At 58.5% G+C, this 134,252-nt stretch overlaps 9 protein-coding genes and 1 non-coding gene across 16 annotated transcripts in view; 5 read left to right on the top strand and 5 right to left on the bottom strand.

The window, feature by feature from the left end:
• SPOP (speckle type BTB/POZ protein) overlaps positions 1-10,349 on the top strand; it is a 20,688-nt gene extending 10,339 nt beyond the window's left edge. Inside the window, exons 6-10 of the mRNA XM_066205106.1 lie at positions 3,825-4,002; positions 4,352-4,407; positions 4,771-4,893; positions 7,078-7,220; positions 8,992-10,349. Coding sequence (XP_066061203.1) covers positions 3,825-4,002; positions 4,352-4,407; positions 4,771-4,893; positions 7,078-7,220; positions 8,992-9,136 — 645 coding nt within the window. The 3' untranslated portion in view covers positions 9,137-10,349. The remainder of the gene's footprint in view (positions 1-3,824; positions 4,003-4,351; positions 4,408-4,770; positions 4,894-7,077; positions 7,221-8,991) is intronic.
• A 7,140-nt stretch (positions 10,350-17,489) lies between these two features.
• NXPH3 (neurexophilin 3) lies at positions 17,490-20,618 on the bottom strand. Its single transcript, XM_066205112.1, has 2 exons — positions 20,290-20,618; positions 17,490-18,164 (listed from the first exon to the last, which is right to left on the bottom strand). Exons 1-2 carry the CDS (start codon positions 20,368-20,370, stop codon positions 17,520-17,522), a joined length of 726 nt encoding a protein of 241 aa, XP_066061209.1. The 5' UTR covers positions 20,371-20,618; the 3' UTR covers positions 17,490-17,519.
• A 10,947-nt stretch (positions 20,619-31,565) lies between these two features.
• On the bottom strand, positions 31,566-47,310 carry NGFR (nerve growth factor receptor). Of its 3 annotated transcripts, XM_066205102.1 has the most exons (6): positions 47,226-47,310; positions 43,257-43,398; positions 37,271-37,630; positions 33,348-33,603; positions 32,353-32,513; positions 31,566-31,899 (listed from the first exon to the last, which is right to left on the bottom strand). In XM_066205102.1, exons 1-6 carry the CDS (start codon positions 47,268-47,270, stop codon positions 31,598-31,600), a joined length of 1,266 nt encoding a protein of 421 aa, XP_066061199.1. In that variant the 5' UTR covers positions 47,271-47,310; the 3' UTR covers positions 31,566-31,597. The 3 variants fall into 3 exon arrangements, with proteins under 3 accessions (XP_066061199.1, XP_066061197.1, XP_066061198.1); XM_066205100.1 differs by lacking the exons at positions 43,257-43,398; positions 47,226-47,310 and having other exon boundaries at positions 31,566-31,902; positions 37,271-38,753; XM_066205101.1 differs by lacking the exons at positions 43,257-43,398; positions 47,226-47,310 and having other exon boundaries at positions 37,271-38,753.
• An 11,388-nt stretch (positions 47,311-58,698) lies between these two features.
• PHB1 (prohibitin 1) lies at positions 58,699-64,762 on the top strand. 2 transcript variants are annotated; one of them, XM_066205110.1, is made up of 7 exons: positions 58,699-58,771; positions 59,921-60,028; positions 60,284-60,445; positions 60,975-61,117; positions 61,694-61,810; positions 63,072-63,167; positions 64,233-64,762. In XM_066205110.1, the coding sequence occupies exons 2-7, from the start codon at positions 59,941-59,943 to the stop codon at positions 64,443-64,445; spliced, it is 819 nt and encodes a 272-aa protein (XP_066061207.1). In that variant the 5' UTR covers positions 58,699-58,771; positions 59,921-59,940; the 3' UTR covers positions 64,446-64,762. The 2 variants fall into 2 exon arrangements, with proteins under 2 accessions (XP_066061207.1, XP_066061206.1); XM_066205109.1 differs by having other exon boundaries at positions 58,722-58,810.
• A 3,419-nt stretch (positions 64,763-68,181) lies between these two features.
• ZNF652 (zinc finger protein 652) lies at positions 68,182-86,990 on the top strand. Its single transcript, XM_066205096.1, has 6 exons — positions 68,182-68,493; positions 76,283-77,364; positions 80,110-80,257; positions 81,435-81,550; positions 83,186-83,330; positions 84,241-86,990. Exons 2-6 carry the CDS (start codon positions 76,432-76,434, stop codon positions 84,825-84,827), a joined length of 1,929 nt encoding a protein of 642 aa, XP_066061193.1. The 5' UTR covers positions 68,182-68,493; positions 76,283-76,431; the 3' UTR covers positions 84,828-86,990.
• Positions 86,991-89,295: 2,305 nt separating this feature from the next.
• On the top strand, positions 89,296-96,570 carry PHOSPHO1 (phosphoethanolamine/phosphocholine phosphatase 1). Its single transcript, XM_066204813.1, has 3 exons — positions 89,296-89,459; positions 94,446-94,508; positions 95,782-96,570. Exons 1-3 carry the CDS (start codon positions 89,334-89,336, stop codon positions 96,568-96,570), a joined length of 978 nt encoding a protein of 325 aa, XP_066060910.1. The 5' UTR covers positions 89,296-89,333.
• GNGT2 (G protein subunit gamma transducin 2) lies at positions 96,418-109,353 on the top strand. Of its 3 annotated transcripts, none has more exons than XM_066205243.1 (3): positions 96,418-96,500; positions 105,976-106,071; positions 107,346-109,352. In XM_066205243.1, exons 2-3 carry the CDS (start codon positions 105,988-105,990, stop codon positions 107,469-107,471), a joined length of 210 nt encoding a protein of 69 aa, XP_066061340.1. In that variant the 5' UTR covers positions 96,418-96,500; positions 105,976-105,987; the 3' UTR covers positions 107,472-109,352. The 3 variants fall into 3 exon arrangements, with proteins under 3 accessions (XP_066061340.1, XP_066061342.1, XP_066061341.1); XM_066205245.1 differs by lacking the exon at positions 96,418-96,500 and adding an exon at positions 101,140-101,160 and having other exon boundaries at positions 107,346-109,353; XM_066205244.1 differs by lacking the exon at positions 96,418-96,500 and adding an exon at positions 104,971-105,217.
• Positions 97,838-104,653, bottom strand: ABI3 (ABI family member 3). Of its 2 annotated transcripts, none has more exons than XM_066205241.1 (9): positions 103,276-104,653; positions 102,221-102,388; positions 101,579-101,755; positions 100,860-100,945; positions 100,221-100,316; positions 99,601-99,779; positions 99,340-99,494; positions 99,204-99,255; positions 97,838-98,549 (listed from the first exon to the last, which is right to left on the bottom strand). In XM_066205241.1, the coding sequence occupies exons 1-9, from the start codon at positions 103,390-103,392 to the stop codon at positions 98,389-98,391; spliced, it is 1,191 nt and encodes a 396-aa protein (XP_066061338.1). In that variant the 5' UTR covers positions 103,393-104,653; the 3' UTR covers positions 97,838-98,388. The 2 variants fall into 2 exon arrangements, with proteins under 2 accessions (XP_066061338.1, XP_066061339.1); XM_066205242.1 differs by having other exon boundaries at positions 99,204-99,494; positions 103,276-103,541; positions 103,829-103,981.
• A 334-nt stretch (positions 109,354-109,687) lies between the features above and the next one.
• TRNAQ-UUG (transfer RNA glutamine (anticodon UUG)) lies at positions 109,688-109,759 on the bottom strand. The gene has a single exon. It is a non-coding gene; the product is annotated as a tRNA-Gln (tRNA).
• A 4,976-nt stretch (positions 109,760-114,735) lies between these two features.
• Positions 114,736-132,419, bottom strand: IGF2BP1 (insulin like growth factor 2 mRNA binding protein 1). The gene is made up of 15 exons (XM_066205246.1): positions 131,898-132,419; positions 129,953-130,013; positions 128,031-128,079; positions 127,166-127,217; positions 126,544-126,607; positions 124,650-124,919; positions 123,378-123,512; positions 122,363-122,485; positions 120,866-121,001; positions 120,444-120,566; positions 118,403-118,519; positions 117,234-117,308; positions 116,798-116,929; positions 116,592-116,705; positions 114,736-115,748 (listed from the first exon to the last, which is right to left on the bottom strand). Exons 1-15 carry the CDS (start codon positions 132,070-132,072, stop codon positions 115,656-115,658), a joined length of 1,719 nt encoding a protein of 572 aa, XP_066061343.1. The 5' UTR covers positions 132,073-132,419; the 3' UTR covers positions 114,736-115,655.
• Between the last annotated feature and the right edge of the window lie 1,833 nt (positions 132,420-134,252).

The following is a 134,252-nucleotide window of genomic DNA, read 5'->3' as shown; positions in this document are numbered from 1 at the left end:
CCACAGAGCCCCACAGAGCTCCTCACAGCCCCACAGAGCTCCTCACAACCCCAGGCAGCCCCACAGAGCCCCAAACAGCCCCACTGAGCCCCAAACAACCCCACAGAGCCCCGGGCAGCCCCACAGAGCCCCAGGCTGGGCTCACCCTTCCCTCCCGCCTCTCACGGGCTCAGGATCACTGCTGGGCGTCCTGATCCCGCCCTGTCACTGCTCTGCCCGTGCCTTTCCCGTGCCTCAGTCATCCCTCGGCTTTTCCCCGGGATGGTCAGGGAGCTGGGCAGGGTTGATGAGCGTTTCCCCGGTGCTTTGGTGTCCCCGTCCCTCTGCCTTGGGGGAATCACAGCACTGGGAACTGCCCCGCTCGATAGAGGAGAGCTGCTCTTTATTCCCTCCCGTGTGTCTGCACAGCCAGCAGAGAGAAAAATGTGAGGGGGGGGGAGAAAAAGGGGGATTTTTACAGCAATCGCCGTTTCCTGGTCCTTGTGTCCGTGTTTTTCCACACGACAGCATCATCATTATTATTTCACTTGTGCCATTCCAGCCCAAGATGCAGCCGGCTATTTCCAAGCCCAGAGACTGAGGTTGAAAAAGCTTAATGAGCAAATAGCAACTCTCAATTTAGTGTCTTCAGAGCTTCTTCTGCCTCTCTCCCATTGTCTTTTTAACTGCAAACCCCCTCCTGGAGCTGGGTTTTCTTTTTTTTTTTTTTTTACCAGAAGAGAGCAGAACAAGTTGTTCTCTCCTTGCACCGTTTTTCTTTTTTTCTGGGAGTCTTTTCTTTTGCTGTGTTTTCTTTCAGGTATAAAAGGAGCGCTTCAAAGTCCCTTGACAGCTGGGATCTTTGGGGGGGGTGTTTGGTTTGTGGTTTTGGGGTGGTTGTTTTTCGGGTTTTGGCCGTCATAATCACGCGCGTTTTTAAATGAACCAACATCTCCGGGGTGTTTAATCAGCAGCTGCAGTTCCTGGGGATGGAGGGAGCCCTTCCTTGGGCATGGAAAGGGAGGAGAGGGGGGAGTCTGGCATGGCAGAGACAAACCCCTACCTGGCTTGGCACCCGGGGCTGGGATCCTTCTCCTTTCCCCTTTCCTTTTTCCTTTCATTTTTCTTTGCCTTCTTCTCCTTCTCCTTCTCCTTCTTCTCCTTCTCTTTTCCTTTTCTTTTCCTTCTCCTTTCCCTATTCTTCTCCTTTCCCTTTTCTTCTCCTTTTCCTCTTTCTCCTTCTCCTCTCCTTCCCCTTTTCTTCATCTCCTTCTCCTTTCCTTCTCCTTCTCCCTTCTTTTCTCCTTTTCTCCTTTCCTTCCTTCTCCCTCTCCTTTTCTTCTGCTTTTCTGCTTTTCTTCTCCTTTTCTTCTCCTTTTCCTTTTTCCTTTCTCTCTCTCCCTGCTTCCCTTCTCCTTTCCCTGTGGATCTTCCCCGGCTGTCCTTGCCCTCCCCTGCCCACTGCTTCAGGACAGGGCTGGAATTTACCTGGGGCTGCACAGCAAATCCCGGCAACGTCCTCAGTCCCCTCCATCACCCCAACCTGCGGCAGGGCAACAATGAATCCCCGAGCTCTGCTAATTGGCCTCTGCAGCAGCTGTGGCTTCACCTCGGGGCCGGCGCTGCACGGGCTCCCCACGAGGCCCTGCCGGCGGAGATTCCTCTCCTCTGGGGCAGGGATCGGGAATCTGCCTCCTCCCGGCCTCCCTCCTGCCCTGCCGCAGCCTGGGCTGGGTTTAGCTAAGCCTGGAGCCGGGTTTCATCGTGGTTTGGGGCGTCTGGCTCTCCTGGGAGCAGCGGCAGGGCGCTGAGGGGGCAGAGCTGCCCCTCGGTGCATCCCTCGTTCCCCCGGCAGCGGTGGCTGCTGCATTATTGATCGGGGACGTTTCGCCGTCACGGAGGGAGAAACTGGGTCAGGTGTGGTGTCTGCAAGAAATCGGGACAGAGCCAAAAGCCCCTCCATGCCCTTCAGAGAGCTGCTCATGGACGTGCTGTCAGTGTGGGGCCGGCGGGGAAATCTGCTGCTGGCCTCTGGCCTTTGGCCTTTGGCCTTTGCCCTTTGGCCTTTGGCCTTTGGGGTTTGGCCTTTGGGGTTTGGCCTTTGCCCTTTGGCCTTTGGGGTTTAGCCTTTGCCCTTTGGCCTTTGGGGTTTGGCCTTTGCCCTTTGGCCTTTGGGGTTTGGCCTTTGCCCTTTGGCCTTTGGGGTTTGGCCTTTGGGGTTTGCCCTTTGCCCTTTGGCCTTTGGGGTTTGCCCTTTGCCCTTTGGCCTTTGGGGTTTGGCCTTTGGGGTTTGGCCTTTGGGGTTTGAGCTTTGGGATTTGGGATTTGGAATGGACACCCTGATGCAGGGATCTCTGCAAAGGATCCTGTAAAAGTGGGGCATTTTAAACCCTTCATTGACTGAACTGAGGGCTGTGGGGTCTGTCCTGCTCCCCTGTGGGGTCTGTCCTGCTCTGCTGTGGGGTCTGTCCTGCTCCCCTGTGGGGTCTGTCCTGCTCTGCTGTGGGGTCTGTCCTGCTCCCCTGTGGGGTCTGTCCTGCTCCCCTGTGGGGTCTGCCCTGCTCTGCTGTGGGGTCTGTCCTGCTCCCCTGTGGGGTCTGCCCTGCTCCCCTGTGGGGTCTGTCCTGCTCCCCTGTGGGGTCTGTCCTGCTCTGCTGTGGGGTCTGTCCTGCTCCCCTGTGGGGTCTGTCCTGCTCCCCTGTGGGGTCTGTCCTGCTCTCCTGTGGGGTCTGTCCTGCTCTCCTGTGGGGTCTGTCCTGCTCTCCTGTGGGGTCTGCCCTGCTCTGCTGTGGGGTCTGTCCTGCTCTGCTGTGGGGTCTGTCCTGCTCCCCTGTGGGGTCTGTCCTGCTCCCCTGTGGGGTCTGTCCTGCTCTCCTGTGGGGTCTGTCCTGCTCCCCTGTGGGGTCTGTCCTGCTCCCCTGTGGGGTCTGTCCTGCTCTGCTGTGGGGTCTGTCCTGCTCCCCTGTGGGGTCTGTCCTGCTCTGCTGTGGGGTCTGTCCTGCTCCCCTGTGGGGTCTGCCCTGCTCTGCTGTGGGGTCTGTCCTGCTCCCCTGTGGGGTCTGCCCTGCTCCCCTGTGGGGTCTGTCCTGCTCCCCTGTGGGGTCTGTCCTGCTCTCCTGTGGGGTCTGCCCTGCTCTGCTGTGGGGTCTGTCCTGCTCTGCTGTGGGGTCTGTCCTGCTCCCCTGTGGGGTCTGTCCTGCTCCCCTGTGGGGTCTGTCCTGCTCTCCTGTGGGGTCTGTCCTGCTCCCCTGTGGGGTCTGTCCTGCTCCCCTGTGGGGTCTGTCCTGCTCCCCTGTGGGGTCTGTCCTGCTCTGCTGTGGGGTCTGTCCTGCTCTGCTGTGGGGTCTGCCCTGCTCCCCTGTGGGGTCTGTCCTGCTCCCCTGTGGGGTCTGTCCTGCTCTGCTGTGGGGTCTGCCCTGCTCTGCTGTGGGGTCTGTCCTGCTCTGCTGTGGGGTCTGTCCTGCTCCCCTGTGGGGTCTGTCCTGCTCCCCTGTGGGGTCTGTCCTGCTCTGCTGTGGGGTCTGTCCTGCTCTGCTGTGGGGTCTGCCCTGCTCTCCTGTGGGGTCTGTCCTGCTCTGCTGTGGGGTCTGTCCTGCTCCCCTGTGGGGTCTGTCCTGCTCCCCTGTGGGGTCTGCCCTGCTCCCCTGTGGGGTCTGTCCTGCTCCCCTGTGGGGTCTGCCCTGCTCTGCTGTGGGGTCTGTCCTGCTCCCCTGTGGGGTCTGCCCTGCTCTGCTGTGGGGTCTGCCATGCTCCCCTGTGGGTCCCACCCCACTGCCCCCCGCCCTGCCCCGGCAGCAGGGCGCCCCGCAGGCCCGGGAGCCGTCCCTGAGCGTCCCTGTCCCCAGGTGAGCGTGGTGCAGGACTCGGTGAACATCTCGGGGCAGAACACCATGAACATGGTGAAGGTGCCCGAGTGCCGCCTGGCCGACGAGCTGGGCGGGCTCTGGGAGAACTCGCGCTTCACCGACTGCTGCCTCTGCGTGGCCGGCCAGGAGTTCAAGGGCCACAAGGCCATCCTGGCAGGTGGGGAACTGCCCCGGAACGGGGGGAGGGCTGGGGGAATGGCAGGGAAGGGTTTGGGGTGGAGGGAGGGGGTTGGTTTGGGGTGGAGGGAATGGTTTGGGATGGGAGGAATGGTTTAGTTTGGGATGGAAGGAATAGTTTGGGATGGGAGGAAATAGTTTGGGATAGGAGGAATAGTTTGGGGTGGAGGGAATGGTTTGGTTTGGGGTGGAGGGAATGGTTTGGGGTGGAGGGAATGGTTTGGTTTGGGGTGGGGGCAATGCTTTGGTTTGGGGTGGGGGCAATGCTTTGGGAGGTGCTGCCAGCCCTTCCCAGCAGCTCCAACACTCCAATCCCATTCCCCGGGCAGCGCGCTCGCCCGTCTTCAGCGCCATGTTCGAGCACGAGATGGAGGAGAGCAAAAAGGTGAGAGCCCAGGGAGGGAGTGGGCCTGCCCAGGTGGTCCCCAGGGAGGGAATCTTCCTGTCCAGGTGATCTCTGGTACTCCAGGTGATCCCCTGGCACCCCAGGGAGGGAGTGGGCCTGCCCAGGTGATCCCCTGGCACCTCTCCTTTTCCCCTCCTTTTCCCCCTTTTCCCCTCCTTTCCCCCTCCTTTTCCCCCTTTTCCCCTCCTTTCCCCTCCTTTCCCCCTCCTTTCCCCTCCTTCTCTCCCCTTCCCTTCCCTTCCCAAGCCCAGCTCCTCGCACCCCCTTCCCTGTGCCCCGGGGGGTTTGGGGGGCACGGGGGGCCCTGGGCAGACCCCGGAAAGCTCCGTTTGCCCCTTGCAGAACCGGGTGGAGATCAACGACGTGGAGCCCGAGGTTTTTAAGGAGATGATGTGTTTTATTTACACTGGGAAGGCCCCAAACCTGGACAAGATGGCTGACGACCTGCTGGCGGCTGCTGACAAGGTAAATTCGGGGGTCTGGGGACGTCCCAGAGCCCTGGCACGGGCAGCTTCCTTGGAATTGGAGCTTCCAGGGAAACCTGGAGACGCGCCTGGACCATCAGAGTGACGGGGAGCACACCTGGAGCTGCACAGCTGCAGATCCAACAGGAATTTCTCCCTCCGCTGCTCCTTTTGGAGCTTCCAGAGGACTCTGCTGCAGCTCTTCCCGTTAAACCACCGGGAATTTTTTGCTCTGCTGCTGGTTTTTAAGGATTTTGGTTTGGAGCTCCCAGAAGAGCCTGTTCAGCGGGATCCAAGTGGATGCAGGGATGGGTTTTTCCATGTGGTTATTCCCAAACTCCCGGAGCCGTGCTGGGGCTGGACACACAGTTCTCCACCTGCCCTGCCCTGAGGAATTCTCTGGAGATCGGGCAGGGGAATGTTGGTGGTTTTACAGTCCCTGGTGCTCCTGGGAGCTGCTGGAGTTCCCTGGGAGTTGCTGGAATCCCAGCTGGAATTCCCTGGGGCTCTGCAGGAATTCCCTGGGGTTCTCAGCTGGAATTCCAGCTGGAATTCCCTGGTGCTGTGCCCCCTCCCCTTTGCAGCCCCAGGGATGGGAGTGAGAGCTCTGTAAATCCCAGAAATTCCATAATCAACACCCAAACTATTCCCTTTTTTTTTTTTTTTTTTAAATTTTCCCCTTAAAGGTGCTGGGGAAAGATCCAGTCTGGAGCCTGAATCCTGGATTTATCCTTGGAATGGCTCAGAATTGCAGGGTTCTCCCCCCTGCCCTGGGGCACTCTCTGGAATCTTGGGGTTCTCTCTGCTCCTGGAATCCCGGGATTCTCCCTTCTCCTGGAATCCTGGGCTTCTCCCCTTTTCCTGGAATCCTGGGATGTTCTCCCTGCTCCTGGAATCTTGGGACTGTCCCTTCTCCTGGAATCCTGGGATTGTTTCATTCTCATGGGATTCTCCCTTCTCCTTAAATCCTGGGATTCTGCCCTGCTCCTGAAATCCTGGAGTTGTCGCCTTCTCCTGAAATCCTGGGATTCTCCTGCTCCTGGAATCCCAAGATTCTTCCTGCTCCTTAAATCATGGGACTCTCCCTTCTCCTTGAATCCTGGAATTGTCTCTTCCTCCTGAAATCCTGGGATTCTCCTTCTCCTGGGATTCTCCTGGCTGGGGGGATTTGTCCTGGGGGATCTTTGTGACCCTTTTGTGTCCCAGAACGTGGGGAGAGAAGCCCCGTTCCAGCCGGGATTGGGCTGGGAATCAGAGCCAGGAGACTCCAGCGTCCTCCCCACGTCCATCCAGCATTCCCAGGTGTTGACTGAGGGCAAGGCGGGGCTTTGATCCCGATTTTTCCTGCCCCTTAATGCAGCGCTGCTTTCCCTTTCCCAGCTCGTTGTGAGCCTTTAAAGCAGGAATTAAAATTAAAAATAAATAAACTCTCCTCCACGAGGGAACAAAAGAACATCCCAATATTTACCCCGGGGACTGAGGCTGCTCCCTCTGAGGAAAAAGCTGGAATTAGCCCCAAAATTCAGCTCCAGGAGCTGAGGGGGAATCCAAAAAGGAGGGAAAGGGGAAATGTTGCCGCTGAGAGCGGCCGCTCAGGGCCAACAGTGTGATTAAAGACGAGTTATTTGTAGCAAAAACCCGAAAAAAAACCCGAAAAAAAGGAATTTAAAAAGTGGCCACGAGGAGGAGAACGTTCCATCTGCGGCTTTAATTGTTCCCTTTCCAGGCTCTGCCAGGCAATTATCCCAACTGGAGGCTGGCCCCCGTAAACCGCTTCGTTTATTGCGGAGAGATTGGATTTGCCCTCCCGCTTTTCCCAGAGGGAAACTCAGGAGCCGGTGCCCCTGTCGGCCGGCAGGCTCCGGGAAAACGGCTTCACCGAGCTGCAGTGCGGCACTTCAGCCCAGTCCCGAGCTCGGGCAGGGCCTGAAGTCGGTCAGGAGATCGATTGAGAGTGACAGAGACCGTCCCGCGGGTGGATCCCGCAGGTGGATCCCGCGGGTGGATCCCAGCTCGGGGCACAGAACGCTCCTGGGTGCAAACCTGCAGGGTTCCTCAGCTGGGGGAGTAAATCCAGGGCAAATTCCATGGGTTTGTGCCCAGGGTGCCCTGGAGAGGCTGGAGGTGATGTGTGAGGATGCCCTGGGGGAACTCCAGGTGTAAAATTCCATGATTCTCCCCTCAGTATGCCCTGGAGAGGCTGAAGGTGATGTGTGAGGATGCTCTCTGCAGTAACCTGTCCGTGGAGAACGCAGCTGAGATCCTGATCCTGGCCGACCTGCACAGCGCAGACCAGCTCAAAACCCAGGCCGTGGACTTCATTAATTAGTGAGTAATTGCTCCAGCATGGACAAAACCCTCCCCTTTCCCCTTTCCTTTTCTCCTTCTTTTCCTCTTCCCTTCCCTTTTCCTCTTTTCCCCTTTCCCTTTCCCTTTTGCCTTTCCCCTTTCCCCCTTTCCTTTCCCCTTTCCCTTTCCCCTTTCCCCTTTTGCCTCTCCCCTTTTGCCTTTCCCCTTTTCCCCTTTCCCCTTTTCCCCTTTCCCCCTTTTCCCTTTCCCCTTTCCGCTTTTCCCTTTCCCCTTTCCCCTTTCCCCTTTCCCTTTCCCTGCTCACTCCAAGCAAACTAAGGCCGGGCTCCTCTCCCCATCCCCGGGGTTCCACGTTTGTTGCTCCGTGTTCCTTGTGAGCAGCAGGTTCCCCCTCCTGCCCTGGCCCCTGCAGGGAAGGCTCTCAGCTCCCCTCTGTTATTTCTGACTTCCCTCCCCGTGGTTTTTCCGGCATTCCCCACTTGGAATTGCCCCAGACCCAGGTCAGCCTGCTTCCCCTGGGGTTTTCCACAGTGGGAACAGCCTGGGAGCTGCTCTGGAGCTCCCTGGGCTCAGCAGGACGTGCAGGCAGGGCAGCATCAGGGAGTTCTGCTCCCGGAATTGTCCCAGGCCAGGAGCCATCCCTGCCCCCGGGGCTGGGGGAGCTTTCAGCTCCTTCCAGCCCAAAGCGTTCCGTGATTTGATGCTGAGGGATTGATCCCGGCGGCAGATGGAAAATCCCTGCCAAGCTTTAACAACGGGAACATTTCTGTCACCCCGTGCACTTCCTGCAGTGCTTTTTATATCGATTTACACGGCTCTGCCATCCCACCTGGAGCCTGCTGCAGCTTTTCCTCCTCAACTCCAAACCTGGAACGGGGCCGGAGCCCTCAGTGCCCTGAGAGGGCCCAGGAGGGGCAAGCCCCGACGTCCTCAGGGCCCTGGGAAGAGCCTGGAGGGCTGCTCCCCTGGTCCTGGGCCCTGATCCGCGTCTGCTCCCAGTTATCCTGGTCCTGATCCCAGTTTGCTCCCCGTTATCCCAATCCCTAATCCTGGTCTGCTCCTGGTTATCCCAGTCCCTGATCCCAGTTTGCTCCCCGTTATCCCAATCCCTAATCCCGGTCTGCTCCTGGTTATCCCAGTCCCTGATCCTGGTCCCTATTCCCCATTATCCCAACCCCTACTCCCTATTCCCCCTATCTGTATTCCCCATTATCCCATTCCCCCAATCCCTAACCCGGTCCCTGTTCCCCATTATCCCAGTCCCTGATCCCAATTCCCCCATTCCCCTAGTCCCCATTCCCCATTATGCCCATTCCCCATTATCCCCATTCCCCCGTTCCCTATTCCCCGTTCCCCATTATCCCCATTATCCCAATTCCCCCATTCCCATTCCCCATTCCCCATTGTTCCCATTCCCCGTTCCCCATTATTCCCATTCCCCATCCCCATTCCCCGTTCCCCATTCCCCATTATCCCATTCCCATTCCCCCATCCCCGTCCCCACTCCCCATTATCCCATCCCCATTCCCCAATCCTCATTCCCCATTCCCCATTATCCCATTCCCCATCCCCATTCCTATTCCCCCGTCCCCATTCCCCATTATTCCCATTCCCCATTCCCCCGTCCCCATTCCCCATTATCCCGTCCCCGTCCCCATTCCCCATTATTCCCATTCCCCATTATCCCATCCCCATCCCCGTCCCCATTCCCCATTATTCCCATTCCCCATTATCCCATCCCCATCCCCGTCCCCACTCCCCGTCCCCGTGACGCCGCGGTGTGTTTCAGCCACGCCTCGGACGTGATGGAGACGTCTGGCTGGAAGTCCATGGTGGTGTCGCACCCGCACCTGGTGGCCGAGGCCTATCGCTCGCTGGCCTCGGCGCAGTGTCCCTTCCTGGGCCCGCCCCGCAAGCGCCTGAAGCAATCCTAAGGGCCGGCGCCGCTCATCCCGAGCTTTTCTGGAAGCGGCGCCGCCCGCTGCTGCCGTGACCGTGACGGGGGAAGGCGGCCGGCCCCGCGGAGCGCGGCCTCTGCCCGCCGGGCAAGGGGAGAGGCTCCCACGCTTTTGTCCAACGGCGCCGAGAAACTTTGGGAAAAACAAAAACCACAAAAAAGCGAACAAAAACAAGGGGGGAGGGTGGGCTCTGGGGCTGTTCCCGCGGTGATTTCCCTGTGTCTGTGTGTTCCCTTCTCCCGGCTCCTCCCGCCCCGGGGCCCCGCGTGTCTGTGCCTGTGCGTGTGCGTGTGTGTGTGTGTGTGTGTGTGCGTGGGGATTACACCTGAGCCACAGGATTCTTCTCCTTCCGCCGCTTTCTCGGGAAGAGCCAAAGGCACACGCACGGAAACTCCCACACCCCCTCCCTCCCTCCGCCGCCGCCGAGGTCCTGTTGGGTTTTTTTCCCTTCCTTTTCTTTTCTTTTTTTAAAAATATCCCCCGAGGGGAAACTCCACGAGTTCTATTTATGGCAAAAAAACAAACAAACAAACAAACAAAATTATTCCCAAAGTCCTGGCGGCCGAGCCGAGCTGGACGTGCCTCCCCCCTCGTGCTGCCCCTCGGCCAGGAGATGAATTTGCCGGTTTTTAGCACTTCCGTGTGTCCACTGCAAAAAAAAAAAAAAAAGGAAAAACAAACAAACAGAGAAAGGTTCAACCCCCTTTTTATTTTCTTTTCTATGAAATCCGAGCTGGGAGCACGCGGGGCGGCGAGGACCGAACCCCCCCGGTGCCCAGAGCGCCGCCGCCGCCGCCGGCTTCTGGTTTTTAAACCCGCTGGGAAACGTCCTGGGGCGTTTCCCCCCCGCTTTTATTGCCCCCTTTTCTTTCCCCCTCGTTTTGTTTTTAACGAAAAATAATAAAATAACCGCCCCCCACCCCGGCCCGCGCTCCCGCAGGATGAATTTTAATGTTGCTGACGGCTGTCCCCTGAGTCGCCCCGTGATTCTTTACACTGTTTGTACCTGCGCCGGCTGCCTGGGGCCGGCCCTGTCCCTTTCTATTTAGTCACTTCTTACAGCAGAGATGTTTCGATAGCTGGGAACTCTGTTTTGTTTTATTGTTTTATTGTTTTGTTGTTTTGGTTTTTTTTTTTGTTTTTTTTTTTTTTTTTGGAAAATATAAATAATTCCTATTTTGTACCTCGCCGTTGTCGTCGTTATTATTCTTTAATTCTGTTTGGTTGTTTTAAAGCCTCCTCAGGTTCTCCTCGCTCTGCCCTGTCCTGCTCTTCCTGGAAGCCAGGGGGGATTTGTTTTCTCTTTTTTGGGGGAGGGGGAATGTTGCAGAGGGAATTTCTCGCAGGTGAGGCCAAAATCCCAGTTTTTTAATGATTCCTGCGGGATTCCTGCGGGATTCCAGCCCTGGGCCCTTCCCTTCCCCTGCCCGTGCCTGGAGGTGAGGAGGGAGAGCAGGACAGCCCTGCTGGGACAAGGGACAGCAGCCAGGAGTGTCCCAAATCCCCTGGGAAGGGAACGGGAGCAGCTCCAGAGGGGCCTGGGCAGGGAGCGGATCCCAGGGAATCCCGTGGGGTCAGATCAGGGATCTCCTGTCCCGGGTTTCCCATCCCTGGGGGAAGGAGAGTTCCTCTCCCTCCTTCTCCCACCCCTGGGGATCCACGGATCCCGTCCCTGGCATTCCTGGGAATGTGCTGGGAGAGGCAGGGAAGGGGCTGTCCCGTCCCTGGGTTTTTTTCCCTGGATTTGTTCCTGGATCTGTCCCTGGATCTGTCCCTGGATCTCTCCCTGGATCTGTCCCTGGATTTGTCCCTGTTTGTCCCTGGATCTCTCCCTGGATCTCTCCCTGGATCTGTCCCTGGATCTGTCCCTGGATCTGTCCCTGGATCTTTCCCTGGATCTGTCCCTGGATCTGTCCCTGGATTTCTCCCTGGATTTGTCCCTGTTTGTCTCTGTTTGTCCCTGGATCTGTCCCTGGATCTGTCCCTGGATCTGTCCCTGGCTGTCCCAGGTGTTCCCTGTGGGATTTTCCCAGCTCTGGGAGCTCTCCCAGGAAAGGGAATGGAGCAAATTTTGATTTAATTTCTTTTTTTTTTTCACTCCGCTCCTGAGGCTCTCTCCCCTTCCCGTGATTTATCCTCTGGAATTCTCCCTCCCTTCTCCTTCATCCCCATCCCGGTGTCCCAAATCCCTCCCCTTGTTCCCGATAACCTTTTTTTTTGGGGGGGGGGGAGTTAATTTAGCACGAAGACATTTAATTAGAGAGGGTTTGCTTTGGGTTTATTTGTCCTCCCCTGACCCGCTGCCCACTCGGCTCCTTGGCGGCGATTCCGGGGAATTTGCCAATCCCAGATCCCGGCGACGCGTTCGATTGAAATTGAATGGAAATACAAATTTCATTTCGAGCCGGGGGTGCTGCGGAGGCACGAAAAAGGGGGAGAAACTTCCCGGAGTGGGGCAGGAAAACAACAGGAGGGGGAAAAAAAAAAAAAACACAAAAAAACCAGGGAAAATATAAAAGAGCAGCGCACGAAATAATTGGGAAAGAAAGTGGATAAAGCAGCAGGAGCAGCTGGGGAGGATTCGGCTTTTTGAAGTTTCCTGGGCAGAGCGTGGGCAGGGAAATCCAGGCGGGCCCGGCCGGCTCCAGGGGAAGCGCGGAGTTCGGCGGCTCCTTCCATCGGTCCCGTCCCGGGGATGAATTATTCAAACCCGCGGGGGAATTGTGTGACCCGGGGGAGGGAATCTGGAGAGGAGGGAACCGTGCTGGGGAAGGAGCGGGAACCCTGGGACTGCGGGCTCCTCTCGGAATTCGTTTTCGGTTTAGTTTTAAATTCTTTATTGTTTTTATTATTTTGATTTTTAAAATTATTTTTATTTTATTATTTTATTTTTAACTTTTTTTATTATTTTTATCTTATTCTTATTCTTATTCTTATTCTTATTCTTATTCTTATTCTTATTCTTTTTAAATTCTTTTTTATTATTTTTATTCTTATCCTTATTTTTACTTTTATTTTTAATTTTCACGTTTACTTTTTTCTTTTTTAGTTTTTTAATTTATTTTTTCTTTCAATTTTTTAATATTTGCTGATTTTTATTTTATTATGAAACTTTTTTAGTTTTGTTTGTTTGTTTGTTATCCTTAACCTCCCGCCCATGTCCCTGGCCTGTCACTCCTGCAATTACAGGTAATTAACATCCCCTCGTTAAATGAGGCTCCATCTGCCTGAGCCCGGCGTTAATTAAAGATCCCGGGGCTGGGATGAGCCAAGCCCTGTCCGTGGAGTGGGAATGGGAACGGGAATGGGAACGGGAATAGGAATATTCCAGGCTGGATTTCAGCGTCCAGGGGGACATGTCGGATCCTGGAGGTGAGGAGAGGGAGCAGAGCTAAAGCCAGGCTGGAATTCCAAAGGTTTGGAGAATGCCAGGAGATCCCAAAGGTCTCCACGGGCACAGCAGGATCCCGGGATGCTCCAGCACTGCCCGGCTCCCTCATTTACCCCTCGTTTATCCCTCGTTTATCCCTCCTTTGTCGCTCATTTACCCCTCGTTTATCCCTCGTTTTTCCCTGCACAGAATCCCTGCAGGAATCTCCTCCAGCCTCCCAGGATTTGCCCTTGGAATTGTGTTTTCCCGACCAGGACACGACATTCCAGAGCCCCCGGAGCTCGGGGCTTCCCGCCCACCTCGGGATTTTCTCTCCCTCGGGGAAATTCCCTGGCTGGAATCGGCCCCTTCGGGAGCGGGGAGACACCGGGAAAACCCGGGAATGTGGTGGGGCAGCCTTCCCTCCTCTGCTGCATTCCCGGATCTCCACAATTCCCTGGGATCTGGAGCCGGATCCCAGCCTTTCCCGTGACATTCCCCCTGGAATGTTCCACAGCTCCGGAGCGGATCCTGGATTATTGACGGCGTTCCCACTGCGGGCAGGGCCGGGCTGGGAGCCGGGAATTCTCCGCCGGGGGTTTGGGAATCGGGAGGGATTTCCGCCGGAGGAGTTTCCCATTCCTCTCCTTGTGTTCTCTGTCCTGTCCCCATTTCCCAGGAGCTGATCCCCGATCCCAGCGGATCCAGGCAGCTCCTGCTGCCCTTGGGAGGAGCCCCGGGAGCTGGGAAAGGTGGGAAAGCCACCAAAGCCAAGGAAAAACCTGGAAAACCACAGCCTGGAAAAGCTGGAAGGAGCCGGGCTGGAACTCGAACCATCCCTTCCTTTCCTTTTTCCTTTTTCCTTTTTCCTTTTTCCTTTCTCCTTTTTCCTTTTTCCTTTCTCCTTTCTCCTTTCCGTCCCTTCCCAAACCCCTCTCCAGGATTCTGGGATGCAATTCCCGGGTTTTTTCCTCCCCCAGGACAATCCACGGCTGGTGGTGGCGGCTCCTTCCCGGGAGAGCTTCTCCCTGGCCGGGAGGGAAAGGAGGGAAAACAATCCCGGAACCCGCCGGAAAACCGGGAATGTTCCGTGTTCGTGGGGCGGGAGGGAAGGGCCGGCCTCGGGGGTCTGAAAATCCCGGGATCCAAGCCCGGGAATTGCGGGAAGGGTCGTGGCCCGCGGCTCCCGGGGATGGCTTTGGGATTTTTCCCGGGGCGCTGCTGGTGCTGCGGCTCCTGGAGCGGGAATTTCGCTCCGGCCGGGAATCGTGGCCCGGCCTGGTCTCCTTAGAAACGGCGGCTCCGCATCCCCGGAGCTCCTCCCGCTCCCGCCGCTCCCCGGGATCGCTCCACATTTCTCCAACTTCGGCGCCGGGAATTTTTGCTTTGCTTTTCTCTTTTTTTTTTTTTTTTTCTTTCCTTTTTTCTTTCTTTTTTTTTTTTCTTTCTTTATTTTTCCTTTCTTTTTCTTTCCCCTTTTCTTTCTTTCTTTTCTTTCTCTTTCCTTCCCTCCTTCCCTCCTTCCCTCCTTCCCTCCTTCCCTCCTTCCTTCCTTCCTTCCATCCTTCCATCCTTCCTTCCTTCCTTCCTTCCTTCCTTCCCCTTTTTTTCTTTCTTTTTTCCTTTTTTTCTTTCTTTTTCTTTCCCCTTTTCTTTGTTTCTTCCCCCCCCCCCCTTTTTTTTTTTTCCTTTTTGTGTCCCCTCCATGGGATTTTAACAATTTTTCTGCCTCTTTCCTCTGGCAAACCTTAGGGAATATTTTTAGTTCCCCCCTCCCTACCTCCCCTCCCCAACCCAAACGTGGCTCCCGGTTTTTTTCCCTAAAACCACGAAATTTCCCGGAGCTTCTCCCAAACTTTCGGGGCTCTTTGAGGAAAATTCTCCTCGTGGATTACGGAGGATTTTTGGGAAGCAGCTCCCGGCTGGATCTGGGAGCTGAAACTCGGCCAGCAGCTCCCCCAGAGCTCTGGAAATGGGTTGATTTGGGGAATAAATCAATTTTGGGAAGGCCAAAGCCATGCCGGGGGCAGGACCTGTCCTGTGAGGGTGGGAAGGAATTTCTGGGGTCAGCCTGGTGCCCTGGATTTGGGGAATTTGGAGGGAAAAAGGGAAAGGAAGCGGCTTTTTTTGGTCTTTTCTGGAGGAGGGAATGTGCCAGTGGAAGTGGGAGACGGAAGTCTGGATGTCTGGGAAGGGGAGGAGGGTGGGAACGGCCCAGAAATAGAAACCCGAAATTTGGATATCCGGGAAGGGAAAAGAACTGGGAACACCTGGGAGCTGGGAATGGCCCCAAAAAAACCCAGGAGCCCGAAATTCGGATGTCTGGGAAGAGGAGGAGGTTGGGAATACCACAAAAATGGGAGCCTGAGGTTTGGATATCCGGGAAGGGGAAGGAATTGGGAATATCTGAGAACTGGGAATGCCGGGACAGGAGAGAGACTGGAGTCTGGATGTCTGGGGAAGGGGAGGGAATTGGGAATGCCACCGAAAGGGGAGCCTGAGGTTTGGATTCCTGGGGAAAGGGAGGAAAACGGGAATCCCCAGCTGGGAATACCCACGTGACGGGGACTCTGGGTCGCGGTCAGGTCCGTTCCCGGCAGGAGCCACCCCTCATTCCCGGCCCCACACCTTTGTTCCCTCATTCCCAGCCCCACACCTGTGTCCCCCTCATTCCCGGCCCCACACCTGTGTTCCCTCATTCCCAGCCCCACACCTGTGTTCCCTCATTCCCAGCCCCACACCTTTGTTCCCTCATTCCCGGCCCCACACCTGTGTTCCCTCATTCCCAGCCCCACACCTTTGTTCCCTCATTCCCGGCCCCACACCTGTGTTCCCTCATTCCCAGCCCCACACCTGTGTTCCCTCATTCCCAGCCCCACACCTTTGTTCCCTCATTCCCAGCCCCACACCTGTGTCCCCTCATTCCCGGCCCCACACCTGTGTTCCCTCATTCCCAGCCCCACACCTGTGTTCCCTCATTCCCGGCCCCACACCTGTGTCCCCTCATTCCCAGCCCCACACCTGTGTTCCCTCATTCCCAGCCCCACACCTTTGTCCCCTCATTCCCAGCCCCACACCTTTGTCCCCTCATTCCCGGCCCCACACCTGTGTTCCCTCATTCCCGGCCCCACACCTTTGTTCCCTCATTCCCGGCCCCACACCTGTGTCCCCTCATTCCCGGCCCCACACCTTTGTCCCCCTCATTCCCGGCCCCACACCTGTGTTCCCCTTCTCCCCGCGGACGTTTCCCGGCCCGGCCTCGGTGCCACCGTGAGCTCTTTATTCCCCCGGGGGGCTCCTGCTCCTTCCCTGGGGGCGACATCCCGGCCCGGGGCTCCCCCTCCCTCCTTCCCTCCTTCCCCAGCCCTGCCCGGGAACCGCCGCGCCGGGAGAGGGAGCGGGGCCGGGATCCGAGCAGGGATTGGGGCAGGGATCCGGGCAGGGATCTGGGCCGGGATCTGGGCAGGGACTGGGGCAGGGATCCGGGCAGGGATCCGAGCAGGGATTGGGGCAGGGATCCGGGCAGGGATCTGGGCCGGGATCTGGGCAGGGACTGGGGCAGGGATCCGGGCAGGGATCCGAGCAGGGATTGGGGCAGGGATCCGGGCAGGGATCTGGGCCGGGATCTGGGCAGGGACTGGGGCAGGGATCCGGGCAGGGATCCGAGCAGGGATTGGGGCAGGGATCCGGGCAGGGATCTGGGCAGGGATTGGGGCAGGGATCCAGGTATGGATCCAGCCAGGGGAGCCCAGGTGTGCCCAGGTGTGCTCAGGGGAGCCCAGGGGAGCCCAGGTGTGCCCAGGTGTGCCCAGGGGGTGTCCAGGTGTGCCCAGGGGAGCCCAGATGAGCCCAGGTGTGCCCAGGGGGTGCCCAGGTGTGCTCAGGGGAGCCCAGGTGTGTCCAGGGGGCGCCCAGGTGTGCCCAGGGGAGCCCAGGTGTGTCCAGGTGTGTCCAGGGGGCGCCCAGGGGAGCCCAGGGGAGCCCAGGAGGTGCCCAGGTGAGCCCAGGGGAGCCCAGGGGAGCCCAGGGGAGCCCAGGTGTGCCCAGGGGAGCCCAGGGGAGCCCAGGGGGTGCCCAGGTGTGCCCAGGGGAGCCCAGGTGTGCCCAGGGGAGCCCAGGTGTGCCCAGGTGAGCCCAGGTGTGCCCAGGGGAGCCCAGGGGAGCCCAGGGGAGCCCAGGGGAGCCCAGGTGTGCCCAGGGTAGGGTGGCACCATCAGGTGCCTTTTCCCCCCCTTCCCCCCGAGCTCTTCCCTCTCTCCAGGTGTTTCCACCTTCCCCCGGAGCTCTTTTCACCCGGAATCTCCAATCCCGATCCCGGCGAGTCCGTTATTGCACTGAGGAACTCGGGTCCCGACCGTGACTTTGTGTCCTGTTCCCAGACCCCAAACCCCAACCCCAAAGCCCGGACCCCAACCCCCAAGTCCAGCCCTTCCCAGTCTCTGCAGAGCCGGCTCTGGCGCTGCCGCTGCCCCTCTTCCCATGGGGAAAATCGGGAATTTCTCCTCTTCCTGCCATGCCTGCGGCCTCCGGGGAACATCCCCAGCTCCAGAGGCACCCCCGGCCCCGGGACCCTGGGAATTGCAGTCCTGGGAATTGCAACCCTGGGAATTGCAACCCTGGGAATTGCAGCCCTGGGAATTGCAACCCTGGGAATTGCAGCCCTGGGAATTGCAACCCCGGGAATTTCAGCTCCGAGAGTTGCAACCCTGGGAGTTGCAGGCCGGGGAATTGCAGCTCTGGGGAATTGCAGTCCCAGAAATTTCAGCCCTGGGAATTGCATCCCAGAGAATTGCAACCCCAAGAATTGCAACCCTGGGAGCTGCAGCCCCAGAGCATTGCAGCCCCGGGCAATCGCCGCCCCGAAAACTTCCAGCCCAGGAATTGCAACCCCCAAGAACCGCAGCCCCGGGGGTGGGGGGGGGGTGGAATGTCACCCCCGGGAATTCCGGGGCCGGATCCCCCCCGGGAACCTCCCAGGCGGCGGGGCTCTCACCCCGAGGGCGGGGAGTAGGGCGGGCGGCTGTGGGCGCTGTAGTCGGGACAGGCCTTTTGCACCAGGCGATAGTCGCTGCTGTAGAAGGCGATGTAGACGCAGACGGCGCGGAAGGGCCGCGAGCAGCGCCAGGCCGCGCGGCTCCGCGTCTGCTCCTGCGAGCACGTCTTGGCCGGGTCGAAGGTGCACAGCGCCGTCTTCCTGGCCCGCGCCACCTGCTCCGACTCCACCCGGCAGTTGAACACCTTGGACTCCTTGGCCTCGGCGAAGAGCTGCCGCTCCAGGTGGAACTGCAGGGCTTTGCCGGGCGGCACCAGGCTGACGGAGATGTTGCCGTGGCCCGTGGAGTTGTGCTGGAAGAAAACGCTCACGCTGCCGTTGCCGTGGTCCACCACCTTGCCCGTGATCAGCAGGTTCAGCTTCACCGTCTTGATGTTGGAGTAGAAATCTCCCCAGCCCAGAAGTTTCTGTCTCTTGGCCGGCTCCCGCCGTTCCCGGCCCGCCCGGGAGGTTCTGCCCGCTCCCGGGGGGCTCCGGGGGGGTTGGGGGCTCAGCACATCCCGCAGTTTCGGTGCCGGGGCTGCTCCGTGGGCTTCGCCTGGATCCGCTCCTGTCCCGGGGTCGTCCGGAGCGCAGAACGCCTGGGGAGGGACGGGGTGAGGGCGGGGGTGACCCCAAACCCCACCCGGCCCCTCCCCGGGGTCGCCTCCCCCGTCATTTCCCCTTTATTCTGCTCTGCATTTCCCCGTCATTTCCCCTTTATTCTGCTCCGCATTTCCCCGTTATTTCCCCTTTATTCTGTTCTGCATTTCCCCGTCATTTCCCCTTTATTCTGTTCTGCATTTCCCCGTTATTTCCCCTTTATTCTGCTCCGCATTTCCCCGTTATTTCCCCTTTATTCTGCTCTGCATTTCCCTGTTATTTCCCCTTTATTCTGTTCTGCATTTCCCCGTCATTTCCCCTTTACTCTGCTCCGCATTTCCCCATCATTTCCCCTTTACTCTGCTCTGCATTTCCCCATCATTTCCCCTTTATTCTGCTCCGCATTTCCCCGTTATTTCCCCTTTACTCTGCTCCGCATTTCCCCATCATTTCCCCTTTACTCTGCTCCACATTTCCCCATTATTTCCCCTTCATTCTCGGTTTTGTCTCGTACTTCCCCCTCTATTCTGTTTTTGTGTTTCCCCTTTATTTTCTCTTTGTATTTTTCCAGTTTGGATTTCCCCTTTATTCTCTGTTTTTAATTTCTCCCCTATTCTAGTTCGGATTTCCTCTTCATTCTGTTTTGGATTTCTCCTTTATTCCATTTGTGTTCCCCTTTATCCTGTTTGTGTTTCCCCTCCGGCAGCGGCTTTTCCAGCTCTGCTCCCTCCCGGATTCCCCGGGAACGGGGACGAGGGTCCGGGATCAGAGATCCCCCTGAGCCCGGCACGGCCCCTGGGGACACCCGGGGCCTGGGGACAAGGGACAGGACGGGACAAGGGACAGCAGAGCCGAGTTGTCACCCCGGGGAGCTCCTCGGGAACTCCGGGAACCTCCAAACCGGCACATCCGGGGGGGGCACCCAGGGGTGCTGCAGCCCCAAACCCGGGGCTGGGGACACCCAGGGGTGCTGCAGCCCCACACCCAGTGTTGGGGCACCCAGGGGTGCCGAACCCCCTTTTCCCGGAGCTGGGGACACCCAGGGGTGCTGAACCCCCTTTTCCCGGAGCTGGGGACACCCAGGGGTGCTGAACCCCCTTTTCCCGGAGCTGGGGGCACCCAGGGGTGCTGAACCCCCTTTTCCCGGTGTTGGGGCACCCAGGGGTGCTGAACCCCCTTTTCCCGGGGCTGGGGGCACCCAGGGGTGCTGAACCCCCTTTTCCCGGGGCTGGGGGCACCCAGGGGTGCCCGGGGGCATCTCCCGGTGCCCGAGGAAGCCGCGGGAACCCCGGGAAGCGCATCCCGCCCCCGGCCTGTGCCCGGCTCTGCCCCAGCCCTCCCCGGCAGCCGCGCGGGGCTCGGATTTCATTTTTGGGGGGGATTTTGGCGAATTTTGGGATTTTAATTTTTTTTTCTTTTTTTTGCCCGCTCCCCGCAGAGGAATAACAGAACTTTTGGGAGGCGGGTTTGTTTTGGTTTTTTTTTTTCTCTCCCCACGGGGACGGGCGGGGATTCGGGGATGGAGCGGGGATGGATTTGGGGATGGAGCCGGGAATGGAGCGGGGATGGAGAGGGGATGGAGCTGGGGGTGGATTTGGGGATGGAGCCGGGAATAGAGCGGGGATGGAGCCGGGAATGGAGCGGGGATGGAGCTGGGGGTGGATTTGGGGATGGAGCCGGGAATAGAGCAGGGATGGACTCGGGAATGGAGCGGGGATGGACTCGGGGATGGATTTGGGGATGGAGCTGGGGATGGAGCGGGGATGGATTTGGGGATGGATTTGGGGATGGATTTGGGGACGGAGCGGGGATGGATTTGGGGATGGATTTGGGGATGGAGCGGGGATAGATTTGGAGATGGATTTGGGGACGGAGCGGGGATGGACTCGGGGATGGATTTGGGGATGGAGCTGGGGATGGAGCGGGGATGGATTTGGGGACGGAGCGGGGATGGATTTGGGGACGGAGCGGGGATGGACTCGGGGATGGATTTGGGGATGGATTTGGGGATGGAGCGGGGATGGATTTGGGGACAGAGCGGGGATGGATTTGGGGAAGCGCTGCCCGCACGCCCCGTGCCCGACCCCCGATCCCCCCGGTCCCCCCGGTCCCCCCAGCACTCACCAGCAGCGCGATGCTGCCCTGGAGGAAGAGGAGGAGGAGGAGGAGGAGGAGGAGGAGGAGGCAGCTCGGAGGAAGATGCATTTTCCAGCCGCCGCCGCCGCCTTTCTCCGCGGCTCCGCTCTCGGGGAGGCTTTCTCTGGGATTTTCCTCCTTTTTTTTTTCCTTTCCCTCTTTTCCCTCCCTTCTCCTCCAGCGTCAGCCCGGGGGGAACGGGGGGGGGGGGGGTTCCCCCTGCTCCCTACGGCCCCCCCCGGCCCATGGGGGGCCCGGCAGCTCCCGCCCCGCGGGGCCGCTCCGGCGGCTTCACCTGCGGCCGCCGCTGTCCCCGTGTCCCCTCGGCTGTCCCCTCCCCGCCCCCTCGGCTGTCCCCTCCCCGCCCCTCGGCTGTCCCCTCCCTGTCCCCTCGGCTGTCCCCTCCCCGCCCCCTCGGCTGTCCCCTCCCCTGTCCCCTCGGCTGTCCCCTCCCTGTCCCCTCGGCTGTCCCCTCCCCGCCCCTCGGCTGTCCCCTCCCCTGTCCCCCCGCTCTGCCCCCGCCCGCCCGCCGGAGTCTCAGGGAAACTCCGCTCCAGCCCCTGCTCGCTCCAGCCCCGACTTATCCCCGATTTATCCCCGATTTATCGCCGATTAATCCCCGATTTATCGCCGATTTATCCCCGCTCCATCCCCGCTCCAGCCCTTCTCTCTCCATCCCCGCTCTCTCCATCCCCTGCTCATTCCATCCCCGATTTATCGCCGATTTATCCCCGATTTATCCCCAATTTATCCCCAATTTATCGCCGATCTATCCCCAATTTATCCCAAATTTATCCCAGATTTATCCCCAATTTATCGCCGATCCATCCCTGCTCCGGCCCCGCTCCAGCCCGGCTCCAGCGGGGATTTATCCCACGGAGGGCAGCACTTCTCCTTTTCTCCTTTTCTCCTCTTCTCCGTCTCTCCTTCTCCTTCTCCCACTTTCCAGGAGGAGTGTTTGGGTCGGGAGGGTCCCTCCAGCCCATCCCATTCCCGGGACAATCCCCACGATCCCAATTTTTGGGGTTTTTTTGGGGCTGATCCCCCCTCGGGATCCGGGGGAGCCCCGGAGGGGATCTGGGGGGATTTTTAGGGAGCCCCGAGGCGCGGGGAGCCCCGGCGGGGCCGCCAGGCCCTTTTCCCAAATTTCTCCCGTTTCTTTCCCGGTTTTCTGTTGCCCTCTAGCGGGACGCGGCGCTGGGAAAGCGCGGGATGAGAACCGGGAAAGGAGGAAAAGGGGCCGGGAGAGGCTCCGGAGAAACCCCAAAAACCAGCCTCAAAAACCCCCAAACCCCAAATCCCCAAAACCCCAAATCCCCAAAACCCCAAATCCCCAAACCCCCCCAGTCCCGGGATCAGAGGGGGAAGCAAAACCCGGGATTTAAATCCCAAGGATTTCAGGGAATCCCGGCAGGAATGGCAATCTCAGCGCCCAGCCGGGGGCAGGAAGGTCATTAATTAATCCAGACCTTAATTAAGAGCTCCTAGGTGAGCCGGGGTCGCTTTGCGGGATCCCAAAACACAAAACGTCGCCGAATCATCCCGAAATAAAGCGGGAAGAGGAGCCCGGGGGCGTTTCCTGCCCAGGGCTGCCGAGGGAAATCGGGAGCTGATCCCAAATCCCGAACCCCGAATCCCAAGTCCCGAACCCCAAATCCAGACCCAGAACCCCAAAAATCCCGGATCTCGAACCCCAATTCCGAACCCAGAACCCCGAAATCCCAAATCTCCGATCTCGAACCCCCAAATCCAAACCCCGAACCCCAAATCTTGAACCCCAAATCCCAAACCCGAACCCCCCCCGACCCCCCAGGTCCCCGAGCCCGGCCCCAAATCCCCCAATCCCCCAATCCCTGGCCCAGCTGGTTTGCTTCGGTTTTTTCCCGGGAATCCGATCCCCGGCGCGGAAGCTGCTCCGGGCCCAGCTCGGCCGCCTCCGCCTTGGAGAATTCCCAAATTTCTGCCGGAGACCCCCCTGGAATTCCCGCCGCTGCCCAAACCCACAGCTCGGCCCGAACCGCGGAATTTTGGGGTCGGGAGGTCGCCGCCCCGCCCGCGGGGTTTGTCCGGCCCCGGGGCTGAGAATTCCCGAAGCTTTCCCGGAATTTTTGGGAATTCTCGGCGGTTCCTGTGACAGGAGAACCCCCGGGTCCTGTTCCCGGGGCTGGGAATTCGGGCTGGGATGCGAATCCTGTTTTATCCCGGATTTCTTCCCCCTGATTCCAGGAGTTCTTCCCGTTCCTCCAGGGCTTTCCTCCAGCAAAACTTGGGATCATTTTCCTCCCGGGGATTTTTGGTTTTTTCGGATCCTGCCGCGCCAGGGGAGGAGTTCTGGGGTCAATAAAGGTTTTGTTTGGGTTCTGAAATTCCCGATTTTTGGGCTCAAAACTCGGGGCGGGGCTGATCCCGGCCTGGGGAGGAGGCGCCGCTTCCCGCTCGGGTTGGTTTTTCTTTTTTGGGAATTCTGTCCCCCCCCGGTTGGGGTTTTTTTTTTTGGGAATTCTATCCCCTCGTGTTGTTGGGGGATTGAGGATCAAATTCCCGGGGGGATTTGTGGGATTGAGAAGATTTGGGGACAAAATTCCAGGGGGATTTATGAGGTTGGGAAGATTTGAGGGGTTTGGGGACAAAATTCCCGGGGGGATTTGTGGGGTTGGGAATTTTTTGGGGACAAAATTCCAGAAGATTTTTGGGGCTGGGAAGATTTTGGGGACAAATTTCCCCGGGGGGGGATTTGTGGGATTTGGGGCCAAAATTCCCGAGGTGTGGGGTGGATTTTTGGGGGGGATTGGGACCAGGTGGCCAAAATTCCAGCGGGGAAAAGTTTCCCAGGCCCTGGAAAAGCTCGGGATCAGCTCCTGCCCTCCCTCCCTCCCTCTCCCGTTGTGGTTTTTTGAGGTTCGAGCCAATTAAAACAACAAATCGTCGGCGGGAGTGAAACCCACCCGGCAAATCCCCGTCCCGGGAGCCAAAACCCCCAAGAACAGCGGGAAAAAAAATTCCATTTTTTTCCCAGCAAAAAAACCTCTGGAGCTCTTTCCTCCCTTTCTGTCAACAGATTTTATTTTAATTTAATTTGATTTAATTTTTTTTTTTTTTTTGGCTCAGACCCTTCCTTTTTTTCCGGGATGAGGAGATTGGAGGGAGGGATGGGAACGAGCTCCCAGCCGGGGTGGATTTTTTGGGAAAAAAAAAAAAAAAAAAAGGGAATTTGGAGCTAAAATCTGTTATTTTGACACGGGGCTGATTAAAGCTTCATTTTTTATTTTTTCCCAGGGAATTTCTCCGTCCCTAATTGGATTTGCTTCCCCCCCTCGTTCCCCGCGAGCTCCTGGTTGGGTTTTTTATGGAAAACATCTGGCCCAGGCCTGGCGGCTCCCCGGGCTGGGAATTCAGGGAAAATCCGGGGGGGGAGGATTTTTTGGGGGGGGGGAAACATCAAAATATTTGGGATTCCCGGGGGAGGAACAGAGGCAGCGGAAAAAACAAAAATCTGTGGAAAAAATGGATTTTTCCTGGCTGGAAAATAAAGTTTTTTCCACCCCCAGTGGTGCTGGGATGGTTTTTCCAGGTAAAAAAAAAAGTGGGATTGGTGATTAACCCGGGTAATTAATTAATTCATCCAATGAATCCCGGGACGGGACGAGTTTTCCAGGCTGGTGACGTCATCGCTTCGGAAGTCTCCCTCCTCCCCCCGCGGGTTTGACGGAATTTGGGGGATTTTCCCTCATTTTCCCTGAGGGAATTCGGGAATTCCAGCGGGAATTTCCCAATTCCAGCTGCGAGCAGCTGGCATCGCCCGGCGCAAATCCCGGGATCTGTGGGGTGGGAAAAGGGGCCGGAGCCCCGGAATTCCTGGGATTTGGGATTCAGTGGGAACGGGGTCTTTATTGGGATCCACTTGGGATTTTTCAGGAATGGGGTTTTCATTGGGATCCACTCGGGATTTTTCAGGAATGGGGTCTTTATTGGGATTCATTTGGGATTTTCATTGGGAATGGGATTTTCATTGGGATTCATTTGGGATTTTTCAGGAATGGGATTTTCATTGGGATTCATTTGGGATTTTTCAGGAATGGGATTTTCATTGGGATTCACTCGGGATTTTTCAGGAATGGGATTTTCATTGGGATTCACTCAGGATTTTCATTGGGAATGGGATTTTCATTGGGATTCACTCGGGATTTTCATTGGGAATGGGATTTTCATTGGGATTCACTCAGGATTTTTCAGTGGGAATGGGATTTTAGTGGGATTCACTCGGGATTTTTCGGGAATGAGATTACTGTTGGGGTTCACTCTGCCCCGTATCCGACAGCTTCCGAACATCCCGGCTTTGTTTCGAACACTCGGAACTCCAAAAACAAAGCGACGTCCGAGGTTTTTGGGGTGAAATTGGCTGGATTTCTCCCCGATCCATCCACCGGCTCCGGATCCGGGACCCCCGAGCCCCCGCGGGGCTCCTTCCCGCGGCTTCGGCATTCCCGGGGCCCGGAGGGGACAAAGGGACCTTTCAGGGCCGGGAGGTGACACAATCGCCACTTTCATCCTCCGTCCCACCAGAATTCCCGCCGGGAATCCCAGAATTCCCGAGTTTTCCCCGGCTTGGATCCGCTCCTGCCTCGGGATCGGGGTCGCCACGGGACCCCAAAAGTGTCCCCAGGTGTCCCCAGGTGGGGCTGGAGGGGTCCGGGTCCTTCCAGGGGGATCTGGGTCCTTCCTTCCAGGGATTCACGCAGGGATTTTCACTGGGAATGGGATTTTTATTGGGATTTACTTGGGATCTCCAGTGGGAATGGGATTTTTATTGGGATTTACTTGGGATCTCCAGTGGGAATGGGATTTTTATTGGGATTTACTTGGGATCTTCAGTGGGAATGGGATTTTTATTGGGATTTACTTGGGATCTTCAGTGGGAATGGGATTTTTATTGGGATTCACTCGAGGTTTTTACTGGGATTCACTCGGGGTTTTTATTGAGATTCACTCGGCGGTTTTATTGGGATTCATTCAGGATCTTCAGTGGGAACAGGATTTTCATTGGGATCCACTCAGGATTTCCAGCGGGAACAGGATTTTCAGCGGGACGGAGCTGAGGCCTTTCCCAGATTCCAGGGCTGGCCGGCATTTCCACGTCCTGGCACCGGGACCCGCTCCTCCTCCTCCTCCTCCTCCTCCTCCTCCCCCGGAGCTCCAGCGCCGCCGGGGCTGTGTCCAGCTGCCTTTCCCATTCCCGCCACCCCCGGGCTGGGAATTCGGGAATTCTGCCTGCAGGGAACGCGGGGAGGGCGGATGGAAGGAGCAGAAAACTTCTGGAACCTTCTCCAGGAGCCGTGGCCGGATCACGGGATCGTTCAGGATGGAAAGGCGAATTCCCAAATCCCAATTCCCACCCCAAAATCCGGGATTAATCCCAGCCCCAGGACGCTGTGGCTGCTGGCTCCGGGCAGGATTAATTAGCAGCAATTAACGGTTCATTAGGATGCGGCTCCAGGTCCTGCTGAGGGCAGCAGAATTCCCGGGGCCATCCATCCATCCATCGATCGATCCCGGAGGATTTATTCCCCGGCAGAAATTTCCAGGAAACGGCTCCAATCAATCCGGAGCCAATTATCCCCCCGGGGGGAGCGGAGAAAGGGGGAAAATTCCCTCCCCGAGGCAGCAGAATTCCAGGGAAATCGGGACAGGCTCCGTTCCCGGGAAAGCCGAGGCGGGAATGGGGCCCGGAGGGATCCCCGGGAAACTGGGAGAATCCCAAAGCACAAATCCCACGGGATTCCCTCCTCCCAGCCCCGTTTATCCCAAATTTCCACCTCCTCCCCTCGGGAAAAATTGGGATTGAAGTCCTTTGGAGCACAGGGAGGGTTGGGAGCTGCTCCAGCTCCGGCCTTTCCTCCTTTCCCAGATTTATTTTTTTGGCCAGCAGGATGTTGGGTTTCCATTTCATCCCCAAAAATCTTTAATTCCTTTTGTCTCTTCCTGTCCCCGGGAACCCGAGCCCCCCGCAGCTGACGGAAAGCGGGGACGCGTCCGGCAGCTGGGAACTCCAAAATCTGGGAAAAATTCCCCCAAAAGCTCCTCCCGGGGAGGGAAATGGGGCTCGGGTTTCCCCTGGAGCCGGCGCTGGGCTTTGTTTGGGAAGAGGTGATGATTTCCCGGGATGATCCCGGCCTGGCAGGGATTTATGGAGCACTAAAACGCTTTTCCCCTCCTCAGCCTCAGCTGCGACAGTTTCTTTTCCTGCCCAAAAGCTCCGGGATTTTTCCTTCCTTCCGCCGCAAATCCCGGCCCCGGGCAGGGAAAGCCCTCCCAGCTCCTTCCAGCCTCGGAATTCCCACAGAATCCCGGCCCGAGGCCGGATTCCCACACGAATCCAGCCGGGCTCCCACCGTCCACCTGCAGATCCCATTGCAGGGAACTGGGGGGCCCGATCCCGGAATTCCCAAATCGCCCCCGGAATTCCCACACCCCTCCCTCCATCCCGGCCCCGCCAGGTGCGTCCAGAGCGTGGGAGGTGTGGAGAGGGAAGAGCTGCGGGATGAAAAGGGAATTTTTCCTGGGAAAATCCACCTTTTTTAGGGATTTAACCCCGCCCCCCGGGATTCTCTGGGATGGAGCCTGGACATCCCGGGGGTTCCCATGGCCGGGGCTGGGGTTTGGAAATCCTGGATGTAACATTCCAAAGGAATTCCCGTTTCCGGATCCCAAATCCCCCCAAGTGCCCCTTCCCGGGTGGGGATTTGGGGTTTCCCTCCATCCCGGGGGGATCCCAAATCCCGCTGGATCCCAAATCCTTCAGGATCCTTCAGGTGTCGGGGTCGGGATTAAAGGCTCAGCCCTGATCCAGAGGAGGAGATTGGAATTAAATCCACTTCCAGCAGCGCCCCGGGGGGGTCATTCCCGGATTTCCGGGCGGTCCTGGAGGGGGATCGGGGGGGATCCAGGCCCCGCGTGCCCGGGCTGAGATTCCCTGGGGATATTTTGGGAAAATTCCCGGCTCCAGCTGGGCCTGGGGACGCGGAGCTTTGCTCCAACTGCTTCCCATTATTGGGGAATGCGGCTCCAGCTGGGAGCCAGGTTGGGCCCGGGGGCGGGAAGGGGGATCAGCCCGGTTTTCCCTTCCCCATTTTCCCTTCCCAGTTTTCCCTTCCCGGTTTTCCCTCCCCGATTTTCCCCTCCCGGTTTTCCCCTCCCCGATTTTCCCCTCCCGGTTTTCCCCTCCCAATTTTCCCTTCCCAGTTTTCCCTTCCAGGTTTTCCCTTCCCGATTTTCCCCTCCCGGTTTTCCCCTCCCAATTTTCCCTTCCCAGTTTTCCCTTCCAGGTTTTCCCGGGATGGGAACAAGAAAGGAATGGAGAGAAACATGAGGAGGGAAAAAGGGGGGAAATCCCATCAGGAAGGCGTTGAGGGCTTCTCCCCATCCCGGATTCCCGGGATTTTTCGGGCAGAGCGGGAAGGAGCCGGCGGGACGGCGACGACGATGCTCTTTATTGGCATCCCAAGGATACACACGGACCAATTCCAACCCCCCCGTGCACCCCCCGGCTCATGCTGCCCCAGACCCTCCCCGGATCCCCCCCAAATCCTTCTACTTCCTAAGAAATCCTGGAATTGCTCGGCGGGGAGCGGAGGGACACACGGGGTTTGTACGACCCTAAACGAGCTCCGCCTTTGGCTTTGGTTTCCTCCCTGGGTCTGGGGTTTTTTTGGTTTTTTTGGGAATTTTTTTGGTGGTTTTCGGAGTTTTATTTCCATTTCCGGGCGGGGATTTTGGTGATGAGTTTGTTCCCTTTTCCCTCGGCCCTGGAAATCCGATTTTTGGGATTCGGGGATCCCATGCCCGCGGCAATGGAAACCTGAGAGCGAGGTGAGGCAGCACAGTTGTCCTGAGGAGAATTCCCGGCGGGAGAGGCTCGGCCGGGTTGGATCATCCGGGAATTTCCGTTTGGATCATCCGGGAATTTCAGGTTGGATCCTCTGGGAATTTCAGGTTGGATCCTCCAGGAATTTCAGTTTGGATCATCCGGGAATTTCAGGTTGGATCCTCTGGGAATTTCACTTTGGATCCTCCAGAAATTTCCATTTGGATCCTCCAGGAATTTCAGTTTGGGTCCTCCAGGAATTTCAGGTTGGATCCTCCGGGAATTTCAGGTTGGATCCTCCAGGAATTTCAGGTTGGATCCTCTGGGAATTTCACTTTGGATCCTCTGGGAATTTCACTTTGGATCCGGGCACTTCATTCCGGGCACCCTCAGTTTGTCCGGGAGTCGCTTTTCCCAAAAGTGGGAACAACCTGAGGATGACCAGTGCTGGGATCCGCCCCAAATCCATCCCAAAGTCACGCGAAGTTCATCCCAAATCCATCCCAAATCTTTTCCAAATTCATCCGAAATCCATCCCAAATCCATCTGAAATGCAATTGATCCCAAATCCATCCCAAATCCCTCCCCCGGCGTGGCTGGGTCCGGCAGGAGCTGGGGGCGGGGTTGTAAATTCAGGACAAATTCCGCTGGATTTGAGTCCAGGGAGAAGTTCGGGGCTCGGATTTGGGATTTTTTTCCCAGCACTTCCAAGAGTTTCCATCCAGGCCCGGCTCTTCCCAGGGGATCTTCAGAGCAGGAATAATCCCAAATCCTGGAGATCCAAATCCAGCCTGAGCGTTTCCATCATCCAGAGCATGGCAGGGAGGGAAATTTCCGGAAGATTCTGAAGGATCCGGGTGCTGGAGGGAAATTTCCGGAATATTTTGGAGGATCCGGGTGCTGGAGGGAAATTTCCGGAATATTTTGGAGGATCTGGGATCCAGAATCCCACGGATGCAGCTCCAGCCCCTGGGAAACGCTCCCAGGGATCATCCAAACCCTGCCGAGGTCCCGAGTGATTTTTTGGGATTTTTTCCCTCCCCGAGGAGTGTTTAAGGCCAGAAACGAGGCGGGATCGAGGGATTGGGGCGGGAATTCCCGCCCGGAAGCGGAGAGGGGACAGGGCTGTCCCCAGGGCGGTGACACGTCGAGCAAAGGGACAGACGCAGTTTTTGTGGACAAGTCCTCGGGAGGGGCGGGAATTCCCGGCCCCGGGATTTTGGGGATGGATCCAGAGGGGTGGGAGGGGCCACACCTGGCCCGGGGGGCGGGGCCAGCTCACCTGGGACAGCGGGAATGGCGGGAAAGGAGAGGGCAAAGCTCAGGGGACATCGCGGGGACATCGGGGACAGCTCAGGGGACATCGCCAGGACATCGGGGACATCGCCGGGAGCTCGGGGACAGCTCGGGGACATCCCTGGGAGCTCGGGGACATCGCCAGGAGCTCGGGGACAGCTCAGGGGACATCGCCAGGAGCTGGGTGACATTGTCAGGAGCTCGGGGACATCGCCGGGAGCTCGGGGACAGCTCAGGGGACATCACCAGGAGCTCAGGGGACATCGCCAGGAGCTGGGTGACATCGCCAGGAGCTCAGGGGACATCACCAGGAGCTCAGGGGACATCGCCAGGAGCTGGGTGACATCGCCAGGAGCTCAGGGGACATCACCAGGAGCTCAGGGACAGCTCAGGGGACATCGCCAGGAGCTCGGGGACATCGCCAGGAGCTGGGTGACATCGCTGGGACATCAGTTGATGACTCGGGGGACATTTCCCAGACCGGTGACAGTTCAGGGGATATCGCCGGGAGCTTGGTGACATCGCCAGGAGAGCGGTGACATCTCTGGGAGCTCGGTGACACCTCAGGGGACATCCCTGTCCCGGTGCCACCTCAGGGGACATCCATCCCTGTCCTGGCGCCGCTGAGCCCGAACCGCCCCAAAAATGCCCTTTGACCTCTGTACAGCGATGTCACCTCCCCGGGGACGTGCCGGGGTCACCCACAGGGCACAGGGACCCGCGCGTCTCCTCAGTGTCCCCTCAGTGTCCCCCCCAGTGTCCCCTCAATGTCCCCCCAGTGTCCCCTCAGTGTCCCCCTCAGTGTCCCCTCAATGTCCCCTCAGTGTCCCCAGTGTCCCCTCAGTGACCCCTCAGTGTCCCCCTCAATGTCCCCTCAGTGTCCCCAGTGTCCCCTCAGTGTCCCCTCAAAGTCCCCTCAAAGTCCCCTCAGTGTCCCCTCAGTGTCCCCTCAAAGTCCCCTCAAAGTCCCCTCAAAGTCCCCTCAGTGTCCCCTCAGTGTCACCTCAATGTCCCCTCAGTGTCCCCTCAGTGTCCCCCTCAATGTCCCCTCAGTGTCCCCAGTGTCCCCTCAATGTCCCCTCAGTGTCCCCTCAGTGTCCCCCTCAATGTCCCCTCAGTGTCCCCAGTGTCCCCTCAATGTCCCCTCAGTGTCCCCTCAGTGTCCCCTCAGTGTCCCCTCAATGTCCCCTGCAGCCCCCTCAGGGGATGGGGTGGGGGGCAGGAGGAAGAGGAGGCCGGGGAGGGGGGAGAGGGCTGAGGGTGCCGGGGTCGCTCCCGTCTGTCCGTCTGTCCGTCTGTCCGTCTGTCCGTCTGTCCGTCTGTCCGTCTGTCCGTCTGTCCGTCTGTCCGTCTGTCTGTCCCCGCAGCCTCCCGGGGCTCTGAACGCTCTGCCCACAGCCGGGCTTTGGGGTCAGGGGGAGACTGAACCCCCCAACCCCTCCCGGGGCCGGGATTTGGGGTCAGGATGGGGCTGAGCCCCCCAACCCCTCCAGGAACCAGGATTTGGGGTCAGGGTGGGGCTGAGCCCCCCAACCCCTCCCGGGGCCGGGCTTTGGGGTCAGGGTGGGGCTGAGCCCCCCAACCCCTCCAGGAACCAGGATTTGGGATCAGGGTGGGGCTGAGCCCCCCAACCCCTCCAGGAACCAGGATTTGGGATCAGGGTGGGGCTGAGCCCCCCAACCCCTCCAGGAACCAGGATTTGGGGTCAGGATGGGGCTGAGCCCCCCAACCCCTCCAGGAACCAGGATTTGGGGTCAGGGTGGGGCTGAGCCCCCCAACCCCTCCAGGAACCAGGATTTGGGGTCAGGGTGGGGCTGAGCCCCCCAACCCCTCCAGGAACCAGGATTTGGGGTCAGGGTGGGGCTGAGCCCCCCAACCCCTCCAGGAACCAGGATTTGGGGTCAGGATGGGGCTGAGCCCCCCAACCCCTCCCGGGGCCGGGCTTTGGGGTCACGCTCAGGGGCTGCCCCGCCCCGCAGGCCCCGCCAGCGGCCGGTACCCAAACCTCCACCTCCACCGTCTCCCCCGGCACAACCCGAGCCCACCACCACCGCCACCACCGCCGTCCCCCGTCCCGCGCCCCCGCCGCCGTCCCCCCACAGCCCCCTGGGGTCCGGGGGAGCCCCCCCGGGCCGCCCTTCAGACGGGGGAGGTGGCGGTGGAGCCGCTGGCCAGGCTGTCGGCGATGTCGCCGCGCTGGGCGCGCCGCAGGGCCGCCAGCAGCGCCTCCAGCGTGGCCGAGTCCCGGCGGCCCCAGTGCTCCAGCAGCGCCCGGCCCGGCCGCTCCTGGCGCCCGAAGGTGTCCAGGGCCTCGTCCTTGTAGCCCAGCTCGGCCGCCAGGTGCCTCCAGGTGTCCTCGGCCGAGCCGCCCAGAAGCTTCTCCACCTCGTCCTGCTTGGCGGCCGGCAGCGCGGCGTAGGGCGTGCCCTCGGCTTTGGGGGCTGCTGGGGAGGGGACACGGGGTTGGGGTCCGGCCTGGGGGGAGGGGGTCCGTGCTCCCGGCATGTCCCGGGGTGTCCTTGTTCATCCCGGGGTGTCCCTGTCCATCCCCGGTGTCCCTGTCCATCCCCAGTGTCCCCTGCCCATCCTCCCTGTCAATCCCCAAGTGTCCCCACCCAACCCTGTGACGTCCCTGCCCATCCCGGAGTGTCCCTGTCCACCCTGGGGTGTCCCTGCCCATCTCAGGTGTCCCGGGGGTCCCACCTGTCCCCTGGGTGTCCCTGCCCCCCCCGTGCCCCCCGGGGGTCCCACCTGTCCCCTGGGTGTCCCTGCCCCCCCCGTGTCCCCCGGGGGTCCCACCTGTCCCCTGGGTGTCCCTGCCCCCCCCGTGCCCCCCGGGGGTCCCACCTGTGCCCTGGGTGTCCCTGCCCCCCCGTGTCCCCCGGGGGTCCCACCTGTGCCCTGGGGGCCCTGCCCGGGGGGCTGCTGGTCGTGCAGGCTCTGGCTGTCCACCGAGATGCCGCTGTCGCTGTGCAGCTTCTCCCCCTCGGGGGACGGCGTCTGGTTCACCGGGCGGTTGTTGGCGCCCTGCTTGTTCTGCTTGCAGCTGTTCCACCTGCGGGCACGGGGACAGCCGGGTGACGTCCCCGAGGGTGGCAGGGGATTGTCCCTCCCTGGGGATTGTCCCTCCCTGGGAATTGTCCCTTTCCCTGGGGATTGTCCCTCCCCTGGGGATTGTCCCTCCCTGGGGATTGTCCCTCCCTGGGAATTGTCCCTTTCCCTGGGGATTGTCCCTCCCCTGGGGATTGTCCCTCCCTGGGGATTGTCCCTCCCTGGGGATTGTCCCTTTCCCTGGGGATTGTCCCTCCCCTGGGGATTGTCCCTCCCCTGGGGATTGAACCATTTCTGGTTTCTGTCCCAGTGCCAGGACAAGGGCAGGGCCAGGACAAGGGACAGGACAGCGACAGACAGGGGACAGTCCCTGGCCCCACAGCGTCCCTGTCCCCACCATGTCCCTGTTCCCGTCCCCACAGTGTCCCCGCCCCCACCGTGCCCCTGTCCCCATCCCCACAGCGTCCCTGTCCCCATCCCCACAGTGTCCCTGTCCCCACCGTGTCCCTGTCCCCACCGTGTCCCTGTCCCCATCCCCACAGTGTCCCCATCCCCACCGTGTCCCCATCCCCACCGTGTCCCCATCCCCACCGTGTCCCCGTCCCCACAGTGTCCCTGTCCCTGTCCCCACCGTGTCCCTGTCCCCATCCCCACAGTGTCCCCATCCCCACCGTGTCCCCATCCCCACCGTGTCCCCGTCCCCACAGTGTCCCTGTCCCCACAGTGTCCCTGTCCCTGTCCCCACAGTGTCCCTGTCCCTGTCCCCACCGTGTCCCTGTCCCCATCCCCACCGTGTCCCCGTCCCCGCCCTGTCCCCGTCCCCACCACCCCCCCGCACCTCTTGAAGGCGATGTAGGCCACCAGCCCCACCACCACGGCGGCCAGGATGGAGCAGTAGACGGGGATGAGGTTGTCGCTGCCGCCGTGGGTGACCACGGGCCGCGAGCTGCCCATGGCCGCGGTGGCCGTGCCGGGGACGGCGCTGGTGGCCGCGCTGGCCGCGCCCTCGGTGCCCGGCGGGTCCCTGGTGGCCGCCTCGGGGGTCTCGGGGCCCCCCAGGGACGGGCTGGGCGTCGTCCAGCGAGGGTGGAGACCTGCCCCGGGATGGAGGGAGAGGGAAAATCAGGGCTGGGGGGGATTCCTGCGGGAAACCCTTCCCGAGGCTGAGAGGGGTGGGGGGGACAGCTGGGCCGGGAGAGGGACAGGGAGGGGACAGGGAGGGGACAAGGACAGGGAAGGGACAGGGATGGGACAGGGATGGGACAGGGATGGGACAGGGAAGGGACAGGGAGGGGACAGGGAGGGGACAGGGAGGGGACAGGGATGGGACAGGGAAGGGACAGGGAGGGGACAGGGACAGGGAGGGGACAGGGAGGGGACAGGGAGGGGACAGGGATGGGACAGGGATGGGCCAGGGGAAGGGACAGGGATGGGACAGAGAGGGGACAGGGATGGGACAGGGATGGGACAGGGATGGGACAGGGATGGGACAGGGACAGGGACAGGGACAGGGATGGGACAGGGATGGGACAGGGGAAGGGACAGGGATGGGACAGGGAGGGGACAGGGGAAGGGACAGGGAGGGGACAGGGAAGGGACAGGGATGGGACAAGGACAGGGAAGGGACAGGGAGGGGACAGAGAGGGGACAGGGAGGGGACAGGGAGGGGACAGGGAGGGGACAGGGGAGGGACAGGGAAGGGACAGGGAAGGGACAGGGGAAGGGACAGGGGAAGGGACAGGGGAAGGGACAGGAATTAGGGATTAGGGACAGGACAAGGGACAGGGCACAGGGACAGGGACAGGCTGAGGTGGCCCAGGGGCCCCACGCCCCGCCCGGGGCCGCTCCTGGAGTCTGGATCTGCCCCTTTCCCGGCCCCGTCCGGGAGTGACCCCGCGTCCCTGCCACAGCCGGGTGTGTCCCAGGAGCGGAAATGTCTGGTCTTGTCCCAGGGGAACGCGTGCCTGCCTCAGCCCGTCCCATCCATCCCGTCCCACTGATCCCACTGATCCCATCCATCCCGTCCCACTGATCCCAGTGATCCCACTGATCCCATCCATCCCGTCCCACTGATCCCACTGATCCCATCCCATCCATTCCGTCCCACTGATCCTATCCCACCGATCCCATCCCATTGATCCCACTGTTCCCAATGACCCTATTGACTCCACTGATCCCATTGAGCCCACTGATCCCACTGATCCCATCCCATTGATCCCATCATATCGACCCCACTGATCCCACTGTTCCAATGACCCCACTGATCCTATTGAGCCCACTGATCCCACTGATCCCAGTGATCCTGTCCCACCCCACTGATCCCACCAATCCCATCCTATTGATCCCATCCCATTGACCCTATTGACCCCACTGATCCCACCGATCCCATCCCGAATTCCCTGTTCCCCGTCTGGGTGCTGCCACCGCCAGGCCCAGGAATTGCGAGGGGCCGGAATTCTGCCAGACTGGAACTGTGAAGGGCTGGAATGGAGCCCGGGCTGGAATAGCGAGGGGCTGGAATCGTCAAAGGCTGGAATTGTCAGGGGCCGGCATCCCGCCCCGCCGCGCCCCGGGGGCTCGGCGCTGTCGCCGCGGCACGGGGGGGCCGGTGACATCCTGCCCCGCCGTGCCCCGGCCCCCGCTGCCCTCGGGGCGCCGCCGCCGACAGGACAAAGGCCGCGCTGTGCCCGGGCCCGGCGGCTCCGTTCACCCGGGCCTGCCCCGCTCCCGCCCGGGACAAAGCGCTTTTCTCCCCGGCCGCGGGCGCTGACGCCGCTCGGGGCCGGGGGATCGCCGCCGGCAGCCCCGGCTGGAGCACCGGAAACTGCCCGGAGCCGAAAAAAGGTGGATTCTCCCAGGAAAAATTCCCTTTATCTGTCCCTGACCCCAATGCCGACCATGGGATGTCCAGGCTGAATCCCAGGGATGAATTCTGGATGTGCCCTCGAGCCCTTTCCCACCTGGAGTCACCCCAAAAAAAGGTGGATTTTCCCAGGAAAAAATTCCCTTTCTCTGTTCCCAGCCCTAATCCCGGCCATGGGATGCCCAGGCTCCATCCCAGAGAATCCCGGGGGGGGGGGTTAAATCCCTAAAAAAGGTGGATTTTCCCAGGAAAATTTCCCTTTTCCCTGTTCTCAGCCATGGGATGTCCAGGCTCCATCCCAGAGAATCCCAGGGGGTGTTAAATCCAGGTGGATTCCGGATGAGCCCTCCAGCCCTTTCCCGGATGGAGCCACCCCAAAAAAAGGTGGATTTTCCCAGGAAAAATTCCCTTTTCATCCCGCAGCTCTTCCCTCCCCACACCTCCCACGCTCTGGACGCACCTGGCAGGGCCGGGATGGAGGGAGGGGTGTGGGAATTCCGGGGGCGATTTGGGAATTCCGGGATCGGGACCCCCCCAGTTCCCTGCAATGGGATCTGCAGGTGGACGGTGGGAGCCCGGCTGGATTCGTGTGGGAATCCGGCCTCGGGCCGGGATTCTGTGGGAATTCCGAGGCTGGAAGGAGCTGGGAGGGCTTTCCCTGCCCGGGGCCGGGATTTGCGGCGGAAGGAAGGAAAAATCCCGGAGCTTTTGGGCAGGAAAAGAAACTGTCGCAGCTGAGGCTGAGGAGGGGAAAAGCGTTTTAGTGCTCCATAAATCCCTGCCAGGCCGGGATCATCCCGGGAAATCATCACCTCTTCCCAAACAAAGCCCAGCGCCGGCTCCAGGGGAAACCCGAGCCCCATTTCCGGGCGCTCAGATTTTGTTCCCGGCTCTGGCTTTGGGTCTGCCCCCGCTGGTGCCTTTTTTCACGGGGCTGGGGCTGGTTTCGGGATGTTAATGGGGAATGGGAGGAATCCCCAGCTCCTTCCTTTTGCCAAACGCTTCCAGATCCCAGAGACTGGGGCTGGTTTGGGGATGCTGAGAGGAAACCCCAGCTCCTTCCTCTTCTCCAGCACTTCCAGATCCCAGAGACTGGGGCTGTGTTTTTGATATGCTGATGGGGAATGGGAGGAATCCCCAGCTCCTTCCTTTTGCCAAACGCTTCCAGATCCCAGAGATCTGGACTGGTTTTGGGATGCTGATGGGGGCTGGGAGAAAACCCCAGGTCCTTTCTGCCAGACCCCGGAGGTTGGGGCTGTTCTTGGGATGCTGATGGGGAATGGGAGGAATCCCAGCTCCTTTCTGCCAGACCCCAGCCCTGCTCCCCAAACCCGAGCCGAGCCACGCTCAATCACCTCCCCCACGAATTTCCCCCGCGGTGGCGGCAGCAGAGCCGTGATGACGACAACAGCCGTGACAACGCCCCGGTGACAACACCCCGGTGACAACCATGCCACGGTGACGACAACGCCCCGGTGACGACAACGCCACAGTGACGACAACGCCATGGTCACAACAACGCCATGGTCACAACGACGCCATGGTGACAATGCCACGGTGATGACAACGCCACAGCGACAACGCCCCGGTGACAACAACGCCACGGTGACGACAACGCCACGGTGACGACAACGCCACGGTGACGACAACGTCACGCTGACGACAACGTCACGGTGACAACGACGCCACGGTGACAACGACGCCATGGTGACAATGCCACGGTGATGACAATGCCACAGCAACAACGCCCCAGTGACAACAACGCCACGGTGATGACAACGCCACGGTGACGACAACGCCACGGTGACGACAACGCCACGGTGACGACAACGTCACGGTGACAACAACGCCACAGTGACAACAACACCACGGTGACGACAACACCCCGGCTCTCTTACCCCGGCACTCGGCGTCCGCCACGGCCGTGCACTCCCGCACCAGCACCTCGTTCTCCTCGCAGGTGGTGCAGGGCAGGCAGGGGTCCACGAAGTTGGCCACGCTGGAGAAGGTGCCCTCGGGGCACTCCTCGCACACCGTGTCCTGCGAGTCCTTGCAGGGGAACATGAGGCCGAAGCCGGCCTGGCACACGCGGCACTCGCGGCAGCTCCCGCTGGCCTCGTCCTGGAAGTAGCCGTAGGCGCAGCGGCAGAGGGCGTCGTCCGACTCCACGCAGGGCGCCGACATGCTCTGCAGCCCCACGCACTGCGTGCACGGCTTGCAGGGCTCCGTGGCGCTCACCGTGTCCGAGAAGGTGACGCCTGCGGGGACACCGGGGGGACAGCACGGGACAAGGGGTGGTTGGGAGGAAATCGCGGTTTGTGTTCGAGGCGTTTCTCCGTGGGGTTGGAGGGAGAGGGGACCCCGGCACGTCCCGGCCTCCCTCCGGGCTTGGTTACCCCTTTGCACCGTCCCCGTTCCTACGGGAATTCCCAGCTCTGAGCAATCTCCAGACTCAGCTTCCCACTTGCATCTCCCCCATTCACGCAGAAATTCCCAGCTCACGGAAACTCCCAGCTGGCAGAAATTCCCAGTTCTGGCACCCTCCAGGCTCTTTTTCCCATTAACGCCTTCCCCATTCCCACAACAATTCCCAGCTCTGGCCTCCCACAAATCCAGCTCCCCGTTAACACCGTCCCCATTCCCGCAGAAATTTCCAGCTGGCAGAAATTCCCAGTTCTGGCACATTCCAGGCTCCCCTTCCCCTTAACACCTGCACCATTTCCACAACAATTCCCAGCTCCGAGCATCCGCCAAAGGTTCTTTTTCCCATGAAAGCTTCCCCCATTCCTGCAGAAATTCCCAGCTCCGACATCCCCCGGGCTCTTCAGCCCATTAACACCTTCCCCATTCCCACCTCCTCATCCCATTCCTGCTCCTCATCCCATTCCTGCTCCCATTCCCGTCTCCTCCTCCCATTCCCCATCCCATTCCCCTCGCAATTCCCCGCTCCCCGTGGATCCATCCCGCCTGCTCTGCCCCCATTGCCCATCCCAGCCCTCCCCGCGTTCATTCCTTGTTTTTTTTTATTCCCATCTCTGACCTTCCGCCGCTCCCTCCGGGCATCCCGCTCTCCTCACATCCCATCCCTTTCCCTTTTCCTCTCCTCACATCCCATCCCTTTCCCTTTTCCTCTCCTCACATCCCATCCCTTTCCCTTTTCCTCTCCTCACATCCCGTCACTTTCCCTTTTCCCCTCCTCTCAATCCCGTCCCTTTCCCCTCCATCCACATCCTGCCCGGGGTGTCCCCTCCCGGGGGCTGCGGTGCCATCGGGAGGTGACAGCGGTGGGTGCCCCCAGAGGTGACAGCGGTGCCCCCAGAGGTGACAGCGGTGCCCCCGGAGGTGACAGCGGTGCCCCCGGAGGTGACAGCCCCGATCCGCTGACTCGGCCCGGCCCCGCGGCCGCCGGCGCTCGGGTTTCAGCGCTGCCGGGGAAATCGATCCCCCCGCCCGCTCCCGGAGGAGCTGCGGGGTATTTTTAGCCCCGGAAGAGGGGTCGGAGCCCGGGCCGGAGGGCGCAGCTGCTGCCGGCCCCACCGCCCCCAGCCCGGGAAATTCCAGCCCCGGGGGGGGAGGAAGGGCCGGGGAGCCCGGCCGGGATCTCGGGAGAACGAGCCGGGCTGGGGGGATCCCTGATCCCGGGGATGGGGATCCCTGATCCCGGGGATGGGGATGGAGATCCCTGATCCCGGGGATGGGGACGGGGATCCCTGATCCCGGGGTTGGGGATCCCTGATCCCGGCGATGGGGACGGGGATCCCTGATGCCGGGGATGGGGATCCCTGATCCAGGGGTGGGGATGGAGATCCCTGATCCTCGATGTCCCTGCCCTGTCCCTGCTGTCCCCTCGGTGTCCCCGCTGTCCCCACCCGTCGGTGCCCCTGCTGTCCCCCCTGTCCCCTCCGTCCCCACCGGTCGGTGTCCCCGCTGTCCCCTCTGTCCCCTCCGTCCCCAGCGGTCGGTGGCCCTGCGCTGTCCCCTCTGTCCCCTCCGTCCCCAGCGGTCGGTGTCCCCTCTGTCCCCTCCGTCCCCACCGGTCTGTGGCCCTGCGCTGTCCCCCCTGTCCCCTCCGTCCCCAGCGGTCGGTGTCCTCGCTGTCCCCCCTGTCCCCTCCGTCCCCAGCGGTCGGTGTCCCCGCTGTCCCCTCGGTGTCCCCTCCGTCCCCAGCGGTCGGTGGCCCTGCGCTGTCCCCTCTGTCCCCTCTGCCCCCAGCGTTCGGTGGCCCTGCCCTGTCCCCTCTGTCCCCTCCGTCCCCAGCGGCCGGTGGCCCCGCGCTGTCCCCGCTGTCCCCCCTGTCCCCTCCGTCCCCAGCGGTCGGTGGCCCCGCGCTGTCCCCGCTGTCCCCCCTGTCCCCTCCGTCCCCAGCGGTCGGTGGCCCCGCGCTGTCCCCGCTGTCCCCCCTGTCCCCTCCGTCCCCACCGGTCGGTGTCCCCGCTGTCCCCCCTGTCCCCTCCGTCCCCAGCGGTCGGTGTCCCCGCTGTCCCCTCGGTGTCCCCTCCGTCCCCAGCGGTCGGTGGCCCTGCGCTGTCCCCTCGGTGTCCCCTCCGTCCCCAGCGGTCGGTGGCCCTGCGCTGTCCCCTCTGTCCCCTCTGCCCCCAGCGTTCGGTGGCCCTGCCCTGTCCCCTCTGTCCCCTCCGTCCCCAGCGGCCGGTGGCCCCGCGCTGTGCCCGAGCCGCCCCGAGCGGGGCGGGGGCGCACCCGCGGCTCGCATTAAGCCGGGCTCACGGCCGGCACTATCCTGAATTATTGATGCGCCCCATTAGCGCGGGGAAGTGGCCGGGGAGGCTTTGGGCTGAGTGCGCACATTTACGGCGGCGGCCGCCGAAGGTTTCTGAGCCGAGCAATTACAGCCGGGATCCAAAGCGGCCCCCGCGTCCCTCCCTCCCCCGGCGCTGAGGGATAAATAAATCATGAGGCAGCAACCGGGGCCTCGGGGGGGGCTGGGAAGGAAAAAAAAGAGGAAATTAGAGCGAATTCCCCCCGGGTTTGGGATGGTGTCTGGCAGCTCCCCCCCCTCCGGGGCTCTGGCGTTGGTTGTAGAAGGGTTTTTTGTTTGCTTTGTTTTGTTTTTCCAAAACGATCGGGAAGGAGTCCAAGGGAGTGCCCGGAGAGGCTGATTTGGGGATGATCAGCCCGAATTCCCAGCCCGGGGGGCGGGAGGGGACGATCAGCCCGAATTCCCAGCCCGGGGGAAAGGTGGGCACCCCCCGCCCCGGCCCTGCCCACATTCCTGAGGCTGTGCCAGGAGCGGGGCTGCCTCCACCTGCCCGGGATCCAGGGGGATCCAGGGGGATCCAGGGGGATCCAGGGGCACAGGGGTGGCTGCGGTGCCTGCGGGTTCCCTTCCCTCCACACCCCGAAATCCCTCTCAGGGAAGGGCTCGGGGCAGGGAGGTTTTCCCTGGGTGGGATCCAGACCTCGCTGGGATCCGGATTTTGGTGGAATCGGGATCTGGCCCTCCCTGGGATCCAGCCCCTGGTGGGATCCGGATTTTGGTGGAATCGGGATCTGGCCCTCCCTGGGATCCAGCCCCTGGTGGGATCCATCCCTCCCTGGGATCCAGCCCCTGGTGGGATCCAGCCCTCCCTGGGACCCAGCCCTCCCTGGGATCCATCCCCTCCCTGGGATCCAGCCCTGCCCGTGCTGCGTTTCCGGGCCGGGTTCAGGGACGCGGGTTCAAATCCATCCATCGATCCCGCAGGACTCGGAGGTATTTTTAGCCCTGCCCTGGCTCTGCTCTGTCCCCGCTCGGCTCCTGCAGCCTCCTCTCCCTCCTCCTCCTCCTCTTCGCCCCCTCGCAGCCTGGCTCTGTCCCTCCCCCTGTGCCATCGTCCCCCCGGAGCCCCCCGGGCCGGGCTGGCACCGACGGCGGCGGGTCCTTCAGCCTGCACAGGGCCCCGGGGTGCTCCTGGAATGGTGTGACAGTGACCCTGGAATTGTCTGGGTGATCCTGGAACTGTGTGACAGTGATCCTGGAATGGTGTGACAGTGATCGTGGAATTGTGTGAGTGATCCTGGAATGGTGTGACAGTGACCCTGGAATTGTCTGGGTGATCCTGGAATTGTGTGAGTGATCCTGGAATGGTGTGACAGTGACCCTGGAATTGTGTGAGTGATCCTGGAATGGTGTGACAGTGATCCTGGAATTGTGTGAGTGATCCTGGAATGGTATGACAGTGACCCTGGAATTGTCTGGGTGATCCTGGAATTGTGTGAGTGATCCTGGAATGGTGTGACAGTGACCCTGGAATTGTGTGAGTGATCCTGGAATGGTGTGACAGTGACCCTGGAACTGTCTGGGTGATCCTGGAACTGTGTGACAGTGATCCTGGAATGGTGTGACAGTGATCCTGGAATTGTGTGAGTGATCCTGGAATGGTGTGAGTGATCCTGGAATGGTGTGACAGTGACCCTGGAATTGTCTGGGTGATCCTGGAACTGTGTGACAGTGATCCTGGAATGGTGTGACAGTGATCCTGGAACTGTGTGACAGTGATCCTGGAATGGTGTGACAGTGATCCTGGAATTGTCTGGGTGATCCTGGAACTGTGTGACAGTGATCCTGGAATGGTGTGACAGTGATCCTGGAACTGTGTGACAGTGATCCTGGAATGGTGTGACAGTGATCCTGGAATTGTGTGAGTGATCCTGGAATGGTGTGAGAGTGATCCTGGCCTTGTGTGACCCATCCTGGCATTGAGTGACCAATCCTGGCATTTTCTGACGCCGATCCTGGCACCGTGTGCCTGATCCTGGCATTGTCTGAGTGATCCCGGCCTTGTGTGACCCATCCTGGCATGGTGTGACAACCATCCTGGCATTTTCTGACGCTGATCCCGGCATTGTCTGAGTGACCCCGGCATTTTGTGACAGTGCTCCCGGCCCTGCTCCTCCTCCCGCGCTCCCTCGGGGCTCCCTCTCTCTCGGCTCCCACCGACATTTATGGAGCGTTTATGGACACGGGAATCGTGCCTGGAGATCTCCTTCCCCTCCCTCCCGGGGTTTGCCTCTCCCTTCTCCCTGCTGCTGTTGTTATTTTGTGGATTTTGCAAGGTTTGGAATTAAAAAATAAATAAATGGGAGATGTCCCTGGGGTGAATCTGGGGTCAGCCAGGGCGGGCTGGGGGATTTTTTGGGGTGGGGAGAGGGCAGGAACGGGGCTGGGAATGTGTTTGGGATCAGATCCCAGCCCAGGGAGAGGAAGCATCGGCAGGGAGGAGCTTTTCAGGGAGGCTGGGGGTGCTGCAGGGCCCAGGGGATCCGGGAATATCCCAATCCCAGGGATCACCCATTGCTCCTGTGCACGCCGCCACCCCAAATCCCAAATATCCCAAATCCCCAGTATCAAATATCCCAAATATCCAATACCCCAAATATCAAATATCCCAAATATCCAATACCCTAAATATCAAATATCCCAAATATCAAATAACCCAAATATCCCAAATCCTAAATATCAAATATCCCAAATCCCAAACATCCCAGATCCTAAATCCCGAACATCCCAGATCCCAAACATCCCAAACATCCCAAATCCCACATATCAAATATCCCAAATCCCAAACATCCCGAACCTCCCAAATCCCAAGCATCCCAAACCCTAAACCTCAAACATCAAATACCCCAAATACCCCAGATCCCAAATCTCTCAAACCCCAAATATCAAACATCCCAGACCCCGAAGATCCCGACCCCCAGACAAACACCCCAAACCCCTCGCCGTGCCCCCAGCCCGCTCTCCGCTCCCACCTTCGGGGCTCGGCCCCAAACCCCGAACGCCCATTTCGGGGGGACAAACCCCTCCCACGTCCCCAGAGGCCTCCGGCCTCGGCCCGGGGGTGACCGGGGCCCCCGGACGCTCTGGGGACGCTCCGGGGCACTCACTGTCCAGGCAGGGCTCGCAGACGGTCTGGTTGGCGCCGCAGGGCTGCAGCACGCCCTCGCCCACGCCGCAGGCCCGGCAGCACTCCCCGGCCGCCGTGAAGAGCCCGGACACGCAGCCGTCCTCGGAGCCGCCCGCGGGGACCTGTGGGGACAGCGGGACACGGCGTCACCCTGACACTGTCACCCGGGGTCTGGGGACACCCCCGGGGGAAGGGGCTGTGATGGGGGACACCCCGCTCGGGGAAAAATGTGATTTTCCAGGTAAAATTCACTCCTCAGGAGAGGAACAGGTGACAGCCGTGGGGACAGCGGGACACCGCGTCACCCTGTCACTGTCACCCGGGGTCTGGGGACATCCTCGGGGCAAGGGGTTGTGATGGGGACACCCCGCTCGGGAGAAATTCAGATTTTTGGGGAGGGAAAAGGGATTTTCCAGGCAAAATTCACTCAGGAAAAAGAAAAACCAACACCTGTCCCCCCAAAAACCCCTCCTCACCATCACCGCGGGGTGCAGGGACCCCCAAACCCCTCCTGGCCACAACCACGGGGTGCAGGGACCCCCAAACCCCTCCTGGCCAGCACCGCGGGGTGCAGGGACCCCCAAACCCCTCCTCACCATCACCGCGGGGTGCAGGGACCCCCAAGCCCCTCCTGGCCACAACCACGGGGTGCAGGGACCCCCAAACCCCTCCTGGCCAGCACCGCGGGGTGCAGGGACCCCCAAACCCCTCCTGGCCAGCACCGCGGGGTGCAGGGACCCCCAAACCCCTCCTCACCATCACCGCGGGGTGCAGGGACCCCCAAACCCCTCCTCACCAGCACCGCGGGGTGCAGGGACCCCCAAACCCCTCCTGGCCAGCACCGCGGGGTGCAGGGACCCCATCCCTCCACCCCACCTCCCCCCGCCCGCAGCCCCACGTCCGGCCCGTGCCTTGGCCGCCCACCCACGGCTGATTCGGGGAGATGATTTTTGGGGGGGGGGGTGGGGGAGGCTCGGGGGAGCATCTGGCGGCCTCGTCAGCGCCTTGGCCGCGTCCCCGCGCTCGGAGCATCCGGCGGGGCGCAGACAATGGAGCGCCGGCGGCGGGCGGCAGCGTGACAGAGCGCTCCCGTTCCCCCGCGCCCCCCGCCTGCCCCCGGCCGCGCGGACCCTGCTCACCGACCCTTCCCCACACCCTGCTCACCGACCCTTTATTCAGGATCTTTTTCCAGATCCTTTTTCCAGACCCTTTTCTCAGGTCCTTCTCCAGGATCCTTTTCCCAGATCCTTTTCCCAGACCCTTCTTCCAGATCCTTCTCCCAGACCCTTTTTCCCGGGATCTTTTTCCAGCCCCTCCTCACAGCCCCTTTCCCAGACCCTTTTCCCAGGCCCTTCTCCAGGATCCTTTACCCAGACCCTTTTCCTGGGCTCTTTTCCCAGACCCTTTATTCAGGATCTTTTTCCAGATCCGTTTTCCAGCCCCTTTTTCCAGGCCCATTTCCCAGGCTCTTTTTCCAGTCCCTTTCTCCAGGATCTTTCTCCCTTTTCCAGACCCCTTTTCGAGATCCTTTTCCCAGACCCTTTTCCCAGGCCCTTTCTCCAACCCCTTTATTCCAGGCCCTTTTCCAGCTCCTTTCTCCAGGCTCTTTTTCCAGCCCCTTTATTCCAGGCCCCTCTTCCCAGGCCCTTTGTCCCAGCCCAGCTCCGGGCGGGCAGGAGGGATTGGAATATCGGGAATCCTCCCAGCACCCCCAAGCATCCCCTGGGGAAGGGTTTGGGGTGGGGCTGCGCCCACTGGCCCCTCGTGGGGGGCACTTTTGGGATTTTGGAGCCGGCCTGGCCACAGCTCATCCCGCTGCTCCCTTTGGGCGGAGCAGAGCATCCCAGGATCCCAGAGCATCCCAGGATCCCAGAGCATCCCAGGATCCCAGGGCTTCCAGTGATCCCAGAGCATCCCAGGATCCCAGAGCATCCCAGGATCCCAGGGCTTCCAGTGATCCCAGAACATCCCAGGATCCCAGAACATCCCACGAACCCAGAGTTCCCATCTCTCCCAGAGCTCCCATCTCTTCCAGAGCATCCTATATCCCAGAACATCTCAGGATCCCAGAGCATCCCGTGATCCCAGAGTTTCCAGATCCCCCAGAGCATCCTATATCCCAGAATATCCCATGACTCCAGAGCTTGCAGTTCCCCCAGAGCATCCCGTGGTCCCGGATGTCCCACCTCTCCCGGATCTCCCACCTCTCCCAGAAGATCCCACGATCCCAGAACTTCCACCTCTCGCGGATCTCCCCGTCCTCGGGCAGCCACGATCCGCCGCCGCCCGCGGCCACCTGTCCCCTCCCCGCGGGGCCGCGGCCAGCCCCGCCGCCAAGCCCCGCCGAAAAGGCAATTCCCGGCTCCAGGCGCGGCTTTTCCCTCCTCCCAGCCTTTCCCCCGGGGCTCGGGGGGCACCTGGCCCGGGTTTGGCCGCCTCGTCGGCGCGGCTCCCGGTGACAAAGGCTCCGTCCCCGCCGCCGGCCCGGCCCGCGGGGAGAGCTCCGAGCGGCGGTCGGGGGGCGCGGCGGCATTCGGGGAGCCCCGGCTGGGGATGGAGGGTGGCTCCGGCTGGATCCGGGCCCGGCAGCGGGACCCGCGGGGCCAGCGCGGCCTGAGCCGGGCCAGCGACGAGACCGCCAGAGGCCGAACCGCAAAACTGCCGCGGGGCGCGGAGTTCGGGCAGCTCGGGGAGCCGCGGCCGCGGAGGATCCGCCGCTCCCGGGACGGGCAGGGCAGGAACCGGGAGGAGACAGCGGGGGGGCCGGGGTGCGGGGATTTGGGGTGCGGGGGGTCCCGGGGTGCGGGAATTTGGGGTGCGGGGGGTCCCGGGGTGCGGGGATTTGGGGTGCGGGGGGTCCCGGGGTGCGGGAGTCCTGGGGTGGGGGATCCCCGGGCTGCGGGGGGTCATGGGGTGTGGCAGTCCCGGGGGATCCGGGCACAGCTGGGGGGACATCTGGGGTCCCCCCGGGTACACCCCCAGCCCCGCAGGTGCAGCCCCCCCCCCCCCTCACCCCGAGGTGACCCCGGCTCAGGGAAGCGGCGATTTGGGGACAATCACGGGGGGAACGCTCGGGATCCATCCCCGCGGTCCCCGGGGGGGGGGGGGGGTTGGACAGGGACCCCCCCACACACACACCGGCTCCGCTCAGCTCCGCCTTTACCACCCTGCCCGAGCACCCCCGGGGACCCCCATCAAACCCTGAGCCCCACAACCCGCCCCGGGCCCCCCCCTCTCTGCGGCCCCCCCCCCCCCGCCCTGAATTTGTTTTTTGGGTTTTTTTTTGTTGCGTGTGGGGCGCACGGCGAGGGCTGCGGAGGGAGGACAAGGCTGCGAGCCTTCCCTCCGGGAGAGTCCGGAGCCGGGAGAGTCCGGAGCAGGGTTTGGGGGGGCTGTGCGGGAGGGGCCCAAGGCACCGGGGGGGCTCCGTCACCCTTTGCGGTGACAGAACTCGGGGCTGCGGCACCGGAGGGGCTGCGGGACCCCCCAACCCCACCCAGCTCCCCCCGACTCCCCACCCCCGGGGGCTCCCCGGTACCTCCGGGACCCCCAACCCCTCACAGCGGGGTCCCCTCTGCCGCCTGTGCTGCCCCCCGAGTCCTCACCCTCCCCAGGACCCCCCAAACCCCCCCAGTGATGCCTCGGGGACCCCCGGGACCCCCCCAGTGACGTCCCCGGGACCCCCAACCCCTCACACAACGGGGTCCCCGCTGCCGCCTGTGCCGCCCCCCGAGTCCTCACCCAACCCGCGACCCCCCAAACCCCCCCAGTGATGCCTCCAGGACCCCCCAAACGCCCCCCCCCCACCCCGGTGATGCGTCCGGGCCCCTACACCCCCCCCCGCCCGGAGCCTCGGGGGCCGCTCCCGGTGCCCCCCGGCCGCCCCACGCCCGTCCCCGCCGGGGGCTCCGGGGGTCGGCTCCCCCCGGGGGCCGCTCCCCGCACTCACCGCCGGCAGCAGCAGCAGCAGCAGCAGCGGAGGGAGCGCGGCCATGGCGCGGGGGTGGGGGGGGGGGGACACACCGGGGACGCGGTGACACCCCCGGGGACGGTGACAGCCCCGGGGAGCGCGGCCCCGAGCTCTGCCCCGAGCTCTGCCCGGCCCCGCCGCGGCGGCGGCCAGAAAAGGGCTGCAAGTCCCTCCTCCTCCTCCTCCTCCTCCTCCTCCTCCTCCTGCCCGCCCCCGGAGCATCGCCCGGCCCGCGCCCTCCGCCGCCGCCGCCACACAAAGCCCGGGCCCCCCCGGGCCCCCCCGGGCCCCCCCGGGTCCCCCCGGGTCCCCCCGGGCCCCCCGCCCGCCCACCGAGCGTTTTTGGGGTGCGCTCGCCCCCTGCCCGCCCGGGGATGTTCGGGTGTCCCCCGTCCCCGGTTGTTGAGGGGTCGTTGTCTCCCTGCCGTGATGTCTGTCTGTCTGTCCGTCCGTCCGTCCATGCAGCCGCCTCTGCGTCCCCGCCTCTGCCGCGTCCGTGTGTCTGTCCTTGTCCGTCTGTCCCCGTCCCTGCCGTGTCCCCAGCCGTCTGTCCTTGTCCTTCTGTCCTCATGCTGCTGTCCCTGTCCTTCTGTGCCCATCCTCCTGTCCCCTGTCCTGTTGTCCCCGACCTGTCCCCACCCTTCTGTCCCCATCCCTCTGTCCCTGTCCTTCTGTCCCCATGCCTGCCATGTCCCCATCTGTCTGTCCTGTCCCCATCCTTCTGTCCCCGTCCCCACGGTGTCCCCACCAGCCCCGGGATGGTGTCACCACAGTCACCCCGGCTCCAGGGGACAAGTGACAACACCCCCAGCCTGGGGACACGCCGGGCCTGTCCCAGCCCCGCGGGTGACACCGAGAGGCCCCCGGAGGGTGACACACGGCGGGGCCTGAATTAAACCTTTGTCATTCCGCCCTCCAAAAAAAAAAAAAAAACCAAAAACCCCAATAAAAAATTCCCCATTTCGGCGTCCCGTGGTCCCTGGAAAGGTCCCCACGCGCCACCCCCCGGCGGTGGTGACACTCCCAGGGTGACTGTGCGTGGCCTCCTGCCCTCCCCGAGCCCACAGCGCCGCGTCAGGCCCACGACGCCCCGGGGCGGTCACCCGTCAGCGGCCGCGGTCACCGGCGACACCGGGCGCGACACCGGGCGCGGCCCCGAGCCGCTGCCCCCGCCCCGGGCCGGCTCCTCCGGCTCCAGGTGTTTCCGGCCCCCCCCGGCCTCCGCAGGTGCTTTGGGGGGTCGAGGGGGGGTCCCCAAATCCCGCCCCTTCCCCCAGCCCTGCAGCTCCCGAAACCCCCGGGGGAGGAGGCGCCGCTCCGCTGGATTTCCTCGGGGGAAAAAAAGAAATAAATAAACCACCAAAACCAATCCCGGGAAAAGCTGCACGAAATTCCCGCCCGGCTCATCCCGGGAAAGGCTGCCCGGAATTCTCTCTCCCGGCACGGAATTCCCTCCCTGGCGGCTTTCCCAGGGGATTAAAGCCCAGCCGGAGCCGCCGTTTGTTCTCCCCGAGGCGGGCACGACATCTGCGGGCCACATGGAGCCGCTCCCCGGCCGAGGAGCCGCGCCGGGGCCAGGTGGGAGCGGGCCGGGAGCGGCCCGGGGGGCGGCGTGCCCACCCGGGGGGCGGGATGACCACCGGGGGGGGGATGACCACCCGGGGGGCGGGATGACCACCCGGGGTCGGGATGACCACCCGGGGGACGGGATGACCACCTGGGGGTCGGCGTGTCCTCCCGGGGGGCGGGATGACCACCGGGGGTTTGGGATGACCACCCGGGGGGCGGGATGACCACCGGGGGTTTGGGATGACCACCGGGGGGCGGGATGACCACCGGGGGTTTGGGATGGCCACCCGGGGTTTGGGATGCCCACCCGGGGTTTGGGATGACCACCCGGGGGTCGGGGTGACCACCCGGGGGTCGGGGTACCCACCCGGGGTTTGGGATGCCCACCCGGGGTTTGGGATGACCACCCGGGGGTCGGGGTGACCACCCGGGGGTCGGGGTACCCACCCGGGGTTTGGGATGCCCACCCGGAGTTTGGGATGCCCACCCGGGATTTAGGATGACCACCCAGAGTTTGGGATGCCCATCCTGGGTTCAGGATGACCACCCAGAGTTTGGGATGCCCATCCTGGGTTTGAGTTGGCCACCCGGGGTTCGGGATTCCCTCCCAGGGGTCAGGATGCCCACCCCGGGTTTGGGATGCCCACGTGGGGGTCAGGATGCCCACCCTGTGTTTGGGATGCCCACCCCGGGTTTGGGATGCCCACAGAGGTTTGGGATGCCCACCGGGATTTGGGATTCCAGCCCCAACCCCAGCGTTTTAAGGTTTGGGTTTTTTTTCCTGGGGTCACGGCTGACCCCGCAGCCCCAGCGGGACGGGATGTGGGGTGACCCCCGGCCGCGGGGGACAAGGGACAAGGGCCCTGGGGACACCCCCGGCAGCAGCCGCGGCGCAGGGCTGCCACTGCGGCGGATCCCGCGGGTGATTCGGGGCGGCCAGTGGCAAATCCAGATGTTCTCCTCGGGCCCTTGGATAAATCCCTCCTCCTCCTGCAGTCTGGGAATGATCCCGGGAAAATCCCCCACCCTGGAGAAGGAACTCCGGGAATTCCTCACCCCATCGCACCCACCTCGTTTTTCCCGTTCCCAAAACAAAAAAAAGAATTTGCGTCCCTTTGCCGGCTCCGTGAGGTGACAAAAGCTCGGAAAGGTTTGGTGTCACCTGCTGGGATTAAACCCAAATGTCTGGATTTTTTGGGAGGGAAATGGAACTCTGGGAGCGTCGCGACCCCCAAAATTCACCCACCTGCCTCTGGCTCTGGGACGGGGCTGATCAGGGTCCCAAAAAATCCTCGGGGCCACCCCAAAACTCGGCGTGAGAGCAGCTCGGCCCCGATTTTTTTGGTTTTTTGGGGTTTTTTTGGGGTTTTTTTGGGTTTTTTGGGGGTTTTTTGGTGGGTTTTTTGGGTTTTTTTTTTGTTTTTTTTTTTTTTTAATAACAAAAATCCAAAACTTCCTGGGATTTTCCTGTCGGCTCCCGAGCCCCCCTCAGGCTGAGCTTTCCCCTCTTGCAGGGCAGGGTTAATTAGCCGAGAGGCCAATTAGAGCCGGCCGAGTTGGCCCGGAGCCCCTCCCGCGCTCGGGGCGGTTTTCAGCCCCTCGTTCCCATCTCCCTCCTCCAGATTTTCCAGCGGCTTCTCCCTCCACCCCGGGATGGGCTCAGGGAAAAGCGGCCGGGGTTAAACACTCCAGGGGCGGTTTGTTGCTGGGTTTGGTTTTTTTTAAATGGTTTTTACTCCAAAGCCGAGGTGAAATTCCCTTCCCGACAAGGCCGAGCCCGCGGTATAATGGCGGGATATAAATGAGGATTGATTAATTAATTAATAAGCCACCTCGGGAAGGGTTCACCCGCAGCGAAAAACCCGCGGGGAGGGGGAGAAGGGGCCGGGAGCGGGTTTGGGGCAGGGAATGGGGCCTGAGCCCTCGGCCCAGGGGCAAGGGGAGCAGGAAAATCCTTTTATTTTTGGGGTGAAAAAGAGGAAAATTGGGCCGGGACCGGGCTCGGAGCTGCTGTCGCTTTGCCGGGAGCCGCCAGAGCGCTCCCACCTCCCTGGGCTGGAGCGGGATTTCAACGGAACCTTCTTAAATCATCCAGTCTGGGGTTTGGGGGATTTCGTTGGGTTTTTGGGGTTTTTTTTGGTTTTTAGGGGTTTTGTGTGTGTGTGTGGTTGGTTTTGGGTTTTTGGGGTGGGTTTTGGGGGTTTTTTTTTTGGTTTTTAGGGGTTTTTTTTGTGTGTGTGTTTGGTTTTGGGTTTTTGGGGTGGGTTTTTCGGGGTTTTGTTTTGTTGAGTTTTTTTGGGGTTTTTTTTTTTTGGTTTTTTGTTTTCGTTCTTTGAGTTTTTTTTTCTTTGTTTGTTTTTTTCCCAAATGAAAAAGAAAAGGAGGGAAATTTTTCATTTGAACTCTCCAGACCAGCTCAGCTGAGACATTTCCCACCTTGGGCCGCTCGCCCAGAGCCAAACCCGTGTCTGGAGCAGGCAGGGCAGCGCTCCCACCTGGATTCTCCCGCTTTTCCCGGAAATTCCCCGGGATCCAGCCCCTTAAAAGCCTTCAGGGATGGAAGCCAAGGCGGCCTCCGGTGCCGAGGTGCCCCGAGCACGTTCCGGAGCTCTGCCAGCTCCCATCCCCGCCCGGCATTGATGGAGGGCTGGGAATTCCGGCTCCATTTGGAACCACAATCCCTTCCTGCCGGCAGCTTTGGGATTGGAGCCCTCGGCGGGTGGATTTTCCACCGGGGAAAGACTCCTCCCGGGATTTGGGCAGCCCGGGAGGGGCTGGCCGGGACACTCCTGATCCCATCCGTGCCCTGGGAAAAGGGGGAATGTTCTGGGAAATCGGCTCCGAGGGGAGACATTCCTGTTGGGGTGGGGCTGCTGTTATTCCTATGGGGATGGGGTCAGTTATTCCTATGGGAATGGGGCTGTTGTTCCCATAGGGATGGGGTCAGTTATTCCTGTAGGGATGGGGCTGTTACTCCTATAGGGATGGGGTCAGTGATTGCCCTGGAAATGGGGTTCAGTGATTCCCACGGGAATGGGGCCTGTTGCCCCCCTACAAGGATGGGCTCAGTTATTCCTATAGGGATGGGGTGAGTGATTCCCATGGGAATGGGGCTGTTATTCCCATAGGGATGGGGTCAGTAATTCCTATTGGAATGGGGTCAGTGATTCCTGTTAATGGGGCTGTTATTCCTGTAGGGATGGGGCCCAGTTATTCCCATGGAAATGGGGTTCAGTGATTCCTGTAGGGACGGGGCCCAGTTATTCCCATAGAAATGGGGCCCAGTTATTCCCGTAGGGATGGGGTCAGTGGTTCCTGTAGGGACGGGGCCCAGTTATTCCTGTAGGGATGGGGCCCAGTTATTCCCGTGGAAATGGGGCTCAGTGGTTCCTGTAGGGATGGGCCCAGTTATTCCTGTAGGGATGGGGTCAGTAATTCCTGTAGGGATGGGGTCAGTGGTTCCTGTAGGGATGGGGCCCAGTTATTCCCATAGAAATGGGGCCCAGTTATTCCTGTAGGGATGGGGCCCAGTTATTCCTGTGGAAATGGGGCTCAGTGGTTCCCATGGGAACGCTCCTACAGGGATGAGGTGATGCAGGTGGAGCAGGGAAGGTGAATTCCCTTTGGGACGGGCTGCAGGGCTCGGGGACACCAGGGGGACACCAGGGGGACACCAGGGGGACACCAGGGGGACACTGGGGTTGGTCCCCCAGTCCCCGCTGGGGTGACACCGCCGGGGTGGGGATGTGACCCCGAGGCTCCGAACAGCCCCAGATCTCCACGGCGGGAGCTCCCCAAACCCCGTAAACCAGATCCCCGCCACCCTCAGGGTGTCCCTGATTTCCACGCCTGGAATTCCTCCCTCCATCCCCCTCCCTGGCCTCTCCCCCTTTCCCTTTTCCCTTTTCCCTTTTTTTTTTTTTTTCCCCCCTGGGTTTTCCAGCGCCATCCATCATCAATCACCCGGCCGGGAGCCGGGAGGGATCCTCGGAGCCTTATAAGGCCGGGCCTGGAGGAACCTCCGGGAAAACAAAACGCCGCAGAGAGAAACCAGGGCCCGGCCAGCTCCCGAGAGCCCCGGGAGGGAGAAAATCCCGGGGAAAAAAATATCCCGGGGGGAGAGAGAGAAAATCCCGGAGAGAGAGAAAAAATGCCGGAGAGAGAAAATCCCGGGGAGGGAGAAAATCCCAGGGAAAAAAAATCCCGGGGAGAGAGAAAATCCTGGGAGTGGGGGTCGGGCAGGGATGAAGGACGGGGCCACGCCCGGCAGCGATCCCGGCTGCTCGTCCCTGGGATTTGGGATGGATTTGGGATGGATTTGGGATGGATCCCTCCAGCCGAGCCTGGGGAATGACCTCAGAGCGGCCAGGATGGACAGGAGGAGGAGGAGGAGGAGGAGGAGGAGGAGGAGGGGTGAAGGCTCCTCCCGGGCTGCAGCGGGGTTTTGGGATTTGGGGTGAGGAGTGGGACGCTCATCCTGGCTCCCACCTGTGAGGAATCCATCCATCCATCCCTCCCTCCCTCCATCCCTCCCATCCCCGTTTCCCCTCCTGTCCTTTTCCAGGGGGTTTTTCCTTCCCCCCCCATCCCTTCTCCTCACCGTGGGATGACCCAGGTGGGCTCGGGGGGTCTCACCCCACACCCCGGGCAGACTCAGGGGGTCTCTCCCCACACCTCAGGCTGGTCCAGGGGGTCTCCCCCACCCCGGTTTCCCCTCCCCACACCCCAGGCAGGCTCAGGGGGTCTCCCCCACCCCGGTTCCCCCTCCCCACGCCCCGGGCCGGGGCCGGGCTGTCAGCCGAGCCGAGCCGAGCCGAGCCGTGCCCGGGCGGTGCCGGATGTTGGAGGGGGGGCCGCGGCCATCTCCAGCCTCCCCCCCCGCCCCGTTAAAAGCCTCTCGGCCCCCGGGCCGGCAGCGCCGGGGATTCGCTGCAGCCGCTCGAGGTCCCATTTTCCCTGGAACCCATTTCCCCGGGCATGAATCAGCGAGCGGAATGAACTCAATTAGTGCAGACAGGAGGCAGGAGATAAATCAGCGTCCCATTAGGAGACCTGGAGAGGGGATTTATGGCCCCCGGGGCGGCAGCTCTGCCCGTCTGCCTCGCCGGGACCGCGGGCTCCCGCTCCCGCTTCTTCCTCCTCATCCTCCTCGGGGATGCTCCGGGGGGGAAAAAAAATGGATATTTAACAAAAAAATCCGGAGGTTTCCTGGAAATCCGGGCTGGAATTTCCCCCGTTTGAGGTTTCCCATCCATCCCTGTCCCAGGGGTTTGAAGGGCGGGGTCAGAATTGGGGTTTTTTGGGGTTTCTGGGGTTGTCCCTGTCCCTGGGGTGGTGATGGGTGCTGGGCATGTGCTCGGAGAGCCCGAGCTGATTCCATCAATCCTTCCTGGAATTCCGGCTGGAATTTCCCCCGTTTGAGGTTTCCCATCCATCCTTGTCCCAGGGGTTTGAAGGGCGGGGTCAGGATTTGGGTTTTTTGGGGTTTTTTCGGGGGTTTTGGGGTTTTTGGGGTTGTCCCCGTCCCCGGGGAGGTGCTGGGCCTGTGCTCGGAGAGCCCGAGCTGATTCCATCAATCCTTCCTGGAATTCCGGCTGGAATTTCCCCCGTTTGAGGTTTTCCATCCATCCCTGTCCCAGGGGTTTGAAGGGAGGGGTCAGGATTTGAGTTTTTTGGGGGTTTTTGGGGGGTTTCTGGGGTTGTCCCTGTCCCTGGGGTGGTGATGGGTGCTGGGCCTGTGCTCGGAGAGTCCGAGCTGATTCCATCAATCCTTCCTGGAAATCCGGGCTGGAATTTCCCCCGTTTGAGGTTTCCCATCCATCCTTGTCCCAGGGGTTTGAAGGGCGGGGTCAGGATTTGGGTTTTTTGGGGGTTTTTTGGGGTTTTTGGGGTTTTTGGGGTTGTCCCCGTCCCCGGGGAGGTGCCGGGCCTGTGCTCGGAGAGCCCGAGCTGATTCCATCAATCCTTCCTGGAATTCCGGCTGGAATTTCACCCGTTTGAGGTTTCCCATCCATCCCTATCCCCGGGGTTTGAAGGGCGGAGTCAGGATTTGGGGTTTTTGGGGTTTTTTTGGGGGTTTTGGGGGTTGTCCCTGTCCCTGGGGTGGTGATGGGTGCTGGGCCTGTGCTCGGAGAGTCCGAGCTGATTCCATCAATCCTTCCTGGAATTCCGGCTGGAATTTGCCCCATTTGAGGTTTCCCATCCATCCCTGTCCCCGGGGTTTGAAGGGCGGAGTCAGGATTTGGGGTTTTTTGGTGTTTTTGGGGTTTTTGGGGTCGTCCCCGTCCCGGGGAGGTGGCGGCTGTGTGCTCTGCGAGCCGCCGAGGAGGCCCAGCTGATTTTTCTCCATCCCCGCAGGCGGCCCGGGTGTAATTTTATCGACCGGCGCTGGCGGTGCCGCCCTGGGCTCCTCGCAGGCGGCGGAGCGGAGCCGGAACCCGCCGGGGATAATTCCCGGTGCTCCGGGAGCCGCGGATTCATCCCCCCCTCCCCGCCCCGAGCGCTCTGGGGGTCCCAGGGTCCCCCAAATCCCCGAGCCCGCTCCTTCAGGGAAGGATTTGGCCCGGGTTGGACAGGAATGGGGAGAGTTTGGGGGGATTTGGGGGAAATTTTTTGGATGATTTTGGGGGATTCGTGGGGGATTTTTAAAATTTTTTTGGTGATTTTGGGGAATTTTTTGGTGATTTTTGAGGGATTTTTTTGATGATTTCGGGGTATTTTTTTTTGTGATTTTGGGGGATTTTTGGGTGATTTTGGGGGATTTTCTTGGTGATTTCGGGGGGATTTGGGGGGGATTTGGGGGGGATTTATGGGCGGGTTTGGGGGGATTTTTGGGGATTTGTGGGCGGGTTTGGGGGAATTTTGGGGGGGATTTTGGGGGATTTATGGGCGGGTTTGGGGGGATTTTTAGGGGGGATTTTGGGGGATTTGTGGGCGGGTTTGTGGGAATTTTGGGGGGGATTTTGGGGGATTTATGGGCGGGTTTGGGGGGATTTTTGGGGATTTATGGGCGGGTTCGGGGGGATTTTGGGGGGGATTTTGGGGGATTTGTGGGCGGGTTCGGGGGGATTTTGGGGGGATTTTGGGGGTCTCCCCCTCCAGGCCGCCCTTTCCCACCGCCGCCCCCCAGTCCCCCCTTTTCCCGCTGTCCGGGACAATTCAAGCCGAGCCACTCAGTCCTCTGGCAGGAAATGAAAACCGCGCGGTTCCAGCGCCGGGCCGGGTCAGAGGTGCCGCCGCTGGTGCGGGGGGATCTGGTTTGGGTTCATTGACTCATTAACTCCCTTTTAATTACCGCGGGAGCCGGGGCGTGACACGGGCTCCGGGAATGTCCCCGAAGCCGAGGTGAGGAGGAAGAGGAGGATGAAGAAAAGGTGGGGAAAACCCTGCGGGGGGTTTGGGGCGGCCGCGCTTTTCCCTCTGGCTCCAAAATTCCCTCGGGGCTGAGAATTCCCAAATCCCGGAGCTTTTCCCGGAGTTTTAATTTAATATTTTATTTTATCTTATTTTAATATATATATATTTAAATTTTATTATTTTCTTTTGGTTTTTATTTTATTTTTATTTTTTTTTGTTTTTGTATTTTTTATTTTAATTTTTTTCTTTGTAATTTTTTTATAATTCAATTTTTTATTTTATTTTTATTATTTATTTATTTTAAATTTTTTTAATTTGTTATTTTTCCTTGGCATTTTTCATTTTTCCCTCGGCACGTTTTATTTTTCCTTCCTTTGCATTTTCTTTCTTTTTCTTTGCAATTTTTTTCCCCCCCTTCTTTCACTTTCAATTTTTATTTCACTTCAATTTTAATTTCATTTCCTTTCCATCCTTGTTTTCCCGGCGGCGGGGCCGAGCCGGCTGGCGCTGTCTGAGCCGGGTTTCCGAGCGGATTTAATCGAGGCGCGGCGGGCGCAGCCCCGAGCGCAAATTCGCTGATTCCATCCCGGGAGCGGCGGCCCGAATCCCACCTCGGCCCCGCCGGGCCCGCGGCCCCTCGTGCGCTCGCCGCTAATTGAGTTTGGCCCCTCATTGAGCTTAATTGGGCTTCGTGCCGGGCTGCGACCGCCCGGGTGGGCTGGGGACCCCCGGGATGGGGCTGGGGACCCCCGGGATGGGATTGGGGACCCCCGGGATGGGATTGGGGACCCCCGGGATGGAGCTGAGGACCCCCGGGATGGGGCTGGGGACCCCCGGGATGGGATTGGGGACCCCCGGGATGGGATTGGGGACCCCCGGGATGGGGCTGGGGACCCCCGGGATGGGTTTAGGGACCCCCGGGATGGGGCTGGGGACCCCCGGGATGGGATTGGGGACCCCCGGGATGGGATTGGGGACCCCCGGGATGGGGCTGGGGACCCCCGGGATGGGATTGGGGACCCCCGGGATGGGGCTGGGGACCCCCGGGATGGGGCTGGGGACCCCCGGGATGGGACTGGGGACCCCCGGGATGGGATTGGGGACCCCCGGGATGGAGCTGAGGACCCCCGGGATGGGATTGGGGACCCCCGGGATGGGGCTGGGGACCCCCGGGATGGGATTGGGGACCCCCGGGATGGGGCTGGGGACCCCCGGGATGGGATTGGGGACCCCCGGGATGGGATTGGGGACCCCCGGGATGGGGCTGGGGACCCCCGGGATGGGGCTGGGGACCCCGGGATGGGGCTGGGGACCCCCGGGATGGGATTGGGGACCCCCGGGATGGGGCTGGGGACCCCCGGGATGGGGCTGGGGACCCCCGGGATGGGATTGGGGACCCCCGGGATGGGATTGGGGACCCCCGGGATGGGTTTGGGGACCCCCGGGATGGGGCTGGGGACCCCCGGGATGGGATTGGGGACCCCCGGGATGGGTTTGGGGACCCCCGGGATGGTTTTGGGGACCCCCAAAGGCCGGGGCCGTGTGTGTGGGAGCGGGGTCAGCGCCAGCCCCGTCCCTCCTCGCACGGAGATTTTGGGGTGGAAAATTCCAATTCCAGCCAAACCCCGCGGGCGTGGCCGAGACCGATAACGGGGTCCCAGCTCAGTTTTGGGGTTCAATCCCACAGCCGGCCCCAATAACGGGGTCCCAGCTCAGTTTTGGGGCCCCCCAGCCCCCCTGGGCCGTTTTTGGGGTGCTCCATCCCGCCCCTCATATTCCCCACCCCGCAGAGCCCGGGGGGGGACGCTCGGGGTGGGATTTTTCCCCTTTTCCCCCCCTTTTTCCCCCCGTTTTTCGGGATTCCCGGAGCCAAAGGGAGAGCGCTGCTTCCCTCTAGCGGCTCCGGGGACGGATCCAGACATTCCTCAAAGATCCACGGGAATATCTCAGATATCCATGGATTTATCCCAGATATCCACGGGAATATCTCAGGTATCCATGGATTTATCCCAGATATCCATGGATTTATCCCAGATATCCACAGAAATCTCTCATTTCGGAAGAGGGATCCCACCAACTCACGGGAATATCTCCGGGGGTTGCCAGGCTCCGTTCAGCGGTGCCAGGACCAGGAGCAACGCCCAGAAATTAACCCCCAATTGCCCGTGAGGAGGAGGGCGGCCAGGAAGGGACCCGGACATGTCACCTGTGTCACCTGCGCCAGGTGCGCGGGGGGTGGCACTGGGTGACCTTCAGGGCTGCGTTCCCAGCCTGCTCTGGGATTCCGGGAGCGGCCAGTGCCGCTCACGGCCGTGTCCCCTGGGTGTTCCCTGTCCCCCGCGTGTCCCTCGTCCCCTCCCGTCACCCATGCGCCTCCCCTTGGGGACTACATCTCCCAAGAGGCTTTGTGCGCAGCCAATAGCGCGCGGCCTTGCTCAGCCGGCGGGGCCCACCGGAAGCTGTGGGCCGACCCGTGGCGGGCACGGCGGCGGAGAACTACATATCCCAGAGGGCCGCGGGAGGCGCGGGCCAATCAGGAGCGCGGGTCTTGGCGCGGCGCGCAGGCGCGCCGGGACGGGCGGCCGCGGATTCATGTGGAGGTCAGCGGCGCGGCGGGAGCGGCGGGCCTGAGGGCGGCGGTGCGTCCGGGGGAACGGGGGCGGAACCGGGGCAGGGTGGAGACAGCGAGCCCCTGGCCCCTGGCGTGTCGGCGCTGGGGGAGAGGGAGCGGGGAGGGGGCGGCCTGGGTCGGGGTGTGGGGGCACGGGGAGAGCTGCGGGAGGCCCTGGAGGGGGCACGGGGGGCGGCGGGGCCGAGCCCGGGGAGGGGTCACGGCAGGGAGACCCCCGGGGCCGGGGAGATCCCCGGGGCTGGAGGGACCCCCGGGATTGAGAGGAGAGCCCCGGGGCTGGAGGGACCCCGGGGATTGAGGGGAGAGCCCCGGGGCTGGAGGGACCCCCGGGATTGAGAGGAGAGCCCCGGGGCTGGAGGGACCCCCGGGATTGAGAGGAGAGCCCCGGGGCTAAGGGGACCCCCGGGATTGAGGGGAGAGCCCCGGGGCTGGAGGGACCCCCGGGATTGAGAGGAGAGCCCCGGGGCTAAGGGGACCCCCGGGATTGAGAGGAGAGCCCCGGGGCTGGAGGGACCCCCGGGATTGAGGGGAGAGCCCCGGGGCTGGAGGGACCCCCGGGATTGAGGGGAGAGCCCCGGGGCTGGAGGGACCCCCGGGATTGAGGGGAGAGCCCCGGGGCTGGAGGGACCCCCGGGATTGAGAGGAGAGCCCCGGGGCTGGAGGGACCCCCGGGATTGAGGGGAGATCCCCGGGGCTGGAGGGACCCCCGGGATTGAGGGGAGAGCCCCGGGGCTGGAGGGACCCCCGGGATTGAGGGGAGAGCCCCGGGGCTGGAGGGACCCCCGGGATTGAGGGGAGAGCCCCGGGGCTGGAGGGACCCCCGGGATTGAGGGGAGAGCCCCGGGGCTGGAGGGACCCCCGGGATTGAGGGGAGAGCCCCGGGGCTGGAGGGACCCCCGGGATTGAGAGGAGAGCCCCGGGGCTGGAGGGACCCCCGGGATTGAGAGGAGAGCCCCGGGGCTGGAGGGACCCCCGGGATTGAGGAGCCCCCCGGGCCGAGGTGTTTGGGTGGTCCGGAGCGGGCCCCTGCCCTGCCCGCTGTGTTTTGGGGCTCCGGGCGGGGGTCTCTCCCCGCAGCCCCCCGGGCCGAGGTGTGACGGCTCCGGGGGGCTCGCAGGAGGGCTCCGGAGCGCTGGGATGGCTGCCAAGGTGTTCGAGAGCATCGGGAAGCTCGGCTTGGGCCTGGCCGTGGCGGGCGGAGTTGTCAACTCGGCTCTTTACAACGGTGAGTGAGGCAGGGAGCGCTCCCGGCGCCGATATTTTGTATTTCTGCCCCAGCCGTGACCTCGCGGCGCTTTGATTGCCCGCTCGAGGACATCGTGAGTTGTTTTTTCCAAAAAGAGGAGCGGGCTGGGAGGATCTGGAGTTCCCTCTGCAGCTTCTCTTGGCTTTGCTTGCGTCCAAATGACCCCGTTAATTTCCTGTTCTCGTGTTAATTACGGCTGTGATCCCCCTGACGTCTCTCTGTGTCCCCCCGCAGTGGATGCAGGGCACAGGGCCGTGATCTTTGACCGTTTCCGGGGCGTGCAGGACGTGGTGGTGGGCGAGGGGACGCATTTCCTGATCCCCTGGGTGCAGAAGCCCATCATCTTCGACTGCCGCTCGCGGCCCCGCAACGTCCCCGTCATCACCGGCAGCAAAGGTGGGTGCCAGCGGGGGCGTGCAGGCTTTGGGGGTTGTCCTTCTGGAGGTGGAGCTGTGCTCCTAAAAGCCAGGTGGTGGGGAAGTGGGCAGGAGCTGAGCAAGTTCTAGGTGAGTGTGGGACACGGGTGAGCGAGCACGGGGACGGGGAGGGTCCTCACACCGTTCCTGTGTCAAACTGGGACATTTGGGATCTCCACAGCCGGGGAACATTTGGGACTGGAGGATCTCCAGAGGTTCCTCCCAAGCCCAAAGATTTGGGACCAAAGGAAGAGTTCCTTAACCCGTCCTTTATCAAGGGGCCTCTGGAGCTCTCCCAGTTCACCTGGGCCAGGTGACACAGGAGTGACCTCTGGAGCTCTCCCAGTTCACCTGGGCCAGGTGTGACACGAGGGGCGGATTTCAGCAGCACAGTTGCACCCCAAAGGAGAAGAGGGCAGCGAAACCACCTCGTTTCTCCCGGCCAGCGGAGGCTGGGGCGTGTCCCTGTCCTCCCCCGGCAGCCCCCTGAGGTGGGTCCTGTCCCCCAGACCTGCAGAACGTGAACATCACGCTGCGGATCCTGTTCCGGCCCGTGACGGCGCAGCTGCCGCGCATCTTCACCAGCATCGGCGAGGACTACGACGAGCGCGTGCTGCCCTCCATCACCACCGAGATCCTCAAGTCCGTGGTGGTGAGCACGGCCCTGGTCCTGGTCCCTCCTGGGGGGGCACTGGGGGCTTTGGGGACTCTGCTGTGCCCCGGGGAGTGGGGGATTCCAGCCTGCTGTGGGGTTGGGTTTGGGGTCAGAAAGCTCATCCGGCTCTGCCCCTGCCAAACCCCAAACCCAGCCTGTTGTGGGATGCAAACCCCAGCCAGCCTGGCCTCAGACACGTCCAGGGGTGGGCAGTCCAGACCTCCCTGCGGGGGAATTTCTCCGTGGGGAAATTCCTGCTGCTCTCCGTGCTGAGGCGGCGTCCGGTCACTGCTCATTCCCAGAGGTTCCCATCCCATTCCCAATGGTGTCTATCTCATTCCCAGAGGTTGCCATCCCATTCCCAATGGTGTCCATCCCCTTCCCAGTGGTTCCCATCCCATTCCCAATGGTGTCTATCTCATTCCCAGTGGTTCCCATCCCATTCCCAATGGTGTCTATCTCATTCCCAGAGGTTGCCATCCCATTCCATCCCGTTCCCAGTGGTTCCTATCCTGTTCTCTCCCATTCCCAGGGTTTCCCACCCCGTTCCCAGCCCGTCCCGTCCCGTTTCAGGCGCGGTTCGACGCGGGCGAGCTGATCACGCAGCGGGAGCTGGTGTCGCGGCAGGTCAGCGAGGACCTGACCGAGCGCGCCGCCACCTTCGGCCTCATCCTGGACGACGTGTCCCTGGTGAGCCCCGGGACCGGGCTCCGTGGCCCCAGGGTGGACAGCTGGACGTTCGGATGTTTGGACTTTGGAATGTTTGAACGTTTGGATGTTTGAATGTGTGAACGTTTGGATATTTAAATGTTGGGACGTTTGGACATGTGGACGTTTGGACATTTGAATGTGCAGACATTTGGATATTTGGATTTTTGGACTTTTGGACATTGGACCTGTGGACATTTGGACTTTCGGATGTTTGGACATTTGGACTTTCGGACGTTTGGACATTTGAATGTTTGAACGTTTGGACATTGGGATATTTGAATGTCTGGACGTTTGAGCATTTGAATGTTTGGACTTTTGGACATTTGGACTATTGGACATTTGAACGTTTGGACTTTTGGACACTCGTGTCCGTGTCTGGACGCCGTGGTCACAGCTCTGGCTTTGTCCCTGTCACCTTGGGCAGCCCTTGGTGGCCTCAGCCCTCCCTGCGGGGTTTTTTGGGGGATGATGGGTTGGGCTGCGGCTGCTTTGGGGATTTGGCATCAGGAGGGAAAATTCCCATGTGGACAGCAGCGAACTCCCACTGGCTCCTCTGCTGGGGAGGGAGCTCTGCCCTCCCACCTCCCTTTACAAATGGAATTTATCCCTCTGTAGTTAATTTAAAAGCCGTGCCCAGGCTCCTGCACAGCTCCCTCTTCCCGAGGGCTTCCCTTGGGATCCCGCTGGGAGCCCCAGGGGAGGTGACTTTGTTTCTCCAAGGGGACATTTGGACACTTTGTGTCTGGAGCTTCCTCAGCCGGGAGGTGGCCTGTGGGATCCCGGTGGGATTTCCTTCATCCCGGATTTTCTTCATCTAGGATTTTCTTCAGGGATCTGGGGTTTCCTTCATCCTGCATTTCTCTCAGGGATCCCGGTGGGATTTCTCTCAGGGATCCCAGTGGGGTTTCCCTCAGGGATCTGGGATTTCTCTCAGGGATCCCAGTGGGATTTCTCTCAGGGATCCCAGTGGGGTTTCCTGGCGGGATTTCTCTCAGGGATCCCAGTGGGGTTTCTCTCAGGGATTTCTCTCAGGGATCCCAGTGGGGTTTCTCTCAGGGATCTGGGGTTTCTCTCAGGGATCCCAGTGGGGTTTCTCTCAGGGATCCCGGTGTGATTTCCCTCAGGGATCCCGGTGTGATTTCCCTCAGGGATCCCGGCGGGGTTGCCCTCAGGGATCCCGGTGTCCCCAGCCCGGTGTCCCTGTCCCTGCAGTGACCTGGCGTGGTTTGTGTGTCCCCAGACCCACCTGACCTTCGGGAAGGAGTTCACCGAGGCCGTGGAGATGAAGCAGGTGGCGCAGCAGGAGGCCGAGCGGGCCAGGTTCATCGTGGAGAAGGTAACCTGGGGACTCCTGGGGAATCCAGAATTGCCTCCTGTTCCAGGGATTTCTCCTGGCGTATCCTGGACAGAAAGGTTTTCATCAGTATCCAGAGTAACCCTGGTTGGGGTTCCTCTTCCCCTGCTCCTTGTTGGCTGCTGGGATCCCGGCTGGAGGATTTCTGGGAGTCCCCAACAGCAGAATTGGGATTTCCATCCCTTGTGTCATCCCAAATTTCAGCTGACTGGGTTTGGCAGCATCCCCAGGGAACCACAGAACAATCTGGGTGGGCTGGACGGGTTGAAACCCACCAAAACCATGGGGTTTTCCCTGATTTTTTTTCCCATTGTTTTCCCCTGGGTTTTTTTCCCGATTTTTTCCTGATTTTTTTTCCTGGTTTTGTTTGTTTGTTTGTTTGGTGGTTCCCCCCCCCTGTTTTTTTCCCCTCTCTTTTATTTTCCTGATTTTTTTTCCTGTTTTTTTCCCTGATTTTTTTTTCCCCCGATTTTTTTTCCTGATTTTTTTTTCACTTTTTTCCCCCTGATTTTTTTCCCCCCATTTGTTTTCCTATTTTTTTTCCCTTGCTTTTTTCCCCCTGTTTTTTTTCCTGATTTTTCTCCCTGATATTTTTTTGTCCTGGTTTTTCTCCCTGATATTTTTTTCCCCTGATTTTTCCCCCTGTTTTTTTTGTCCTGATTTTTCTCCCTGATATTTTTTTGTCCTGGTTTTTCTCCCTGATATTTTTTTGTCCTGGTTTTTCTCCCTGATATTTTTTTCCCCTGATTTTTCCCCCTGTTTTTTTTTTGTCCTGATTTTTCTCCCTGATATTTTTTTCCCCTGATTTTTCCCCCTGTTTTTTTTTCCTGATTTTTCTCCCTGATATTTTTTTCCCCTGATTTTACCCCCTGTTTTTTTTTTGTCCTGATTTCTCTCCCTGATATTTTTTTCCCCTGATTTTACCCCCTGTTTTTTTTGTCCTGGTTTTTCTCCCTGATATTTTTTTCCCCTGATTTTTCCCCCTGTTTTTTTTTTGTCCTGATTTCTCTCCCTGATATTTTTTTCCCCTGATTTTTCCCCTCTCAGGCTGAGCAGCAGAAGAAGGCGGCGGTGATCTCCGCGGAGGGAGACTCCAAGGCTGCGGAGCTGATTGCCAACTCGCTGGCCACGGCCGGGGACGGGCTGATCGAGCTGCGCAAGCTGGAGGCGGCCGAGGACATCGCCTACCAGCTCTCCCGCTCCCGGAACATCACCTACCTGCCCTCGGGACAGTCCGTGCTGCTGCAGCTGCCCCAGTGACACCCCTGGGGGCAGAGAGAACCACAACAAAAACCTGGAATCAGCGGGAATTCCTCCTGCCAGGGGGGGAAACGGAAATTCGGGAATTTGGAGGAGTTTTTTGGGGGGGGTGTTTTTTGGATGGGTGATCGAATAAAAAGTGACGGCGACGGCCGGGCCTGAGGTTGGTCACAGAGGTGGGGTTTGGTGATGCTGAGGATTCAGGAAAAGGGGTTTGGATCCAGGGATTCGGGAAGAAATGAGGAATTCAGGGAGTGAGGATCAGTAATGGAATAAAAAGTGAATGCTGGCCACAGCTGGGCCTGAGGTTGATCACAGAGCTGGGGTTTGGTGATGCTGAGTTTGGGGATCCAGGAAAAAATGGGGAATTGAGGGAGTGAGGATGGGAAATGGAATAAAAAGTGACAGTGACAGCCAGGCCGGTTTTCCTGGCAATTCTCCTGTCAGGAATGGGGCAGAGCTGCTCCAGGAGGAGTTTTCCCGAGGATTCTCCTGTCAGAACTGGGATGGGGCAGGGCCCCAGAGCAGCAGAGCTCATGTGGCCCCGCAGGGCTGGGCGCTGCCAGAACATTCCAGCCACAAATCCCTGTGGGACAGCCAGAGCCTGCCCAGGGCACTGCAGCCTGCACGGGGAGAGCTGAGGGGGATCTGGGATCCTCTGAGGGAGATCTGGGATCCTGAGTGAGGGAAAAAGACTTGTTCACTTGTGGTGAGGAAGATTTGCTCCCCTCTGAGGGAGATTTTTTCTTCTCTGAGTGAGGAAGATTTGTTCCCTTCTGAGGAAAGATTCTTTCCCCTCTGAGTGAGGATTTTGCCCCCCTGGTGAGGAAGATTTGCTCCCGTGAGTGACCTCCTGTCCCCCCAGCAAGAACTCAAACCTGCATCCTCAGCACGCCCAGAACATCCAGGGCTCTAAAGCCCCGCAGGTGTGTGACAGCACGTCCTGCTGTGCCTGCAGCCCTTGGCCCAGAACATTCTCCTAATTTTACTGCACTTTTTTCACCCTGAAAAGCCCAAAGCTGCTTAGACCAGAAAAAAAACCAAATATTTTTTGTAGGGGAGGCCAACGTCACCCACAGCTGAGGGAGGAAATGGAGATTTGTGTCACCCTCACCTGGCTCAGGAGGGGTTTTTCCAGCCTGGGCACACCTGGAGAGGAGGGAAAGGCAGGACACGAGGAGCCCGGGAGCCAGGGCTGCCTCCGATGTCACCCAGAATTGGAGGTGACACCAGGAAACGGGGCTGATAAGAGCTGATAAGGACCTGTGGCTCTGGGGCTGCAGGAGTCGGTTTCCGAAAAAACAAAAAGAAAAAAAAAATCCCAAATATTCTTCTCCCTTCCAAGGAACAACAACAAAAATTCCCCAATATTCTTCTCCCTCCCCTCCTCCGAGGCAGGAAATTCCAGCACCTGCCCCAACATCCTCTCCCTGTTCTTCCTCCAGGAGCTGCACTACTCAAGGGTGTTGGAGCATTTCCCGAGGTTTTTCCAGGTGTTTGTTTGGGTTTTTTGACCATTTCCAGCAGAGATTGTGGCAGCACCGGGGTCAGCGTGTCCCGATCTGCTCCAGGAACAGCCGGGGCGAGGAGGAGAACGAGGAGAATTGTTCTGATCCCAGCGCGGGGCTTTCCCCAGCCCGCCCTGCCCTTTTAACTCCCTCCTGAACTTTGCCTCGGCGAGCCCCGAGCCCTCCTCGGCTCCGGGCTTTGTCTATTTCTGCTCAGGGATCCCGACAGGATCAAACACTCCGGAATTCCGTGTTTGTAACTCCACAGGCGCCAAGATTTTTATTTCTTTGGGGGGTGCAGAATCCCAAATCCGGCGCTGTTGTGGGAGGAATTCTCCAGGTGAGGAAACAAAGCGCACAGGTAGAGGTTGTGAGGGATTTAGGGAAGGAACACAAAGCTGAGAGCAGGGTTGGGTGTCCTCCCCCTCCGGGCTCCTGCCGCTGTCGGTGAATTCCCTCGGGGCTGCCAAACCCAAACCGCAGCAGCGCTCTGTCCTCCTACACAGCGGTTTTGGGGCTGTGCCCGAGGCTCGCAGCTTCCCCGGGCGGGTTGGTGGCACCGGGATGTGAAAAACCAGTCCCACTCTCTCTTTTTAAAATGTGTAAGTTGAATAAAAAATAGACAATTAGGAGACGAAAAGGACAAATGTTTCTAGGTGGGTGCCTCACCAGACAGCACACCTTTCTCGTTCAATTGCTGTGTTTTTAAGGATTGCTGTTTTACACGTTCAATAGATACTAAAACATTCTTTTCGGTTTCAAGTATCCCAAATAATCTTATTCGATGGATTTATTTGTGACTGTCTTGGTAATACGGGTCTTGGCTGTTTTAATTTTGATAAAAACCCCAGAAATCCAGCAGCCTTCCTGCAGGGTTATACTAAGAGGTGATAATAATTTTTGGCTTGGTCAGTGCAGACACCACAAAGGAAAAAAAAAAAAAAACAACCCAGTCCTCTCAGCACTTACATTGTGTCACAGTCAGAAAACACACTCATCGCTTTTTCTGAATTCCATTAACAAAACATAACACGGTACGATTGTAGGGTAGTCATTCTAATATTGGCCAAAAGCCGACTTGATAATGTGCATTTCTAACGGGGGCAAGGGCAGCGCCAGCCCGGCCGGGGACAGCCCCGAGCCTCCCTCACACGCTCGGGTGTCACCTCCACCTGTCACCTGCCCCTTGTCGCGTCTGTCCCGTCCAGCAGGGCGCTGACCACCGAACCGCAGGGGTTCAAAGCAGTAATTAGCGCGGTGAGGGGAGAGGAAAGGTTTGAGCAAGCGGGAGTTGGGGTTTGGCACCGGGACAAGGAGGGAGAGGCCGCCCCGGCTCCTGAGGGGCCTCAGCCGCCACCGGGGGAGATCTGAGGGCAGGAGCGTCCCCGGGGCTCCGTGAGGGCTCAAACCGGGGCTCCCGCAGCCTCACCTGGCCGCGCTAATTAGGGCGAGCTCATTAATTACCCGCGCGGAGTAACGGGCGGGCGGGCCTTGCTGAGGGGGAGCCCCCCGCTCCATCACACCGCCTCACCCTCACGCATCTCCCGCATCCCGCGCTCACCTTCCTGCGCTAATTAGGTGGTTAATTACCGCCGGTGGTTACGGAGCCGCTCTCCCGCGCATGCGCACGGCCCGGCCCGCCTCACCTGCGCCCCGCGCGCCGCCGCCGCCTCAGGTGAAGCCACGGCGGGAACGGGGCGGGCGCGCGCGGGAGCGGCGCATGCGCACGGCGCCGCCCCCTCAGGCCTGTGGGCGGCCCGTGGGCGCCCCCGCGCCGGCCGTGCGCGCTCCCGCGCTCCCTTCTCTCAGTGTCATCCCCTCGGGCTGTGCGCGCGCTCCCGCACGCCGCCTACCCGCCGCGGCCGCTCTCCGAGGCCTGTGCGGTGGGTTTTACCTTCCCCACGCCCCCGCCCGCCCGCCCGCCCGCAGCACGGTCCGTTCGCTCCCCGCCTCCGCGCGCGCTCCCGCACACGCGCACTTACACGCTCGCACACCCGCCCCCTCCTCCTTCCTTCAAACCCTCCAGCCGCGGCCTCATCCCGCGCGCGCGCTCCCGCCGGGCGGGCGCGCTCCCCCCCCTTCCCCCCCTTTCCCACAACCACCATCACCCGCGCGCGCGCGCTCCCGCCGCGCAGCGCTCCGGGCACGGGGGCGCGCCCCCGCCATCCCCCCCCCCGCTCCCCCGCGTTCCCTCACCGAACCCCGCGCGCGCGCGCCCCCGCGAGGACCGGCGGCGGCGGCCACGTAGCGCTGCGGCGGCGGCCCAGGGGCAGCGGGAGCCGCGTCCGCCCGCCCGCGGCGGCAGCGCCCGAGGGCCGCGAGCGGAGGCACCGGCGGCGGCCGGAGGAGCGCGGGGCCCGAGCGGAGCGGCCGCGGCCCCGGCAGGGAAGGAGCGCTCGGGGGAGGAGGAGGAGGGCCCCGGCCGCCCTGCCCTCCGCCCTCCGCCCGCCGCCGCGCCCGCCCGCGCCCCCTCCTCCTCCTCCTCCCCGCGCCGCCCGGCATGGACGGCGGCGGGGGCGGCCCCGAGGGCACCGGCCGGGGTGAGTGCGGGGCCTCCGCTGCGGCCGCCGAGACCCTTTCCCAACCTTCCCTTTCCTTGCCTTCCCTTCCTTCCCCTGCGGGCCTGGCGGCGCCGCCGAGCAGCGCTAGGCCCGGCCCGGCGGTGGGCGGCGGGGGGAGCGGGGCACGGCCCGGGGAGCGGCGGGGACACCGGGGGAACCCCGGCGGAAACACCGGGGACGAGGGCGGGGGGGAGGAGGAGGAGGGCCGGGGATGGGGCCGCGGGGGCTCGGTCCGGGGACTCTCGCGGGCACCGGAGGGCTCTGCCCGGGCTCCGGGGCACTGCCCGGGCTCGGGGGACTTGAGCGGGGATCGGGGGGTTGCCCCGGGCTCCGGGGCACTGCCCGGGCTCGGGGGGGGTTCCCATGGGGTTAGAGGCTGTGCCCGGGGTCGGGGGGCTCTGCCCGGGCTCCAGGTCCTGCCGAGGGTCCGGGAGCTGCACCGGGATCGGGGGATTCCTTCCCATGGGGTTCCGGGCTTGGAGGTCGTGCCCGGCCTCCGGGGGCTCAGTGTCCCCTCCCCGGCCCTGTGTCACCTGCCTGGCCGAGGGCAGGTGAGTTCCCGGAGCTGCGTTGGGGTCCGGAGCACAGACAACGTTCCCGCAGGGTTGGGGTTCGGATTGGGGTCCGGAGCGTGGCCCTGTCCCTGTTCCTCTTGGTGCTCTGGGTGTAAAATCGGGATTATTTCTATCTCTCAGCCTTTTCCTCCAGGTGTTTCCCCCTTCCCTCTGCGCGCAGCCCGGGGTTGGGATTTTGGGGATTTTGGGGATTTTGGGGTGTGATTTTTGAGCGCCTTCCCCTCAGCGTTTGCGTGTCCCGGTGCAGGGGAAGCCCCGAGGCCAGCGCATCTCCCGGATTTAACCCAAGACGACACCAAACCCTTTAATTGTGGTGGAAATGACCGCAGGGAGCAGCCCCGGAGGGCACAGGGCTGTGAGAAATGAGGATTTAAAATCCTCCCGGCTCGGTTTGGTGCACGGGATGGAGGAGAGTTTGGGGAAGCACCTGGGCTGTTCCCAGCTGGAAGTTTTGCTCTTCTCTTTCTCTCTCTCGCTGCCTTAAAAACTTGGGATTTTTTTTGGCGGGGGTGGTTTTGAGCGGGTTGTGGGATTTTAAAAAAGGGGGTTTGTGTGTGTGATATCTGCTCATCTCCCTGGAGTTTATCAGCTCTGATAAAAAAACCCCAAAATTTCCTGGTTTTTACCTCCCTCACCTGTGGGCCAGGTGCGTTTCTCACCTGCTTTTTGTGGATTTTCATTTGGGGGGATTTTCTTCCGTCTCCTGCAGTCCAGAGGGATTCTGTGGATTTTCTTCCATCTCCTGCAATCCCCATCCGTCCCTGGAATTCCAGCGCTGGAATTCCAGATGTGGTGGCAAACTGACGGCAATTCTCAGAGCTTTTCGCAGAGGCTGCCTGAAAGAAGAGTGCAAATTCATTAAGTTTTCCTTTTAATTCTTACGTTTCCGGCGAAGCGGTCGCGGGGGGTTAAAGGTTTTTAATTTTATTTTTCATTTTTATTTCCTGCGTGGGGAGGCTCAGAGCTGCAGGAGTGAGGACTTGGGTGGTCTGTGGGGATTATTTATTAATATCCTTTGGAATATTGATCTGAGCCTGAACTCAGAGGAGGTTTCATCCTTGGAGATTCCTGTGAGTTGTGAAGGGTTTAATTGACTTTATTATCTGATAATGATGCAGGGGGCACCTTTCACTGGTGTTTTGTGGGGAAATTGATGTTTTCTGATGGGTTTCAGTGAAAAGTTGACGTTTTCTGATGGGTTTCAGAGGAAATCTCACTGTAGGAAGGGTGGAAATTGGGGCTAAATCACCCCAAAAATAAAATATATTGGGTTGTTTTGCTTTTTTTCTTTGCCAGAGTGACGGAATTCGGGGGTTTTACGCCAAAAAATGGGAAGTTTTTGTCCACCCGAGTACCTTTTCCGGTGCTCAGAGGAGGAGATTCCGTGTGGGAACACCTGGGCTGGATTTTTGGAGTAAACAGGAGCAGCAGGGACGTGCCCAGGGATGGATTTCAGAGCCTTGCAAAACTCCTCCCTGACCTATTTCTCCTCTGCAGATCTCAGGAGAGAGAAAAAGAAAATGAATTCAAAAATTTAATTCAATTTATTCCTGGTTCCACCAAAAAAAAAATTAAGAAAAAAAAAAAAGAAAGTAAAGAGAAATAAAAAGTATGGGGTTTTCCCCCCCTGGAAATGGAATTTTTTTTTCCCTAGAAATGGGATTTTTTTCCCCCTGGAAATGTTTTTTTTTCCTCCTTGGAAATGGGATTTTTCCCCCCAGAAATCGGATTTTTTTCCCCCTGGAATTGGGATTTTTTTCCCGCTGAAAATGTTGGTTTTTCCTTTTTTTTTTTTCTCCTTAGAAATGGGATTTTTTTTTTTCCTGCTGGAATTGGGATTTTTTTTTTTCCCCCGGAGATAAATCAGGAATTGTGGAGACACCGGGGGCAGGTTTGGGACGGGCACGAGGAGCTCCGGCAACACCCGCTGGAATTTGGGTCACACCTGGTGACAACCTCGGGGCTGAGCCAGGAAAATCCGGGAATTCCCACGGGGAGGTGGGAAACTGGAACCCTCCAGGGGGAGTTTTAGGGGATTTTGGAGGGAAATCCCCAAAAAATCGAGGTAAAGACACCAGGGAAAGCTCCTGGTGCTGTTTGTCCATCAGCCCTGAGGAGAATTTGGGAATTCAGCCGCCAAAATCCCGCTAAAAGATCCAAACCCGGAGTTCTCAGGGGTGTTTTTGTGGGATTTTGGAAGGAAATCCCAAAAAATTGAGGTAAAAACACCAGGGAAAGCTCATTTTCCCCATTGCAAAAGTCTCATTTAAGAGGCCGGGCATAAAAAATTCCTTATTTTTTACCCGATTCTTGCTGAAATGGAGATTTTTTTTGTTCCTGGAATGCCCAGGTGGGAATTCCAGGGTGGCTTTGGGGCAGGATATTCACACTTCATTTCCCTCTCTGCATTTCCAAGGACACTGAGGCACCTCCGGGGGGAAAAATGCTAATTTTGGGCAGGAGATCTTGATGAGACATTTCCCTTTTTTTGGGACTTCCGCCGTTCCTGGACCTCGGGGTCGGTGATGTTTAAATTGAAATAAAATCTGATTAAAAATCTTTCATTTTCTTCAAGGCACGTCAGCAGAGAGGGGTGAAAAAGAAGAGGTTTTAAAGGCAAAAAAGGACTTTTGACACCTATTTGGACAATTCTTTTGCATTTCCATGGGCTCAGGCAGCTCCTGCGCTTCCCATGGGAATGCAAAAAGCGCCGGGATGTGCTCTGGGAGATAAAACTTCCCCACTTTAAAACAGATTTTCAAGGTGTTTCTTTAGCACCTAAAGGAAGAAGGGATTGGGGAGGGGCTGAGCGAAATAATTGAAATAATTCCCCGGAGAGAAATAATTGAAACAATTCCCCTCCGACGTGTTTTCCCACTGTGTGGGGATGGCTGGGCCTGTTGCAGCTTCCAGCTGGGAGAGTTTATTGAGGCTTTTTTTATTGCAGTCTTGGGGATTTATTGAGGTGTTTGTGGAACTGTGGGATCTCCTGATAAAGGGACCCTCAAGGGTCGAGTCCAAATTCCCACCCAGGACACCCCAGAAATGTCATTTCAGCCCTTACTTGGTGTTTTCCCGGTGCGATCTGTGGTTTCTCCTCGCTGCTTCTCTCTCCAGAGTTCACGTGACCTGGGGATTCTGGAGTTTGAGTGGGAAAACTTCCCGAAACCCTCGGCTTTTCCCGGAACCCTCGGCTTCTCCCGGAACCCTCGGCTTTTCCCGAAACCCTCGGCTTCTCCCGAAACCCTCGGCTTTTCCCGGAACCCTCGGCTTTTCCTGAAACCCTCGGCTTCTCCCGAAACCCTCGGCTTTTCCTCACACCCTCAGCTTTTCCCGAAACCCTCGGCTTTTCCCGAAACCCTCGGCTTTTCCCGAAACCCTCGGCTTCTCCCGAAACCCTCGGCTTCTCCCGAAACCCTCGGCTTTTCCCGAAACCCTCGGCTTCTCCCGGAACCCTCGGCTTCTCCCGAAACCCTCGGCTTTTCCCGAAACCCTCGGCTTCTCCCGAAACCCTCGGCTTTTCCCGAAACCCTCGGCTTTTCCCGAAACCCTCGGCTTTTCCCGAAACCCTCGGCTTCTCCCGGAACCCTCGGCTTCTCCCAAAACCCTCGGCTTTTCCCGAAACCCTCGGCTTTTCCCGAAACCCTCGGCTTCTCCCGAAACCCTCGGCTTCTCCCGAAACCCTCGGCTTTTCCCGAAACCCTCGGCTTTTCCCGAAACCCTCGGCTTTTCCCGAAACCCTCGGCTTTTCCCGGAACCCTCGGCTTTTCCTCACACCCTCAGTTTTTCCTCCACTCCTGTTTCCCTCACATCCTCACCTTCTCCTGAAATCCTGTTTTTCCCAGTTTTTCCCCTCGGTTTTCCCCACTTTCCCCTCAGTTTTTCCCATTTTTCCCCTCAGTTTTCCCCACTTTCCCCTCAGTTTTTCCCATTTTTCCCCTCGGTTTTTCCCATTTTTCCCCTCGGTTTTCCCCCACTTTCCCCTCAGTTTTTCCCATTTTTCCCCTCAGTTTTTCCCCACTTTCCCCTCAGTTTTTCCCATTTTTCCCCTCAGTTTTTCCCATTTTTCCCCTCGGTTTTCCCCCACTTTCCCCTCAGTTTTTCCCATTTTTCCCCTCAGTTTTCCCCCACTTTCCCCTCAGTTTTTCCCATTTTTTCCCTCAGTTTTTCCCCACTTTCCCCTCAGTTTTTCCCATTTTTCCCCTCGGTTTTTCCCCACTTTCCCCTCAGTTTTTCCCATTTTTCCCCTCGGTTTTTCCCCACTTTCCCCTCAGTTTTTCCCATTTTTCCCCATGGTTTTTCCCCACTTTCCCCTCAGTTTTTCCCCACTTTCCCCTCGGTTTTTCCCCACTTTCCCCTCAGTTTTTCCCATTTTTCCCCATGGTTTTTCCCCACTTTCCCCTCAGTTTTTCCCCACTTTCCCCTCGGTTTTCCCCCACTTTCCCCTCAGTTTTTCCCATTTTTCCCCTCGGTTTTCCCCCACTTTCCCCTCAGTTTTTCCCATTTTTCCCCTCGGTTTTCCCCACTTTTCCCTCGGTTTTCCCCACCTTTTCCTTCGGGCTGCCCCGAGCCCCACCCCGGCCGGGCCGAGGCCTCCCCAGCCCAGCCCCGATCTCTATTTTTAGTGCCGAGAACCCCCAAAATTGCGGTTTTTCTTCAGGAGCTCGGGGTGAGGTTGCCCCCACACCCTCACCGGCTTCCTCCACCCGCTCCTCTCTCTGCGAATTGTGCTCTTTTTCTTCTCATCTCGGAGACTTTGCAAACCTCTGGTTGCTCGGCTTCCCCTGTGCACATATTCCCCAGCTTTGGGGCTTGATAAGCATCAAAAATCGCTTTGAAACTCTGGTTTCCTTTTTACATCTTAATCGGGGCTCGCATCTCTCCTTCGGCAGCGTGGCTGCAATTTGTTCTGTGGAAAAAAAAAAAAAAATCGGCCTCGATAAAATGAAATTCGCCTTTAAAGCGGCGAAAAGCAAAGTTTGGGTGTTTTGGGGATTAAAAATACCCAGACGCCGCTTGGGGATTAGAAATTTGAAAGGTGTCGGGAGGGGGAAAGCGTTTTCATGAGCGTTTTTGAGGCGCTTTTTCCCGAGGCGCTAAACGGCCGAGGAGGGCTTTGCTTTTTATTTATTTATTTAAAGAATGGTTTTGAAAGTTGTGGGTCCCCCGAGGGTGGCGGCGAAAGGTTCGAAGCCGCAGCGTCCGCCGCCGCTGCGGAGCGGAGCGCTCCGAGAATTCACAGCAAACTCCTCCGCGGCCTTGAGTTCAGCTGGTGCCTGTTGATAAAAAAAGAAGTTTATTTATTTGTTTTATACACCTGCTATCCCTTCAGCGAGCTCAGGTGAAAAATATTGGCAGGAATTTGTTGGGGGGGTTTTTTTGCCGTTGGGTAAATGGGGGGAGAAAAGGTGAAAAGTTTTCCTTTTCCTGGCGAGTTTTGTGCTTTCCTGGTGGAATTCCTCGTTTCCTCCTGCGGCTTCCTAGAGATGCTTAATGTGATGAGGAAATAATAATAATAATAATAACAATAATTATTATTATCATTATCATCATCATCAGGTATTTTCGGCGTGGAACAGGGAATTTTCTGAGCTCCTGGATAATTCCTGATGGTTGATTCAGTTAAAATTCAATTGCTTGAACTGAAATGATCACACAGGAATCTCTGGAAGAGAGGAGGGTTGGCGGGGATATTGGGATGGAATTCCGGGATTCTCACACGAAGATTCTCTTAATTGCTAATAATAATTAATTATGCAGGTCGGTTGGTTCAGCTCCTGTCCTGAAGTTAAAACTCACTCCGAAGGTGGGGAAATTCTAATGATAATGCAGGAACGTCAGGAAGAGAGGAGGGTTGGCTGGGATATTGGGAAGGAATTCCAGGGAAGCTGTGGCTGCTCCATCCCTGCAGGTGTCCCAGGAGAACTCTGGGATGTCCCTGGGTGGGATTTGGTTTCCCTTCCCGTCCCCGTCTGGGATATCTCCATCCTTGTTTCTCCTTCCCTGCACCCTCCAGTGCCAGGTTTAGCTCCAGGTTTAGCTCAGGAATTCCCAGGGCGTTCCTGATGGGATCAGCCCAAAACCATCCCCAGCTCCCAAAGTGGAATTTTCCCTGTGGAAAAAAACCAAAGAAAAACAAAAAGAACTGTGAGGGATTGATTGCTTTGTGTCCACGAGGGATCCACGTGGCGTTTCCTGCAGGAGGAAGTGGCAGCGTCCCGGGCAAATTCCAGCTTGGAAAAAGTGGATGGGGCAAAACGATCTGGTGGGGATTGAGGAGCTGGGGGAAGGGAGAGGGAGAATTCAAAGGAAGAATTCCTCAAACCCCTCAAAATCCGGGATCTTCCCGGGTCTGGTGCGGTGCTGCAAGGCCAGAATTCCTGCTGGAATTCCTGCTGGAATTCCTCAGGCGCTGCTCAGAACCCTCCTTGGCTTCCTGGGTTTCCGCTCCTTGGGAATCTGCTGCCAGACCTGATCCCTGATGTTTGTCAGTGCTCCCAAAAAAATCCAGGAGAAATGGCTGTGGTGATGTCTGGTGGCTGGAGAGCGTCCCTCGGGTGGTTTTCCTGGGAATTCCCTGGGAATTCTCCTGCTCCCCGCTGTTTGTCCCTGCCTTTCCCAAGCCCTCCCACCCCCAGCTCCTCCTGGAAAAAACACCCCCGGGGCTTTCCCCAGCCCCACAAACCCCGAGCCCGCCCGGATTCCAGGGATGATTTCCCGATTCCAGGGATGATTTCCCGATTCCAGCAATGATTTCCCAATCCCAGCGCTGATTCCCCAATTCCAGCAGTAATTTCTTGATTCCAGCCCTGGTTTCCCTATTCCAGTGATGATTTCTTGATCCCAGTGGTTATTTCCCTATTCCGGCGCTGATTTCCCAATCCCAGTGATGATTTCCCAATTCCAGTGCTGATTTCTTGATTCCAGCCCTGATTTCCCTCTTCCAGTGATGATTTCCCAATCCCAGCCCTGATTTCTTGATTCCAGTGATTATTTCCTGATCCCAGCCCCGATTTCCCAATCCCAGCCCTGATTTCTTGATTCCAGTGATTATTTCCTGATCCCAGCCCCGATTTCCCAATCCCAGCCCTGATTTCCCAGTTCCAGTGATGATTCCCCCATCCCAGCCCCGATTCCCCCATCCCAGCGCCAGCTCCTTCTCCTGACCCTCTGTGCCGTGCTCTCTGTTGCAGATAAAATGCTCGAGGGCTGCTCCTGCTGCCGGAGATCCCGACCCTGAGCCCCGCCAGCACCTCCCCGCGCCCCCGCCGGGCTCCCATGGAAGAGGCGCCGGGCCGGAGCGGCCCCCCCGGCACGGAGGGAGCCCCATGAGCCCCCCCAGATGAGCCAGGCAGCCAAGGGGGAGCCCCCCGGGGCCGGCATGGCGCAGGAGGGGCCGCCTGCCTTCTTCAGCGGCAGCCAGGAGCTGGATCTGTCCGCCAAGGTGTACAAGAGGGAGTCGGGGAGCCCCTTCTCGGTGCTGGTGGACAGCAAAGCGGGCAAAGGGCACCTCCACGACAGGGAGGAGCAGCAGCAGCCTCCTCCCTTCTTCAGGGAGGGCAGAGCTGCGGGAGAGGTCCGGGCTGTGAAAGAAGACAGGGAGAACTCGGACGACTCCGAGGAGGAGGACGACGACGAGGAGGAGGAGGAGGAGGAGGAGGAGGAAGACGAAGTGACTTACAAAAGGGAGCAGATTATCGTGGAGGTAAACCTTAACAACCAAACCTTAAATGTGTCCAAAGGGGAGAAGGGCGTGCCCTCCCAATCCAAAGAGACCGCCGTCCTTAAGAGCAGCAGCGAGGACGACGACGACGACGACGAGGAGGAAGGTGAGGACAGCGGGGAGGACGCCACGGAGGACAGCAACGACTACGAGGAGAACGAGAGGCAGAAGAAAAAGGAGAAGAGGGCGGTGGAGAAGGTTCGCGTGGGCCAGAGGAGGAGCAGGAGAGCCGCCTCCGCCGCCGCCGCCGCCGCCGCCTCCCCGGCGCCCCGGCCCGCCCGGCCCCGCAGGAAAAGCGCCGAGCCCCCCAAGAGGAAGAAGAAAACGGCTCCGAAAGAGCCCAAGGCGGCCGTGCAGAAAGCCAAGTGCGAGGAGAAGGAGACCCTGACCTGCGAGAAGTGCCCCAGGGTGTTCAACACGCGCTGGTACCTGGAGAAGCACATGAACGTCACCCACAGGCGCATGCAGATCTGCGACAAGTGCGGCAAGAAGTTCGTGCTGGAGAGCGAGCTGTCCCTCCACCAGCAGACGGACTGCGAGAAGAACATCCAGGTAGGTGCTGCCCGCCTGCTTCGGCCCCTGCCTCCCGCACCTCCCGGGGCGCTGGGGATGCTGCACGGGGGGAAAACGTAAATAATCCGGTGTTTTACGGCCCCAGGCGCTGCTTTATCCCGTTTGGGGATCTCCTCAAAAGAGGGAATGGCAGGGCAAGGAGTGCTCGGCTGCTCTGAGGAGGAAACTGTGAGTTGGATCCTCCTGGTGTGCCCTGGATCCGGCTGGTGGATGTTTCACACGGGGGGCAAAAAATCTCTTTTTACAGCCCCAGGCGCTGCTTTTATCCCGTTTTGGGATCTCCTCAAAAGAGGGAATGGCAGGGCAAGGAGTGCTCGGCTGCTCTGAGGAGGAAACCGTGAGTTGGGAACACCGAGCTCCTTTGGCAGGGTCGGAATCTGGAGGAAGTGGTCCCCAAAACTCAGAAGTTTTGTGGTAAATCCTCCTGAGCAGCCGCTGAGTTTAGGATTCCCGGTCGCGCAGCGTGGCCAGGTGAGGTTTCCAGGGGGAAGCAGAATCCCAGGAGTTCCCTGGAACGGGAAATCTGCGAGATTCCCGGAGAGGCGAGCAGCCCGGGTGCTGAGCCAGGCTCTGCTTTATCCCGTTCTGGAATTCCAGATGGAAATCAAGGCTGGCTCCTCCCAGCTTTTCATCCCAGGGGTGGAACAAATCCGTTTTTCCAGGTGATTCCTGCTTTTTCCTCCCGTCACAATCGGCACCTTCCTGGATTTCTGTCGTCACCTTGGGCTCCGTGTGGTTCCTCTCAGTGTCGTTAATTAATCCTTAATTACTGAATTCTTAATTCAAGTTGCAGGCTTGACCCCCCTCCAAGGGCTCATTGAGCTGTGAATCCAAGGATTTGGGATCATTCCCTGGGACTTCTTTAGGAAATTCTTCTTAGGAATTTCGTCTTTCTCTAGGAATTTTTAGTTTTCTTCTCAGGAATTAGGAATTTCTCCATTCTCTGGGAATCTTTATTTTTCCCCCTTTTCCCAAGAGGGGAATTCCCAGCAGGTTCCGTGGGGGCAGAGCCTCGGAATTCCCAAACCTGCCGAGATTCCAGCCCCGTGGAAGCAGAGGAGGAACAGCCCAAAGGAGCAGAATTAGTTAATTCGTTAATTAATCAGCACCGATGGGGAAAGGCTGAGAATTGATGGAGCCCAAAGCCCCAAATATCCCAAAAAACCCCCAAAACGAGGAACAATTCCTCCCTGTGCCCTCTGAGGTGAAGATGATGATTCGGTTCCCTCACGCTCCGGGATTTCCAGCTGCAATTCCCACATCGGACACCGAGGTTTGGGGAAGAGCTGAAACCCTGAACTCCTCCTGATTTCCTGCACAGGAAGTTCCGCGGGAGTTTTGGGCAGGAATTCTCCCATTCCAGTGTCGCGTGGGACCGCCAGTGGGACCTTTAATGAATGAATGAATGGATTAATGAATGAAGAGAGCACAGCAGGAGGAGCTGATGCTCCAGGAGCTGCTTTCCGTGGAGATCCAGCGGGATGGGAACTGTTTTCCATGGAGATCCAGTGAGATGGGAACTTTCCGTGGAGATCCATTGGGATGGGAACTTTCCATGGAGATCCAGCGGGATGGGAGCTGCTTTCCATGGAGATCCAGCGGGATGGGAACTGCTTTCCATGGAGATCCAGTGGGATGAGAACTTTCCATGGAGATCCATTGGGATGGGAACTTTCCATGGAGATCCAGCGGGATGGGAGCTGCTTTCCATGGAGATCCATTGAGATGGAGAACCTGGCCCAGCCATACCTGGACTTTGGGGGCCAGGAGGGGCTGGATGGGCCTTTGGGAATTTGATGGTGTCGGCCTCCTCCAGCTCTCTTGGGTTCTTCCCTCTCCAGGAGTTTGGATTTTCCCACTCTGAGTGTTTGGATTCTTTCTGCATCAAGGGTTTGGATCCTTCCCTCTCCAAGGGTTTGGATCTTCCCTCTCCAAGGGTTTGGATCCTTCCCTCTCCAAGGGTTTGGATCCTTCCCTCTCCAAGGGTTTGGATCTTCCCTCTCCAAGGGTTTGAATCTTCCCTCTCCAAGGGTTTGGATCCTTTTCTCTCCAAGGGTTTGGATCTTCCCTCTCCAAGGGTTTGGATCCTTCCCTCTCCAAGGGTTTGGATCCTTCCCTCTCCAAGGGTTTGGATCCTTCCCTTTCCAAGGGTTTGGATCCTTCTCTCTCCAAGGGTTTGGATCCTTCCCTCTCCAAGGGTTTGGATCCTTCTCTCTCCAAGGGTTTGGATTTTCCATCTCCAAGGGTTTGGATTTTTTCATTCCATGGGTTTGGATCTTCTCTCTCCAAGGGTTTGGATCTTCCCTCTCCAAGGGTTTGGATCCTTCCCTTTCCGAGGGTTTGGATTTTCGCACTCCAAGAGTTTGGATTTTTTCATTCCAAGGGTCTGGATCCTTCCCACTCTGAGGGTTTGGATCCTTCTCTCTCCAAGGGTTTGGATCCTTCTCTCTCCAAGGGTTTGGATCTTCCCTCTCCAAGGGTTTGGATCGTCCCTCCCCGAGGGGCTGGATCCTCCCAGCCCAGCAGCCCTGGCACCTCTGGAGGTGTCCCTGCACTGTTGGATTTTGGGGATCGGGAGACACCAGCCCACCTGTGCTGCCTCCCTTTGTGCTCCCCTCAGGTGTAATCCCCAAAGCCCGCATTCCCTTTTTCACCGTTTGGAGCCTCCTGTTCCTCGTTTAATCCCCCTCCCTGACCCCAAATCCTGCTCTGTGCCCACCCCAGTGCGTGTCCTGCAACAAATCCTTCAAGAAGCTCTGGTCCCTGCACGAGCACATCAAGATCGTGCACGGCTACGCCGAGAAGAAATTCTCCTGCGAGATCTGCGAGAAGAAGTTCTACACCATGGCCCACGTGCGCAAACACATGGTTGGTGAGTGAGTGAGTGAGTGGCTGCTGGGGATCCAAAAGCCCCGGGGGCTGTGGGATAGGGGCGGTTGGAACAGCCGGGGAAAAGTGAAAGAGCCAGGGAAAATGGGAATGGGGGAAATCGAAATAGCCAGGGAAAAGTGAAATAGGGAAAGCTAAAATCGTCAGGGAAAGTTAAAATCAGGAAATCTGAAATAGTCAAGGGAAGTTAAAGTAGTCAGGGGAAAGTGAAAGAGCCAAGGAAAATTGGAATGGGGGAAATTGAAATGGGGAAAAGTGAAATAGGGAAAGCTAAAATCGTCAGGGAAAGTTAAAATCAGGAAATCTGAATTAGTCAAGGGAAGTTAAAGTAGTCAGGGGAAAGTGAAAGAGCCAAGGAAAATTGGAATGGGGGAAATTGAAATGGGGAAAAGTGAAATAGGGAAAGTTGAAATCGTCAGGGAAAGTTAAAATCAGGAAATCTGAAATAGTCAGGGGAAGTTAAAATAGCCAGGGAAAAGTGAAAGAGCCAGGGAAAGTTTAAATCATCAGGGAAAGTTAAAATCATCAGGGAAAGTTAAAATAAGGAAATCTGAATTAGTCAAGCAAAAGTAAAATAGGGCGAGTTAAAATAGGGAAATCTGAAATAGTCTGGGAAAGTTTAAGTAGTCAGGGAAATTTGAAATAGGGAAAATTGGAATGGGGAAATTTGAAATAGTCAGGGAAAATTGGAATAGTCAGGGAAAGTTAAAATCATCAGGGAAAGTTAAAATCAGGAAATCTGAATTAGTCAGGGGAAGTTTAAGTAGCCAGGGAAATTTGAAATGGTCAGGGAAAGTTAAAATAGGGAAAATTGAAGTAGGGAAAGTTAAAAAAGTCAGGGAAAAGAAAGTAATCGGGAGGATCCGAAACGGGGAAAATTGAAATGGTCAGGGGAAGTTAAAAGAGTCCGGAGAAGTCTGGAATAGTCAGGGAGAGATGCAGTAATCAGGGAAATCCCAAAGAGGGGAGATGGAAATAGTCAGGGAGAAGTAAAATGATCGGGGCAAATTGAAATAGTCAGGGAAAACTGGAATTTCCTTGGGAATGTTTCCCCCGAGCCCCGTCTTCCCTGCACTTCCCCTCTGTGACCCCCCCAAATATTGATTTATTAGTTATAATTCATCATTTATTAATTACTCATTATGATTTTTTCACCGCAGCCCACACCAAGGACATGCCCTTCACCTGCGAGACGTGCGGCAAGTCCTTCAAGCGCAGCATGTCCCTCAAGGTGCACTCCCTGCAGCACTCGGGGGAGAAGCCCTTCCGCTGCGAGGTGAGGCTGCTGCTCCTGGGGAGAAATCCCTGGGAAAAATCCCTGGGAACGCTCCTGGGATAGCGGGAATGGCCTGGGATGGGCTGCGAGTGCGGGGCGGTTTTATCGAATTTTGGGAATTTTTCGTGTGGAGGAATCGCCCATGGGTGAGCCCAGCACAGATCCCTCCTCTGGATTTCTGGAGGGACTGAGGGGGTCAAATCCCTGGGAAAAATCCCTGGGAACGCTCCTGGGATAGCGGGAATGGCCTGGGATGGGCTGCGAGTGAGGAGCGGTTTTATCGAATTTTGGGAATTTTTCGTGTGGAGGAATCGCCGATGGGTGAGCCCAGCACAGATCCCTCCTCTGGATTTCTGGAGGGACTGAGGGGGTCAAATCCCTGGGATAAATCCCTGGGAATGCTCCTGGGATAGCGGGAATGGCCTGGGAATTAAGGGCAGATTTATCAAATTTTGGGAATTCTTCACTTGGAGGAATCACCGATGGGTGAGCCCAGCACAGATCCCTCCTCTGGATCTCTGGAGGGACTGAGGGGGTTAAATCCCTGGGATAAATCCCTGGGAATGGCCTGGGATGGGCTGAGAACGAGGGGCAGTTCATCCAAGTTTGGGAATTCTCCCTCTGGGGGAATCAGCAATCAGTGATCCCAGATCTCGGGGATCTCTGGAGGGATCTGAGAGGGTTAAATCCATGGAGAGGCAACCACGACGGTGGGGCAGGCTTGGGAATGAGAATTCCAGGGCAAGAAATTCCCTCAAAGGGCCGGGAAGGGCTGTCAGGAGCGGTTTGGAGGGAGGCAGAGTCCTCTAGTGGAGAGACACCAGGCAGCTCCAGTCCCACAGAAACCCTTTTCTCCGGGAATAACGCCGGCCCTGACAGGCTTTTCCCACAGAATTCCGCCTTTTCCCCCCCCAATTCCACCTTTTCCCCCAATTCCCCCTTTTCCCCCCCAATTCCCCCTTTTCCCCCCAATTCCCCGTTTTCCCCCCAATTCCCCCTTTTCCCCCAATTCCACCTTTTCCCCCCCAATTCCACCTTTTCCCCCAATTCCCCCTTTTCCCCCCCCATTCCACCTTTTCCCCCCCAATTCCACCTTTTCCCCCCCAATTCCACCTTTTCCCCCCCAATTCCACCTTTTCCCCCAATTCCACCTTTTCCCCCCCCATTCCACCTTTTCCCCCCCAATTCCACCTTTTCCCCCCCAATTCCACCTTTTCCCCCCCAATTCCACCTTTTCCCCCAATTCCCCCTTTTCCCCCCCAATTCCCCCTTTTCCCCCCCAATTCCACCTTTTCCCCCCCAATTCCACCTTTCCCCCCCAATTCCCCCTTTTCCCCCCAATTCCCCCTTTTCCCCCCAATTCCCCGTTTTCCCCCCAATTCCCCCTTTTCCCCCAATTCCACCTTTTCCCCCCCAATTCCACCTTTTCCCCCCCAATTCCACCTTTTCCCCCCCAATTCCACCTTTCCCAACCCTCCGTCCCTCAAACAAATCACCTCAACCCCTCCTCTCTCAAACTACAAAACCCAAAAAGGGGAGAGCGCTGCTGCCAGCCCTTCCCAACCCCCGCGCGGCTCCCTCCCAGCTCCCCGGAAATCCCCCCAAATCCCCGAAATTCCCGATTTTTCCCGGCAGAACTGCGACGAGAGGTTCCAGTACAAGTACCAGCTGCGCTCGCACATGAGCATCCACATCGGGCACAAGCAGTTCATGTGCCAGTGGTGCGGCAAGGACTTCAACATGAAGCAGTACTTCGACGAGCACATGAAAACCCACACGGGTAAGAGCCCCCGGGGAATCCCGCGGGATTCCCGCGGGATTCCTATGGAATTCCCTCGGGATTTGGGCGTGGCGGGGTTCTCGTTGCCTCGGGTCCGTGCCCTCTGCGGGCTGGAAGGGTTAATTGGGATTTCCCCGTGGCGGCGATTTCCGGAGGGGTTTGGGGGTCTGGAGGAGCCCCTGGGGACGGAGAGGTTTGATCCCGAACCCAAACTGAGCCAGGATTTCCTAAACTCCCGTTGATTCCCGAAGGCAATGGTCATTTCCCCTGGGATGAAGGGATTTTTTCCGGGGGTTTTCCATGGACGAGGGAACTTTTCCGAGGGATCAGGAGATTCCTCCCAGAGATCAGAAGACTTTTCCAGGAGTTCTCCCGGGGATCAGGTGTTCTCCATGGATGAGGGGATTTCCCCAGGGGTTAAGGGATTTTTCCCGGGGTTCTCCCAGGGATCTGGGAACTTTTCCAAGTGTTTTCTGTGGACGAGGGAACTTTCCTAAAGGTTCTCCCAGAGCTCAGGGATTCTCCCAGATATCAGCAACTTTTCCAAGGGTTCTCTAGGGGTGAGGGAACTTTCCCAAGGGTTCCCCCAGGAATCAGGGGGCTTGTCCAGGAGTTCTCCCAGGGATCAGAGGTTCTCCCAGGGCTAAGGAAACTTTTCCAAGGGTTTTCCCATGGATGAGGGAACTTTCCCAAGGGTTCTCCCAGGAACTGGGGGACTTCTCCAGGGATTCTCCCAGGGATCAGGGGTTCTCCATGGATGAGGGGACTTTTCCAGGGATGAGGGGATTGTTCCAGGGGTTCCCCCAGGGTTCTCCCACGAGCGAGGGCGCTTTCCCAGGCGTTCTCCCAGGGCTCGGAAAACCTTTCCCCCCGCAAACGAGCCAACGCTGGCCCCGTGTGCCCTGAGCAGGGGAGAAGCCGTTCATCTGCGAGATCTGCGGCAAGAGCTTCACCAGCCGGCCCAACATGAAGCGGCACCGGCGGACGCACACGGGCGAGAAGCCGTACCCCTGCGACGTCTGCGGCCAGCGCTTCCGCTTCTCCAACATGCTCAAGGCGCACAAGGAGAAATGTTTCCGCGTCACCAGCCCCGCCGCCGGCACCGGGACGAGCGCGGGCGCGGGCCCGGCGATGCTGCCCGCTCCCTGCCCGGCTCCTCCGGCCGCCGCCGCCGCCGCCGCCGCCGCCGCTCTGGGGCTGAGCCCGGTTGTTCCCGCCCCGCCGCGTCCCGTCCCGCACCCCTACGGTCCCCTGGCTCTGCCCGTGCCCCACGGGCATCACCCCCACGGCGGGCACCACCACCACCACCATCCTCCTCCTCCTCCTCCTCCTCCTCCTCCTCCCGCCCCGGCCCAGCACCTGCCCGTGCCCCCCGTGCCGCACCTGCCGCCGCCGCCGGCGCTGTTCAAGAGCGAGCCGCTGAACCACCGCGGGCACGGCGGCGCCGAGGGCTTCCTCAGACACCTGGACAAGGGCGGCCCGGCACAGCCGCACTGACTGACACCTGGGAGCCCAGGTTTGGGGGCTGGGAGCTGGGATCCAGCTTCGGGATCCAGGATTTGGGGGGATCTGGGATCTGATCTGGGATGGGATGGAGGCGCCGGAGCACCGCGGGCGCGGCCACGGCAGTGGCGGTTCCTGAGACACCTGGACAAGGGCGGCCCGGCACAGCCGCACTGACTGACACCTGGGAGCCCAGGATTTGGGGGCTGGGATCCAGGATCTGGGGGCTGGGATCCAGGATCTGGGGGCTGGGATCCAGGATTTGGCGGGATCTGATCTGGGATGGGATTTGGCCGCTGGAGCACCGCGGGCGCGGCCACGGCAGTGTCGGTTCCTCACACACCTGGACAAGGGCGGCCCGGCACAGCCGCACTGACTGACGGCCCAGGATCCCAGGTTTGGGGGCTGGGGGCTGGGATCCAGCTGTGGGATCTGGTCTGGGATGGGATCCAGGGTTTGGGGGGATGTGGGATGGGATTTGGCCGCTGAGGCACAGCGAGAGCTTCCTGTGGGCCCCGGACGAGGCCGGCACGGCCACACTGACTGACACCCCTGGGATCCAGGACCTGGGATCCCGGGGTTGGGATCCGGGATCTGCTCTCCTGCCGCCCCACGCCGTGCTTGGGGTCGGGGTTTGGGATCTGGGCTGGAGGCACTGACACCGGCTGGGATCTGGGTTGGGGATCCGGGATCCAGCCCTGGGATCCGGGGCCCAGGTGGGGATCTGGGATCTGCCCTCCTGCTACCCCCCAGCACACTTTGGGATCAGGGTTTGGGATCCAGGACCCAGGTTTGAGATCTGGGATCCAAGTCGGAGATCCAGGGCCAGCTTTGGGATCCGATCTGGGTCTGGGATCCGGGGTCCAGCTTTGGGATCCAGTCTGGGCCTGGGATCCAGGATCCACCTCTGGGATCCATTCCAGCACTGGGACCCCCCCTCCCACCCCCCTTTCCTCCTCCTGTGCCCAGCTCTGCCCCAAACCCCCCGGATCCCCCCCCGGATCCCCCCCGGATCCCCCCCGGATCCCCCCCCGGATCCCCCCCGGATCCCCCCCCCGGATCCCCCTCGGATCCCCCCCCGGATCCCCCCCGGGACTGACCCCCCCCGTTCCCGTTTTCCCGGCGAGTTTTATTTTCCCGATTTTCTAATTTCCTCTCAGCTGTCGAGGTTTGCTTGGCTTTTATATCCCGGCGCTCTCCTCAAAGAGGAGACAGGCCCGGGGCTCTTTGTACTAATGGGACACAGGCTGGGAGTTAATTAATACAGAGCATTAATGAGCACTGCGTACGGAATGAGTCCTTTCAGCACCCCCCTCCCTCCCCGAGCTCGGAGCGTTTGTCCAGAAAAGGAAAAAACTGAAAAAAAGGAAAAAAATTGAATTTCAGCCCCTTCCCCCCCCCCCCCGAGCTCGGAGCGTTTGTCCAGAAAAGCAGAAAAACAAAAAGAAAAAAAGGAAAAAAATTGAATTTCAGTCCCCCCCCCACCTCCCCCGAGTTTGGAGTGTTCGTCAAGAAAAGCCAAAACAAAAAAAAAGGAAAAATAATTTCTGCCAGCTCGGAGCATTTGTCCAAAAAAAAACGAAGTACGAAAAGAAAAGGAAAAAAAAATTTCAATTTCAGCTCCCCCTGAGCTCAGAGCATTCGTCCAGAAAAGTGAAAAATAAACCAAAAAAAAGGAAAAAAAATTGAATTTCAGTCCCCCTCGAGCTCGGAGCATTCGTCCAAAAAAGTCAGAAAAAAAAAACCAAAATGGAAAAAAAAAAAAAATTCAGTCCCCCCTCGAGCTTGGAGTGTTCATCCAGAAAAGCCAAAAAAAACCCAAAAAAAAGGAAAAAGAAAATTCAATTTCAGCCCGCTCCAAGCTCAGAGCATTCATCAAAAAAAGCCAAAAAAAACACCCCAAAAAATGGAAAAAAAAAAAAATTTCAGCCCCCCTCGAGCTCGGAGCGTTCATCCAGAAAAGCCAAAAAAACCCCCAGAAAATGGGAAAAAAACCAGGGAAAGAAACCCCCCGGAAGAGCCCCCGTCCGTCTCGCGCTGGGTCTGGCCGTGCAGCTCCCTCCTAACACACGTCTTTATTTTACTACAGAAATTATTTTAGAGGGTTTTTTTTGTATAGATCCTATTTAGTGGAGTCTGTTTCTAAAAACAAAACGAGACGAAAAAAAAAAAAAGCCAAAAAAAAAAGAAAAAATCGATGATGATGATGATAATTAATAATAATAATTAATAATAATAATAATTGTATTTCCATAAACGGTGTAATTTTTCTTTTTCCTCAGTGTAGCTGCAGCTCTGTTGTACAATAGAGAAAGTTTTATATCACCCGTCCCCAAAATGTGATTTCCTGGGGAAAATTCCCAAATTCCCAAGGTGCTTCGGGGAAGAGAGGGAACAAAAAACCCCCAAACTCCGGGAAAATCCCCCCAAAAATCCAATTCCTGGATTTGACTGATTTTTTTGGAGCTTTTCTGGGGTTACTTTGGGTTGGTTTTTTATTCCCATTTTTCCCGGTTTTCTCCTCGTCTCTCGGGCTCGGATTTTCCTGCTGGACGCGGAGTCGGGAATGAATCCACGGGAATTTTATTGGGATGGGAGATTTGGGCTCCTGGAAATTCGGGAATTTTGGGAAGGGGAAGTGAAGAGGGGGGGGGAAGGGAAATCTGAGTCAGCCAAAATTTTGGATTTTGGGTTGGATTTGGTGGGTTTTTCCATGGGATTGAGTAATTTAGGGATGAATCTCTGGATTTAGGGAATTCCTGGAGGGGGGAATTCAGTGGGATCGGGGAATTCCCGGAATTCTGGGAATGGGGAATGCAGCGGGATCAGGAAATTCCTGGAATTCCCAGGAATCCAGGCTGGTTTTTAGGGACAGAATTTGGGAATTTTGGGCAAATCCGGGATGGGACCCTGGAGCTGTTCCCGTGGGAATTTCCCCATCCCAAGGGCTGGGATCCCTCCGGTTGGATTTTCTCCCCCTGGATCCAGGAATTCTCTCCGGAAAAACTCCAGTCCTGAATTCCCAATTCCCTGGAATTCTCTGCACAATTCCACCTGCTCAGAGCTGGGAAAAAATCTGATTTTTGGGAAAAAAAACAAAACAAAACAAACCAAACCCAAAATTTACATTTCACCTTTCACAAATCGAAATTTAAATTTGTTTTCCCCCCTCCTCGATATTTCCAGGGCTGCTCTTCCAAGAATTCCAGACTCTGGGATGGGGTTTTGGGGTTTTGGGGGGAGTTTTTTTGGGATTTTAAATTTTTATTTCCCTGCTCTTCAGCTCCTGCTCTGTGTCGGATCATTCTGAGGATTTTATGAACTTCCTTTCTGTGGAAGAAGATTAAAAATTCCAACCCCTCATGCCCCTCTGGCCGTGATGTGAGACGCTGGGAGGGCAGGGTGGGATCCTCTCCGAGGGGTTTAGTCCAGAAAAAAAGAGGGAAAATGGGAACATTTGGGGTAAAATGCAGAAAAATCAGAGAAAATTTGGGGTAAAATGCAGGAAATTCAGAGAAAATTTGGTTTAAAATGCAGGAAATTCGTGGGAAATGGAGTTTAAAATGCAGGAAATTCAGGGAAAGAAAACTGGGGTTTAAAATGCAGGGAAAACGAGGTTTAAAATGCAGGAAATTCCGGGAAAACCAGGTTTAAAATGCAGGAAATTCCAGGAAAACCAGGTTTAAAATGCAGGAATTTCCGGGAAAATCTGGTTTCAAACGCAGGAAGCTCAAGGCTGGGATTTGTTGCCGTTTCTTCCCCGATTTCCGTTTTTGCTGCACCCCCAGAATCCCGCAGGGATGGGAAATTCCAAAGGATTTGTCCAGGGGTTCGCTCCTTCCTGCACCTGCCACTTTTGGGGTTTTGTGGGGTTTTTTTCCCATTTGATTTTCCGTTCTTTTCCCATTTTATTTTGCTGCTTTCCCCCTCATTTTATTTTGCTTTATTTCCCCACTTTATTCTATTTTCCCCATTTTATTTTTACTTTTCCCCATTTTATTTTACTTTCCCCATTGTATTTTATTTTCCCCATTTTATTTTTACTTTTCCCCATTTTATTTTACTTTCCCCCATTTTTATTTTACTTTCCCCCCATTTTATTTTGCCTTCTTTCCCCCATTCACTTCCCCCTTCCCCCTTCCCTATTTATTTCTCCTTTCCCCCATTTTATTTCGCCGCTTTTCCCCGTTTTATTCTCCCGTGGAACCCGGGAAGCTGCCGGGAGCCCGGCCCCTGCGGGAATCCGGGGATTGGGAAAAATCTCCCGCGGTTTTCCAGGAGCTGATCCAGGGATTTGGAAGAATCTCCGCGGTTTTCCAGGAGCTGATCCAGGGATTTGGAAGAATCTCCGCGGTTTTCCAGGAGCTGATCCAGGGATTTGGAAGAATCTCCGCGGTTTTCCAGGAGCTGGCCCGGGCCCGGCTCAGTCCCCGCCGGCTGCCCGCGCCTCTCCGCCGTGGAAAATCCCCGCAGCGTCCCTGCCAGAATCCCGGGGCTGGGATGGGGCCGGAATTATCCCGGGATGATCCCGGGCTGGTCCCTGGCCCGCGGGAGCCCGCCGGGAAGGGGCAGGAGGAGCCCGCCGGGAATTCTCCCTTTGGAATCTGCGGCTTGGAGCGGGGGAAGGTGCGGGGGAAACGGGAGAGTCCCAGAGCCGAGGGTCCCAGGCTGAGGAGGGGATAAAATAATTCCCTGGAAGAATTCCCTGGAAGAATTCCCTGCCGTTCCCCAGGAGAGGCACCTCCAGCCCCGGGAGGGTCCCAGGAACGCTCCGAGCTCCGCTCTGCGACAAAATCCCACCGAAGCCCCCAGAACTCCGACCTCTGGGGCTCCGAATCGCGACACTTGGGGCTCCGAATCGCGACACTTGGGGCTCCGAATCGCGACCTTTGGGGCTGGGACTGCGGGGACAACGTGGCGCTGCCGCCCCGGGCCGGGGAGGGAGCGAGAAGAAAAAACCCCGCGGGCGGCTTTTCCCGACCTTTGGAATCCCGCCCGCGCCTTTTCCATTCCGGGACGCTTTTAATTAAAAACCAGCAAAAAAAAAAAAAAAAAAAATTAATTAAAAAAACCCCAAACCAAGGCGACCTCGGGCGGGGTTTTTACCGGCGCCGGTATTTTTATCTCGGCGGCTCCTGCGGTGCCGGCGATAACCCCGGGCGGGGCTGCCCCTGGCGCCTCCACCCTGCAATTCCCTGTCCCGGCTCCCAAATTTAGCTCCAGGGCTCCGCTCCCCGCCCGCCTGCGGCCGCCACCGGCCACCGGCCACCGGCCACGGGGCACCGGGCACCGGGCACCGGGCACCGGCCACCGGCCACCGGGCACCGGGCACCGGCCACCGGGGCCACCCCCGGGCCGAGCATCCCATCCCCGGCCGCATTCTGGGGACAATTCCGCCGTTTTTCTCTCTGGCCTTTAAGGGCAGAACCTCCCCCTCAGCGGTCGCCCAAGGACGGCGCGGTTTTTGGGTGGAAAAACCGGGATTTTGTTGGAGTTTTTTTTTTTTTTTTCCCGATTTGGCAACTTTTGGCAGCGGGGCGGGGGCGGGACCCGGCGGGCGCTGCCCCGCCCCTCGGGGAACGGGGCGTGGTTTGTGCCGGGCACGCCCCCTCCGCGGCGGGAATGCTGCGCTCCCATTGGCTGAGCGGGGGGTGACGTCGGCGCACTGCGGCGGCTCCGCGCGGCCCCGGTGGCGTCGCTTTAAAGGGGCCGCGCTCGCGGCAGCGCCGGCGGCGGCGGCGGCTCCGAACCGGCTCCGAACCGGCCCCGAACCGGCCCCGAACCGGTCCCGGAGCGGCCCCGGAGCGGCCCCGGAGCGGCCCCGGAGCGGCCCCGAGCCCGGGCTGCCCCCGCGCCGCCCCCGCACACTCCGGCACCGGGGCGGACCGGGCGCTCCCGGCAGGTTCCGAGCCGGTAAGGAGGCGACAGGCGGCACCGGGAGATGCCGGATCCGCCCCGAAGGGTCACCCCCGGTTGGACCCTGCCGGGAGCGGGGGGATCCTGCCGGGAGCGGAGCTGACGGTGCCGGGACCGGGGGGTGCCGGTACGGTCGGACCCCGCCGGTACCGGGAGCTGCCGGTACCGGGGCACGGAGCGGCCGCGTTCGGCCCCGCCGGTACCGGCAGCGACCGTGCCGGTACCGGAGCCGCAGCCGGTGCGCTGGCACCGGGAGAGAAGCCGCGGCCGGACCGGGGGCGGAGAAATCCGGGGTTGGATCCCCGGGACCGAACCGGGAATTCCCGGCAGGAAAAAAACAAACACCGGGAACAAGCGGAGCAGCCCCGGTGACCCGAGGTGACCTGGAAGGCTCCGCCCGTTCCCGGGAATTCGGAGCCCGGGAAGGTCCGGGGGGGATCCCGGGGCTGGGACCGGGGCCGCTTCCCAGCGCTCCTCTCCCGGGAATTCCCGGGAATTCCCAGCACTTCCCGAATTTCTCCTCCTCCGGGATCCCGGGTCGGGTTTGACTCCAGCGGCGCCGCGATCGTGTCCCGGTCCCGCTTCTCCCCTCGCGGCTTTCGGGAATTCGGGTATTCCGGGAATTCCTCTCCGACTTTCCCGGGAATTCCGCCCCGCCGCTGGAATTCGCTCCAGGGAGGGCAGAAATTGGGGTTGGAGTTTGTTTAAAAAACAAACCCGAATTTGGGGTTAAAAACCTCCCAGCCGGGCACGGGGCGGGGGGAAGCGGCGCTGCCCCGGGAATTCTCCCGGTTATCCCGGGATTTCCCGGTACCGGGGCGGGGCCGGATTTTGGGATCCGGTCCCGACCCTTCCCCGCTCGGCTCCGTGGGGACAGAAATCCCCAAATTCCCGAAATTCGGGAAACGCTTCCCGGCAATTCCCGGGACTTTTCCGACCCTCGCCCCAAACTCGGCGAGTTCAAACCTTTATTCCTGAGCAGTTATCCCGGAGTTATCCCGGTTATTTCTCCTTCCCGGATCTCCGGCTGCGCTTTTTGGGATTTTTTTTTTTTTTTTTTTTTTTTTTTTTTGAGGCTTGGGGAATTCTCCTGCCGGGATTTCCCTTCCCTTGATCCCATCCCGGAGCAGGAATTTGGGATTTGGGATCTGTTCCTGCGGGATTTCCTTTTGTCCCATCCCCGACCAGAATTTGGGATTTGGGATCCGCTCCCGCCGGGTGTGCCCGAGGATTAATTTAAATCCAGGAAAATTCCTATTTTTTTTTGTTTTTTTCCCCCGTGTGAGCAGGATCAGGGGTGGAGCTGAATCCCGGGGAATCTGGGGAATTTGGGGGGAATTCGGGGCTCCTTTGTCGGGTCGGGATTTCCTTTCCCGTGTCGCGAGGATTTGGGATTTTGGGGATTCCCGGTGCCCTCGGGGGGTTTCAATCCCCAAATCACCCACCCGGCTTCAATCCCGAACTGCCTCGGGGTTTCGGGCCCGTTTTGTTCCCATTTATCGCGGCTTTGGGGCAGTTCTGGGGCGGCTTTGGGACCGGCTTTGGGGCAGTTCTGGGGCTGGTTCTGGGGCGGTTTTGAGGCCGGTTTTGGGGCGGGTTTGGGGCAGTCCTGGGGCAGCTTTGGGACCGGCTTTGGGGCAGTTCTGGGGCTGGTTCTGGGGCGGTTTTGAGGCCGGTTTTGGGGCGGGTTTGGGGCAGTTTTGGGGCTGGTTCTGGGGCGGTTTTGAGGCCGGCTTTGGGGCAGTTTTGGGGCTGGTTCTGGGGCGGTTTTGAGGCCGGTTTTGGGGCGGGTTTGGGGCGGTTTTGGGGCTGGTTCTGGGGCGGTTTTTTGAGCGGATTTGGGGCAGTGTTGAGGCCGGTTTTGGGGTGACTTTGGGGTCGGTTTGGGGCCGGTTTTCGGCTGGGTTTGGGTCGGTTTGGGGGCAGGTTTTGAGGTGGGTTTGGGACCAGTTTGGGGCTGGTTTGAAGCCGGTTTTGGGACGGGTTTGGGGCCGGTTTTGGGGTGGGTTTGGGGCAGGTTTTGGGCTGGTTTGAAGCCGGTTTTGGGATGGATTTGGGGCCGGTTTTGGGATGGATTTGGGGCCGGTTTTGGGATGGTTTGGGGTCGGTTTTGGGGTGGGTTTGGGGCGGGTTTTGGGGCCGGTTTTGGGGCGGATTGAAGCCGTTTTTTGGGGCGGGTTTTGGGGCCGTTTTTGGGGGAGCAGCAAACCCCAAACCCTCGGGCCCAGAGGAGTTTTTTGGGGCCGTTTCCCTCCCTGGCCCGGTGTCCCCAATGTCCCCAACGTCCCCCGGCCACCCCAGGGCTCTTTTCTCACCTCAGCACCACGAACTCCCCTGAGGCTCCACCCCAAGTTTATTTTCTCTCCGCTGAAAATAATTCCGAAATTCTTTCCTCACCGCGACCAAAATTCCGATTCCTCTTTCCCGTTCAATCCCTTTTTTGGTTTTTTTTTTTTTCCCTCTTTGGGAGCCGCTCCCAGCCCGGCTCTGACTTTTTTAACCTCCAATTTCGGTCTGTAAATAAACCCTCAGGTTCTTTTCTGGGGCTATTTTTTTTATTATTATTATTTTTAGCAAAGAAACGCCCGGTCTGCGGTTCCAGGCCTCACCAAACATTTTTAAAATTGGATTTTTTCCGAGATTTCCAGCCCAGCTTTCATCCCGGGCTCCCTTCCCCTGCTCCAGGTGCTGCGGGGTTTTTTAATTCCAGCAGAGTCACGGGTGGTTTTTGTGCCCAAAATAATCGAGAGCCGGGCTCGGAGCCAACCAAATCTCCCGCAAATCACCTTCAGCCGCAAAAAAAAAAAAACCCAAAAATCCCTTTTCTGCCGCTGCTGACAAATCACCGGGATCCTCCCGGGCCCGCCTGGAATCCCCTGGGAAATTCCTGCATTTTCAGCCGCCGGAGAGAGTTTTTTGGGACCACCAGGGGTCGGCGGAATTGCGGCTTTTGCTTTCGGTCCAGGAGAGTTTCTCCATCCGAAGGAACGCCCCGAATTAATTGGGGAAAAAATCCGGGGGGGGGTTTGGAGCAGGGCCGATGTTCCCGGGGTGGTTTTGGGCTGTTTTCACTGGTTTTCACCATTCCCGGGGTTCTCTTGTTCTCTTGTTCTCTTGTTCTCTTGTTCTCTTTTTCTCTTTTTCTCTTTTTCTCTTTTTCTCTTTTTCTCTTTTTCTCTTTTTCTCTTTTTCTTTTTCTTCTCTTCCTGGCATTTTTTGCTGGGGTTTTTTCCTTTTTTTTTTTTTCTTTTTTTTTCCCCTTTTTTTTCTTTTTTTTTTTTTTCTTTTTTTTTCCTTTTTTTTTTTTCTTCTTTTCTTCTTTTCTGTCCCCAGGTTTTTTGCTCTTCCCGGGTTTTTTTTGCTATTCCTGGGGGGTTTTCCCGACTTTCTTCTTCCCCTTTTTTTCCCCTGTTCCCTTTTTTTTTCTCTCTCTTCCCATTTTTTTGCTCTTCCCAGACTTTTTGCTCTCCTCTCTCTGCCCTCACGAGGAATTAAGAGGCCTCAGAGTCTTTAAATGCGCTCTGCCCTCCTTTAATCCCCCCACCCTGGAACAGAAAAACTCGGGAAAATCCAGGGAAAAGTCCCAGAATTGACCAAATTCCCTCTTTTTTTTTTACCCAAATTCTCTTTTTTTACCCAAATTCTCTCTTTTTAACCCAAATTCTCTTTTTTTTCCCTGTGCTTTGCCGCCCTCAGGCCGGGGATGGTGGCAGGATGAGGAGGTGCTGCCAGGGCATGGGGCTGCCCTGCCTGTTCAAGGTCAGTGTCATTGTCCCCAGGTCACCTCCTGTCACCTCCTGTCCCAGGTGTCCCCAACCCTGTCCCAGGTGTCCCCTCCCCTGTCCCAGGTGTCCCCTCCCCTGTCCCAGGTGTTCCCCCCCCATCCCAGGTGTCCCCAGCCCTGTCCCAGGTGTCCCCCCCCTGTCCCAGGTGTCCCCAGCCCTGTCCCAGGTGTCCCCTCCCCTGTCCCAGGTGTCCCCCCCTGTCCCAGGTGTCCCCTCCCCTGTCCCAGGTGTCCCCTCCCCTGTCCCAGGTGTCCCCCCCCCTGTCCCAGGTGTCCCCTCCCCTGTCCCAGGTGTCCCCAGCCCTGTCCCAGGTGTCCCCTCCCCTGTCCCAGGTGTCCCCCCCTGTCCCAGGTGTCCCCTCCCCTGTCCCAGGTGTCCCCCCCCTGTCCCAGGTGTCCCCTCCCCTGTCCCAGGTGTCCCCTCCCCTGTCCCAGGTGTCCCCAACCCTGTCCCAGGTGTCCCCCCCCTGTCCCAGGTGTCCCCTCCCCTGTCCCAGGTGTCCCCTCCCCTGTCCCAGGTGTCCCCGCCGTGGGGTCACGGGTGATCCCGGAGCTGTTTCCCAAAGCCGGAAATTCCTGGATCCCTCGGGGGGACACCGTGACCCCGGGCGGGATTAGCCAGGCCAGGATTAGCCGGCACGGTGATCCCGGTGATCCGGTGATCCCGGTGATCCCGGTGATCCGGTGATCCCGTTTCGGGCACAGGGCGGATTAACCCCTCCCGGCCCGGCTGGGGCCAGCAGGCCATGGGCTGGAAGTGGCCACCAGACCCCAGGGACAGGGACAGGGACACCCCAGTGACAGTGACACCCCAATGCCAGCGACACCGCGGTGACAGCGACACCCCAATGACAGTGACAATGACACCCCGGTGACAGTGACGATGACACCCCAATGACAGTGACAATGACACCCCACTGACAGCGACACCCCACTGACAGCGACACCCCGATGACAGTGACACCCCAGTGACAGTGACACCCCAATGACAGTGACAATGACACCCTGGTGACAGTGACGATGACACCCCGGTGACAGTGACAATGACACCCTGGTGACAGTGACGATGACGCCCCAATGGCACCGCGGTGACAGCGACACCCCAATGACAGTGACAATGACACCCTGGTGACAGTGACGATGACACCCCAATGACAGCGACGATGACGCCCCGGTGACAGCGACGATGACGCCCCGATGGCACCGCGGTGACAGCGACACGGCGGTGACCCCGGCCCCTCCCCACAGGGCTCCCCCACGTCCTCCAGCCCGCCTCCCCTTTTCCTGCTGGTGTTCGACTTCGACGAGACGCTGGTGGACGAGAACAGCGACGACTCGGTGCTGCGGGGCCGGGCCCTGCCGCCGGCCCTGCGCCACGACGCCGACGCCGCGTCCTACAACCAGCACATGCGGCGGGTGCTGGCGTGGCTGGGCGAGCAGGGCGTGCGCCCCGCCGACCTCAAAGCCGTCTACGAGAGCCTCCCGCTGTCCCCCGGCGTCCCCGAGCTCCTGCGGTTCCTCTCCAAGCACCGGCAGCTCTTCGAGGTGGTGCTCATCTCCGACGCCAACGTCTTCGGCGTGGAGGCCAAGCTCGAGGCGGCCGGCGCCAGGTCCTTGTTCCGGAAAATCTTCAGCAACCCGGCGGGCGTGGATCGGCGCGGGTTCCTGACGCTGGGGCCCTACCACAGCCACGCGTGCCCGCGGTGCCCGGCCAACATGTGCAAGGGCAAGATCCTGGGCGAGTACCTGCGGGAGAGGGCGCGGGAGGACGTGGAGTTCCGCCGGGTTTTTTACGTCGGGGACGGAGCCAACGATTTCTGTCCCGCCGGGATCCTGAGGGAGGAGGACGTGGCTTTCCCCAGGAAGGGTTACCCCATGCACAGGTTGATCCGGGAGGGGCAGGAGGAGCGGCCCGGCGAGTTCCGCGCCGCCGTGGTGCCCTGGGAGTCGGCCGTGGAGGTGGTGAGGTACCTGCAGGAGCTGCTCCGCGGGAAGGGCTCAGGGCGGGGAGGGGAGGATGAGGGGGGCAGATGGTGAGGGAAGGGAGGAAATGGTGAGGGAGGGCGGGAAATGGGGAGGGGAGGAAGGAAATAATGAGGGGAGGAAGGAAATGGGGAGGGGAGGAAAGGCTGAGGGAAGGGAGGAAATGATCAGGGAGGGGAGGAAATGGGGAGGGGAGGAAAGGCTGAGGGAAGAAAGGAAAGGCTGAGGGGAGGAAGGAAATGGTCAGGGAATGGAGGACATGCTGAGGGGAGGAAATATTCAGGAGGAAATGCCGAGGGGAGTGAGGAGAGGAAATGCTGAGGGAGGAAGGAGATTTTGAGGGGAGGGAAGAAATGCTGAGGGAAGGGAGGAAATGATCAGGGAAGGAAGGAAGGAAGGAAGGAAGGAAGGAAGGAAGGAAGGAAGGAAGGAAGGAAGGAAGGAAGGAAGGAAGGAAGGAAGGAAGGAAGGAAGGAAGGAAGGAAGGAAGGAAGGAAGGAAGGAAACGCTGCAGCTTTTGGGGGTCTCAGCACCCCCTGCTCTCTTGCCCTCACTCCTGGGGTCTCCTCCTGCCTGTCCCAGCCCCGTTCCCTGGGGAATGAACTTTGTGCAGCCCCGGGAGCTGCAGGCGCGCGCTGACGGGGATCTCAGGGATCTCGGGGATCTCGGGGATCTCTCCGTGGAATTGTTGTCGTCGTTGTTGTCGTTGTTGTCGCTTCCTTTCCCTTTTGGCCTCCAAAGAGAATTCCTGAAAGTCCAGGAGCCGGCTCCCCGTGGGCTGGGCACGTCCTTGTTCCTGCCCTGGCCTGCCTGGGGGATTCTTCCTTCTTCCTGATCCCGCTGGGAGTGAATTCCAGCTGGGAAATCCATCCCTGCTCCCTGGGCTCCTTCCCCATTCCTGGGAATTCCGGCTGGGAAATTCCTGCTCCCTCAGCTGCTTCCCCTTTCCTCATCCCACTGGGAATTCCGGCTGGGAAATCCATCCTGATCCCATTGGGAATTCCACCTCAGAGGTGCCAAAATCCCCCCCCCCCGAGCCGTGTCCCCCTCCCCACCGCGGTGTTAATTACCCCTAATTAGCCCTTTTCTAATTGCACTCTGCAGGGCCCGGGGTTGGCTCTTCCCGGATCTCTCTCCGCAGCCTTACCGACCCCCGAGGGCGGCCCTGCCTCCCCCAAACCCCAAAAAAACCCCCAAAAACCCCCAAAAAACCCCGCGGGAAAAGAACCAAAGCAGCCCCGAGTTGTTCTTCCTCCTCCTCCTCCTCCTCCTGCCGTCCCGCCGCGTGGAACTCAAAGCCGCGGAATTAAAGACACGAAGCTGCGGGTGAGCACGGAGCTCTCTCTGTATTGCGGGAAACGCCGGGGCACGGCGGGAAGCCGAAAGAACAAACCCGAAAAACGCTCTGCGCGTTCCTCGGCGTGCGGGAAATTCGGGGGGTCAGGGGCTGGGGGGGCAGAGGGGGGTCAGGGCAGGAGCAGGGGATGCTCTGGGGTGGGCATTCGGGGCTCCAAAAGCTGAAATTCCCGGCGCTGCAGAGACCGAATTTCCCGTCTCCAAAAGGCGAAATTCCCCGAGCTGCAAAAGCCAAAATTCCCGGTGCTGTAAAAGCCAAAATTCCCATCTCCAAAAGTTAAAATTCCCATCTCCAAAAGTCAAAATTCCTGGCTGCAAAAACCGAATCTCCCAGTGCTCCAAAAGCCGAAATTCCCATCTCCAAAAGCTGAAATTCCCAGAGCTGCAGAAGCCAAAATTCCCGGTGCTGTAAAAGCCAAAATTCCCGTCTCCAAAAGCCAAAATTCCCGCTTCCAAAAGCCAAAATTCCCGTCTCCAAAAGCCGAAATTCCCAGGAAATCCGGCGGCTGGGGGGGCTCAGACGGGCTCCACGTAATTCCCGGGGAAGATTCCCGACTCCCGGCCCCGGTGGCCCTGGCACCAGCCGTCCGGGAGGCGCCGGGTGACCCAGAGCTCCTGGCCCGGCTCCAGCGACAGCTCGTCCTCCTTCTGCCGCTCGTACGGGTACAGGGCCACCACTGCGGGACAGGACAGGGGACATGGGTCACTGCAGGGGACAGGGGACAGGGCCACCACTGTGGGACAGGGGACAGCCGGGTCACCGCGGGGGGACAGGGGACACGGGTCACTGCAGGGGACACGGGACAGGGCCACCACTGCGGGACAGGACAGGGGACATGGGTCACTGCAGGGGACAGGGGACAGGGCCACCACTGTGGGACAGGGGACAGCCGGGTCACCGCGGGGGGACAGGGGACACGGGTCACTGCAGGGGACACGGGACAGGGCCACCACTGCGGGACAGGGGACACGGGTCACTGCAGGGGACAGGGGACAGGGCCACCACTGCGGGACAGGGGACACGGGTCACTGCAGGGGACAGGGGACAGGGCCACCACTGCGGGACAGGACAGGGGACATGGGTCACTGCAGGGGACAGGGGACAGGGCCACCACTGTGGGACAGGGGACAAGCGATAGGGGACAGGGGACATGGAGCACACCCGAGTCACCGCGGGGGACAGGGCGGGGTCGGCCCAGGGGACAGGAGAGGTCACGGCACTGCCAGGGGGCTGGGCCGGGAGATTTCGGGGCTTTGGGATCATCCCTGCCCTTCCCCGGGGGGTTTAGGGTCACCTGTACCTCCCCCGGGGGGTTTAGGGTCACCTGTACCTTTCTCCAGGTAGCTCTCGGGGGCCCACGGAGGCTCCTCTGGGGCTGGTGGTGGCGGCAGGACCGTGTCCCCAAGGCCAGGCACAGCCGGTGGCGGCGGCAGGGCCGTGTCCCCAAAGTCAGGCACAGCCGGTGGCGGTGGCAGGGCCGTGTCCCCAAAGTCAGGCACAGCCGGTGGCGGTGGCAGGGCCGTGTCCCCAAGGCCAGGCACAGCCGGTGGCGGCGGCAGGGCCGTGTCCCCAAAGTCAGGCACAGCTGGTGGTGGTGGCAGCGGCTCGAGGTCCTCAGGGGCTGCAAAAACCCCGCAAGGAGTGAGGGGTGATCCCCAAAATCCATGGGGACGGGTGACAGCAGCCCGCCGTGACCCTGTGACCCCCCCGGAGCACTGAGGACTCACCTGGGGGTGGCAGGATGTCCCCAGGGAGGGGTGGTGGAGCTGGGATGGCAGGGGGTGGCCCCGGAGGTGACAGTGCCAGCCCAGGTGGCCCCGGAGGTGACGGTGGCCCCGGAGGTGACAGTGCCAGCCCTGGTGGCCCCGGCAGGGGTGGCGGGGCAGGAATTCCTTCCCCGCTGGAGCTGTGGAGGAGCAGCAGGGTCAGGGTTGGGGGCCTGGCTCTGTCCCCACCCCGAGCACAGACATTGTCCCGTGCCAGGACAAGGTGGCACCGTGTGGCACCAGGCTCTGCAGCTCTGTTCCCCACACAGTGTCCCATTTTCCCATCATTTTCCCATATTTTTCCCATCATTTCCCAAAACCTTTTTGGGGGATTTGTTTTCCCCCAGTTCCCTGAACTCCCAGAGCAGCCTCGGTACCTGAGCCCCAATCCCCTTTTGGGGTCCCCAATCCCCGGTACCTGAGCCCCAATCCCCTTTTGGGGTCCCCAATCCCTGGTACCTGAGCCCCAATCCCCTTTTGGGGTCCCCCAATCCCCTTTTGGGGTCCCCAACCCCGGTACCTGAGCCCCAATCCCCTTTTGGGGTCCCCCAATCCCTTTTTGGGGTCCCCAACCCCGGTACCTGGGGGTCTGCGGCTCGGAGCTGCCGGGGGGTCCCGGGAGTTTCCCCTGGGGAACCACGGGCGGCTGGACGGGCTCGGGGACACGGCTGCCCCTCCTGTGGGGACGGGGTCAATGGGTCACTGGGGTCACTGGGGTCACTGGGATCAATGGGACCAATGGGATCAATTGGTTCAGATCGATGGGATGGGATGGGATGGGATGGGATGGGATGGGATGGGATGGGATGGGATGGGATGGGATGGGATGGGATGGGATGGGATGGGATGGGATGGGATGGGATCCATGGGGTCAACAGGGTCTGTGGGGTCAGGGAGATCAATGGGATCAATGGGACCAGTGGGATCAATGGCATCAATTGGTTGGGATCAATGAGTGGTTCAGTGGGGTCAATGGGATCAATGGGATGAGATCAATGGGACCAATGTGATCAATGAGTTGGGATGAGATCAGTGGGATGGGATAGGATTAATGGGATGGGATCAGTGAGATGGGATGGGATCAATGGGATCAATGGGATCAATGGGGTGGGACAGGACAGGACCCCAACAGCCCACACCACGTGCCACCCCCCCAGGTGACACCACTCCCCACACCCGGCCAGTGTCACCCCAGTGTCCCCACACCCGGCCCGTCTCACCCCAGTGTCCCCACAGCCGGGGCCGAGGAGGATTTGGTGCTTTTCCGGGCCAGCGTCCCCGTGCGGGACAGCTGCGTGCTGGTGTCCTGTGGGGACAGGGACACGGGCTGGTGACACCCCTGCCAGCCACCCCGGGGGGGACAGCCCCCCAAAAACGGTGGGACATCATCTCCCCAAAAAAAGGCTGAGAAATCCCCAAAAAGGGTGGGACATTCACCCCAAAAAGGGAAGCGGCCCCGGGAGCGGAAGGAGGCGCCGGAGCAGCGGCGGCCGCGGGGGCGGCACCGGCGCCGTGAGAACCGTGAGAACCGCGGCCGCCACTTCCCGTGGGGGGGTTGGGAGGGTTCGGAACCTTCCCGGGGGGTCTCTGCCCTGGGGAACATTCTGTGGGGCTGGGAGGTGTCTGAACCCCTCCTGTGGGGCTTTCTGGAGTGGGAAAGGATCAGTGGGGCTCCAAACACCTCCTGTGGGGTTTTCTGCAGTGGGAAGGGTTCTGTGGGGTGCCGGACCCCCAGAGCTGAGGGGGCTGCACCCCACTTCTCCAGGCAGGAGGGCTCAGGGTGGGGACACCGGGGACACTGGGGACACTGGGGACACCGAGGACATTGGGGGCACTGGGAGCACTGTGGACATGGGGGACACCGGGGACACCGGGGGCACCGGGGACACTGATGACCCCAAAAGCCACCCCCCCGCCCCGCGGTGTGACCCCCGCTGACCTTGAGCCCGTGTCCCACGTGGTCCAGGGCGCTGAGGTTGAGGGGTTTCCTGTAATAGGGCTCCAGCGCGGGGGGCTCCGGGGGGGGCAGCACCTGGGGACGGCCGGGGACCCTCCTGGGGACGGCCAGCGCCCCGATCCCGCGCCGCGACACCTTCTCCTGGTGGATGTCCACGCTCTGCCGGGGGGACATTGTCCCCAGGGTGTCCCCAGGGTGCCACCAAATCTGCGGCCGCCCCCCGGCTCCCCCCCGGCCCCGTGCGCCTGCGCAGGAGGGAGGGGACGGGCGGGGGGGGATTTGGGGTCACTGGGATCAGTGGGATCGGATCAATGGGATGGGAATTCGGGATGGGATCAATGGGATCAGGGTCAGTGGGGTGAATGGGGCCAGTGGGGTCAGTGGGGTCAGTGAGGTCAGTGGGGTCAATGGGATCAGTGGGGTCAATGGGATCAGGATCAGGATCAATGATCATTCAGTGGGGTGAATGGGGTCAGTGGGGTCAGTGGGATCAATGGGGTCAATAAGATCAATGGGATCAATGGGATGGGAGCCAGGAGCTGGATCAGCACGGGGAGGGTCTCCAAGCCCTCTGAGCTGCCCCAAAACCCTTTTCCCGACCCCACAGCCCCCCGGGGGTCTCACCTGTGCCAGGCAGGTGACGTCACCCTCCAGCCGGCGCACCTGGGCCGCCTGCAGCTCCAGCAGGCGCAGGAAGGCGCCGGCCACGCTGCTCACCTGGTAGGTGACGCTGGCCAGGGACTGCGTGCTCAGCGACATCGTCTCCTCCAGCGCCCGCCTCTTGTCGCTGGCCTGCGGGGGACAAAGCCGCTGGCATTGTCACTGTCGCTGTCGTTGTCACTGTCACTGTCGTTGTCACTGTCGCTGGCATTGTCACTGTCACTGGCATTGTCACTGTTGTTGGCATTGTCACTGGCACTGGCATTGTCACTGTCGTTTTCATTGTCACTGGCATTGTCACTGTCACCGGGAGCATTTCCTTCTGCTTTCCCAATGCCTCCGACTTCCCCCCCGGTGCTGCTGAGGGGAGAGGATCCAGGGATTCACCGGGAATTCCTGCCGGGAATTCCTGCCTCGGGCTCCCTCGGGATCCGGGGATTCACCGGGAATTCCTGCCGGGAATGATGTCCCAGCGGGTTCCGGGGGTCACTGAGCGCCACCCGCGGGGACAGCTGGAGGCCACGTGTGGGACACGCGGTGGCGGCCGCAGCTGTGCGGGGACAGTCTGAGCTCCCGGAATAGCTCCGAGCATTTCCCCTCCGCTCCGCCCCGCCGGCTGCGGGCCCCCGGGGACAGCGGGGACAGGGGGGACAGCGGGGAGAGGGGGGACAGCGGGGACACCAGGGCCCCCGGGAACAGCGGGGACAGGGGGGACAGCGGGGACAGGAGGGAAAAAAATCTCCCCCAGGCACCCCGTGGGACCAGCCAGAGGGTCAAAACCTGCCCTGGGGACCCCTCGGGACGAGCCAGGGGGGGCAAAACCTCCACTTGGGACCACTCAGAAGGGCAAAGCCTGCCCCGGGGCACCCTGAGGACCCTCTCCCGGCCCCGGGCACCCCTCGGGACCCCTCCTCTGCCCCCCCCGGCCCCGGGCACCCCTCGGGACCCCTCCTCTGCCCCCCCCGGCCCCGGGCACCCCTCGGGACCCCTCCTCTGCCCCCCCCGGGGCCCGGGCTGACCCGCAGGTAGTTTCCGTGGCAGTACTCGGCCACCCGGAGCAGGTTTTCGTGCTGGTCCCGCAGCAGCCGCCGGCCCTCGGGGATGTGGCTGAGCCGCAGCCGCTCCAGCTCCGACATCGCTCCGGGGCCCGGCTCTCGCTTCCTGCCCCGCTGTCGCTGTCGCTGTCGCTGTCGCTGTCGCCGTCGCCGTCGGGGTTTTGGAGGCGCTGACGCAGGGCCCGAGGGCGCCGCGGTGTCCCCGTCCCCCCCTCCAGGGACACCCCGCCCTGTCCCGGACACGGGAGGAAGGCGCGGGGATGAGGATGAGGATGTGGTGGGGGTGGGAGAGGGGGAGGGTGTGAGGAAGGGGAAGTGGGGCTGGAGGGTCGGGGAGGGACCCCAAAATCATCGGGACCCCAAAACCGTCCTGACCCCAAAAGGATCCTGACCCTAAAATCATCCTCATTCCAAAAGGATCCTGACCCCCAAAAGATCCCAACCCTAAAATCATCCTGAGCCTAAAATCATCCTGATTCCAAAAGGATCCCGACCCCAAAAGGATCCCGACCCGCACCTGTGCCACCTGTGCCCACAGCCCCGAGGCACCGCCGCCCTCCCGGGCTTCGGGGCACAGTCGGGAATCCCGGGATCCAGGAATCCCGGGATCCGGGAATCCCGGGAACTGCGGCTGCAGGGCCGGGCCGGGCCGGGCCGGGAACATTCCCGGATCCCGGCAGCGCTCAGGGCCCGGCGGGACGTGTCCCCTGCCCGGGGACACGGCGGGGACGGCGCGTCCTTGGCCAGGCGCGTCCCGCATCCCCGCGGGCGAGGCCGCAGGAAATTCCCGTTTCCCGGCGCTGGGCAAACCCCCCCCGCCCGTCGTGCCGCTCCTCCCGCAGCCCCCGGGGCTCCCGCGGGGCCTCCCGGGCTCTGTCCCCAGCGGGAGGGGACAGCAGGACCCCCCGGCGGGGCCGGGCCCTTCCTGAGAGCGCATTTCCCCGAGGGAAAGGATGGATTTCCTGCGGGGCCGCTCCTCAGAGCGCCGGGAACACCGGGAACACCGGGAACAGCGGGAACACCGGGAACACCGGGACGGAGCTGTCCCCGGGAACAGCGGGAACAGCGGGAACACCGGGACGGAGCTGTCCCCGGGAACACCGGGAACACCGGGACGGCGCTGCCCCGGCACCGCCCGGTCACTCCCAGGGGTCATCCCCAGGGGTCATTCCCAGGGGTCACTCCTGGAGGTCACTCTCAGGGGTCACTCCCAGGGATCATTTCACAGATGTCATTCCCAGGAATCATCCCCAGGGGTCATTCCTGGGGTCATCCCTGTGGATCATTCCCAGAGGGGTCATCCCGAGGGAGCATCCCCGGGGGTCACTCCCAGGGGTCACTCCCAGGGGTCAGTCCTGGGGGTCACTCCTGTGGATCATCCCCAGAGGAATCACTCCCAGGTGTCACTCCAGGTGTCACCCCAGGTGTCATCCCCCCCCGGGGGTCTCCGGGGCCGCCCCCCCGGGGGTCATTGCTGTGGCTCCTCCCCAGGTGTCACCCCAGGTGTCACCCCCAGGTGTCATCCCCCCCGGGGGTCTCCGGGGCCGCCCCCCCGGGGGTCATTGCTGTGGCTCCTCCCCAGGTGTCACCCCCAGGTGTCATCCCCCTCGGGGGTCTCCGGGGCCGCCCCCCCGGGGGTCATTGCTGTGGCTCCTCCCCAGGTGTCACCCCAGGTGTCATCCCCCCCGGGGGTCTCCGGGGCCGCCCCCCCGGCCCCCTCCCACCGTCGGGCGGGACCTGGGCGCTAATCCCGGACACCTGACGGGCTTAGGGCGCTGAGTCCATTATCGGCTTAGGCGGCCAAGACATCTGCCCGCCCGCCGGGCCCCGCCGCAGCCGCGCCCTCCCCTCCATGGGGCTCTGAGCGACCCCCGGAGACACAGGGGCGGCCCCCCGGCCCCCCCAGGTGAGCCCCCCGCCGACTCCGGGGGGAAAAATCCGGGGTTTGAAATTCCAGGCTTTGGGGAAAAATCTGGGATTTCGGCCGGTTTGGGGCTCCTCCAGGAGCTCCCGGGGGTGGGGGTGTCGCACAGGGAGCCGGGGGGAGGACGGGGGATTTTGGGGGGGGGGAAATGGGGTTTTTCGGGAAAGGAGTTGGGGGTTTGGGGGAAAAGAGGCGAGGTGTTTGGGGGGAAAAATAGTTGGGGTTTTTGGGGAAAAGAGGTGAGGTTTTTTGGGGAAAAGGGTTGGGGTTTTTGGGGAAAGGAGTTGGGGTTTTTGGGGAAAAAGAGTTGGGGTTTTTGGGGCAAAAAGGGTTGGAGGTTTTTGGGGAAAAGGGTTGGGGGTTTTTGGGGAAAAGGGTTGGGGTTTTTTGGGGAAAAGAGTTGAGGTTTTTTGGGGAAAAGGGTTGGGGTTTTTTAGGGAAAAACAGCTGGGCTTTTTGGGGAAAAGGGTTGGAGGTTTTTGGGAAAAGGGGTTGGGTTTTCTTGGGAAAAAGAGTCGGGTTTTCCCGACCTCCACGGTCCCCAAAACTTTCCAGGCCATGGAAATACTGGAGTTCAGGGCCGCGCTGTAAAAACCTGGAGGAAATAAAAACCCAATTAATTAATTTTCATTCCCCAGACGAGCCGGGAAGACGTCCCGAGCCGCCGCTCGGGGACCCCGAGGAGGGTCCCAATCCTCTTGGGACGCAGAGATAATCCCAATAATCCGCTCTCCCCTCAGTTCCAGGGCACGATGGCGCAGGACATGACGGAGAAGGAGCTGCTCAAGATGGAGCTGGACCAGCTGAAGAAGGAGGTGAAGAACGAGAGGCAGATGGTCAGTTGGATTTCCCGTCCTCGGGAGAAGGGCGAGACCCCCGAGTCAGGAGTCGCCCCCCCAAAGCCGGGCAGGGGCAGCCCGAGCCCCCCCGGGCCCTCCAGGGAATTGTTCCCCTCCCAGCCCCACACCTGGACAGGTGCCCAGGGCACCCCGGGAATGCTCTGGGACACCCCAGGGGTCCTTCGGGACACCCCGGGGATCCTTTGGGACACCTCAGAGATCCTTCGGGACACCCCGGGGATCCTTCGGGACACCCCAGGGATCCTTCGGGACACCCCGGGGATCCTTCGGGACACCCCAGGGATCCTTCGGGACACCTCAAAGATCCTTTGGGACACCCCGGGGGTCCTTTGGGACACCCCGGGGATCCTTCGGGACACCCCGGGGATCCTTCGGGACACCCCGGGGATCCTTCGGGACACCCCAGGGATCCTTCGGGACACCCCGGGGATCCTTCGGGACACCCCAGGGATCCTTCGGGACACCTCAAAGATCCTTTGGGACACCCCGGGGATCCTTTGGGACACCTCAAAGATCCTTTGGGACACCCCAGGGATCCTTTGGGACACCTCAAAGATCCTTTGGGACACCCCAGGGGTTGTTTGGGACACCCCAAAGATCCTTTGGGACACCCCAGGGATCCTTTGGGACACGCCAAAGATCCTTTGGGACAGCCCAGGGTTATCTGGGACAGCCCAGGGTTATCTGGGATGCCCCAGGGGTGATTTTGGGATGCCCCATCCCAGGTAGATGCCCCGTTCCCCTCTCCCAGCTGCATTCACGGCTCTGTGGGCTCCGGGAATGGCCGGGAACTGGGAATTCCCGGGAACTGGGAATGTCTGAGAACTGGGAATGTGGGAATCGGAAATTTCTGGGCACTGGGAATGGCTCGGGATTAGGAATTTCTGGGCACTGGGAATTTCTGGGAATTGGGAATGTCTGGACACCAGGAATGTCTGGGCACTGGGAATTTCTGGGAATTGGGAATGTGGACACTGGGAATGTCTGGGCACTGGGAATGTCTGGGAATTGGGAATTTCTGGACACCAGGAATGTCTGGGCACTGGGAATTTCTGGGAATTGGGAATGTCTGAGAACTGGGAATGTTGACATTGGGAATGGCTGGGAGTTGGGAATCGCTGGGAATTGGGAATTCCTGGGAATTAGGAATGTCTGGGCACCGGGAATACGGGCACTGGAGATTTCCGGGAATAGGAATATCTGGCACCGGGAATTCCTGGGACTCGGGAATTTCCCCCTTTGCCCCGCAGGTGTCCAAGACGGGCAAGGAGATCAAGGAGTACATCGAGTCCATGGCCGGCGAGGACCCGCTGCTCAAGGGCGTCCCCGAGGACAAAAACCCCTTCAAGGAGAAGGGCGGCTGCACCGTCAGCTGACCCCGGCCCCGAAACCCCGGCCCGCCTCGGCACAGACGACACGGCGAGAAGAGGGAAAAGGAGGAAAAAAACCCAGGAACAAAGGGAAAAAAACCGAAAAACAAAAACCAAAACAACCCCGTAGGAACAAAGCAAAATAAAGGGAAAAAAAAGAAAAAAAAAAAAGAAGAAAAAACCTCGCGGGAACGAAGCAAAATGAAGGGAAAAAATCCCAGGAATAAAGGAAAAAGAGGAAAAAAAAAGAGGAAAAACCACCCCAGGAGCAAAGCAAAAAGAGGGGAAAAAAAATCCCAGGAACAAAGGAAAAAGAGGAAAAAAGAGGAAAAGCCACCCCAGGATTAAAGAAAAGAAAAAAGGAAAAAAGAAAAAAAAAAAAAAAAGAAGAAGAAAAAACCCGTAGGAACAAAACAAAATAAAGGAAAAAAAAAGAATAAATCTCGCAGGAACAAAGCAAAGGGAAAAAATCCCAGGAACAAAGGAAAAAGAGGAAAAGCCACCCCAGGAACAAAGCAAAAAGAGGGGAAAAAAAATCCCAGGAACAAAGCAAAAATAGGAAAAAAAGAGGGAAAAAAAATAAATCAAAAAAAGAAAGGGAAAAAAAAGAAGAAGAAAAAAAAAGAGGGAAAAAAGAGGAAAAAAAAGAGAAAAAAAAAGAGAAACCCCCCAGGAACAAAGCAAAAAACCCCAAAAATCGCCACCTGCCGCTGCTGAGCAGCCGAGCTTTGGTTCCTTTCAAGCAGGGATAAAAAAATGAGCGGATTTTCCTCAAGAAGTTAAAAAAGGTGGATTTTCCTCAAGAAGTTAAAAAAGGTGGATTTTCCTCCCGATTCCCTTCAGCCCTCCCCGGCCCCCCGACATCCCCAAACTCGAGGTGATTTTGTTCTTTCTTGCTCAATAAACCCTCCAGCACCGCCGCCGCCTCTGTCTCTCTGTTGCCGGACACACTCCCCAAAGAACCCAGAGTTTATGGATTTGATTTTCGCTTTTTAGACCTCGGCGTCCCAAATGTCGCCTTGTGTTTATTATTAATACTCCATCTCTCAGTGACTTACTTTTTTTAAACTTGGGGGCACAGCGGGGCTGAATCCTGCTTTTCGGTGGAGTTTTTCCTGGGGAATTTTCTTATTTTTTGATGAAGTTATTCGGGGTTTTTTTATTGGAGGAGTGACGGAGCTGAACGCGAGACGCTCCATAATGAATTTTAAAGGTGCCGCTTCTTCTCCTGGCCACGGAGCCAAGACGATTTCAGGCTATTTAGGTTTTAAAAAAAAAATATTATATTTTTGTCACGGCCTTGAGGCGATCAGCTCCACCTGAGCTGCCCCTAATCCGGGGGCGATAACCGGGCCGTGGCCGGACGGGATTGACCCGTTAATCGACATTAAAGGGCTGGGAAGGTGCGTCAGAGCCGCCTAAGCCGCCTCCGAGGGGATTGGGGCCGCTGCCGGCCCAGGAGCGGCTCAGGGCAGGGCCGGGGGAGCCCTGAGCGCCCCGAGGGAGCGAACCCGCCATGACGGCTCGGAGATGCTGAGGGGAAGGGCGGGGCAAAGAGCGCTCCCCGCCAATAGCAAGGCGGGATTGGCAGAGTCACAGCTCGCCCAGCCAATCAGAGGTGGAGAACCGCGGGCGGGAACTCGCTCCTGGGAGAAACGGATAATAAAGTGGGAGGGGGCACGAAGAGAGGTTGTAGCCAATAGGAATGCGGCATTTCGAGATTGACAGCAGGCGTAGGCAATCAGCTATGGGGAACGGAGAGTCAGAACCCCCGCGGGGGTCTACGGATTGCTGGAGGGAGGAGGCGGCGCAAAGAGCGCTCTGAACCAATAAAAATACGCGTTTGGGAGAGTGACAGATCCAAACAGCCAATCCGTGATGGGAAACGGAGACAGCGATTCTTCCCGGAGGGCTCCGGGCCGCACCGGTAGAAGGCGGGGCGAACGGCGCGTCTAACCTAACCAATAGTAACGCAGGGAGGCCTGAGTGACATCGCGCTCAGCCAATCAGCGGCGGAGCGCGGGGAGCGCCCACCGGCTTCCATCCGCCGCCTTCCCCCTCGCGCTTGCGCCGTGAGGCGCCGGCGGCCGCGCACAAAATGGAGCGCGGCGGGCGCCGGTTGGGGCCCGGAGCTCCCGGTGCGGCCCCCGCCGCTTCTCGCCCTCCCTCCGCTCCTTTCCTCTTGCCCTCCTGGGTATCGGCGCCAGGCAAAAAGAAACGCGAGGTCCCACCGAGATTTGAACTCGGATCGCTGGATTCAAAGTCCAGAGTGCTAACCATTACACCATGGGACCGCTGGGTGTACCGGGAGGCGCCGCGCGCCCTCCCTGTGCCTCGGCCCGCGGGACGTCGTCCCGGCCCCGCCGCCGGCCCCGCGGAATCGCGGCGATTTCGGGCGATTTCGGGATGTTCCCGGCCCTAAAATCTTCCCCCGGTCCCGGCACAGGAGCCGTTCCGCTCTCTGGGGCAGCCCCGTGCCCGCCGCTCTGATCTCCACCTTTATTTTTGGAATTTTTTTTTTTTTCGGTACTTATTTCTGCCTTTATTCCTCTGGGGTTTTCCCCCTTATTTCCCTCCTTTCTTCCTCTGTTTTCCTCTATTTCTCACTTTATTTATTCTCCACTCTATATTCCGTGTGTTCATCAGTTTTCCCTCTGTCCCCCTTTTCCTTCTTCGCCCTTTATTTCTCTGTTCCCCCTTTATTTCTCCTTTTCCCACTCTATTCCTCCTTATTTTCCTGTTTTATTTATCTAATTCTATCTATTTCCCTTTTTTGTCTCCCCTTGATCCATTTTCCCTCGATTTCCCCTTTCTTTCCCTTTCCCCTTTTCCATATCTTCATTTATTTATTTATTTATTTATTTCTCCTTCAACTTTTCCCCGTTTATTTTTTCCTCTGCTCTCCCCGTTTCCCCCCTTAATTTCTATTTTTCCTCCTTTTTCCTCTTTTTCCCCTCTCTTTATTCCTTTTTCTCCTCTAATTCTTATTTATTTTCCGGTTTATCCCCTACTCCTCCTTTGCTTCTTGCTTCCCCTTGATTTCCCCCTTTTCCCCCATTTTTAAACTTTTTTTCCCTTTATTTCTCTTCATTTCCCCCTCTCCCTGTTTATTTCTCCCTTTTCCCTTTATCGCCTCCGTTATTTCTATTTTCCCCTCTGTTTTTCCTCGTTATTTCCCCCTCAATTTCTTTTTTTTTTCCCATTTTTTCCTTTATTTCTCTTCCATTTTTTCTTCTCTTTATTTCTTCCCCCCATTTCCCCTTTATTTTCTCCCTTTTTCCCATTTATTTTCCTATTTCCCCCTTTATTTTTTCCCTCTATTTTCTCCCTTTTTCCGAATTTTAAATTTCCCCTTTATTTTCCCTCCCCTCTTCATTTCCCCCTAATTCCTCGATTTTCCCCCTTTTTTTTTCCCCTCCCAATCCCACAAATCCACACAAACACTTGGAAAATTTTAAATTTTTTTTGCTTCTTTCTCTGTTTGTTTTTTTTTTTTTTTTGCTCTTTTATTTTTTTTCACGACGAAACGGTGGAAATAAAACGATTCGTGACCAACAGAAAATAAAATATTGAGGAAAACCAAACCGAAGGACTCGGATCAGGAGAGGTAAGAGAGGGGAGGGAAAAAAAAAGGTGAAAACGACTCAAAGAAGAGGCAAAACAAATCTCAAAAATCACGTTTTTTTAGCCTAAAGAACCTGAAATTTCCTGGGAAAAGCAGCACCCGAAATTCAGCTCCGTCCCCCCCTCCCCTCCCGCTGCCGTCACCCCAAAAACCCCCAAAACCGTGGGAAAAATAGTAAAAAAAATTCCCAAATTATCACCTTGGATCCGCCAGCCCTGCGGGGAGCGAGGGGGGTGAAGGGAAGGAGGAAAAACCCAAGGAAAAGCAAAAAAAAAATAAAATAAAAAGGGGAAAATCGAGTATTAAAAAATCCAAAAAAATAAAAATTAATAAAAATAAAAATAAAAATAAAAATAAAAATAAAAATAAAAATAAAAATAAAAATAAAACCAGTCCCAGCCCGAATCTGGGGCTGGCGTGAGGTCTGGAGCTTCCAAGGACCCGCAAACCACTTTCCCCCCGGGAAAGCAATCCCAGAAATCCTATTTATTCATTTATCTGTTTCTAAATCCTTTTTTTTTTTTTAAAGAACGTTTTTCTTTGGAAAAAAATGTAAATTTAAATTTTTTTTCTATTTTTTTTTTTACTTTTTTTAAACCCACTTTTTAAAAAAAAACTTTTTATTTTTAAATTTTATTTTTTAGAATTTTTTTCCTTTTCTCCCTAAAAACTACACCCAGGGGAGTCGCCCCTACCTAGAGTCACCTACGGCTGAGAGGTAGATTGGGAAAAGAAAAACTGGGATTTTCCCATTCCGGATGAGGATTCCCGGGATCATTCCGTGGGCTCTGCTCCTCCCAGGCTCTCGGAATCGTCTCCCGTTGTTTGGGGAGTTTCTTGGGATTGGCTTCGTCCCAATTCATCACCGGAAAAACGAGATCACGGGTTAAGGCCGAGTCATTCCTGGAATTCCATGGAATTCTCCACCCTGAGGTGAAGCCGACGGAATTCGGGGCCAATCGCGGAATTTTCAGGATCAATTCCTGGTTCTGGTCCATCTTGTGGAATTCCCGGGATTTAATTCATCCCAAGAGGCGTCTCTGGCACAGCTTAAAGGCCGGATTTCCTCCTGGAATTCCAAGGAATTCTTGATCCCGTTGGATTTCCCAGGATCGGCCATGGGAGAGGCGTTGCCTGCTCTGGATCAGCTCTTCCTGCCTTGAAAATTCCCAAAATTCCTTCCAGTCCTGGGATCCCAAAAATTCCTTCCAATCCTGGGATCCCAAAAATTCATCCCGTTACCAGGATCCAGGAATTCATCCCAGTGCTGGGAAAAAAAAAGGGATTTTACTGAGAAAAATTGGGATTTCAGCCAAAAATTGGGATTTCAGCCCAAAAATGTGGGATTTCACCCCAAAATTTGGGATTTCACCCCAAAAATTTGGGATTTCACCCCAAAATTTGGGATTTCACCCCAAAAATTTGGGATTTCACCCCAAAATTTGGGATTTCACCCCAAAAATTTGGATTTCACCCCAAAATTTGGGATTTCACCCCAAAATTTGGGATTTCACCCCAAAAATTTGGGATTTCACCCCAAAATTTGGGATTTCACCCCAAAAATTTGGGATTTCACCCCAAAATTTGGATTTCAGCCCAAAAATTTGGGATTTCACCCCAAAATTTGGATTTCACCCCAAAAATTGGGATTTCACCCCAAAAATTTGGGATTTCACCCCAAAATTGGGATTTCACCCCAAAAATTTGGGATTTCACCCCAAAATTTGGGATTTCACCCCAAAAATTTGGGATTTCACCCCCAAAATTTGGGATTTCACCCCAAAATTTGGGATTTCACCCCAAAAATTTGGGATTTCAGCCCAAAATTTGGGATTTCACCCCAAAATTTGGGATTTCACCCCAAAATTTGGGATTTCAGCCCAAAATTTGGGATTTCACCCCAAAATTTGGGTTTCCCCAAGAGCGGTCAGCCTGTGGAGGTTTTGGTTTCCAAGTCGGGAATTCTCCTCTCCCTCCTCCCTGTGCGTTTGTAGGGAATAAAAATTGGCTCCCACTTCACGAAGGAATTCATGAATTCATTTCTCTCCTCCATTTTTAAAACTTATTTTTGATATTTTTAACCTTTTTTTCCTTTTTAAAAAAATTCCTTTTTTTCATAATTTTTTTCCTTCTTTAAAATATTTTTTTCCTTTTTTAAAATCACTTTTTCCTTTTTTTAAAATTTTTTTTTCCTGGTTTTTTAAATTATTTTTTCCTGTTCTTTTTTTAAATTATTTTTTCCTGCATAAAATTATTTTTTCCTCTCTAAAAAATTATTTTCCCTTTCCTTAAAAATTACTTTTCCTCTTTTGACTTCATTTTTTTTGCACTTTTTTTTCTTTTTAAATTCATTTCTTCCATTAATTATTTTTTTTTTCGGTTTTGTTTTCCTCTCAGTAAAACAGAGGAAAAAAAAAATCTCTTAAAATAATTTTTTTTTCTGGTTTTTGTTTTATTTTATTTTTTTCTTTTAAATTTCACAGCACCACAGTGGAGAAGACGGATCGACTCCCCCCTGGAAAATTTTTATCAAATATAGAAAACGAAAAAAAAAATCTCTTTATGGCTTTCGAGAGTGTGAAAATAGAACCAGCACCAAAAAAACTCCATTTTTTCATTTTTTACCCCATTTTGCATAGAAAACTCTGCCCAGGAGTGAAAAAAATTCCCAAAAAATCCATTTATTTGGTTGGATCCCATTGGGAAAATCCTTGGAGGCAGCGCCGGGTTCAGGTTTGGTTTTTACTCCTTGAAATCCCCGGGGAAAAAAAATGGGGAAAAAAGGAAAATAATTCAAAAAAAAAAAAAAAGGAAAAAAATTCAAGTTTTTCTCGGTGGGAAAATCAAATTTTCCCGGATTTTTTTTTCTTTTGGAGAGCGACGATGCCTGAGAGCTGAAATTCCTCCCCTGCCTGGGAAAGGCCCCCCAAAAAATTCCATAAAAATACCAAAATACGGGAATTCCTGCCATCTTTTCCACTAGGCCCCGAACTCTTCCTTAAAAAAAAATCCTAAAAAAAAAAATTTCTCTTTTTTTTTTCTCTTTTTCCTTAAAAAAATAAAAATCTTCCCCGTTAGCACCTCTTCGTATAAAATATCAAACCCCCAAAACCCAAAATAAAATGAAACCCCCCCAAAAATCAGAATATTCCACAGCTGAGGTAATCACACCTGAGGTAGCTTTTTCTAATTTTTTTGAGCGTTTTTGTGGTTTTTTGTCTCTTTTTTTTTTGTCCTTTTTTTTGCTGCCCTGGAGTGGCAAAATTCCAGGAAATTCCCTTCCCGAAATCTGCTTTTCCTGATGTTCTGAATTTTTTTTTTTTTTTTTTTTTTGGAGGATTTTCCCCCAAAATTCCCCTCTTGGGAAGGGCTGGGCTCCGTTGAATCGACGGCCAAAAACAACCGTCAGGGCCGCGTTTTGTCCCGAATTCCTGAACTTTTTCAACTCTTCCAAGTTTCCTCCCGTCGTTCTTGGCCCTCAAAATTCATCCCAAATTCGGGGTTTTTCCCAAATTCCCAATTTTTAACCCCATTTGGGAATCCTCCAATCACTCTTCTCCCTCACAATTCATCCCAAATTCCCAATTTTTCCCCAAATTTCCACTTTTTACCCTCATTTGGGAACCCTTCAATCACCCTTCCCCCTCACAATTCATCCCAAATTCCCAATGGAATTTCCCAATGGAATTCCCAATGAAATGGCCAATGGATATTCCCAATCCCGCTGGGGGATGAAATTCCCAATCCCAGTGGGATTGATTCCCGATCCCTGTGGATTCCTGATTCCTGTGCAAGTGATTCCCGATCCCTGTGCATTCCCTGTGGGTTCCCAATCCCTGTGGATCCCTGTGGATCCCTGTGCTTTCCCAATCCCTGTGAATCCCTGTGGATCCCTGTGGATCCCTGTGCATTCCCAATCCCTGTGCATTCCCTGTGCATTCCCAATCCCTGTGGATCCCTGTGGATCCCTGTGGATCCCTGCGCTTTCCCAATCCCTGTGCATTCCCTGTGAATTCCCAATCCCTGTGGATCCCTGTGGATCCCTGTGGATCCCTGTGGATCCCTGTGGATCCCTGTGCTTTCCCAATCCCTGTGCATTCCCTGTGCATTCCCAATCCCTGTGGATCCCTGTGGATCCCTGCGCATTCCCAATCCCTGTGCATTCCCTGTGAATTCCCAATCCCTGTGGATCCCTGTGGATCCCTGTGCATTCCCAATCCCTGTGCATTCCCTGTGCATTCCCAATCCCTGTGGATCCCTGTGGATCCCTGCGCATTCCCTGTGCATTCCCAATCCCTGTGGATCCCTGTGGATCCCTGTGGATCCCTGTGCTTTCCCAATCCCTGTGCATTCCCTGTGCATTCCCAATCCCCGTGGATCCCTGCGGATCCCCGCGCATTCCCAGTCCCTGTGCATTCCCAGTCCCTGTGGATGCCCCGTGGATCCCCGTGGATCCCGGTGGATCCCCGTGCTCTCCCTGCGGTCGCTGACCCCCAGGCACTCTCAGCCCGGCCTGGCTGTGCCGTGTCCTCGTTTTCCCGGGATTTGGCCTCCGGGCTTTTCCGCTATTTCCTGCGGGCGTGGCTCTGGCCGCTCGGACCCTTGTGGTGCTGCTGCTTCACCTGCGCCAGGATGTCCCGGATCTTCCGCTGAGCCATCTGGGAATGACAGCCGGGCTTCAGGGAACGCTGGAATTCCCCGGGTGTCCGGGAAAATCCCGGCCAGGGATTCAGGGAAGGCTGGAGAACCCCTAGAAAACTCCTGGAGAAGCTCTGGATTCCCCCTGAAAAACCCCTGGAGAACCCTTGGAGAATCCCTGGAAAACTCCTGGAGAGTCAGTCCCTGGAAAATCGCTCTGGATCAGCCCTGGAGAACCTCAGGAGAACTTCTGGATCCCCCCTGGATTCCCCCTGGAGAGCCCCTGGAGAACTCTGAAGAACCCTTGGAGAACCTCTGGAGAACCCCTGGAGAGCCCCTGGAGAGCCCCTGGAGAACCCCTGGAGAACCCCTGGAGAACCCCTGGAGAACCCTGGAGAACCCCTGGAGAACCCCTGGAGAATCTCTGGAGAACCCCTGGGGAACCCTTGGGGAACCCCTGGAGAACCCCTGGAGAACCCCTGGAGAACCCTGGAGAACCCCTGGAGAACCCCTGGAGAACCCCTGGAGAACCCCTGGAGAACCCCTGGAGAACCCCTGGAGAACCCTTGGAGAACCCTTGGAGAACCCCTGGAGAACCCCTGGAGAATCTCTGGAGAACCCTTGGAGAACCCCTGAGGAACCCCTGGAGAGCCCCTGGAGAGCCCCTGGAGAACCCCTGGAGAACCCCTGGAGAACCCCTGGAGAATCTCTGGAGAACCCTTGGAGAACCCCTGAGGAACCCCTGGAGAGCCCCTGGAGAGCCCCTGGAGAGCCCCTGGAGAACCCCTGGAGAACCCTTGGAGAACCCCTGGACCCCCCAGGCCCCCCCAGGCCCCCCCAGGCCCCCCAGGCCCCCGCCGTACCTGGCTGGCGTAGAAGTGCCCGATGATCTTGACGACGACCTGCTCGTTCTCGTCGGGGGTCTGCTCCCGCGGCACCACCACCTCGGCCGCCGTCAGGTTCTGCAGCTCGTTCACCTGCGGGGACACGGCCGGGGATCAACCCCCCGCCCTGGTTTTTCCCGGGAATTCCGGGTTTTCCTGGGAATTCTGGCGCCGTTCCCACTCACGGTCTTGCCGCCCTTGCCGATGACGCGGCCGGCGGCCGAGGCGGGCACGCGGATGTGGGTCTCCAGCTTCACCTCCTCCTTGGGCCCGAAGAAGTTCTCCTCCTTCAGCTTCCCGTAAATCCTGCCCTGGGCCTGGACACGGGGCGGAGACGGAGATGTGCCACCCTTGGATTTGGGATGGGGCAGAATCCCAAAAAATCCCAGTTCTCTGGGATTCCAAACCCAGGTTGGAGATGTCCCACCCCGAGCTCCATCCATGGATGGGGCAGCATCCCATAAATCCCATTTCTCTGGGATTCCAAGCCCCCTGGGAAAACCCGGCCCTGGAACTGGGGGTTCAGAACTGGGGCCACCCCCCCGCCCTCCCTCCCTCCCTCGGTCCCTCCCTCCCAGGGCCACCCCGATGTCCCCAGGGCGGTGACAGCCGAGGGACAACCTTGAACTGCGCCTCGGGCGGGCCGGTGATGACCACCATGCGCACCTTGGAGTCCGGCGTGTCCGGGGGCGCGATCTGCAACGGCATGGACACGGCGTGGACACAGGGTGGACACGGGGTGGACACGGGAATGGAGACAGGGTGGACACGGCATGGACACGGCGTGGACACGGGAATGGAGACAGGGTGGACACGGCATGGACATGGCATGGACACGGCGTGGACACGGGGTGGACACGGCGTGGACACGGCGTGGACACGGCGTGGACACGGGAATGGAGACAGGGTGGACACGGTGTGGACACGGCGTGGACACGGGAATGGAGACAGGGTGGACACGGCGTGGACACGGCGTGGACACGGCGTGGACACGGCGTGGACACGGCGTGGACACGGGAATGGAGACAGGGTGGACACGGCGTGGACGCGGGGTGGACGCGGGGTGGACGCGGGGTGGACGCGGGGTGGACGCGGGGTGGACACAGGGTGGACACAGGGTGGACACAGGGTGGACACAGGGTGGGATGGACTCAGGGTGGATGCAGGGTGGACACAGGATGGACACAGGGTGGACACAGGGTGGACACAGGGTGGACACAGGGTGGGATGGACTCAGGGTGGATGCAGGATGGACACAGGATGGACACAGGGTGGACGCGGGGTGGACGCAGAGTGGACGCAGAGTGGACGCAGAGTGGACGCAGAGTGGACGCAGAGTGGACGCAGAGTGGACGCAGGGTGGACGCAGGGTGGACGCAGGGTGGACACAGGATGGACACAGAATGGACACAGAATGGACACAGGATGGACACAGGATGGACACAGGATGGACCCAGGATGGACCCAGGATGGACGCAGGATGGACGCAGGATGGACGCAGGGTGGACGCAGGGTGGACGCAGGGTGGACGCAGGGTGGACGCAGGGTGGACCCAGGATGGACACAGGATGGACACAGGATGGACACAGGGTGGACGCAGGGTGGATGCAGGGTGGACGCAGGGTGGACGCAGGGTGGACGCAGGGTGGACGCAGAGTGGGCGCAGGGTGGACGCAGCCCTCCAGCCCTGCCTGGGCTCCCAGGCTTGTCCCCGGACCACCCGGGCCGCCTGGGCCAGCGGGCCCCGGGGCGCAGGGCGCGTGCGGGGCCACCCGCGGCCGCGGTCGCACCTTGATGGAGGCGCTGGCGAAGCGCGAGAGCTGCTTGATGTGCTGCCCCTTCTTGCCGATGATGGCGCCCACCGCCTGCGCCGGGATGAACACGTGCACCGTCTCCTGCTCCGGGGGCTGAGCGGGGACGGGGCCACTGTCACCTCCTGGGGCCACCCCTGGGGCCACCCCTGGGGTCACTGTCACCTCCTGGGGCCACCCCTGGGGCCACCCCTGGGGTCGGGGTCACCTCCTGGGGTCACTGTCACCTCCTGGGGCCACCCCTGGGGTCGGGGTCACCTCCTGGGGCCACTGTCACCTCCTGGGGCCACCCCTGGGGTCGGGGTCACCTCCTGGGGCCACTGTCACCTCCTGGGGCCACCCCTGGGGTCGGGGTCACCTCCTGGGGCCACTGTCACCTCCTGGGGTCACCCCTGGGGTCGGGGCCACCTCCTGGGGTCACTGTCACCTCCTGGGGCCACCCCTGGGGTCGGGGTCACCTCCTGGGGTCACTGTCACCTCCTGGGGCCACCCCTGGGGTCGGGGTCACCTCCTGGGGCCACTGTCACCTCCTGGGGTCACCCCTGGGGTCGGGGCCACCTCCTGGGGTCACTGTCACCTCCTGGGGCCACCCCTGGGGTCGGGGTCACCTCCTGGGGCCACTGTCACCTCCTGGGGCCACCCCTGGGGTCGGGGTCACCTCCTGGGGCCACTGTCACCTCCTGGGGCCACCCCTGGGGTCGGGGTCACCTCCTGGGGTCACTGTCACCTCCTGGGGCCACCCCTGGGGTCGGGGTCACCTCCTGGGGTCACTGTCACCTCCTGGGGCCACCCCTGGGGTCGGGGTCACCTCCTGGGGTCACTGTCACCTCCTGGGGCCACCCCTGGGGTCGGGGTCACCTCCTGGGGTCACTGTCACCTCCTGGGGCCACCCCTGGGGTCGGGGTCACCTCCTGGGGTCACTGTCACCTCCTGGGGCCACCCCTGGGGTCACTGTCACCTCCTGGGGTCACTGTCACCTCCTGGGGCCACCCCTGGGGTCGGGGCCACCTCCTGGGGTCAGGGTCACCTCCTGGGGCCACCCCTGGGGTCGGGGCCACCTCCTGGGGTCACTGTCACCTCCTGGGGCCACCCCTGGGGTCGGGGCCACCTCCTGGGGTCACTGTCACCTCCTGGGGCCACCCCTGGGGTCGGGGTCACCTCCTGGGGTCACTGTCACCTCCTGGGGTCACCCTTGGGGTCAGGGTCACCGTTTGGGGTCGCCCTTTGGGGTCACTGCTCAGGGTCACTCTTTAGGGTCAGAGTCACCCTTGGGGTCACTGCCACCTCTCGGGGTCACCGTCACTGGAGTCACTGTCACTGTTTGGGGTCATTGCTCAGGGTCCCCCCCGGGAATGTCCCCAGGGGATTGTCCCCATCGGGAGTGTCCCCAGGGGATTGTCCCCCCCAGGAATGTCCCCAGGGGATTGTCCCCACCGGGAATGTCCCCAGGGGATTGTCCCCCCCGGGTGACCCACCGGGAATGTCCCCAGGGGATTGTCCCCACCCGGGTGACCCACCAGGAATGTCCCCAGGGGATTGTCCCCCCCGGGAATGTCCCCAGGGGAATGTCCCCAGGGGATTGTCCCCCCCGGGTGACCCACCAGGAATGTCCCCAGGGGAATGTCCCCACCGGGGTGACCCACCGGGAATGTCCCCAGGGGATTGTCCTCCCCGGGAATGTCCCCAGGGGATTGTCCCCACCGGGGTGACCCACCGGGAATGTCCCCAGGGGATTGTCCCCACCCGGGTGACCCACCAGGAATGTCCCCAGGGGATTGTCCCCCCCGGGAATGTCCCCAGGGGATTGTCCCCCCCAGGAGTGTCCCCAGGGGATTGTCCCCCCCAGGTGACCCACCGGGAATGTCCCCAGGGGATTGTCCCCCCCGGGTGACCCACCGGGAATGTCCCCAGGGGATTGTCCCCACCCGGGTGACCCACCAGGAATGTCCCCAGGGGATTGTCCCCCCCAGGTGACCCACCGGGAGTGTCCCCAGGGGATTGTCCCCCCCGGGTGACCCACCAGGAAGGAGCTGTAGGGCGCGGCGCCGCTGACGCTGCTCGGGGGCGGCGGCAGGGCCGAGGACGAGGCCGGGAAGAGGCCGACGGCCGCCAGGTTCAGCCCCGGGATCAGGTGGGACTGCAGCTGGGGGGGACAAATAAAACTGGGAATGAGGGGGATTGGAGCAGAATAAAAACAAATTGGGAATGAGCAGGGATTGGAGCTGAGGGGGAACAAATAAAACTGGGAATGAGGTGAGATGGAGACGAGGGGAGAAATGAGATTGGGGATGAGGGGATCGATCTGAGCGGATCGATCTGAGAACAGATCGATCTGAGGGGGGAGGGATCTTTGCAGGGAGCTGTTCTGGGGCGGCTCGGGCCGGTGCCGGGCTCCGAGGGCTCCGGGTTTCTGGGATCCCCGCGGGGCGCGGCCCCACTCACGCTCATGGCGGCCACGTCGTTCTCGTAGGCCTCGCGCACTTTCCTCATGATCTCCTGCTCGGCCCGGCAGCAGCTCTCGGGAGAGCCCTTCACCGTGATGGTCCGCTCGGGGTTGTACAGCGTCAGCTCCTGCAGCCTGCGGGGACACGGCCGTGGGGACGGGGACAGCGCGCCCTGGGGACGTGGGGACACCCTGGGGACGTGGGGACACCCTGGGGACGTGGGGACGGGGACACCCTGGGGACGTGGGGACACCCTGGGGACGTGGGGACACCCTGGGGACGGGGACAGCGACGCCCTGGGGACGTGGGGACACCCTGGGGACGTGGGGACAGGGACACCCTGGGGACGTGGGGACACCCTGGGGACGGGGACAGGGACACCCTGGGGACGTGGGGACACCCTGGGGACGTGGGGACAGGGACACCCTGGGGACGTGTGGGGACACCCTGGGGACGTGGGGACACCCTGGGGATGTGGGGACACCCTGGGGACGTGGGGACACCCTGGGGACGTGGGGACACCCTGGGGACGGGGACAGCGCACCCTGGGGACATGGGGACACCCTGGGGACGTGGGGACACCCTGGGGATGTGGGGACACCCTGGGGACGTGGGGACACCCTGGGGACGTGGGGACACCCTGGGGACGTGGGGACAGGGACACCCTGGGGACGTGGGGACACCCTGGGGACGTGGGGACACCCTGGGGACGGGGACAGCGCACCCTGGGGACATGGGGACACCCTGGGGACGTGGGGACACCCTGGGGATGTGGGGACAGCGACGCCCTGGGGACGTGGGGACACCCTGGGGACGGGGACAGGGACACCCTGGGGACGTGGGGACAGCCCACAGGGACAGGGACAGCTCGGGGTTGTACAGCGTCAGCTCCTGCAGCCTGCGGGGACACGGCCGTGGGGACGGGGACAGCGACACCCTGGGGACGTGGGGACACCCTGGGGACGGGGACGGGGACACCCTGGGGACAGCGACACCCTGGGGACGTGGGGACACCCTGGGGACGGGGACGGGGACACCCTGGGGACGTGGGGACAGGGACACCCTGGGGACGTGGGGACACCCTGGGGACATGGGGACAGCGACACCCTGGGGACGTGGCCAGGGCATGGGGACACAGGCCATGGGGACAGCCCGGGGACATGGGGATGGCTCAGGGGTCAGGGACACACCCGCAGTGAGAGCGGGATTTGTGCCAGGGGGTCCCGGCTGCCTTCCCCGAAATGGGCTTGGGCCACTTGGGGACACCCGAAGGGTGGGGAAGGGACCCCAAAGGGACCCCAGAGGGGATGGAAAAGGGGGAGCAGGGAAAATCCAACCCCAAGGTTTCCCGAGAGAACTTTGGGGACTGAAACCGCTGCCGCCGCTCCCATCCCGTCGCTGTTCCCATTCCCAATCCCATTCCCAGTCCCAGTCCCATTCCCATTCCCAGTCCCATCCTCCTCCACCCCCGAGGGAGGAATTCCCGCGCCCTCACGAGGAAATGGTGATTTTGGTCTCCGTGTCCTGCTCCACCTTCTTGAGGTTCCGGCCCTCCTTGCCGATCAGGCGCCCCACAAAGTTGTTGTGGGCCAGGATCTTCAGGGGGACCTCGTCAGCCCTGGGAGCGGGGGAAATGGGGAAATGGGAAAATGGGAAATGGGGAAAATGGGGAAAATGGGGAAAATGGGGAAAATGGGGAAAATGGGGAAAATGGGGAAAATGGGAGTGGGAAAAAAGCCCAAAAAGAGGGATTAGGGCAGCTGGGAACAAGGAAAAACCCAAAAGATGGGATTGGGGGAACTAGGAAAAGGGAAAAACCCAAAAGGAGGGAAAAGCCGAAAGGAGGGATTACGGGAGCTGGGAAAAGAGGAAAAACTGAAAAGAGGGGATTATAGAAACTGGGGAAAGGGGAAAAACCCCAAAGGAGGGGAAACCCAAATGGAGGGGAAATCCAAAAGGAGGGAAAACCCCAAAGGGAGGATTATAGGAACAGGGAAAAGGGAAAAACCCCAAAGGAGGGGAAATCCAAATGGAGGGGAAATCCAAAAGGAGGGAAAACCCAAAAGGAGGGATTATTGGAACTGGGAAAAGGGAAAAACCCCAAAGAAGAAAAAAACCCAAAGGAGGGATAATAGGAACAGGGAAAAGGGAAAAACCCAGAAGGAGAGAAAACCAAATGGAGGAAAAACCCAAAAGGAGAAGAAACCCAAAAGGAGGGATTATTGGAACTGGGAAAAGGGAAAAACCCAGAAGGAGAGAAAACCAAATGGAGGAAAAACCCGAAAGGAGGGATTATAAAAACTGGGAAAAGAGGGAAAACCCCAAAGCAGGAAAAACCCCGAAGGAGGAAAAACCCCGAAGGAGGAAAAAGCCCGAAGGAGGGATTGTAAGAACTGGGCAAGCAGAGACTGTCCACGAGGAGCGGGACAACGTCCAGCCCCAGCTCCAGGAAGCCCCCGCGCCCCGAATCCCCACGGCGCAGGGGCCGGGATCCTTGGGGGAACTCTCACGTCTTGGTGTCCTTGGCCTCCTTGCTCATGATGTCCAGGATCATGCGGCAGGCGGCCGAGCAGCCCTCGGGCGTGGAGTGGATGCTGATGGCTTTCTCCGCCGCGCCCGCGTTCTCCTTGCGGTGCACGTCGATCCTGAAAAGACCACGGGGCGGGAGCCGGGAGAGGCTGGAATCTCGGTTCCGCCAGGAGGAGGGGGTGCGGGGATGGGTGTTTGGCAAACCGGCGGAGTTTGGAGGCTGAAATCCCAAAACAACCCCAAAACAATCCCTCCCCCCCCCCAAAAAAAAAACCAAACCCGATGGAACTGGAAACTGGTGGGAGGGGTTGAGGGATGGGGTGGGGTGGGGTGGCCAGATCCTGAAGAAATCCTTCTGGGATGGGGTGGGCCACAGGGAACCCCGGGAGAACACCTGGAGAACCCCTGGAGAACATCTGGAGAGCCCCTGGAGAACATCTGGAGAACCCCTGGAGAACCCCTAAAAAAACCCCTTAAAACCCCTAAAAAAAAACCCCTTAAAACCCCTTTAAAAACCCTGAAAAAAACCCTTTAAAACCCCTTTAAAAACCCCTTTAAAAGACCCCCTTAAAAACCCTAAAAAAAACCCTTTAAAACCCCAAAAAAAACCCTTTTAAAACCCCTTAAAAAACCTTAAAAAGCCCTGAAAAAAACCCTTAAAAACCCCTAAAAAACCCTTAAAAAACCCCTTTAAAAACCCCTTTAAAAACCCCTTTAAAAACCCCTTTTAAAACCCTGAAAAAAACCCTTAAAAATCCACAAAAAACCTTAAAAGCCCAAAAAAACCCTTTTTAAAACCCTTTAAAAACCCTAAAAAAACCCCTTGAAAACCCTAAAAAAACCCTTAAAAAAACCCTTAAAAAACCCCTTAAACCCCCTAAAAAAAACCCTTTAGAAGCCCCTTTAAAAACCCTAAAAAAAACCCCTTAAAAACCCCTAAAAACCCCTTTTAAAAACCCTAAAAAAACCTCTTTAAAACCCCTTTAAAAACCCTAAAAACCCCCTTAAAAACCCCTAAAAAAACCCTTTAAAAAACCCCTTAAAAAACCCCTTTAAAAACCCTAAAAAAACCTCTTTAAAAACCCTAAAAAAACCTCTTTAAAACCCCTTTAAAAACCCTAAAAAACCCCTTAAAAACCCCTAAAAAAACCCCTTAAAAACCCTTTAAAACCCCTTAAAAACCCCTTAAAACCCCTAAAAAACCCCCAAAAAACCCTTTAACCCCCTCCCCAAGCCCGCCCCCGACGGCTCACTTGGACTGCGTCTGCTTGGTGATGCTCCTGATGGCGGCGCCCTCCTTGCCGATGATGGCGCCCACGAAGGGCGCGGGCACCAGCAGCCTCAGGGGCACCTCGGGGCCCGGGGGCTTCGGGGCCGCCGCCGCGGGGCCCGGCGAGCCCGCGGAGCCCCGGGGGGCGCCGGAGCCCCGGGCCCGGCCGGCCGCCTCGGCCGCCTCGTCGGGGATGTAGGAAACCTTCAGGGCGTGCGCGTCCAGCCGGTGCCCGTCCAGCTGCAGGATGGCTCTGGGGGATCGGGGGGAAGCGCGGGATTTGGGGGGATGTTCAGGGGAAAATCCCGGGGATGTTCAGGGGAAAATCCCGGGAATGCTCAGGGGAAAATCCCGGGAATGCTCAGGGGAAAATCCCGGGGATGTTCAGGGGAAAATCCCGGGGATGCTCAGGGGAACAATCCCGGGGATGTTCAGGGGAAAATCCCGGGAATGCTCAGGGGAAAATCCCGGGAATTTGGGTTTTTTTGGGGGGGATATCCTGAGAATCTTCAGGGGAAAATGTTGGGAATTGGGGTTTTGAAGGGGAAAAGTTCCAGGGGCTGAGAGAAAAAAAGCCGCAGGGTTTGAGGGGAAAAATGTTGGGAATTTGGGGTTTTGGGAGGAAAATCCCAGGAATTTTCAGGGGAAAATCCCGGGAATTTGGGGTTTTGGGGAGGGACATCTCGGCCGCCTCGTCGGGGATGTAGGAAACCTTCAGGGCGTGCGCGTCCAGCCGGTGCCCGTCCAGCTGCAGGATGGCTCTGGGGGATCGGGGGGAAGCGCGGGATTTGGGGGGATGTTCAGGGGAAAATCCCGGGAATTGTTCAGGGGAAAATCCCGGGAATGTTCAGGGGAAAATCCCGGGGATGCTCAGGGGAACATCCCGGGAATGCTCAGCGGAAAATCCCGGGGATGTTCAGGGGAAAATCCCGGGGATGTTCAGGGGAAAATCCCGGGGATGCTCAGGGGAAAATCCCGGGAATTGTTCAGGGGAAAATCCCGGGGATGCTCAGGGGAAAATCCCGGGGATGTTCAGGGGAAAATCCCGGGAATGCTCAGGGGAAAATCCCGGGAATGTTCAGGGGAAAATCCCGGGAATTTGGGGTTTTGGGGAGGGACAGCTCGGCCGCCTCGTCGGGGATGTAGGAAACCTTCAGGGCGTGCGCGTCCAGCTGGTGCCCGTCCAGCTGCAGGATGGCTCTGGGGGATCGGGGGAAAGCGCGGGATTTGGGGGGATGTTCAGGGAAAAATCCCGGGAATGCTCAGGGGAAAATCCCGGGGATGCTCAGGGGAAAATCCCGGGGATGCTCAGGGGAAAATCCCGAGAATTTGGGTTGTTTTGGGGGGGATATCCTGAGAATCTTCAGGGGAAAATGTTGGGAATTGGGGTTTTGAAGGGGAAAAGTTCCAGGGGCTGAGAGGAAAAAAGCCGCAGGGTTTGAGGGGAAAAGTGTTGGGAATTTGGGGTTTTGGGAGGAAAATCCCAGGAATTTTCAGGGGAAAATCCCGGGAATTTGGGGTTTTCGGAGGGGAAAATCTGGAATTTTGAGGGGGAAAATCCCTGGGGTTTGAAGTGAAAAGTAATTGGGGGTTTAAGGGGGGAAAAAATCCGGGGGTTTGAGAGAAAAACATCCCAGGGTTTGAGGGGAAAAATGTTGGGAATTTGGGGTTTTGAAGGGGAAAAGTTCCAGGGGCTGAGAGAAAAAAAGTCGCAGGGTTTGAGGAGTAAAGTGCCGGGAATTAGAGGTTTTTTGGGAGAAAAATGATGGGGATTGGGGGTTTTGGGGGGAAATCCCAGGGATTTAGGGGTTTTGGGGGGAAATTGTGGGCGTTTGGGGTTTTCTGGCGGGAAATTCCCGGATTTTCGGGGCACTCACTGCCGGGTCTGCTCCCTGCTGGCGTAGGTGACGTTGACCACGGCGGTCTCGCTGTCCGTGTTCACTGTCCGGAAAAAGAGTCAGAAATTGGGGAAAAGAAATCGGGGACTTGGGAAAAGGAGCCCGGAATTGGGGAAAAGAGGCAGGGATTGGGAAAAGAAATCGGGGATTTGGGAAAAGGAGCAGGGATTCGGTCTTTATTCCCTCCTCCTCCTGAAACGGGGCAGGAACTCCAGAAATCTGGGGATTATTTCCTGCAGAAATTCCTGACATCCAGATTTTTATTCCTTCCTCAGGAGCAGGAATTCCCCAAATCCAGGTTTTATTCCCTCCTCTCCCTCCAACAGGGCAGAAATTCCATAAATCCAGGTTTTGTCCCCTGCAGAAATCCCCAAAATCCGGGTTAAATTCCCCAAATTCCAGTTTTATTCCCAAAATCCGGGTTTGATTTCCCAAAATCCGGGTTAAATTCCCCAAATTCCAGTTTTATTCCCAAAATCCGGGTTTGATTTCCCAAAATCCGGGTTAAATCCCCCAAATTCCGGTTTTATTCCCAAAATCTGGGTTTTATTCCCCAAATCCCGGTGTTATTCCCAGAATCCCGGTGTTATTCCCTCCCCACCTTGCTCGCAGCTCTCCACGGTGCCGTACTGGGCCAGGAGCCCGTCCAAAACCTGGGAAAACACCAAAAAAACGGGGAAAAAAATCAATCCCGGGGAAATCCCATCAAATCCCATCCCATCCCTCCCTCGGCAGGATCGTTACAAATTCCCATTAGGATCGTTACAATTAAATTCCCCAGTAATTAAAAGCCCGGAGCCAGCAGGGGGGTGGAAAACAGAGGCAGGGAAAATTCCCAGCGGGATCCAGTTTGTACAATGGAGGGGAAAAAAATCAGCAATTAATGGGAATTAATGGGGGGAAAATCAGCAATTAATGGGGGAAAATCAGCAATTAATGGGGGGAAAATCAGCAATTAATGGGGGGAAAATCAGCAATTAATGGGAATTAATGGGGGGAAAATCAGCAATTAATGGGAGAAAAATCAGCAATTAATGGGGGGAAAATCAGCAATTAATGGGGGGAAAATCAGCAATTAATGGGAATTAATGGGGGAAAAATCAGCAATTAATGGGAATTAATGGGGGAAAATCAGCAATTAATGGGAATTAATGGGGGGAAAAATCAGCAATTAATGGGGGAAAATCAGCAATTAATGGGGGAAAAATCAGCAATTAATGGGGGAAAAATCAGCAATTAATGGGGGGAAAATCAGCAATTAATGGGAGTTAATGGGGGGAAAATCAGCAATTAATGGGAATTAATGGGAATTAATGGGAATGACTGGGAATTGGGGGGTCGCGAGGCCGGTGTCGCTTCCCCGGGCTCTCCAGGGCAATTAAGAGGCAATTAATTAACAAAGGGGAGGAAATGTGACTTGGGAGGATCCCGGGGAGCGGAAATGGGATCCCGGCTCCGGCTCTTACCTCCCACCGCAGCTGGGGCGGGATGTTCCGGATCTGGATTTTCCTGCTCCTGGAAGGGGAGAAAAATGGGATTTGGGGGATTTGGGGGGAATTCCGGGGGTTTTGGGGAATATTTTTGGAGTTTTGGGGATTTTTTGGGATTTTTGGGGATTTTTGGGGATTTTTTGGGATTTTTTGGGATTTTTGGGGATGGGGATGAGATAAATCCGCGGGGCTGAGGCAGCCCGAAAATTCCCAACGGGAGTGAAATTCCAGAACTGAATTCCAGAATCCCATCAGGAGCAGAATTGCGGAATTCCAGAATTCCTCTGGGAGTGAAATTCCAGAATTCCGGGAGAGAAATTCCAGGATCTCTCCAGGAGTAAAGTTCCGGAGTCTCTCCGGGAAAGAAATTCCGGAATTTCCCTGAGCTCAAAGTTCCAGAATTTCTCTGGGAGCAAAATTCCAGAATTCCCAACAGGAGCCGAATTCCGGAATCTCTCCAGGAGAAAAATTCCAGAACTCCTCCTGGAGCGGAATTCCGGAAGCTGCTGGTGCCAAAATTCCGGAATCCCTCTGGGAGCGAAATTCTAGAACGTTGGGGGCTGGAATTTTGGGACTTTGGGGCTGGAATTTCGGGATTTTCAGGCTGGAATTTTGGGAAGCTTCAGACTGGGAATTTCGGGAAGTTTGGGGCCGGGATTTGAGGAAGTTTGGGGCTGGAATTTCGGGAATTTCGGGGGCTGGGCAGAGGCGGCATCAGCCCCTCCCCTCTTTTTTCCCCCTTTGGAAAAGGCGCCTCGGTCACGTGGGCGGCGGATCCGGATCCGAGGGAATCTTTGGGATCGGGAATTCCGGGAATTCCGGGAATTCCACCGGGTTGGGGGGAGGAGGGGGGGGGCGAAAACCGGGAGGGGAAAAAAAACCCAAAACCCCCCCCCCAAAATCCCAAATAATAAAAGGGAATTTCTGGGGAAAAAAAACCCAAAACAAAAAAAATCAACAAAAAAAGGGAATTTCTGGGGGGAAAAAACCCCAAAACCATTTGAAAAAACCAAAAACCCAAACAACAAAAAAAGGAATTTCTGGGGAAAAAACCCCAAACCAACCAACCGACCAAAAAAAAAGAACAAAGGAGGGAAATTCTCGGGAGAAACAAACAAACAAACAAACATCAACAAAAAAAGGGAATTTCTGGGGGAAAAAAACCCCCCAAACCCCCAAATTTCGCGGATTTTCCAGCGCCGGGAACAACAAAAGCCCGAGGGAAGGAGGAGAGGGATGGGCGGGAGAAGCAAATCCCGGGAAAACTCCCCAAAAGCCGCTTTTTACCCCCAAAAGCCCCGGAAATTCCCTCGGGGTTTTCTCCCTGCCCGCCCACCGCGGCCGCGTGCTGCTTCCGGCTTCTTTCCCCTCAGCAAAAGTCACTTTTTTAATCCATTTTTTAAATAAAGAAATTCATTTTTAATTTTTTTTTTCAATTTTTCCTCTCCCTCGAAAGAAAAGAATTTTTTTTCCCCCCATTTCTCAGTCCAGGAACCCCCCAAAAAAAAACCAAACCCGGGTTTTTTTCCATAAATTTGGAAATCTCAGCCCAAACCCATCCATCACCTCTCTATATAATAAATAAAATTATTTCACCTTTATTCCCCCCTCTTTTAAAAATTAAAACCTCGCAGATTAAGTTTTGAGAAAAAAAATTCAATTAATTCGCGGAATTATTAATGAATTCATTAAACTCAACTCGCTGGGGGCAAATCCCAGCCTGAAAACCCCGAAATTTCCTCATTTTTCACTTTTTTTGGCGGAATTTTGGGCCTTTTCTTTCCCTCCTGTTTCATCCCCCCCCGACACAAAGCAACAATCCCGATGATGCCGATTAAAAATCCATTAAAAATCCATTAAAATCCATTTAAAACGCAATTAAAAATCCGGTTTTTTACCTTTGTTTCTTGGGCACGGAGTGTTCGATCTCCAGCTGCTTCCCGTGGAGTTCCACTTTCCCTAAAAAAACAGAAACAAAACCAAAATCGGGTTGGAAAATCTGGGAGAAAAAATAATTAAAAAAAAAAAAACACCAAAAAACTCCCAAATTCCACCCAAATCCAGCCCCCGGCTCCTTCAAAAGTGGAATTTTTTATTAAATATAAAATCCCAGGTGCCTCTGGAATTGTGCCTTGGGAATTATTTCATTCCAGGGATGAAATCTGGAATTTTTAAATAATTTTTTTGGTGGATTTCGAGAATTTTTCCCCTTTTTTTCCAAAAAAACTTTTGGGAAAAGAAATATCCAAAATTCCCTCCCCCTTTTTTTTTCCCCCCTCCTGGATGGGTTATTCCATTATTTTTAATTTATTATTACTTATTTTTTCGTTGATTCCACGATTTTTAATTTATTATTATTATTTCGCTCATTCCACGATTTTTAATTTAATTTGGGGGGGGGGGGTATTCCGCGATTTTTAATTTATTTTAATTTTTTTTTGGAGGAGAAGAGGAAGAATCCGGTGGGGGAGGAAGAGCCCGGGCGGAAGGAGACGGAGAGGAGGGAAAACAAAAAAAATTTAAAAAGCCTCCAAAATTCCCGATTTTTCCTCCCAAATTTCCTCTTCCCGAGTTTCTTTCCTGGCTGATCCCGGGCCGGGATTTTGGGGGGAAAGGATTAAAAAATGGGGATTTGGGGTCGGGATTTGGGGAGTTGAGATTTGGGGTCGGGATTTGGGGTCGGGATTTGGGGTTGGGATTTAAGGGATCGGGATTTTGGGGGTTCAGGATTTGGGGAGTTGAGATTTGGGGTCGGGATTTGGGGGGTTCAGGATTTGGGGTGGGAATTAGGGGTTTAGGATTTGGGGTCGGGATTTGGGGTCGGGATTTAAGGGATCGGGATTTGGGGTTCAGGATTTGGGGTCGGGATTTGAGGAGTTGAGATTTGGGGGTTTAGGATTTGCGGTCGGGATTTGGGGTCGGGATTTAAGGGATCGGGATTTTGGGGGTTCAGGATTTGGGGTCGGGATTTGGGGTCGGGATTTGGGGAGTTGAGATTTGGGGTCGGGATTTGGGGTCGGGATTTGGGGAGTTGAGATTTGGGGTCGGGATTTAAGGGATCGGGATTTTGGGGGTTCAGGATTTGGGGTCGGGATTTGGGGTCTGGAGAGATTTGGGGTGATCTGGAGTGGTTGAGGGGTGGGGATTGAGGAGTTGGGATTTCGGGGGTCCGGAGGACTTGGGGGATCGGGATTTCGGGGTTCCCCAGGGATTGGGAGATCTGGAGGGGTTGAGGGGTCGGGATTTCGGGGTGTGAGAGGATCAGGAGAGATCGAGGGGAGGATGGGAATTTCGGGGCTCGGGATTTCGGGGGTCGGGATTTCGGGGGTCGAGAAGGATTTCGGGCTCTCAGAGGATCAGGAGGCATCGAGGAGTCGGAACTTCGGGATTTTTTGGGGGGGGGGGATCCAGAGGCTCCGAGGGGGCCGGGAAGGATCGAGGGGGGGATCGGGAATTTCGGGGGTCGGGAAGGATTTCGGGGGTCGGAATTTCGGGGATCGGAATTTCGGGGGTCGGGAAGGATTTCGGGGATCGGGATTTCGGGGATCGGGATTTCGGGGGTCGGGATTTCGGGGGTCGGGAAGGATTTCGGGCGCCACAATCTCGGGGCCGGGAAGGATTTGGGACTCTCAGAAGACCACGAACCATCGAGGACTCAAAATTTCAGAATTTCGGCGTCGATTCGAGGGGGATCCCTCGAGTCGGAGCGAGGGAAGGATCGCGGATCCCCCGAAAACCTCGGGGGGAGGGGGTGGGGGGGGATGGATTTAGGGACCTCCAGAGAAACCCGGGGTGGGATTTGGGTGGGAATTGGGGAGCCGGGCTGGATTTTTTCCGCCTCACCCGAGAAAGTTTCGATGGCTTTCATGGCCCACTGCTCGTCGGGACAATCCACAAAGGCATAGCCGGACTTGACGAGGAAGGAGCCGCAGAAGGAGATCTGGTGCTCGGCGAACACTTTCTCCAGCTCGGCCGCCGTGACGCCCTCGGGCAGGTTCCCGATGTACAGTTTGTTCATCTCCGGGGGGGTTCCGGGGGGCTCCGCTTCGCCCCCCCGCCTGTTTGTTTGCACTCCTCTTTTAATTCTTTTTTTTTCCGCCTTTTTTCTTCTTTTTCCCCTTTTTTTTTTATTCTTCTTTTCCCCTCCCTGTTTTCCTCTTTTTTTTTTTTGTCCTTTTTCTCCCCCCTCCCCCCTCCTTGTTTTTGGCTTTTTATTTTTTTTCGCTTTTTGAAATTATTTTTTCCTCCCTTTTATTATTTTTATTTTCTTTTTTTTTTTGTGCCGAGCGGATTTTTTTGTGCCGTTAAGGGAGGAGGGGGGCGGCGGCCGCTGGAGGAGGAGGAGGAGGAGGAGGAGGAGGAGGAAGGAGGGGGCGGCCCCGGCGGGCAGGGCGGGGGCGCCGGTGGCTTTAGGGGGGGACGCCGAAGTGGCCCCGAGGTGACACCGGGAGGGGCGACAAGGGGACCGAAGGTGGGGGGGGGGGGGGAGGGGGACGGGCACAAACCTCTGAAATGAAAAGTGGAGGGAGGGGAAAAAAAAAAAAAAATTCAAAATAAATTTAAAAATATTGAATTTAAAAACGTGCGAATGTTCGCGGGGAGGAAGCCACGTGGTGATGCCGGCGGGGGAGGGGCTGCGGAGGGGGAGGGTCGCGGCCGCGGTTTAAAATTTATTTCTTGGTTTTAATTTCTTTCATTTCATTCATTTTCAATTCGAGCTTCACCGGGGGTTGTTTGTTTGTTTGTTTGTTTGTTTTCATCCTCTTCCAACAGCGGGATCTCCCTCCCTCCTCATCCTCCTCCTCCTCCTCCCCCAGCCCCTTCCCCATCTGCTCCTTCCCTCCCCTCCCCCACCTTCCCCTCCCCCCCTGCTCTCCCCTCCCCCTCCGGGAACCTCAATGAGATTTTTCTGGGTGTAAAAAAAACAAAAAAAAAAAACACCCCAAAAACTTTCGGCATCAAAAGGGGCCGGGAGGGCTCGCGGCGGCCGCGCCCCGTGTCCCTGCCCCCGGCGCGGGTTTTGGGGCGGGGGGCGCACAGAGGGACCCCCAGGCCCGGCCCATCCGGGGCTGGCCCCGCGCGCTGCCCGTCCTCGGGGGTCTTTATTCGCTGCTTTGGTCGGAGGAGATGGGGCGGGCGGGGAGGGGGAAACAGCGGCGAGCCCACCCCGAAATCACCCCAAAACCCACCGCAAAACCCACCCCAAATCCACCCAAATCCACCCCAAACCCACCCCCAAATCCGGCCCAAATCACCCCAAAACCCACCCCGAAATCCAGCCCAAAACCTGCCCCAAACCCACCCCAAATCCACCCCAAACCCACCCCCAAATCCGGCCCAAATCCGGCCCAAATCCACCCCCAAATCACACCCAAATCACCCCAAACCCACCCCAAACCCACCCCAAACCCACCCCAAACCCACCCCCAAACCCACCCCCAAACCCACCCCCAAATCCGGCCCAAATCACCCCAAATCCCCCCAAAACCCACCCAAAACCCACCCCGAAATCACCCCAAACCCACCCCCAAATCACCCCAAACCCACCCCAAACCCACCCCCAAATCACCCCAAACCCAACCCCAAATCACCCCAAACCCACCCCCAAACCCACCCCCAAACCCACCCCAAACCCACCCCAAACCCAACCCCAAATCTGGCCCTAATCACCCCAAACCCATCCCAAAACCCACCCCCAAATCACCCCAAACCCACCCCCAAACCCGGCCCAAATCACCCCAAATCCATCCCAAACCCACCCCAACCTCCCCCCGGTCGCCCCCACCGCCCCCCGGGCCCACCGGGCGGCCGCGGGGAGCCGGGGGCTGGGCTGGGGGCACCGGGGGGATCGGGAGATCGGGGGGACACCGGGGGGACACCGGGGGCTGGGCTGGGGGCACCGGGGGATCGGGGGGGCACCGGGGCTGGACCTCCCCCTCCCCTCCCCCTCCCCTCCCCTCCCCTCCCCCCTCCCCTCCCCTGCGGGCGCGGCCCCTGGCGCCGTAATTAACTCTTAACGAGGGAATTCTTAATGAGGGAACGGCTTAATGAGCCCCGCGCGCTCCCGCCCGGGCCCCCCAACCCCATTCCCGGCTGAGACAGAGCGGGAAACAAACGCCGGGAAAATGGGGGGAATTCCCGGGAAAAGGAGGGGAAAATCCCGGGAAAAAATGGGGGGAAAGTCCCTGAAAAATGGGG

This window comes from Chamaea fasciata, unplaced genomic scaffold (genome assembly GCF_029207755.1).
Source record: "Chamaea fasciata isolate MVZ Bird 193981 ecotype frontalis unplaced genomic scaffold, bChaFas1.0.hap1 SCAF_27, whole genome shotgun sequence".
NCBI lineage: Eukaryota > Metazoa > Chordata > Aves > Passeriformes > Sylviidae > Chamaea > Chamaea fasciata.
Note: the sequence above shows the minus strand (reverse complement) of the source record. Positions and strands in the feature narration are given on the sequence as shown.

Coding starts and splice junctions, on each gene's coding strand:
- NXPH3 (XM_066205112.1), bottom strand. CDS start 20,370: ATGCATCTTCCTCCGAGCTGCCTCCTCCTCCTCCTCCTCCTCCTCCTC. Junction 18,165..20,289: donor AGGGCAGCATCGCGCTGCTG/GTGAGTGCTGGG, acceptor GTCCCTCCCCAG/GCGTTCTGCGCTCCGGACGA.
- NGFR (XM_066205100.1), bottom strand. CDS start 38,057: ATGTGCCAGAACTGGGAATTTCTGCCAGCTGGAAATTTCTGCGGGAAT. Junction 33,604..37,270: donor GGCGGACGCCGAGTGCCGGG/GTAAGAGAGCCG, acceptor ATCCCGGGGCAG/GTCTCCACCCTCGCTGGACG. Junction 31,903..32,352: donor GCAGGGCCCCCAGGGCACAG/GTGGGACCCCCG, acceptor TCCCCTCCCCAG/CAGCCCCCAAAGCCGAGGGC.
- PHB1 (XM_066205110.1), top strand. CDS start 59,941: ATGGCTGCCAAGGTGTTCGAGAGCATCGGGAAGCTCGGCTTGGGCCTG. Junction 61,118..61,693: donor AGATCCTCAAGTCCGTGGTG/GTGAGCACGGCC, acceptor GTCCCGTTTCAG/GCGCGGTTCGACGCGGGCGA. Junction 61,811..63,071: donor TCCTGGACGACGTGTCCCTG/GTGAGCCCCGGG, acceptor GTGTGTCCCCAG/ACCCACCTGACCTTCGGGAA.
- ZNF652 (XM_066205096.1), top strand. CDS start 76,432: ATGAGCCAGGCAGCCAAGGGGGAGCCCCCCGGGGCCGGCATGGCGCAG. Junction 80,258..81,434: donor CGTGCGCAAACACATGGTTG/GTGAGTGAGTGA, acceptor TTTTCACCGCAG/CCCACACCAAGGACATGCCC. Junction 81,551..83,185: donor AGAAGCCCTTCCGCTGCGAG/GTGAGGCTGCTG, acceptor TTTTCCCGGCAG/AACTGCGACGAGAGGTTCCA.
- PHOSPHO1 (XM_066204813.1), top strand. CDS start 89,334: ATGGGGCCGGAATTATCCCGGGATGATCCCGGGCTGGTCCCTGGCCCG. Junction 89,460..94,445: donor GCGGCTTGGAGCGGGGGAAG/GTGCGGGGGAAA, acceptor TGCCGCCCTCAG/GCCGGGGATGGTGGCAGGAT. Junction 94,509..95,781: donor GGCTGCCCTGCCTGTTCAAG/GTCAGTGTCATT, acceptor CCCTCCCCACAG/GGCTCCCCCACGTCCTCCAG.
- ABI3 (XM_066205242.1), bottom strand. CDS start 103,392: ATGTCGGAGCTGGAGCGGCTGCGGCTCAGCCACATCCCCGAGGGCCGG. Junction 101,756..102,220: donor ACGTCACCTGCCTGGCACAG/GTGAGACCCCCG, acceptor TCCCCCCGGCAG/AGCGTGGACATCCACCAGGA. Junction 98,550..99,203: donor CGAGAGCTACCTGGAGAAAG/GTACAGGTGACC, acceptor CCTGTCCCGCAG/TGGTGGCCCTGTACCCGTAC.
- GNGT2 (XM_066205245.1), top strand. CDS start 105,988: ATGGCGCAGGACATGACGGAGAAGGAGCTGCTCAAGATGGAGCTGGAC. Junction 106,072..107,345: donor TGAAGAACGAGAGGCAGATG/GTCAGTTGGATT, acceptor TTTGCCCCGCAG/GTGTCCAAGACGGGCAAGGA.
- IGF2BP1 (XM_066205246.1), bottom strand. CDS start 132,072: ATGAACAAACTGTACATCGGGAACCTGCCCGAGGGCGTCACGGCGGCC. Junction 130,014..131,897: donor AGCCATCGAAACTTTCTCGG/GTGAGGCGGAAA, acceptor CTGTTTTTTTAG/GGAAAGTGGAACTCCACGGG. Junction 121,002..122,362: donor ACCAAAATCACCATTTCCTC/GTGAGGGCGCGG, acceptor GTGTCCCCGCAG/GCTGCAGGAGCTGACGCTGT.